This window comes from Ursus americanus, chromosome 6 (genome assembly GCF_024610735.1).
Source record: "Ursus americanus isolate L20-20 chromosome 6, mUrsAme1.1.p, whole genome shotgun sequence".
Lineage (NCBI taxonomy): Eukaryota > Metazoa > Chordata > Mammalia > Carnivora > Ursidae > Ursus > Ursus americanus.
The window spans coordinates 16,659,221-16,801,877 of NC_142132.1; the positions used below are offsets into that span (position 1 = coordinate 16,659,221).

General features: G+C 47.5%; 2 protein-coding genes across 11 annotated transcripts; one reads left to right on the forward strand and one right to left on the reverse strand.

Moving 5' to 3' along the window:
* Nucleotides 1-3,561: 3,561 nt before the first annotated feature.
* Nucleotides 3,562-73,192, forward strand: NRAP (nebulin related anchoring protein). 10 transcript variants are annotated; one of them, XM_045803169.2, is made up of 42 exons: nucleotides 3,562-3,815; nucleotides 4,146-4,240; nucleotides 4,816-4,903; nucleotides 9,036-9,140; nucleotides 11,785-11,889; nucleotides 12,972-13,079; nucleotides 13,597-13,701; nucleotides 14,904-15,011; nucleotides 15,276-15,374; nucleotides 17,928-18,035; nucleotides 19,034-19,150; nucleotides 21,375-21,479; nucleotides 22,950-23,057; nucleotides 24,095-24,199; nucleotides 29,424-29,522; nucleotides 30,829-30,933; nucleotides 32,672-32,779; nucleotides 33,023-33,124; nucleotides 35,122-35,319; nucleotides 35,909-36,013; nucleotides 38,415-38,513; nucleotides 39,646-39,750; nucleotides 40,885-40,992; nucleotides 42,525-42,836; nucleotides 43,985-44,089; nucleotides 46,795-46,893; nucleotides 48,494-48,598; nucleotides 49,315-49,422; nucleotides 49,987-50,100; nucleotides 51,719-51,916; nucleotides 53,583-53,687; nucleotides 54,829-54,927; nucleotides 56,837-56,941; nucleotides 57,284-57,391; nucleotides 58,267-58,578; nucleotides 64,039-64,143; nucleotides 64,916-65,014; nucleotides 66,319-66,423; nucleotides 69,727-69,834; nucleotides 71,058-71,369; nucleotides 72,128-72,259; nucleotides 72,837-73,192. In XM_045803169.2, the coding sequence occupies exons 1-42, from the start codon at nucleotides 3,744-3,746 to the stop codon at nucleotides 72,939-72,941; spliced, it is 5,193 nt and encodes a 1,730-aa protein (XP_045659125.2). In that variant the 5' UTR covers nucleotides 3,562-3,743; the 3' UTR covers nucleotides 72,942-73,192. The 10 variants fall into 10 exon arrangements, with proteins under 10 accessions (XP_045659125.2, XP_045659127.2, XP_045659128.2 ...); XM_045803171.2 differs by having other exon boundaries at nucleotides 17,931-18,035; XM_045803172.2 differs by having other exon boundaries at nucleotides 12,975-13,079.
* Nucleotides 72,319-103,552, reverse strand: HABP2 (hyaluronan binding protein 2). Its single transcript, XM_045803178.2, has 13 exons — nucleotides 103,394-103,552; nucleotides 91,668-91,704; nucleotides 84,897-85,007; nucleotides 83,360-83,467; nucleotides 82,044-82,160; nucleotides 81,030-81,149; nucleotides 80,360-80,531; nucleotides 79,071-79,168; nucleotides 77,958-78,213; nucleotides 76,796-76,938; nucleotides 75,891-76,025; nucleotides 74,390-74,535; nucleotides 72,319-73,695 (listed from the first exon to the last, which is right to left on the reverse strand). The coding sequence occupies exons 1-13, from the start codon at nucleotides 103,448-103,450 to the stop codon at nucleotides 73,531-73,533; spliced, it is 1,665 nt and encodes a 554-aa protein (XP_045659134.1). The 5' UTR covers nucleotides 103,451-103,552; the 3' UTR covers nucleotides 72,319-73,530.
* Nucleotides 103,553-142,657: the final 39,105 nt, after the last annotated feature.

Consider the following 142,657-nt stretch of genomic DNA (forward strand, 5'->3'; position numbering starts at 1 on the left):
GTGACGTGATGTGATGTGTTGTTATAGGCCACCCACCATGGTAATTAGCTCAGAATAACACATTTGACTTTACTGGCTCACTCAAACCCTCACTCCTGCCTTGCGGAAGCACTCCCCAAAGTCCTCACCTCGAGCTGTGCTTTTGGAAGAACCTAAACTAAGGTCGACACACAGCCTCAGCATGGGAGGAACAGCTCCAGTCTAAGCAAAGTGACAGTGACAGAGCAAAGGGTGGGGAGCTTTCTCGTCATTCTGAATTTGCCATCTCTGTAATTTCAAAACCATTTCACATCCATGGTCCTGGAGGGCACTGGAAATGACTCAGAGCGAGGAAGAATGACCTCATATTCTGGATGACAGAACCAAGGTACCAAAAGATCTTGACCAGCTGAAGCAATGGGGCCACCATCAACAGGAGGAAATTGAAGAGATTAATCAGTGCTATGTTTAAGTTCAAAAAAAATAAAAATCAATTACCCACACACTGAACACGATAGCCATTAATGTGAAACGAAATGTGGGGTTTTTCACTGATCACAATTTCCCTGTGAGTCAAGACTTCAAAACAAAACAAAACAAAAAACAACAAAAAACCCACAAAGAAACGTGGGACAGTGTTGGCAGAAACATCCAAATCAAGGACCAAGACTCTCCACGGTCTGCTCTGGCTCATGACAACCAAACCCAAGTCCTGGACGCTCTGCTGATGGGACAGCATATCAGACATGTCTCAGGAGCCACTTTAGAGCCACACAGCCTCACCTGTCTCACTTGTGCCGGCCCAGGCTCAGCAGGGGCAGCAGGCTCCGTGTGGGCTTGCCATCATCACGGGGGCACAACCAACAGTGTCTTGGGCCTTCTGTTGCCCTTCGCTTTCCCCCTGTAGCTGTTGAGGCATAAGATGCTGTGGGACGCCATGGGCATCCCCACAGCACAGACGTGTAGGGGAGTTAACACCCAATGGGGCAGAACTTTCACCAAAGGGAGATGGGCCACAAATACATTCCTCCACCTTCCTTGATGTAGCAGATGTTCCCGAGTAGCAGTTGTTTATACGGCCTCTTGGAAGATGGAGATCAAGCAGTCCAATGCACCTCACATCAGCTAGTGGCTACTTTGACAATGAACCTTCATATTGACTCTCACCCCTCCATTTCCTGCCTCCTCACTTCTGCTTCCTGGGTCTTCAGTGCTCAGTAAAGTCCTTAAACATAAGCCTTTGCTTCATGTTCTGTTTTCTGGGGACCCCAGGCCAATCCTGAAGGCCACAGGAGTGTTGTGTGCTTATCAGCTAAGGCTTGGATGGCCTGAGGTAGTCACCGTGGCAAGGGGGAGGGCTCTACCGGATGTGAGCGCGGTGCGATGGGCAAAGGTGAGTTGGCCCACAGTGCCGGCCAGGCAGACCAGGGCTGTGTCAATCTTACCCCAACACTGAGTGGTCACTGAGTTCCTTACAGGATCCATTTCCAGTTCACTGGGATGGTTTCTCCTCATGACTTCTGATCTAATAATGCCTTTTAAAAGCAGAAGTGATGGTACAGGTCAAATTGAACCTCTTCCTTCTGGTAATTTCTGTTTTTAAGAGGTTGAGTGAGAATCGGCTGTAGCTGTCCAGGGCAGTCATACCTTAGAAATGTTCACGTGGCTTTTACCTTAAATGAAATCTGACTGTAATTCCACATCCCTCTGGATTGGGGCAGAGTCCTCTCTCAGTGGTTACTGGGGTTTGCAGCCCACTTCCAGGTCAGGCTTGAGAAGCCTGGTATAGAGCAGAATGTTCTGGGAAGGCTTCGAGTCTTTGTTCTTTGTTGTTCCCATTTGCTCAAGCTCCCTGCACCACCTTCCAGTGTGGGAGTCTTCCAGAGCCCGGAGTCCCTGCCTAGAGTCCCCTTCCTGCTGAGAGAGCAGCCTAGGGCCCCACTATCTCTCTGTGGGAACTTCAGACTGCAGCCCCTCCTTAGTTTCCTGTGAGTGTTACTTTCTACTTTTCTTCACTTGCTTTGCAGCCTTCCCCTGGCCCCCCCACCCCGCCCCAGCTAACACAAAACAAAAGTACTGCTGACTTCTCTCCACGAGGGACCTCCAGCCATCATCTCAAGAGTGTTTAGACCAAAGGTCACTAAGGGGTAGCCTGCCCAAGTCCTGGACTCTCTGCTGCCCCTGCCCTTGTGTTATTCCCAGTGTTTTACAAAACAGAGACTTTGATGTGTAAATGCAAGTATTTGGCTTCCCTGGACAAGTCAGTATTTGGCAGGGCTAGGTACTGATTCCCTCAAGACAAGTTGCCTGGGATTGAGGAGTGGTGGTTGCATCAGATGGGGCATGTGCCCGCCCATTTGGGAAGGTCCCTAATATGACTTATGACTTCACTTCTGGCCTCTGTGGGCATTTTGGTGGGAGTATTAAGTTTGTTTCATTGATTCAGTACGTACTTAGTGTGCATCTTTTCTGTGTCAGGCCTTGTGCTCGGCACTAGAGATAGAAATGACAAGGACCAGGGATCCTGTTTTGATGGAATTTATATTTTGATGGAGGAGACAGATAATTTTAAAAAGCAGAGATTCTAATATTCAAGATATCAGGTGGGGGTTAACTGCCATTAAGAACATAAAGCAGGGTAAGGGTCATGGGAGGCAGTGAGCTGAGGGATGGGAACAGATGAGGTACCATCTTTTGTAAGCTGTTTCTAGAAGGTCTGTAAGGTGACATGTAGAGGACAATGAAGTCAATGGAGGAGCTACAGAAAGCCAGGAAGAGAGGGCTTGTCTTTAGGCTGCCCCACTTCAGGCCCAGGAGGCAAGAGAATAAACAGACAGATCTTAGAACAGCCCAGGATAACATAAGGGCCAAACCACTGAGAGATCTAGTGTGTTCTTAGTTTTGCATTCGAGCAGAAGTTCAACACAAATAAATATCTTAATCAGTTTTCAGCCTCACTGTTGTAAACATTTTCGAAATTGATTTTTTAAAATTTATTTATTTATTTGAGATAGATGTGGGGGGAGGGACAGAGGGAGAGATTGTTCAGGCAGACTCCCCGCTGAATGTGGAGCCCAACACGGGGCTTGATCTCAGGACCCTGACATCATGACCTGAGCCGAAACCAAGAATTGGGTGCTCAACCGACTGAGCCACCCAGGCGCCCCATGTTGTAAACACTTTTAATAGATAAAGCCAAAATTTCAAATACAGTGTTTACGCTTCCCACGGATTGAATCAATCCTGTTTTATCTCTTATATTTTTGGGAGCCGGCCTCTCTGCTTCAGTCATAGGCCGCATAGAGCAAGCTTTTCTAAATTGGATTGTTGGATGAGTGTAGGTCCTATCTCTTTGTATTCTTTTCTTGGGTTATGATCACAGTTCGTGTTAAACTACTACATGCTGCCTAGTCATACACGAGGATTCGGTCACCCACATAAACATGATGCTGTTGTGAGTTCATTTTTCTATTTAGAGAAACATGTCAGCTAGAAATACCTCCACCTAATTTCCCAGGCGCATGCGTGCTGAGTGAGTGGCCAAAATAGCCCCTTGAGTAAGTGGCAGCTTTAAAAGCCATCCAGCTGCTGACTTCAAACTAGAAGGTCAGCAAAGGAAAGTGGAAGTTGGATTTCGAGTGATCAAGGTGCCTACGGGGATTTCACGGTGGTCAGGATTTTGGAGACTTGCACAGCTAGCCTGGGACTTTTCCTTGGATTTCTTGCCCGTTGCCTAGCTTTGTCTTCTCTCTTCGGACATCAGGATGAATGTGCAGGCTTGCTCCAGGTGTGGGTATGGAGTTTATCCTGCCGAGAAGATCAACTGTCTCGATCAGGTCAGTGGACCTTTCTTGGCCTTTGGAAATAATAACCAATATGGGAGACTTATCTTCTCGCATATGGACATGTAGGGTTTTTTGAACCATCAAAACAAGATGTATTTCTCCTCTTTCTTCAGTTCTACCCATTTCTATCTCTGTCTTCTATGTTGCCTTGCAAAAAAAGGTTATTCATTTATTTAACATATTGTAGTTGTGTGTGTGTGTGTGTGTGTGTGTGTATTACCATTTTATCTCTAAGGATCCATTTTTACCTAGAAATGTATAAGAATCCTGAGTCTGGAAGAAAAGGTAATTTTGCTACATCTTTTTCTATATTATTTCCAGATCTGGCATAAGGCATGTTTTCACTGTGAAGTTTGCAAGATGATGCTGTCGGTTAATAATTTCGTGAGTCACCAGAAAAAGCCATACTGTCACGCGTAAGTGTTTGGTGTCCCATCTCACCACTTCTTGGGTTTTATTTATTTCTTAACAAGTAGCCAACCAGAGCTTCCAATCACACAGCCCAGAGTTAAATCCAAGAAATATCTTCCCCAAAGTTTTCCTTTATATATAATCACTGAAGAGCCCTAAGACAGGATTTTATGCAAAGGACAGAAAGTTTAAATTTTCAGATTTCTTCAAAGTAAAAAGTCAAATATATCTGCTATAACCCCATGTCAAATCATTAAATACTGTGCAGAACAGTGTAATGGCCACAGATATGCCTATAGAGCTTTAATTTTTTTCTTTTAAATAATTCCAGAATCCTTTTCTATTTTTTCCAGAAAGTTTTTAAGTGACCATTCCCAGTTAAATTTGGTCTCTAAGTTATATATATATTGAATTTAATTGATTTCCTTTTTTTTTCTTTAAGACATTGCCTGGAAAATTATAAACTTAATTATTAAGTTTTATATTTATCAGCTTTTTAAAAAATGACTGTACTTTTAGTGATAGTCACTCAATCATCTAAGGTATATTTCTAATTTTGGTTTATATCTATTTTTTCTAGCCATAACCCCAAGAACAACACTTTCACAAGTGTCTATCATACTCCATTAAATCTGAATGTGAGGAAGTCCCCAGAAACCATCCATGGGGTAAGTGACTTAATTTTGAATTTCAAAATAGCCTTTAAAGAAAATTTCTCAACTCAGGTTTTTAAGTGTCTGTGTTGACATTGAACCTGTTCATGTCTTCATTTATAGGTGCATTTAAGTAACAGATATTGCTGTTTGTCCTACCACAATGTAAGAGCCAAGATAATCTAGCTTGACTATCTGATGTCTCTGTAATCTCTGTCTGCCAGCTCTATTCACATTGATGGCAGTTTACCTGATAGGCCCTGTATAACTAGGTGCCTAATAACCCAAAAGTTTATGTAGCTGGAAAACATTACAAGAGCCTTTCCTTACTTTCTCCCATGATTATTTTGGTATAGAAAATTAAATACCTCTAGTTCCACACTCTTAAAATCTCTCTGAATTCAGCAGTTTTTAGGATTACCAGCAGCCTCTCTTTCTCCTGGGGGCAGGGGTAGGTCAAAGATATTTTGATTTGGAAGTGATGTTTGGATAGACAAGGAAGCTGTGTTGATAAACCAACCTCTTTTGAAAAACCAACAATGGGGTCTTGTCAAATAGCTAGCTACGGCTCGGATGCCTGCATTTATTAAAGTGATGACTCATTTAACTTCTTTCCCCCCGCCCCACGGAAGTTGCTCTGTGGGATGGAGCTACCAACTTTCTAAAATTAGAAAATTGCACAGGAGGTGGAAGGCTGTCAGTGAGCCACCCTCCTCATGTCCCCTCACCTTGGACTGCCTCTTGGGCCTGCCCAGGCCGCCAGTCTCCGCAGAAAAACGTGTGTTCGATAGAGCTTCCCTCACGCCTCCTGCCAAGTAGCTTATTTTGCTAAGAGCCCTGCACTAATTGTGAGCTTATTATTTTTTTTAACATGCTCATGTAACATTTACTGTACAATCGTTTAATCCACTTGATACACATTACTCTCCAATAGGGTAAGTACTATTATTATCCCATTCTGCTGGTGAGGAGCCCGAGGTGCAGAGCTGCTCAGACATCACTGATTTCGAAGGATTTGCAAGCCTTAAGCGTTCACAAGCCATTCTAGATTACTGAGAGGCTTCGTTCTTTTAGGATCTTGTTTTCGTCTCAAGGGCCGCTACACAAAACTGCGATAAATACGGAGTGTAGCTCTTAAACAGAATGCCAAGCATTCTGCTGGGCTCTTTATCTTGTCTCACCTGTTCTTCACAAGAATCCTCTGTAATCTCTTACAGTTGAGGAGGCTGAGGCTCAGAGAGGTTAAGTAACCTGCCGGCTTTTACAGCGGGTACCAATCCAGATTTCTCTGACTCTGGAACCCATACCCTAAACTGCTCCGTTGGCCTACTTCTGTGCATATAGTGCGAATTGTCCAGAAGGAAAAAAGCACTTGTTTATGCTTATAAACATCCAGATGTTTCTACCGTTGATAGCCAGCATTTGACAGATTCAACCCCAGGAGAAGTGCTTACACCATCTGCGTGCTGTTTGTACATATTATGCTCTTTACAACGAGATCCCTGATATCTTTACTTTTCCACACTCCACTAGCTCTTACCTGGCATGTCCCTACCTTCCAATCATACAACAGGTCACACAATGTTACCTTTCTTTGAGGTGGTAGCGGATTTATTTTCTTTTCACTGTGTGCGACAGGCCCGATCTGGAGGGAGAATTTTGCTGGTTCTGGTTCTAGCCACAGACAGTGATGTGAACTTCCCGGGACGTCTCTGTGTGTGCGCTTGTTTGCTTCTGTGCCAATATGTGTGCGTGTGTATAAATGTGTGTGTGTGCGTATGGGGAGTGTATGTATGTGTGGGTATGGGTGTGAATAGGTGTGCACGGGCACACACACGTGTGTACGTGGTGTATGGATATACGTATGTGCGTCTGCATGCATGTGTGTGCATATGTATGTGTGTGTGTGGTGTGTGTGTGTGTGTACGTCTCTGTGTATATTTGCGTGTACGTGGCGTGTGTGTGTATACATGTATATTTGTGTGTGTGTGTGTGTATGTGTGTGTTATGCCAAACCATTGGCTGTGGAGGTCACTTTCTCCTCCTCCCCCACCAGGAAAAATTTCAAATGGACAGCTGTGCCCCTTCTAGGCCCAGGGTCTTATAGGCACCTGAGGAAGGGGGATGGATGACTTTCTTGCATCTCTGAGAGAGTTTGCCAATTGGATAAAAACAAATTTGTTGCGCATGTGCTAAAAGAAAAAACAAAGGGGATGTTTCAGTGATGGTGATGAAGGAGGAAAGGAAAGAATTTGAGTTGGCATTCAAAGCAGGCTGACATTTTTGTGTTTCCTAGATGTCACCCTTTTGAAAATTAATAAATAAAGAAATGGCTAAGACAAAATTTCCTGTTTGGTAGGTGTGCATGGTATTTGTAGGAGAATAAAACATCTAGATTCTCTTTTTTTCAGAGAAGGGACGTTAGCTCTTAATGCTTCGTCCTTACCTCACAAGTGACACTTAACGGCTTTTTTCCTCTTCCCACTTCCTCAGAATAATCGGAATCTCATGAAAAGTCTCTGGAGAGGCACTCCCCAGTGATGGATTTGTCCCATGGGTGGAGGACAACAAATAAGGCTTTCTATCTATTTTGGTCACATTATTCTGATTCCTTAAGGCGATGGCTCTCGAGGAGGGCAATTTTACTCCTCAGGGGATATTTGTGATGTCTGGGGACTTTTTAGAATGTCACAGCTGGCAGGGAGGGGTACTGTTGGCATCTGATGGGTAAGGACCAGCTATGCTGCTAAACGTCCTGCAGTGCCCCAGACAGCCCTGGGAAAAGGAGTTAACCGGCCCCCAATATCAGAGTGCTGCCGACCAGAAACACTGCTTTCAGTCTATGTCGTGTTCGCGGTTGTTTCTCAAAATCCGGGGGGAAGAAGCAGGTAAAGCACTCTCAATTTATATATTTAAAAATACACATATTGCAGCTGCATTGAGCAGGAGCCAGCCTAGAAATTCGATGAGAGGAAGTGCCCTCCATGTGGAAATAGAATTCCTAGATTCTAAGCCTGTTTCTGATTACCCGTTGAATGACTTTAGTTAAGGTCGCTTCTTTGCTTTCAGTTTCTTTCTTCATCTGTAAAATTCATGATTTCAACTTCCGCTTATTAAAATTGCAGGTTTCTGGCCCCATTTTAGACCTCATCCATTATGATATCTGGGTTGGGACCTAAGACCTTTTGATTTCTTCTTTTATGGTGGGTCCTTTTTATGTTGTCTTGAAGAACTCTTTGCCCATCCCAAGAATCCAAAGATACCATTGCGATGTCAGTTCTGCCCAAACTGATCTACACGTTCAATGTAATTCCAGTCAATATCCTGGCATTTCTCGTAGAAATTGACCCACGGATTCTAAAATTGATGTGAACCACACAAAGACTCTAGAATAGCCAAGAAATTCTGAAGAACAAAATTGAAGGACTTTAGTTATGAGATTTTGAGATTTACTACAAAAGTAGTAGTCCTTAACTTGGCGTAGTATTGCATAAGAATAGACAGACTAGTGGAATGCAATCCAAGGTCCAGAAATAGAGCCGCGCATATGTGGTCACTTGAATTATGACAGATGTGCCACTGCGATTCAGTGTAGCAAGGACAATCTTTCAGGAAAGCAGTACTGGAGTTATTGGATATTCGTGTGGAAAAAAAATGAACCTGGACCCCTACCTCACACCTGTACACAAAAACTAACTCAAGGTGTATTGCAGGTCAAGATGTTAAAGGTAAAATTATAAAGCATAAGAGAACATGTACATGAATTTGGGGAGCCAACAATTTGACAAGCTCCCTGGGTGATTGTTCCACAGACAAAAGTTAAGAACCACCACTCTACAATCTAGCGTTTTCTGAGGTTACTCTAACCTGAATACTAGGGTGTCGTGTGATAAGTTCATTGAGACCTTCCGTCTTTTTAATTGCACTGCTAACGAGAGCTTTGCACACTGCAGAGGCTCTGTATGCTTCACCTGGCTAGTGAAACAGGTGAAGCCACAATGCGACTGACAAACACAGTGTGTGTCATTGTGCACTTAACAAGGTTTGCCATTGAGATTTAGAACAATCCCTCCAATTTAACTGTGTGTTGTTTATTTTCTTTCTCTTCTCTGATGGAAACGTTACTGACAACGTCTCCATGGTGCAGATTGACGACCAAGATGATGGCGGACAGTTTAAGTCGGTTTTTCACTGGGACATGAAATCCAGGGATGGGACAGCTGCCCCTAATGGGCAGCCCCTGATGAACGAGGTGAGAGGAGAGATATGAATGGGTTTGGGAAAAAAGGAAAAGTATGACACACTCTGCAAGTGAGATGCATTATGAGTATTACTTCTAGAGAAATTGATACAGCTTTCGTTCACCCAGTTTGTGATTCCAGCTCTCTACAGAAGACATTTCCCAGTGTGTCGTGGGGTCATCTCCACTGTATCTGCTTCCAGTCCAAACTCACTAGTCAGTTTGTCCCTTCCAACCACTGTGTTTCTGTCCCTGGGAACAACCACCCAGGCTGGAGACCACGGCTGCCCTTCGTCCCTCTGCTACTTCCCTCAGCTCTGCCCCTTGCCCTGCATTTCACTGTCCCTGCTCTGATACACGTCATTTCCTGCTTGGACCTTTGTCAGGGCCTCCCGAATGGCCTCCTCTCTTCTGGCTTTGCCACTGTCCAGCCTGTCGAGTGACATTGGTCACACGCAGCTTCCTAGATGGCCCTAACTTACTCTTCCTACCACCTGAGCATTTAGGCTCACTAGGGAGAGTCTCATCATTTCAAAATTCCTCAGCCATTTATTTTTCATTATACTCATAATACTTGTGTTTTCCCCATTGTAAAAAAAAAATCCTAAGTACAAAGCTGACCCCTTGTGCACTGTGTCCAATCAGTCCCTCTGCAGAGGTACCTGTCTCCATTAGTCTCGCGGGTATTCTTTCAGACTTTGCTTATTTACAAATATATATCTATGTAATTTATTTCTCAGTACTCCTGTTTGGATACGACCACTGCCACGTACTGAGGGGCCTTTGATGAATCATTTAACCATTCTTTTCTTTGGCTTTCTCATCTATAAACTGAACTTTTGACAATTCCTGATTCACAGAACTATTGTGAAGATTAAAAGAGTATATAAATGTAAAGATCTTAGAACAATGGTAGGCACAATAAATATTAGCCATTATTTTCACTGAAATTATCTATGTGTATTTCTATTGGGATGTGTAAGTTTTTCCATGAAAGAGCCTTGTTTTGCAACTTGTACTTTTCTTTCTTTTTTTTTTTTTTAAAGATTTTATTTATTTATTTAACAGAGATAGCCAGCGAGAGAGGGAACACAAGCAGGGGGAGCAGGAGAGGAAGAAGCAGGCTCATAGTGGAGGAGCCTGATGTGGGGCTCAATCCCATAACGCCGGGATCATGCCCTGAGCCGAAGGCAGGCGCTTAACCGCTGTGCCATCCAGGCGCCCCTGCAACTTGTACTTTTCAATCAACAAATATCTTGGAGCTATTTCTGTGTCAACCTCCTTTTAAGTTATTGTGGATGGGTGTATCATGAGTGCAACCATTAAGAATGGACGTATCATGTTCTTCTATTGATGGGCAGGGTTCTTTCCAATTTTTTTCCTATTATGAATTTGTAATGGAGACCCTTGTGTGTGACTTCTTTTGGACACAAGTGAGTGTTTCTCTAGAATAGATAATGAAAAATGAGGTTGCTAGGTCAAAGGGTGCACGCCTTTTTAATTTCCATGGCCACTGTCAAATTGCGCTCTGAAATGGCTGTGCATTTGATGCTCTTCTGGGCAGAGGATGGGAATACTTATTCCTCCACACTCTCACCAATATTTGGTATTACCAGATAAAAGTTTTTGATAATTTCTATCATGTTGTTTTAAGTTGAATTTCCCTGATTGCTAGTATGATTGAGCATATTTTCATGTATGAATTATCTGTCTTTCCAGATCTCCAAAACATGGTTCTACCCAACCTGTCCAGTTTGCCCCCACTTCCAAACCACTTGGCTCTCTATCTCTCCCCCTCAATTCCAATCAAACCCATCTCCTCATGGTCTTTCCCGCAAAACCCATCATTGCCTTTATGCTTTTATTCATGGTAGTCCTCACTCCAGGAATTTACTCAACAAACGCTTATTGAATCAATTATGTGCCAGGCACTGTTCCAGGCTGTTAGAATACATCAGTGAACAAAACTGATGAAAATCCCTGCCTTCATGGAACTGACCATCTAGAATGGATGTCCTTCTTTCTCCTTTTGTCCCTGTTAACTGATCTCAGCCTTGGAGGTCCAGCTCAGGTTCCATCTTCTTATCCAGAATGGGGCCCATTGCATACAGATTGCTTCTCAAAACCTTGTGTTTATCATCAATACAGCACACTTAAGCACACAGACATTTTCTAATCACTACTTGTTTCCTATGTTGGTTTCATCTCCTGTATAGGCCACAGATATCTTAAATAAGAAACTGTCTTCCTTTTTTTGGCTTTTCTGTTCCCCGTATTAATTGCTTATCCCAATATTAAGCACATGACAAGTAGTAAGTTTTTGCAGCATGTCTGAATCATGCTGGTTAATCTCGCATCGCCTGTCAATCTAGGGACAGAGATGAGCAAAGAAATGCTAAGTTACATTTGAAACCCTTCTAGAATGTAAGTGAATCTCAGAAAGTTCAATTTTTTTAGGATATTAGATTATTTTCTAGGTGAAAAAATTGAACATTTTTCTTAGTTGAGACCCACTGTATGTAGTAGGATTTTATAGTTTTTAGAGAATTTCTCTTATGTTGACAGTGTATGTGAGCGTTGCTAAGTGGGTGGGGGTAGGTCTTACCAACCAAATGTGTGGGGTATGTGTTTATTCATTTGAGTGTTTCCTTTATAGAGAGGCTATTGGACTGGATATGGGGAAGGGAATGCTTGGTGCCCAGGAGCTCTGCCAGACCCCGAAATCGTAAGGATGGTTGAGTCCCGAAAGTCTCTTGGTGAGGTAAGGGCCCTAGAACTTATTCTAGCAATTAATTTGAATGTTTCTTTATATTAAGATTGTGGTAGACAGACTATTGGCCCCTCCCCCAAAGATTACCATGTCCCGATCCCCGGAACTGTGTAACTGTTACAATACCTGGCCAAGGGGACTTTGCTAATATGATTAAGTTAAGGATCTTGAGATAGGAACATTACCCTGGATTATTAGGGTAGATGAACGTAATCACAAGGGGTCTTATAAGGAGGAAGGCAAGAGGGTCAGAGTCAGAGACAAGGTGATGTGATAACAGAAGCAGAGGTCCAAACCATTGGGAGCCATACACTAGAAAGCCTCTAGAAAAGGTAAAGAAATGGAGTCTCCTCTAGAGCCTCCAGAAGAGACCAGCCCTGATGGCCCATTTTAGACTTCTGTCCTCCCAGCACTGTAAGGGGATTTTAGTAGATTTTCATGTAGTAAAGGCAGTTTTGACCCAGATTATGGAAATCCTTAGCGATTTGCTCATGGTACCTTCTGGTCCTCTCCACACACTCAAGGCACTTGCCCTTTGAAGAAACCACTTGAAACTATCGTCAGTCTTTAGTGACTTTGCCTTTAGCAGATGGAAAGAAAACAGAGACACAAAAACTAGGGGCCATGTCTCATTAGGAGAACTAATCATCAGAGGTACTCAAAAAGTAAGAAGGGAAACCTAACATTTTACTCTCAATGCTGTAGGACTAATTCTAGCCGGTGAGTTACAGAAAAGTCTCCCACACATTAACTGCTGCATTATCATACAAGCCTTTGAGTCAAAGGGGTTGTGCTCTCTTTGGGTCCCTTGGGTTGGGCCAAGTTCCACATAATTTGACATAAGCCCTGAAGGGGAATCCCTTTGACCTGGGAAATAGGATTTTTTCAGTGTCGAATGTGTTATTCAAATCACCAGTGGAATAACATTTTCGAATTTACTCCAGGTGATTGAAATGGTTTCCAACTACCTTATAAATCCAGTTGCATTGGTTCTGATGATGCTTGCAATTATAATTTTATTTGTTCTTATCTGATACCATATTGGTTCTCGTGCTGACGTTGACTCTGACCAGCAGGAGTATACAGAAAACTATGAGCAACAGAGAGGCAAGGGGAGCTTTCCAGCCATGATCACGCCTGCTTATCAAAGAGCCAAGAAAGCCAACCAGCTGGCCAGCCAAGTGAGCGTCCCAGTGCTTATTCACCTTAGATTATGCTAATTTTTGTCACTAATGAAATTCTAGGATTCAAATAAAAACCAGTAAGGGAGTGCTTATGGACAGTAGGTGTCATTAGTATGGGATTATGGAAAAAACTGTGCTCTTATGTCTTCCCTATCTGTTATCCTCTGTGCCTTGATTGGGCCATATCTAGCAAATGGAGAGACCAGCTAGCTCCTCCAAAACTGGACCAAATAATTTCTCGAGGTCACTTTAACAGTTCAGACACTGATTCTTAGTAAGTGGATGGCATGTCCTTCTGAGGAAGAACCAAGCTTTTTGCCTAGGACCATTCTCCTGCACCTGACACAGTAACACTGATGCTTTCTGAAGAGGAGCTTATGAAGCCAGCACTAAAGAATGGGCTATAGGCTTGTGTTGAGTCTAGCCTGATGGTATAGCTTCAGGACAGCTGCAAGGAAGGGTTCTCACAAAGGCTGGTGGGTATGACCTTGACTCCATGCTGTCTCTTCATCAGGTGGAATACAAGAGAGGGCATGATGAGCGTGTCTCCAGGTTCACCACGGTGGCGGATACCCCTGAGCTGCTACGGGCCAAGGCAGGGGGACAGCTTCAAAGTGATGTAAGAAATGATGGAGGCCTAGAGGCCTTTAAGATTTTCCTTTCCTTCCTTCCTTGGAGGTGGCGGGAAGAAGAATGGAGGAGGCCTCTTGGTCCCACATGGGAGCCAGGGAGAACTTTCTAAGGTCAAGAATGGTCAAGTCAGGGGCGCCTTGGTGGCTCAGTTGTTAAGCGTCTGCCTTTGGCTCAGGGCGTGATCCCGGCACTCTGGGATCGAGCCCCACATCAGGCTCCTCTGCTGGGAGCCTGCTTCTTCCTCTCCCACTCCCCCTGCTTTTCTCTCTCTCACTGGCTGTCTCTCTCACTGGCTGTCTCTGTGTCAAACAAATAAATAAATAAAATCTTAAAAAAAAAAAATGGTCAAGTCAGATAAGTCAGCCAGCACAGACCTTGTGAAAACTCTTCCTTAGAGAGAAAACTTAGTATCAGTCACAAATCAGATGTATGTGATTAATCTGAAAAAATTTAGTCCTTGTCGCTGCAAATTATAGAACATAACTTTTTTTTTTTTTTAAAGATTTTATTTATTTATTTATTTGACAGAGAGAGACAGCCAGCGAGAGAGGGAACACAAGCAGGGGAAGTGGGAGAGGAAGAAGCAGGCTCCCAGTGGAGGAGCCTGATGTGGGGCTCGAACCCAGAACACTGGGATCACGCCCTGAGCCGAAGGCAGACGCTTAACCACTGCACTACCCAGGCGCCCCTAGAACATAACTTCTAAGGAATTTCTATTTGCCTTTTCACAGCCCACTTGTTCCCTAGCATAATAAGACCAAGAACTTAGTCTTCTTCTGAGTGGGAACTGTAAGCACAAATCCAGGTTCAGCTTAACGAGTGGCTTCCATTTGCCTTGGGTTGAGAAGCCTCTTTTGTCTCCTAGACTAGACTGGTGGCTCCTTGAGGGCAAAAGCCTTCTTCCTCTGCCTAGCCCCACCACCTGGCCCACAGCCCATGCTTCAAAAGTATGTGTTGAATTCTGCATTGAGTGTCTCCATATACCAGGCTCTGTGCTGGGTTTTGGGAAGTAAAAAGGTAAAGAAGATGCATGTGGTCCATCAAGCCATAAGCCAATGATGATGCCACAGGGGCTGTGACAGGGTGATGTGAGGGCATCATGCAAGCCCGTGGCAGGGCTTCTCATCAGACAGCCTGGTATATCGTGGGATTGTGGCATGAAATTCATTTTCTTTTTTCATCTTCCAGGTGAGATACACAGAAGACTATGAACAGCAGAGAGGGAAAGGCAGTTTTCCTGCTATGATCACACCTGCTTATCAGATAGCCAAGAGAGCCAATGAGCTGGCCAGTGATGTGAGTGTCCATGACAGTGTATTCGTGGTAGGGGAGGAAGTTACACGGGCCTGGCGAGTACAACTTCCTGTCTGCTTTTGCATGCACCATGGTCCAGGGAGTAGCTTTCCTTCACAGTTTTGAATCGGTTTTACTTTTATGCCTAAGACGCACTTCCTGGACCCAAGCAGAAAGAGAACATTCCACCAGATGTTCGTTTTTACTCTTCTGGCTTCTGTGCATAGAAGGTGAAATTCACCAGGCTTGTCCTTTCCCTTCATTTAGGTGAGGTACCATCAACAATATCAAAGAGAAATGAAGGGAATGGCTAGTCCGGCTGCTGGAGCTGCAGGCACAAGGGAATGCATGGACCAGTATGGCCAGGTAGGGGATGAAATCACTCCCTGGGAGCCTGCCCTTTCTGATGGTCAGTTCTTGGTGTGTCAGTAGCCCACTGGCCTATCACCCAACTGATGGCTCTTAAATCAGGGGTTGGGCTGTGGTTTATCTAGCCCTATTTACGAAAGGTGGATTTTTCTAAGTCAGAAAGTAACGACAATTACACTGGGCTCAGCTTGATCCACGTAGGGAAACAGTTTCTAAGCACTTTTTCTTTTCTTTTTTTAAAATAAAGAACCGCTATCAAGATGGTGAATTTGCCAAGAATAAAGCATTCTCACCTCTTCATTGAAGAATGGTCCCAAAGCCTAAGACTGGCTAGTTTTCTCTCATCGCTGTATGAGCTCGAAAGGGATCCAAATGCACTTCTGGAAGAATATTGGGCACTTCACTGAGTAGCAGGGCTCGTTTCTTAGAAAGTACATATCTGGTCTAGGTTGCTAGATGAAGCAGTTTGCCAGAGAACGCAAATCTTTTCCCCAATTTCACTTCTCACGTGAACTACCTAGTGACAGGGCATAAAAAGGTTGAGATGATAATGAGAAGCTAATTTTTATTTGTACATCCCTCCATATTTTCTCATGCTGAACAGGTGTAGGAGAGAAAGGGAACATTATCTTTTCACAGTTGGAAGTAAAGAATATTGGAAGGCTAAGTGCGTGTACTGGAAGAGTACGTTCAGTGGGCTTAGTTGATTTTTTAAAATTAATTGGAGAGTTGTTTGAATTTTTTTTTATCAGTGGTTAGATTCTACGACATACATGATTTATTCAACATACATAATTTATGAAAGGAAACAAGTTGTTTCTTTTCTTTAGGAGAGTGTCTAGGGAGACACTCATGTAAGACTTGGGATGTGTGTGAAGATGAGGTGTGACCCCTTTGCAAATGTCTATCTGAGCAACAGTGTTCAGTCTTAAATGAAAAAGTCCATTTTGTTAAATTCTATAAGTTGCTTAAATGGCTTCAGGGTTTTAAACTCAATGAAATTATGTTTTAATGGGTTTCATGGTTTAAATCTATTGTAGAGAAGATAACTTTTAAAAATCACTTTAAAAAATATTTGGTTCCTATATTTGGCAGAAAATATTTTGTTCTAAGTGTGGCCAGTGCTTTTCTGCCAAGGCATGAGCGTGTCTAGACATATCTATACACATCGATGAGACGTAACCTCACGGCGTCGTAGTTCGTTCTTGCTTATTAGGACATCTTGGCTGAAGTTTCCGGTCGTGCTAATAACAAATCTAAGAATCAAAGTGGGTGTCTTTTGATAGCACCGCCAACAACTGTCGAGAGGATCAGCCTTGTGTGGCATTTCCTTGTGTGATTTAGCAGGACCCGCCAGGCATGAGTAGGACGGAGTGAGAGAGAAGCAGACAGACAGTCAGATAAACCATACATATCTGTAGTGCCTAAAATGCCAAACAATTCATTCTTCCTCTTCACGAATAACTGTTTTTTTAGGTCAATGGACTATATCATGTAATCGCCTTATTGTTTGTAACTAGTCAGTTCCCCAGCAGGATTGAGTGTCTCACTAAAAGATTTACACACCCAACATAGATACATATAAGCAGAGAAGTTAAAATAAAGCTACAAGCCAGCCCCCACCCATACAGCAGAAAGGGCAAAAGGGGATTACCAAAGAATTTGGGAGCCTTCATTATTATTATTTTATTTTAGCTTAACTTTTTTACTCGTTGCATTCCGCCCAGAACATTTTGGCAACCAAACATAAAGGAGCACTCAGGCTAAATAATTGTCATTACTGGATAAAGGGGAAGCCTAGACTTTCTAATTTGACCCAACTGTTTTGTTTAAGAAAATGTGTGTGCCAGACTCCGACCCTGGTGCGGGAGCGGGGCAGGTCCTTGCCTTGGAGGAAGCTGGAGGGAGACGGAGTCATGAGCCTGAGGGGGCATGTAAGGCTGTTTCAGACTGGTGGGAGCACAGATGAGGAAGCAGCCGATTCTGCCTGGGGCAGGACTGGAAATGAGGGAAGAGTTTCCCAGAGAGAAGGTAGCATCAGACGGGTACATCCCCCTGCCAGGAAAGGTTTATGCTACTGACATCATGACAGTTCCATGAGAGAGAAGGTTTTCTTTTGTGGGAATGGGTGGGTGGTGTGGGGAAGAGGAAGGAAGAAACAGGCTTGGATGATAATTGTCTGAAATATACATTTAGTCCCATTTAGAGTCTCTTAGGGCAATTTGAAATTTCCCCCCAAATACAAAAAATTCAAATAGTTATAAAATGCATTTCTTTTTGGCAAATATCATACATCGCTGAGAAAACAGTATCTGGGATGTTAATGGGTTTCTTTGCATAGATCTGCCAATGGGCCCAAGAAAGGCAGCATTTGAGATGACTGGAAGGCAGAGGGACCTCCCTGGTGTCAGATATGAGATGCGTACTTCATAATCCATGGGTCTAGGAGACTTGTAGAATGTCTGGAACAGGCTCTAGGAGAGTTCATTTCCAACCCCCTATCCATTCAGGGAGGGGAGCATCACTGATGGAAATTTTCGATTGGCCCAGCAGGGTTACTTGGAGAACTATCAGGAGCACAGAGGAAAAGGCAGCTTTCCCGCCATGATCACCCCAGCGTATCAGAATGCCAAGAAGGCCAACGAACTCGCTAGTGACGTGAGTACCACACTGGGACAGCCCGCAGAGCCTCCCAAGCAGAGGAGAAATGAGACTTTGAAGACGGGGCTTACGCGAAGCCTACACGCAGATCAATTGATTTAGAGCTGAGCCAGAGTAAAATGTTAGCCCCCAATTTCTCTCCAAATTTCTGACATCTCCTTCTTTCATTCAAACTGTTCGGTCACATTTATCTGCTTCAGAGGAGCGTGACACCAACAAACGGTGAAACTCACTTTAGGTGAGTTCAAGCAAGTGCAGATGCTGGTCCAGCCAGATTAGCTGGGATTAGGAGAGTCTTCGCAAAATAAGCCATCTAGAAATCTAGCACTTTAGGGGAACAGCTGATTAAAGCAGGTCATATGATTATCAAACTGGGAATAACCCAGTGGATAAAATGATTTTTATTTGCAGAATGCTGACCAGCTGGCGGTCCTTGAAAGATAGGCTATAATTAACCTCGGCCGAGTGGTGTGCACGCATAGATCTAACAGGCCAGCTCGAGCTTGTTCTATATATAGTTAGAAGCCACGCATGAGTTTCACACCCCCTTTGCCCTTCTCCTTTGCTCTGTGCTATTCAATTATACCCATTTGCCCAGCACAGTGCATTCTTGACCCAAGAGGGGAAGTAAAACACATAATTCACTTTGCCCCTCATTAGCAGGTTAGATGAGAAAAGATGTTGGAACCATGGGCAGACTAGATTTGGAATTACACCTTTTGGCATGCTTGATTCAAGACGTTTCTTCATGCAGAATTAGAGAATAAAGTACACCAAGTGTGAAAAGGGCCGGTAAAACTTTAATACAAAAGGGACTGAGTGGTTTATGGATTTCATGGAGGAAAAAAAAAAAAAAGCCCATGTGATTTTTTTTTTTCCCTTCAGAGAATTCTCTTCAGTAAATCCTGACATTAAATGCGGGGTCATTTTGGAGTAATTTCTCTCACGGAGCATGAAAACAACAACTCTGGGCCCTTTTTGTATGCTTCTTTCAGATAAAATACAGGCGGGACTTCAATAAGATGAAAGGCCCTGCACATTATCACTCCCTCCCAGCCCAAGACAACTTGGTTCTCAAGCGGGCCCAGAGCGTGAACAAGCTTGTGAGCGAGGTGCGTACGGGGGACCGCAGACGGGGCAACCCCAGCGTGAAAAACTATGTGCAATGCCGCGGGAACTACACACGGTCACCAGTTCCCAGGGAACAAATGGGCAGTAAAGAAAAGCAACTCTCAAGAGAGCCTAGAATCAAACAAATTAAACAAATTAAGTTTCTCCAAGGGTTCAGAAGTTTCTTCTCAAATTCTCACAGGGCTGTAGATATCCCGAAGTTTTAGGCAGCAGATTTTTAGTTTAGTTTACTGCCCTAGCCAGCCTCTATGACAATACGTCATTCATACAGAGTGGAAATCAAAGATCAGAAAGTGTTTCCCACATGGAACCTCTCTCATTCTCTTATTATTGGGGTAGGGTTTCCCAGAAACTGTGTGTCCTGTGAATTCCCGGAGCTTGGAGGCTGGACTGGCCACAGGACGGTGTGTTTTGTTTGGTCGACCTGGTGATTCAGATTTCTTGAATTGCTGGGACTCTGGCAAGGAAATAACCCCTCGAGCTCCCAAATCCTTATCACGCCCTCCAGTCCTTTCTCTCACAGCAGCGTCTCCTTGGCATTTCCTCTCTGGACTGTAAAGGCATTTGAGTTAACAACCTCTTGCAAGAGGAAGAATGAGGGCTATTAAAAGTACTCCCCTACCAAGTTATCTGCAATTCAGAAGCAGATATTCAAGTATCCTAAAATATTTTTCTTCCCTAACCTCTAAAGGTCATCTTTGAACCCAAACTATTCCTTAATCTGTGGCCCTCTAACTTTGGGCTGCTCAGAATCACCAGGAGTGACATTTTCCTGATCTCTGCCAGAGGCTCATGTATTTTGAAGTAATTGATGGGTGCCTAGGTCTTGGAATCTGCATTTTCTTTTTTTCTTTCTTTCTTTCTTTCTTTTTTTTTTTTTTTTTGGAATCTGCATTTTAAACAGATGTTTGAGATGGTTCTGATGCTCTAGGCCAGAGGTCAGCCAACTATGACCTGAGTGCCAAATTTGACCTATAGCCTGGTTTTGTAAATAAAGTTTTATTGGAACACAGCCACATCATGTTTGGTTACATATTGTCTCTGGCTGCTTTCACACAAGAGCAGAGACACATAGTTGCCAAACTTTGCTCTTGATTCACAGAACGTTAGATCTAGGTGGGACCTTGGCAATCTTTAGGTCCTCACTTTGTCATAGGTCTAGAAAAATAAAGTGTCTTATTCTGGTTCAGAGAGACTTTTAGGGACAGAGTTGGAACCAGATCTCTGAAAGTACAGTTTTACCACACAGGAAAACACTGTTAACATTTTGGCCTTTTTCTAGGTGAGGATACTATAAACGAGTACATGAATATAAAGACATTTATAGATTAGAATTCAACTATATTTATAGCTTGGTATACTTCTTTCACTTCTTATCAGATTGTGAGCATTATAATACATCTTGCATACTTTAAAAAGCATGTTTCCACCATATGTTTTATAAGACAGGATGATAATTTTTTTTTTTTTTGGTAAGAGGTCACAAGAGAATCTTCAATTTCTTTTTGCCCTTATGTTTATCCAGTAGGACAAACCAGTCATGCTCTATTCGTGGTAATCAGCCTTCAGCTACCTCCTCCGATTACTGGGGATGACTTGGGGCCTATTCAATAACTATAACCTTGAATCTTACATCCAGCTACCCAGGGGAGCTCAACTAGCCAATCTGTTTAAAATTAGAAGATGCTCTGTGCATCTATGAGTGGTCTCATTTATTATACTCCTATGTCAAGTAACTTTTTTGGTTAAATTTTATTGAAGTATACGTATGGAGAAGTGTACAAGCCATATGTGCATAATGGGAGGGATTTCCGCAAGTGGACACATCCATGTAGCTAGCACCCAGACCAAGGAACAGAACATGACTCAGACATACCCCCATGATCCCCCAGACACTTTCCCCCAAGAGTAACTGTCATCCTGATTTCTAAAACCCATTTTGCCACTTTTTGGGCTGTATGATCTCTTACTGAATTTTCTCTTGAAAGGGACTATATATCTTTAATTTTCAGAATCAAACTGATGATTTACTTATTTATTATTTAAAAGGAAAACATGTACCGTTAACTTAGAGTGTCCTATGCCTGATATTTTTAAATGTTGGGTTGAAAGTTTTCTAAAAATATCCTGGTAAAGTCCTGGTGACATTTTCAAGAGTGGCTTTGGGCTTGGTTCTATTGTGCATCTGGTGTTTTGGTTTCCAAGGTGGAATATAAGAAGGACCTGGAAAGTAGTAAAGGTCACAGTATCAACTACTGTGAGACGCCTCAATTCAGGAACGTGAGCAAGATCTCAAAGTTCACCAGCGATGTGAGTTTTTAACACCTAAGCATTTATTTGGGCTTTTTTATGAACTAATTTCTAGGTCTCTTAAGAGACAGTCTATGTGATGTGTGTCTCAGAGAAGCATGGCCTCTTAGGCACAAATACCTAAGAGTTTTGGTCAAGATTGCCTGCAGGGAGTAGTCCACATAGTGTTGAATTCCGTCCCATCCCCCACCACACACTTGACCTTGACTCCTTAATGGCAGCTCCTCTTCTCTTGTGTTCTTCCTGTGCAGCAGTGTCGGGCTCCTGGGGGTGAATGCTGGCGAGAGAGCCTGGCTGAGCATGCGACATCCCCTCTCAATGCGACTTTGCGCTTCTTAGTTAATGTCTGATCTCCTTTAACCTGGGGACCTAGATGTGCTTTCCTCGTTTTACAGATGAACAGATGGCATTTGCAAATTTGGAAATTCTCAGAGACGTTCTGGGGACGTTTCCTTGAGAACATCAAGGACCCATGCTAGAGGATGTGATTTTATTTCTGCTGAGCTGCATACTGTAGTAGAATTTAAGATCACGAGGAACTTTGTAAGGCACAGAGAGGAATTTATTTTGCCTAAATGTAGGGGTGAAGAGCACCAGCTTTGGAGCTGACAGACCTGGCTCCAGAATTAGTCAAGTGTTGGGCTTTGGGCAAGTTGTTTAAGCCCCCTGAGCCCCTTCGTCTGTGTGTAAAATGGGGATGTATGATAAGTCCTTCCTCCTCATGGAGTACTCGTGGAGATGAACTGAGTAGAATTGTGTCTGGTACATGGCAATAGTATTTCTTTAAATAATCTCAGTGCCTAGAAATTCAGTGGCCTCCCAGGGTAGGTGATTTTAATGCAACTTCATTAGAAACTACCCAGATTTTCCTATTTATGACTTTTTGGGATCCTGTTTTGGTTTTCCCTTCATTTGGTAAGCTGCATTTGGGACACGACATCCTTACTTCCCGTGGTTTTAGTAGCCACCAGTTTAGTGCTGTAAAAAAATCACAGCATTTGGCAAAGCTCAGGTTATATTCGTCATATAATTAGAAGCGGAGGTAATGGCATGCAGTGATTTGTACCAGCCGCTAGCATGGGTCTTGGTACCCCGTGCCTGCATGATCCGTCTTGTCCATTGGAGAGCCCCCGGCTCATGGGAGGTTTTCACACGGGAAAAATCTAACACATTTACAAGTGAAAATGTTAAAAAGAAAATTGGGTGTGTTTTGTGCTGTCTGTTCTCACCAGATCCTAGGTTTGTTTCTGTGCGTATGTGCCTGTCTCCCTCCATCTTCTTGTGCTTGCTTGAAATTTAAGTGGTTTCTTAAAAGAAGGTTTGGCTTATTTTTTATTCAGTGATACACTGACTACTTAAATAGGTTCTATTTAATCATTTATATTTCCAATTTAGTGCATTAAAATGAGTAGTTGATCTTCAACAAGTTGGGAGGAGAAGTCTTACTGAAAGTTTCGTGTTTCCATGTAGAATAAATATAAGGAAAATTACCAGAACCACATGAGAGGCCACTATGAAGGAGTTGGTATGGACAGACGGACGCTCCATGCTATGAAGGTTGGAAGCTTGGCAAGCAATGTGAGTCCAATTTTGAAGGGCCTAACGGTCTGGGGACCTGTTGGGGTGGAGGGAGGTGAGATAGAAAGAATTCCTCCGACTCTTTTTCAAACTTCCTTTTTAAAAGTCAGTGTCCTGTTGTATAAAGATTGACCCATAAAAGCTTCTAAACATTAACCAATATAACCAAAGCTAGGTAAAACCCTTGAAAATTTTCAAAAGCTACAATTTATTTATCTCAGCTTTCTCTGGCTTGAAGAGCACTTAGATCTATTATCTTTGATCCAGTGTGAGAAAAACATTCAGTTTCTGAGAGATAAAGAGAAATGGATGAGCATAATTTTTATTTGAAATCCCTCCAACTTCCCAAAGCGTTTGTGATTTATTTGGAGTCGATTGGTTGGTTGATTGGTTCACTCATTTATGCAATTGTAGTGTTCATTGAAGACCACCTATGGGCAAGTACTGGTCAAGGTAGTGGGGTAACAAAATAGATCAGATCCCATAGCACAGAATCTCTTTATCTCTCCTTGGCTTTGTCAATTCAGTTGACAGGTTTGTAAATGCCAAGCTGTAAATCTTGGAGGTAAAGGGCACTTCAAAGGAACTGATTTCATTAGTAAAACATACAAATGTCAAATTTCCTCTGCTTGAGAATGTCAAATTTGACCTTTGGAAAAAAATTTTAAATACTCCAAAGACTCTTAACTTTTCGTTTATTTTCTGGGGGGTTAGCCAAGAAGCTCTTTCATCATACACCCACGTGCCAGTGTTTCTTTTTAACAAAAACTATAAGGGGTTCCACAATTAATAAGAAAGATAAAATAAATGTGCTACAGATAGAAGTTAGCTAGTTTTGGATTAATTAAGAAGAATTCAAATTAATTAAAGGCGAAGTGTGAACATAATTTAATTTTCCTTGGAGGTGATGAAACTGAATTAATTTTATTTCTGGTTACTTTTTAAGTATTTCCTATGACATTCAAACAAGGTCAAAAGAAAGTGGGGACTTATTTCTTTTTTCTTTTTCCTTTCTTTTTTTTCCCTTTGTGTCTCAGATCGCCTACAAGGCCGATTATAAACACGACGTTGTGGACTACAACTACCCAGCCACTCTCACTCCTTCCTATCAAACAACAATGAAACTGGTTCCCTTGAAAGATGTAAGTCTCCCTCCAAGAGCATCTTCTGCTTTATCCCTTGTCTCTTCCTCTTGTGGAGTGATTCTTAAGTAGTAAGATGGGAAGAAACAAGGTACAACAGTTCCTAACAGATGGAAGGGATTGAGAAGGGGAACTCTTCCACTAGGAAAGTCCATTCATGCATGTTTGGAAACTCTTTGATTCCATGTAAAGTGGGGACAACTCTGGTTTCATCTTGAAAATAACCTGCAGTTCAGTTAGAATTTGGTAGAATATGTCTGCCTTTGGGCACCTTTAAAATTATTCTTCCTTAGCAATGATGAGCTTTCTTTTTTTTTTTTAATTTAAAGTTTTGGAGTGTCCTATGTTGAGGGACTAAAGGAAGTAAAATAAAATGGCTGTAAGTTGAGAGGAAGTGGTAATGTTGACTTAATTTTTTTTCTCAGGAGCACTTGGGAAAGTATACGTATTTCTTCATTATTATGGTGGTGATTTTATTTATTTATAGTTTGGCTTGTCCCAGTGAAATAAGTATAATTAATTACATTTATTATTTTCTAATTATAAGAATTTTATTATATATGTTTATTACAGAAAATTTAGAAATTACAGAAAAGCACAAAGAAAAAGATTAAAGTCATGTTTTCTCAAAACATAGTTAAGGTGGTTTAGGCCTGAGTTCATGTCGTAGTTATTTGTCAGTGATGGTTATCTTTAGCCAATCAATAATTTAACAAATAATTCAGCATATGTGTACTGAATGTCCAGTGCTACTTTCCTTCACATTCTTTTAGGATCAGCACAACTCTGGTAGCACTGACTTGGGTTTTGCTCTTGGTAAATAGGTCTTCACATTGCTCTCTATTTTGCTCGGAGTAAGAGCAGTGTTGTGTTCCGCTGGGCATCTCCACTGTTTAGCTTGGCTTATAGGACAACAAAGAACAATCGTTGGCATACGAGTTTAATGAATGAAATGGGCTTTTCAAATGTATAGTAGAGTAAAGGATGGGAAGTCGAGGAATATAAAGGGAGACTAAGCTTTGCTGCTTCTTTTCTGAACAAGTTTGGTTGGATTGATTTATCACTTCACCTTAATGAAACCCAAGATTACACTTGACTACCTAAGCTATTTCCTTTCTTTTTTGGCTGCATGTATTACCTGGGACTTGAGGACCAAGAGCACCTCGTTACAATGGGAGTGTGTACTCTGTCCATAAACCTCCATCAATCATGCTTGAGAGCACAGTCAAAACTAGAGAGATTGCTACAACTTCGTATTCCTGTTGTAACATGACTTGCTCTTACATTTGTCTGTGTAAGGCTGTGGATCAGACTATGTTCCTGAAATACCCCTGCTCATCTGGGCAAGTCCAATAGAAGAACTAAACCAGTCTGGGTTAGAAGGATTAATTAGAAGCAGAGGGAGAATCTGAACTGGAAATCTAGGAGCCAGATCCAGGTTGCAGAGGTGTTTGACCTCACAGTGTTTAAAAAATAATTGGATCAACATACAGAGATTTTGGGAGTTCATATAAAAATTCATATTTTCACCCTATTCTAGAAAAATCTAAAAACTCTGGGAACGACAGCCCTAGTTCCCACACTGGTAGCAGCTGGTTAGGACTCAGTGGCAGGTGCTCTGTGTTATTTTATTCTCCTTTCCCTTCCCTTCCTGGCTCCCATGTGAATTTGAGTTTACCACCCCTAGGGTAGGGACTTAACTATTCCGGAAGTTTGGGAAATCCATTACAAGAGCATTTATGGTCTCTCTGTCTGGTGGCTCTAAAGGTGGTCAAATAGCTATGAAATTAAATAAACAAGCACAGGTCTTTAATTAGAGAACATTCCCTTCAGATGGATTTTATCAGCACTAATAGCATTAAAATGAGACTCCAACCTCAGCAAAGAGTTCCTTCAGAAAGTATATTGAAGCAATGGCCAAGCATCTGTGATGTTGCAAGGATGTGATTAATCATGGTGACTGTTAATTATGTCCCGCAGAGGAGAGTAATTGTACTCTGCAACATATTTAATGCAAAATTATTGGGAAGGAATATGCCTTTTAAAAACTACAGTTTTCATGACATTTTATCATGCACAATTCTGAACTCTAATAGACTCTTTATTATGAGATAATAATTTCCCCTCTGAGTTAATGCATTAGGAAGCCAGTGCACTCTAATCTCATTAATGGTTGGCATTGAAATGACTTTATAGTTCCTACTTCTCCTATATACCCCATTATCCACAACTCAAAATGTGCAAAAACTTCTGTCCTTGAACCATTGGCCAAAAAGCCCAAAGCAATGCTGTTCTTTATCTCCAAATCCAACAAAACACCTGTGTCCCCGTGTCAGGAATGCTCTGTTTTTCCTAGATCCTGTCCTCGAATTTAATTTATAAGTCATTTGTTTGTACCCAGAATATATTTTCCTGTCTAAACAGTGGTAGCTTTGGCTATGGGGGATCCCAGGTTCATCTGTAAAATAATAGTTTCAGGCACACTAGCTTTGGCAAAAGTGAAGAGGGTGTAGAGGGTGAAAGCCACTTTGGGAGGCCGAGTGCTAGAATTTGAATCCTGACATTAGCTGGGTGACCTTGGGCCGATCCCTTCAGTTGTCTGGGCCTCAGTTTTCACATTATAAGTAGGGTTAAGAAGAGTGTCTCCCCACAGGGTGGTTCAATTAAATGCATGAAGATGTGTGAAGCACCTGAAATAATGGTAGGCAGATAGTAATAGTGTTGTTTTTAAGCCATGATTATTATTAGCCCATATTGACACTGGCGAGAGCAGAGTGAGTACAAGGAAGAGATGAAGGATGCCATGGCCCTTAGGTCTATTTCACTTGGGTCACTGGCTTCTAAAAATATTGACTACATGTCAGCATTTAAAAATTGCAAGACTTGACATAATAATATAGATTTCTGGTTTGTTTGGAATAACTGGAAAGTCTGATCACTCTGGGCCCCACATTGTTGCACCCTAACTGTCTCCTAGAGCTGAGTAGCAGCTGCTGCCCTATGCCACAGTCCCCGCCACTCCTTACTACTTCCCCAACCATGAGGTCAAACACTGAGCCCAGACTAGTGCTTCCCCCGTACCCAGCTAGTGGTCTGTCTGGCTGTCACCCGCTTTGTGACCTTTGGGCTACAAAGACTCCCTGGGGTGGGCTGTCACCTATGGAGTCAGCAATAAGATACAGCAGCCGGCAGATAGAAAGGAAAGGCATCAGACTCTAGACAGACAGCAAATGGTAGGGTTGTGCAGTGCTGGCCGCAGCTGTGAGCCCCTGTGTCAGCCAGAGCTGGCGGCCAGAGGAGCATGGCCAGAGGTGGTAGGTGGAGGTCTGGGAGGAGATGGCAGTAGCTAGTGGGGATGCAGCAAGGGGGGGTGTGACTATCTCAGGCGTGGTGTAGGCCTCACGAAGCTGCCACACTATGTGGGATACCAGGTGGGGTCCTGAGCTTCAGGCGATAAAACAGAGGCATGAAGACTAGGCGTGGGGCGTTCAGTGATCCAATTGCTGTGAACAAAGCTGGAGTGTTGCTGATGGAAGGGCCTAGCCTGGAGCCTGTAGGCAGGGCAGGGCTCAGGTGTCCTGAGGCTGGGTCAGTTTGGGGTCTTGGGAGCAAGGACCCAGCTGAGATATCTTTGTGGACAGGGCTGTGTCTGAGTTTGCTCACTCTGTGTAGAGTAGACGTTCTGTGACTGTTGAATGAATGAATGAATGAATGAATGAATGAATGACAGGGGATGACGCAGGCAGAGGTCTTTTGCCAGCCACCACCTCACACTCTTCCTCTTCACTCGCCTGCATCCCAGCTAGCCTTCCACCTGTGCGGGTCCCTGGGTCTCTCACTCAGCTCACCTCCACCCCCTCCCCATATTACCTGCCCTCAGGCATCAAACAAATCCCTTTACCTCTCTGCTCAAGTTCCCGCTCTCTTCTGCAGTGGTACTTGCGCATGCTTGGAGGAAAATAAGATGATCGGATGAATATCTTCTCATGGGCAAACGGCTAATAATCCTTGAGTCTCTGAGGGGCAGATTGTACTTTCAAAAGACAAAATCCAGGAGCCCCCTGTGTCTTGAAATAGTGGGAAACCTGGAAGTCTGTGCACCAGGCGGTGCTGGAGGCTCACCACCTTGTCTTCTGAACCCACCCATCCTTCTTCTTTCAGCAAAGTGCTCAGCTTCGGGCCCTTTTTTCAGGGACTCTGTCAAGGCAGAAGTGAGGGCCAGGCAGGACCAGGTGTACAGGGTGAAGACATGTGAGGCTGTCCTCACATGGAGCCACTGGTGTGCCATTGCTTCCCACTTAGACATGCCTACTGCAACCGTTGGATTTTTTGTCTCTCCATTTTTCTTTCCCTTTAAAAAAAAAACCTCTTTTCTTTTGAAGTATAAGACATATATAGAAAAGTACATTAAGTATAGATAGGCAGCTTGAATTATTATAAAGTGACCTTGCACATGTATTTTCTTTCGGAACGCACCTAGGAATAGAATTGTGGAGACTTGGGGTACGTGTGTGTGCCAGAGCGCCATATTGGTTCCCAAAGTGGCTGTGCCAACCCTCACTTCCGCCAGCTGTGTTGTGAGAGTTTCCGCAGCTCCACATCCTTGCCAGCCCTTGGTATAGTCAGCAGTTTAAATTTTCACTCTTCAGGCGACTGTGGAGGGGTGTCTCATTGCAGTTTTAATATACATTTCTCTGATTCATAATAATAACTACGTGGATGGGCGCCTGGGTGGCTCAGTTGGTTAAGCGTCTGCCTTCAGCTCAGGTCATGATCCCAGGTCCTGGAATTGAGTCCTGCATCGGGCTGTCTGCTCAGCAGGGAGCCCGCTTCTCCCTCTCCCTAGGCCTGCTGCTCCCCCTGCTTTTGCTTTCTCTTTCTGTCAAATAATTGAATAAAATGTTTAAAAAATAATAACAATGTGGATAAGAACCTTTTCCTGTGCTTACTGGCAGTTTAGTTGACCTCTTCTATGCGCTGTTTAAGTCACTTACTCATCAATGTACTGGGTTTGTTTTTTTTTTTTTTTTGTCTGTTTTGCTTTTTTTTTTTTCCTGTGGGCTTGCAGTGTCTGTTGGTTTCCAATCGGAATCTTTGATCCTTTTTGTAGTAATTGGATAATCATACCTCTGCTGGGCTTAGGGGTAGAGAACTAAGCAAATCTTAAAGAAAAGTGCTGGTGACATCTTCTTATGCCTTTTTCTTTTTCTTTTTTTTAAACCAGGCCAACTACAGGCAAAGCATTGACAAGTTGAAGTACAGCTCTGTGACCAACACCCCTCAGATTATCCAAGCCAAAATCAATGCCCAGCAACTGAGTCATGTAAGTGACCCGCCCTTGCCCAGCCAGGTATGGGGGACTCAAGGGCTTTGTGGCCCCTGGCTACCTGGCTCCCCAAGGGTTTGCATTCATTAATGGTGACATATGTCTTGTGACAACCATGAGATGACCCCCCCCCTCAATTTAAACTTTTTATTATGGAATATTCCAAATACATTTAAATGTAGAAAAGATAGTGTGATGAGTTCCCATGTATCCATCGTTCAGCTTCAACCACTATCCACTCCTGGCCAGTCTTGCTTCATCTGTATGCCCATCTCCTTCTCCCTCCTCTGTTATTTTGAAGAAAATTCCAGAGATTATATAGTTTAATCTATAAATATTTTAGGATACATCCCTAAAAGATACAAAAAAATTTAAACATATTTATACAATGTTAATATATCACATCCAAAAACTAATAATAATTTTTGATATCACCAGTGTCCTATTAGCATTTAAAATTCCAGTGGTCTCATAAAGTTATAATTTTACAGTCTTACAGTTTGTCTGAGTCAGGATCCGAATGAAGTCCACGCTTGTGACTGGTTGATAGGTCTTTAAGATTCTCTTTATCTTTAAGTTTTCCTGCTTATCTCTTTTCTTTTCTCACAAGTGGTTTATTGAAGAAACTGGATTGTTGATCCTTATGTTTCCCGCAGTCTGAGCCTTGTGCACGCATCCCAGTGTGGACTTCATGTGTTCCTCTGGCCTCCAAATGTCCTATAAAATAGTCGTCGGGTCTATAGGTTTGATCAGGTTCAGGTTCAATTTTGGGGCAAGGATGCTTTTCAGATGATGCTGTATTTTTCCAATGGGAATCACATAATGTCTGGTTGAACTCTTTTTATGTGACTTAAGGTGGCTTTTTTTTTTTCCAATGTGGGCAGCTACTTGATAATTACTCTTTGAGTATCTACTCTGCATATAGTGAGACATTTAACACTGTGGCACATTCAAACCAACACACACACACACACACACACACACACACACACACACACAAGTTCTCTACCCTCAAGTGCTTCAAAGGAGAGTTGGTGAAGTAACCACAGGGAAATCTTTTATAAACTCACAACTCTGAGTGTGCCTTTGAGTTGTTTTACTTTTCATTTGACCTCTTTAATCAGTTAATTTAAAACATGCATAAAATTGCAGGCTACCTTGTCAAATGCCTTTTCCAGAAAGTCCTTCTCAGCTGTGGGCCCAAGGGGAAAGTGAAAAAGAGAGCATTGCCTTCAGAATTCACCTTCTGTCTATCTAAAAACCTTGCATTTACCTTGTGGGTTTTTTTTTTTAAATCCAACAGGTAAATTATCGTGCTGACTATGAGAAAAATAAGTTAAATTACACATTGCCACAGGATGTACCTCAGCTGGTGAAGGCCAAAACCAATGCCGAACTATTTAGTGAGGTGAGCGAGCAATGGAGGTGAGAACACGGTAGAGCTCATCTAACCAGTGTGAGGAGGAGGGCACCAGGCCCAACAACCAGAGGCTGTTCTGTTTGTGAGAGACGTTCATCAAAGGCGCCCATCACGTTATGGTTTTGAATTTTGCTGTCTCACGGCATGTGGTTGTTCACTGCGGATAAATTGAACACAGGAATTTGATTCTTATTATGTGAACATGTGTATAGCATGTGCTCAAAGACACGCACACCATCATCATCGTCATTGTCATTGTCCTGGTGACTTCTGACTGTAGCTTTTCTGTCCAGAGAAAATTTAACTTTTTTTTTTTTAAGATTTTATTTATTTATTTGACAGAGACAGAGACAACCAGCGAGAGAGGGAACATAAGCAGGGGGGGTGGGAGAGGAAGAAGCAGGCTCATAGCGGAGGAGCCTGATGTGGGGCTCGATCCCACAACGCCCAGATCACGCCCTGAGCCGAAGGCAGATGCTTAACTGCTGTGCCACCCAGGCGCCCATAACTTTTTTTTTTTTAAGATTTTATTTATCGTTGTATTTGAGAGAGAGATTGAGAGAGAAAGCATGAGCAGTGGGGAGAGGGAGAAGCAGACTCCCGGCTAAGCAGGGAGCCCGAACCGGGGCTGGATCCCAGGAACCTGAGATCATGACCTGAACCAAAGGCAGATGCCTAACCAACTGAGCCACCCAGGTGCCCCGAAAATTTAAGTTTTAAGATCAATCTTAATCACTAGATTCTTCCTGGAGTCACAGGAGGGCTATGATTAGGCTTCTCATCCTAGATGGGGGCAGAAGAAGAAAAACAGAAACCACCATTTATTGAATGCCTGCTCTATGCTGCACACTGAGAAAGGCACCTTACATATGGAATTATTCAGTTATCATAACCGCTAGGACCTATATATGGCAGAGACACAGTGGCATGGGCTTTGGTATCAGAATGCCCTGAGTCAGATGCTGGCACTGTGTGACCTATGTGAGGTCACTGATGTCTCTGAGCCTCACAGGCCTAATGCAAAGATTGACCGTTGATGAGTAGAAGGCTCTTAGGAAGGGTCAATAACCTGTAGGTATTGTTACCTTGCCAACATCAATAGCTTACGTCTTTACCAGCTTAGGTTCCGTGTTCATGTTCTGTATCCAGTTTATCCCCACAGCAACCCTGAGACAAGTAAGAGGAGGTTTTTTTGTGGTTGTTTTTGTTTTCTTTCTTTTTTTTTTTCACAAATGGCAAAAGTAAGGCTGAAAGAGGTAATATGCTTTGCCCAATGTCTCATGATGAGGAAACAACACAGCCAGGATGGACACATGACTCTTCTCTTTGTTCTGTCCCATCACCTCTGTCCTGCATGGTCCCATAGCTCAGGGATCAATGCACCATCTCAGTAACTGCTATTACCATTTTGACAAGAATAGCCAAGATTCTGGTCTGTAAACAGATGAAGAAACCAGCTTTGTTGTTGTTGTTGTTGTTGCTGTTTAGAGAGGGAGAGAGGGGAAGTGAGGGGCAGAGGGAGAGAGAGAATCTTAAGCAGACTCCACACCCAGTGCAGAGTCTGGTCTCACAACCCGGAGATCATGACCTGAGTCAAAGCCAATAGCTGGATGCTTAACCGACTGGGCCACCCAGGCACCCCTGTTTTTGTTCTTTTAAATGTCTTTTTAACTTTGGGCAGGAATATGGATCCTGACTCCTGTTCACCCATGTTTCTGTTTGTCAGGTTAAGTACAAAGAAGGCTGGGAGAAGGCCAAGGGGAGAGGATTTGAGATGAAGCTGGATGCGATATCTCTGCTGGCCGCCAAAGCCTCCGGAGCACTTGCTAGCAATGTAGGTTTCCTCTCATTAGCTCACAAATGCATAAGAAATCGTTCCCATAAAATGTCAGTGGTCTTGTGGAAAAAAATTATGACTGCCGACATTGTAAACATCCCACTACTTTAATCTTCTTCTGGGTTCGTGAAAGACCGGGAGGTTGTTTTCAGAATTGTTCCATTGCCTTGTGAATACCAGAGCCCCTGAGGTGGTGAAGTTTCTCTTCCCCTCACCGTAGACTTTCTTCTTCCTCTCAAGATTAAATATAAAGAAGAATATGAGAAAACGAAAGGCAAAGTCATGGGCACTACGGACTCGAGGCTTCTGCACTCCCTGCAGGTGGCCAAGATGAGCAGTGAGGTAAACTCTCTCCTGTCCCTCCACACTTTCCTCAGACTTGTGCTGCTTTAAAAGTCCTTCCAGGGCCTACTTCACCTGGGACCTGCTTATTAACTTCCACCTACAACTTCTCTCCTGGCTTGCTTGAGAAGTTCCTTCACTTTCTTTATTTAGCCCAAGTGTCCTGTTCTTTTAAAGTAGATGAGGAGTGCGGGCCTGAAGGGTGACCGGCATCTATGGCTCAAGGTACAAAGGTGTCTGTCCACTTGTATTTATTCCACAGAAGTTTACCAAGCAACTACTATGGGCAAGATCCTGTGTAACACACCGGGTCTGTAGGAATGAATGACACATAACAGGTTCCTCCCCAGGGGAGGTTAATTCTATGGAGAGAGTCAGACACTAAGCATCCTGCTTGTTGTGGCAATGTCCCGGATGAGTCCTGTGGCCACGACACACTTGATATTCAAAAGAGTTAGCAGACAACTGGGGCATCTAAACTTCAGCCAATCAAAATGACACTGCTTATAAACAACTGTCCTGGCTGGAGGTTAATCCTTTGTAGGAAGGAGAGTGCGACAAGGGATGGACTTGGTTTCAGATCAGGTCTTCCCTGCCAATGCTGAGCAGGCCAAAAGGACACATGAGCATTGAGTTTCTGCTTTACAATTGCTGCTCCAAGTTAGGAGGCCAGCTTATGCTGCTCCCGTGGTGCAGCCAGATATAATTACCTGATGAGTCATTTAGGAGCCATGGTTTGACTAGAATAAGAGAGTTGGCATCTGGGTTGCCATTTTGGGTGTGCCTACGGAACAAGTCCTGTGAAGTGCATAATCATGAAATATACTGAGACATTGAGAATTTGGCTTTGGTTTAGACACAGAACACGATGATATTTCTTATTTGCAGTTAGAGCAATTGGGGCCAAAAAGATTGTGTCTTGCCCAAAGTCATATAGTAGTCAGTGATAAAGGTGGAGGGGTATCGTTAGATCCTAGGATTCTTACTTACTGGCACCATAGTGCTTCTACTGCAGCATACCACCTCCCCCCCCCACCACACCACCATTACCACCATCACCACTATCACCACTATCACCACTATCAACACCACCATCATTGCCATCACCACCATCACCATCATCACCACCATCACCACCATCCCCACCATCATCACCAACATCACCATCATCATTACCACCATTACCACCGTCATCATTACTCCCCCATTACCACCATCACCACCACATCACCATCAACACCACCATCATCACCATCATCACCATCATCACTGTCACCACCATCATCACCACCGTCATCATTACCATTACCACCGTCATCATTACCACCATTACCGCCATCACCACCACATCACCATCAACACTACCATCATCACCATCAACAGCACCACCATCACCACATATTCACTCTTACCACCATCATCATCATCACCACTATCTCCACCATCACTAGCATTACCACCATCATCACTATTATCACTATCACCACCGTCATCATTGCCACCCTCATTGTGAACATTTATCAGGTGTTTGCTATATGCCAGTCCTTGTACTAAGCAGATTTCAGCTACTGTTTTGTTTGCTTATCACAATAGTCCCCTGAGGAACATGAAACCTTAGAGAGGTGATGTAACTTTCCAGAGGTCATCCAGCAAGGGGTAAACCAGATTTGAACTCAGGCTCATCTGGCTCTGGAGCCCAAGCTTTGTTATTCTGCCTCTTAAAGAGTCTACAGAAACCTTGGACAGAGCCTTCTCCTCCTGGATCAGCCAGATAAAAAGATTTGATATTGGTGAGAGGCATTCCTCCTAGAGACAAAGTCGTGTGGAAGTGCAGCTCCCCAGCACCGCCCCCTTCTAGAGCCAGAAATTGGGTCACACCTTTCTGACAGATGAGTGGCATTGCCCATTCCTCACAAAATCCTGGGCTTCTTTCCTGTGCTGTAAATCACTTCTGCAAAGGCAGACTTCAAGTAATGGGCCTCGTTGATACTTTCAAGGTTGAATACAAGAAAGGCTTTGAGGAAAGTAAGACCCACTTTCACCTACCCATGGATATGGTACACATCAAACATGCTAAGAAGGCCCAAGCTCTGGCCAGTGATCTGGACTACAGGACGAAGCTGCATCAATACACCGTGCTGCCTGAAGACATGAAGACTCAGTGGGCCAAGAAAGCCTATGGGCTCCAGAGCGAGGTGAGGCCTCACTCACTGCCAGTTCTCCCTGTGTGTCTCCTGCAGTGGGGTACAGTGACATTTTGAGGGTGATCTGGAACCTGTGCATGAGTCTATTACGTAACTCGGAGGATTGGGAAGAACTGCTGAGAGGTGCCAGGCCCAGGGAGGACGGGTGGGGAGGGAGAGCTATAGATGCAGTCAAAACAATGGAGACTAGAGGGTGGAGGACTGGGGATCTGAGCTATTGCAGGAGCCAAGATGTGCTGGTAACGGCGATGAGCAAAGGGGAAGAAGCAAGCGTTGAAGATGGCAAGTAAATCTTGGAAATTTAGCAGGTTGGTAGATAAGATTTTTAGTGAAAAAGTCTGCAAAGCCCTCTTTTTGGTAAGGCGGTGGGGTTTCAGCCCTGAGGCAGAACGTGCTCTGCTGGTTACAAGGTGGGCCCAGTGGCTTCACACCCAAGGAGAGTGCTGCCTGACTGTAAAAGAGTAGAGGGGCCATTCCTTTAGGAGAACAAAGGCAAGAGCAGGGGTTTCCTTGTCTCCTGTCACCTTTGTCCCGTCTGTATATCCCTGCATCCGATTACAGCTTGGGTTTTCTCTTGCAGCTGCAGTACAAGGCCGACCTAGCGTGGATGAAAGGAGTCGGGTGGCTGACGGAGGGGAGTCTCAATCTGGAACAGGCCAAGAAGGCTGGACAGCTGGTCAGCGAGGTAACCCGAGCTCAGGGCCTGGCTTCTAGTGGTCCTCAGCCCACAAGTCCCCAAGAGCCATCTTTTCCTCTCCCTTCCCAACCTGTGCGCTTATTTTGAGCCTGACTCAGAGGAGTCCTTCATTTTGCACCCGCAGTGTGCCCTGGCTAGTCTTCCACACCCGTCCCCGTCCCGGGGAGGTGTTTCTAAGAAGCCTACTGATTTACGTAGGGTAGCCCCAGCATCCCAGGAAAAATTCAGAAGGCTTGTCATACACAGTCGATGAGCACGTGGGGAGATGTGTTTGTCATGTGAGGCGTGTGTGACTCCTCCTGAATCAGAGAGCCTGACGTTCGGAGGTCAGCATTCACGTGATGCCTGTGCCTTAAACTCGCTGCAGACTTTGGGCAAGTCACCCGAGCCTTCCGATCCTCTTTCTCTTGGGTAAAACAGAGAATGTTAGAGAGTCCCTGCAGCTCTAAGCCTCTGCTTCTCTTTACACCATGTAAAGCTGGCTTTGGCAGCAGGCAGAGGAGGACTTTTGGAGGGCATTTCATTTGGAAGTATGACTATTTCAGGAACTCTGTTTGGGATCTTCAAAGGGAACTCTTGTTTCAGGATCAGGAAGGCTGAGTCGGTGTATCTCTTGCAAATGGTAATAATAGCAATAATGCAGCTGACCCTTGTGGGCTGATAATTATGCAGTCATGGCTGTCATTGATTGACCATGTTGAGTGTGTTACATACATAGTGCTCATTTACGGCTCACAGCTGCCCTATGTGAGTAGACACTATTAGTACCCTATTAATAACCTCATTTTCATGAGGTAAAGAGAGTCACATTTCAAGTAGGTAGCAGAGCTGGGATCTGGCCCAGCTCCTGCCCACAAAGTGGTCTTGCATCCCCAAAGCACATTTTGTAAATTAATCTCATTTTTCCACGGCTCATCCTTCTCTCAGACACAGACACACTTATGGTTAGAATGTAGAAATAAAGAAGGTAGAGAAAGACGAATAATGTTTTAGGGTTCCTATTACTTAGCTTCTCTTCAGGCCTGCTAACTCCAGGGGAGCCATCAGAGCCCCATTTGTCTTGGATTAAGGTTTGGTGAGGAGACCCAACTGGCCGACCTCCATCCTTAGGAATTCCCATCTCTGTCTGACTTCCCGTGCCTACTCATTATTAAGCTCCGCAAGGGCCGGGAAGACAGCATCCTCTTCGCCTGTTTTATATTTCTGTTGTGCCCTGTACAGGGTGGATTTTTGGCTCCTCAGTAAGTTCTTATGATTTGACCATCTGGAATGATCGGGAATTTCCAACCATGGAAGGGTAATGCAACTTCCTTCAATTATGTGGTGAGGGGGTTTTCCCATTCAACACACTGCAACCAGAGAGGAAAATTACAAGTCTCTTTGGAACACTGTCCCTAGAATTTTTTTTTCCTCAAGGGAGGAAATTTGGAGGCTTCACTATTCCAAACCCTATTTTGGCTTCAGTTGGCATCTGTGACCCTCATGCTGGCAGCACCGGGGTTGTGAGCCTCTCTGCTCTCCCTGCCACATGAAGCTTTAGCTTCAGTCAGCCGTCCTCAGCTGCCGCCTTTCCCGTCAACTTTGGCACCTCCCATGGAAAAGCCAATGGAACTAACCTCCGGGAAGGACAAGAAGTCCCTGTGGGGAGACAGAATTAGCACATTTGAAATTTTGCCAGTTCCTTCGTGGCTGTGAGGCGGGGACACCAGGAGGACAAGACCTCAGTGATCTGGAACACGGAGAAACTGTGGGGGTGAATCCCACCTGGCCTCCAGCCTCCTCCTGTCCGTGGCTCCTGGCATTTCCTCTCCCCTCGAGCATCGAGGCTGGTCGGGTAATCCCGACAGCACCGTGCATGCCGGTGATGGTTAGTGTGAACACTTGCAGTGTCCCAGGACTCCCCTCGTGGAAAGGAGAGCGCTGCAGCCTCTGCTCCACCCCACGGTGGGGCAGCTGCTATTTTTTGTACCATTGTGGCAAGAGTGGCTCCGGGGATTAAGTGATGTGCCCAAGGTCATGAAGCTGGAAAGAGGCGGAGGCAAGGTTTGGCCTCTGTCTTCCTGGTTGTAAAGTCCAAGCTCCCTCCGCCTCACTTTCCCATGCCAGATCTTGATTTATCAAATGGATGCATTCCAGGGCACCAGGTGGAATACAGGGTTTAGTGGGGGGAGAAATGCATATCCTCATTCAGGAGCAGCACCTAAGAGAAGTGCCCCAGAGCAGGCAGTCTCAGGTCTGTGGGGTCCCGATTAAGCTGCAGGCCCAGCTGGAGGACTCCCCCCAGGAAGACGGGGGAGTCACCGAGAGTGTGTATGTGGATGTAAGCACAAGTGTGGTGGTGGGGATAGCCAAATCCGAGTGCCACAGGGTCCTTTTTCTTTGGAAACAGAAAAACTACCGGCAGAGGGTGGATGAGCTGAAGTTCACCAGTGTGGCCGACAGCTCCCAGATGGAGCACGCCAAGAAGAGCCAGGAGCTGCAGAGCGGGGTGAGTCCTGAGCTGCCCCATCCCCACCATGCTGCTGTGCCGTGGGCTGGGCATCTCCGGGACAACAGCACATGCTGCCTGGCACGATCCAGGAACCAGTGAGCCTCTGCTTTCGACAAGCTGGGCCCGGCTTTCCCCGGGGCCTCCAGGCTGTCTCTGGGAACTGGAGTCCCTGCTCTCCCTGCCTTACCCACTTCCCTCCTCTGCTGGTTGTGAGGGACAGATGCCCACTGACATTCTTCCTTTCTGGCTTTCAGGATTGTCCATGCCCTTCTTTCTTCTTCTTTCTTTCTCCCTCTCCTCTCGCTCATCAAAGGCTCCATAATACTGTAGCCAGCAGAGAATTATCTTGAGGAGGGTGACCTGAGCTTAGATCTGGGTAGCACAACAATGAAAAAGCACGTGCCTTATTTACACATCAGCGTTCAGCACTCCCCGTGCCCCTGTACCGAGCAGGTGCCAGAGTTGCTACAATGGGGCCAGGACCTTCCTGGCCTTCCTTCCTAAAGGTCCAGGTACACTTGCCAGGAAGCGTGCCATCAACAGAGCTCAGAGTCAGCAGACAGCCGCTGTTGGTGGGGTGGTGGGAGGGAAGGAGAGAGAGAAAGAGCAGAGTGGTAAGTTTTCTGTGGAGTAGATGCTCACCGACGCTGTCTTTTGGGTCATTGCTTGTTTTCTGACTGGTAAGTACCCTTGAATGAACTGGGATTTATGATGGGGGTGCAGGTGACAGTGTAGGCTTCTTATTTTTCTCATTTGAGGAGTCCGTGCTCATCCGAGCCCTCTGGGGGGTTATTTCCAGTGGCCGTGGACAGAGTAAATGGGAACAGCTTGGGAAGGTTGATGCCTTCTCATGGGAGAAGTATGGGGACCGAGACCTTGGAGGTATTCTCAGGTTGGTCCCCTGGCCACATTCTTCTCTCAGCTCTTCACTGCCTCTCCTTCTGCCTTCACCCCTCCGGCTGGAATCCTCTTTTACTGTATTCTGCCAACCAGAGTCTGGTCTGGACAGTTTTGTAATGGACTGCCTGTGCAAGTTACAGAAACACCAAGCAGATCTGAAGACGCATCAGTGATGCCACCGACCCACCTCACTGACACCTGCTCCTGACCCAACGCTCTCTCCCAACAGGTGGCCTATAAGGCAGGAAACGAGCAGTCTGTCCATCAGTATAGCATCAGCAAAGACGAGCCTCTCTTCTTACAGGCCCGAGTCAACGCTGCCAATCTCAGTGAGGTACGGCAAGAGGGATTGGGCAGCTGTAGGCTCTGCTCCCCCCTGTAGGCGCCTGGGCAACAAAACCCACACGCCATATTGGTGTGTCAACTGAGATTCCATATATCCTGTCATTGTAAACAGCTCATCCAGCAGACCTTATTCCTGGTCACTGTTTCAGGGGGAGGGAAGGACCACCTTTCATAGGAATGAGCTGGTGGGAGACTTGAACCCCTGAGAATATAACAGGATAGTAGTCAGTGATGATTCCTGGGTCGTAATTAGAGCAGCATTAGAGCACTGATAGAAGGAAGTGAGACTTTAAGGAGTTTCCTTGGGTCTACCAGTTACTAGATGTGTGACCTTGGGTAAATTCTTTGTGCTTAGTTGTCCCATTGGTAAAAATCAGGGTCATACTAGTCCCTGTCTCATTGGGTTGTCGCAACGCTTCAATGAGCTAATATGCAGAAAGCACTGGAAGGAGCGTGCGCAATATAGCTATTACTCCTAGACACAAAAGCATGCATGGTCCCAACTTCCTCCTTTCTGTCTTCTAGGAGGGGCCTTCCTTAGCTCTCCCGGTCAACAACCAGGTCTTTGGAGTCCTGGTCTGAGTAATGAGTAGAGGGGAGAATTAGAAGGAGCAACTGAGGCTAAATTGATTCACACATGTAGAAAGAGAGGGAGACTTGCAGAAGAAGGAACTTGAATTCTGCAAGTGGGGGCAGGACAGGAAATGGGAGGAGCAAGGACAGACCCAGGGGGACTGGAGGCTGGGGGCAGGGAGACAAAGGAAGGTAGTAGCTGTCAGTGCAGGGGCAGCTCGGCTGAGTGGGTGTGTGGGCAGAGGTGGGGAACAGACCTTTCAGAAATGTTGCTGTGTGTTTTGGAATGTTATTCCACTGCGGGCATGTGTTTGAAACTTTCATAAAGACTCCTAGTATTTTTCAAGGCCTCTAGAGTTCGAATTGTGATTCTTTTGAGTGAAGCCCTGTGTGTCAGGAGGACTTGAGGCAGAAACAAGGAGATCTGGTGGTATTTGGGGTACTGGGTTGCCGTGGAGGGACACAATCAGTGTTTGCCTCCGAGAGCATCACAGAGGCTAGGGAAGCCCTTCCACAGGAGGGTGATCGCTTCTCTCCTGCCTCTTTTCAGAAACTGTATAAGAGCAGCTGGGAAAACCAGAAGGCAAAAGGGTTTGAGCTGCGTCTTGACTCCTTGGCCTTCCTGGCAGCCAAAGCCAACAGGGACCTGGCCAGCGAGGTGAGTCAGTGCTCAATGAATGTGACCATTTTCCATCCGGGAGAGTCAGAGAGGGTCTGTGCAGGCTCTTCAGCTCTCTGAGCCCCAAGGTCCAATCTGTGAACTGGGGAGAGAGATGACCAGTTTGCAATGAGACCGCCACATGAGTGCCGAGCACTCTGCTTGCCACATGTTAGTTTTTAGTAGGTGGAAGCATTATTATTAGTGGTAGCATGACGAGCCATCTAAATGGCTTATTTGACAGATTAACTGACGCCCAGAGACCTTCCAGGCCTATCTAAGGATGTTGTGGCCGGTCACCAACTAAGAGCGTGGGCTCTGGTGGCAGATGGACCTTGGATAAAATCCTCGCTCCATCCCCTCTTAGCACTGTGACTCTGGGAAGGCCGTGTCACCTTGCAAAATCTCTATTAACCCAGTGGCAAATTGGCAGTTGCCAGGTGGTTATGAGGAAAGGAAACAAATGGATGCGTACTGAGTTTCCGTTGTCCAAAGCCGTCTGTTGGGAGTCTGATGTGAGCTAAGAAGCCTAAGCCAGAATGTAAGGCCAAGTCCGCTCACTTCATCAAGACAGTCTGGCTTCTAAAATAGATGCACACACATAAAGATACTTCTCCCTGTAAATACATGGAGATATCAGCTGAACAAAACAGTGGTTTGGTGATGCGGTCGATTTACCTTCTGGCATAAGCTCCTCATCTCCTCATCCGACAAGAACTCACCAGGCAGCCGTGGTCCGCAGACGCACTGTGAGGGGCCCAGGTTTGTGCCGTGCTCACCTCACAGTAAGTGTTCAATAAATGGTGGCAGGTATCAATAGCGTTGTGTAGTTAGCAGAGAGGAGAGGGAGACTGGCCTCCCGATCATGTTGAAAGGGGTGCCACACACTGGTGTCTTGTTACAGTTTTTAAAGCATTTCCTTATTTATTTATTTATTTATTTATTTATTTATTTATTTATTTATTTATTTATTTTCTGATCCTCATTACTCTTGGCCTTGAGTTTTTTTCCAAGCCGGTCTGCTCCCTTGTGCTCCCCATACTCCTGCATATTTCTAGGTACCTCAGTTTTATAATTCAGGCCCCTTTCTCAAACAGCAATTGTATTTTGGCTATTCTGTGTCTTTTTCATTTCGTGACTACTTTTTGTTTATGATGTTTTCTCACTATTCCCAGAAAGGTATTTAAAGTGACTTTCATGAAAGTAACAGTCCACTTAAAAATAAAGCCAGAAAAAAATGAGGTTGAATAGTATAGACAAGAGACGGAAAGTCACCAGGAACTTGGGAAAAGACTGTAGTACAGCTGAGCATTCAGTTTAGCTCTGAGCTGACTGGCAGCTGAGGTGAAAAGGGAAATAATAAGTAATATTTTATTTCACTGTTTGATGACAGGAGGCAAACTCTTTATGACACTAATTCTAATAACAGTCTGTTGTATGGCTTTGTTTGAACATTCAAGCCTTCGGTTTGAAAGTGAACAATGCCTTTAGGAGATGCCAAGGATCTCCTCCGCTCTCTTCCTGCTGTTTAGGTGAAGTACAAGGAAGATTATGCAAGGTCCAGAGGGAAGCTCATTGGGGCGAAGGACGCCCAGGGGGATTCACAGATGAGCCACTCGCTGCAAATGTCCAAGCTGCAGAGTGAACTCGAGTACAAGAAGGGGTTCGAGGACACCAGATCCCAGTGCCATGTCTCCCTGGACATGATCCACCTTGTCCACGCCCGCAAGGCCCAGGATTTAGCTACAGACATCGGCTACAAGACAGCATCTCATCAGTTTACCACTTTGCCCACGGACATGAAGGTGGAATGGGCCAAGAAGGCATACGGCTTACAGAGCGATGTAAGCTCCGTGTGCGCACGTGTGTGCGTGTCCCCAAGACCGTTTGCCCAAGCCTCCCCTCCCTCAGACAGTAGTTGATACCTCGAGATACCTATTTCTGGATCCCAGGGCGGACCCATCTTCGCTGTCCTAGAGGTTCGACTTTTATTCGAACTCTGTCCTCTTTAGATTCTGTACCCACCCCCCGGAAAATCGCAAAGCGACTTTTTTCTTCTTGGGATTTGCTCTACCTACATTTTCCCTGTTTTCTTTTACTGCAGAGGGGGAAGACATATGTGTGACATTCTTAATTGTGGCCTGTTCTGGGAGAGCATCTCCCACCCTCCTTCCAACCTTGGCCGTCCCTTTTCAGTAGCAGCAGGCTAACCCCCAAGAGCCCCCTCCCCTTTTTCCCTGTACGCCCCACCTGGCTCAGTTTTCCTCCGCCCTCAGCTGACTCTTACATGAGAAATTGCGAGAGCTGCAAAGGCAGGTCGCCTGCAGCCAGACTGTTCCACGCGGGGCTGGGGTGGGGGGGAGCCATGTCAACACACCCTTCCTGGTGGAGCTGTTTCCAGATAGATGGGTGATATGCTGGTTTTAGAGAAATGTCCATTTAAATGGCTTTCCATGAAAATGATTCCTTTAATGGGAAGTAAAGAAATGAGAACATCCCCCCCCCCCCCGCGCCCCGGGCCCCACACCGAGGTGAGGTGCGTAGGAAGGAATCGGGCGCGGTGGGAAGCCTTGGCTGTCTTGTGAAATTCCCTCAAATAGCTCCCCACCTAGGTTCTGTTGTGAATTCTCATTTTCTTCTCCCCTGCTTGTCATTTTAAACAAGAAAACGGGGAAAGCAGACAATGAGGACCTTCCTCTTCCCGAGGTAGACTGCGCGCGTCCCTAATGAGGGACCAGGTGGATCCGCCCCGCCCCCACCACCCGGCGCCGCTGGGCGGGGCCTAACGCGCCCGCTGCGGGACGCTCCAATTAAAGGGGAAATTAATTGACATTTTGGAGCCCTACCTGTGACTGTACAGAAATGGATAAGACAAAAGTGGCATCTAATTTGACTCAGTTGGCACCAAGGCGACATCTGGGCGCCGTTAATAGCCCTTTAAATGTCTGCGCACCAACAATGGCCTGCCTTTTTTTTCTTTCTCCTTTGTCAGAACCAATACAGGGCAGATGTGAAGTGGATGAAAGGCACGGGCTGGGTCGCCACCGGGTCATTAAATGTGGAGCAGGCGAAGAAGGCAGGAGAACTCATTAGCGAGGTGAGATTTCCTGACAGCGTGCAACAGGCCTGGCTGCACTAGGCGTGTGGCATTTCTGTATAAAATTAAAATAATTTCCACTCAAAAGGGAAAGAAAAAGGCAAAGCTACATGAAAGGCCTGGAAACCCAGACTAGGGCTGGTAATTAGAGGGAAACTGCATACCAAACACACACCAGTAGGGGCCCATAGAGCCCTGGCAAAAACAAAGTGGGTGACAAATGATATTATGAATAGTAATGGCAATCAAAAAGAGCACAATTGCTACCCACCAACTTACCTTTTTAATGAAGCAACAAGGGAGAGATGATGAAAAGATACATTTATTGCACCCAGAAAGCTCTTTTGTGACTTTATGCACATTTTCTCCCTCTCTCTTTCTGCCACAGTGTAAACAGTTTTTGAATATTCACGTGGTGTGGAGCACGTGACTTGGGTCTCTCCTGTTGGGGGGTCTCGCTTCTGTTTAAATCTCATTCCTGTCTACTTGTAGCCTCCCTAGCTGGACCCTAAGGCGTCATGGCGTGTTAAAAAGAGCCCTCTGCTCACATTTGAGGAGAGTTTCATTAAACAGATCATTTAAAGACTAGATCAGGGTTTCTCAATCTCAGAACTACTGACATTTTGAAAACTGTTGCTTGGGCGGGCTGCCCTGAGTCTTACAGGGTGTTTGGCAACACCCCTCGCCTCTACTTTCTAGATGCCAGTAGCACCCTCTTCCCAGTTGTGACAACCAAAAATGTCTCCAAACTGCCAAAAGATAGAGAGCCACCAGCCTAGACAGGCCCGGGAGCTGTCCTTGCCTCATGCTCACATGGAGGCTATGCATTCTCCAACAACCCAAATCCCTCTCTGTTCATGTCTGTTTGCTCAGAAGGCAAGTGAGAATTTTTTTAGTTGTCTTCAGAGTAACCTGGTCTTTCTAGACTTTTGGGTGGGGAGGAGACCACAATGGCCATAGTCCCAGAAGACTGTAGCCTTAGGACCTTGTATTGAGAACACTTTCTTACTGAATATGTAGGTAAAACATAAAGACACCTAAGTTGGTTTTTCAAACACACCTGCCCAGCGTTGACATTTTCCCACGGCGGGTTATTCCAGTTAACCTGACATGTCACAGAGCTGGTTCCAAAAGTGGGATCACTCTGAGTAGCCTAATTTTTTAGAATCTTAGTCAACATGCAAGGCTTAGAAAACCCTGGGAGCTCTGTGGCTACTGTACTATCCTAAGCAGTTCAGTCTGATTGAGGAAAGGCTCTCTTAAAAGGATGATTTTGAGAAACTTGCAGGAGCAAACATCTAGGTTTGAGGATTCATGATCCTAAACTCTCATTGGGCCCACTCATAAAAGTACATGAAAAATAAATTATACACACAAGTTAGGCTTCAGGATGATTCCTTCATGCATCTAAGTCTGGCATCCAAGGGATCTTTCTGGAACTATTTATCCCACGGTGGGCTTAATTTTCCACCTCATTTTGCAAACCTACCCAACAAATGTGCTTCTCTTCTATGCTTCACACCAGTTCTTCAACGTCAGTAACACTGGAAAATCCTCAGCAACTTCCTCCAATCATCTCATTTCAGTTTGGCACATTTCCAGTTTAGTGTCAAATTGGCTGACCTCTTAATTTTCAGACCGAATGCCATGCACTGTTGAAAGAGCCACAAATGCACACATGCCTGTCACTTAAAGCAGGAGCTGGCAGACCTTCTTTGTCAAGGCTCAGATAGTAAATATTTTCAGCTTTGTGGGCCACACCGTTTCTGTTGCAACTCCTGAACTCTGCCACGTAAATGAATGAGTATGGCTATGTTCCAATAAAACTTTATTTACAAAAACAGGTGACAAAACAGAGATGGCTGGCTTTTGAACTGTATCCCCTTTAAACAGCCCAGGATACAAGAATTGAACCTGATAAATAAGGAAATGTTTATAAAATAACTGTTCGAAGTGAGGAAAGATACGCTTCATAATTCCGTTAAGATAGCAACTGTTCTAGTCTCCTGGAAATATATTTGGATTAAACAAAAACACAGCAGGAATTAACTTAGGACTTTGGAATCAGAATTGGGTATCTAGATATTTTCCAGCATTTGGATTCTTTGTAATTCTTTTTTTCCCCCAGTGTCTTTCAAAATGTATGATGGCTCCTTTCAATAATAGCGCCCTTCTTTTTGTTATTGTAACATTTTAGAGAATTCTTGCTTGTGTTAACTGAACTGGGTTCTAAAGTGATTGAATAGTTATATCACTGGCTGTTAAATGCAAGGGTTTTGACTGTGATAATCTTTGCCAAGTCCTTTTGGGGAAGGAAAACGGGAAGCTTCAATTGATAAATGTGACTTCCTTCCTGCTTGGGAGACCCAAACCAAGATATGTAAACAACTGTGACACAGTATTTGAAGCCTATAAAAAGAATCCTTCCATAAGTGTACATCCCACAGTATTTTACTGGTATAACCTAATTTTGTGATGTTTTCTTTACACCAGGTAGAAATACTTTAATGTTAATTGACATGAGGTTATTCTTAAATTGAAACAAATATTAACCTGAAGGCACCTAGGATATAAAGATGGAGGAAGCCGAATAATAATTATGTTCACAAATTCACTCTAATCTCAAGCAACCTATGATTTTCCCTTTCAAATGGCATGAAAGAGCCGCACAAAATTCACAGCTTTGATCTTTTTCTGCTCAACAGAAGAAGTACCGTCAGCATCCAGATGCTTTGAAGTTTACCAGTATTAAAGACACTCCGGAGATGGTCCAGGCCAGAATTAGTTATACCCAAGCAGTGGATGTAAGTGATAATATATATACATTATGACTCTAAGAGTGGGCTCTTCTTTCAACACCGCGATTGAAGCTGAGGGGTTCTTGCCTTGCTCCTTCTCTTGTTCTAAGGATGAAGGAACTTCTTGTCCTTTTGCTGAGGCACACCTTAGCAGGGGTGCTTCCTCATTAGGATGCAAATGGGGTGTTACTGCTCTTCCAATGCCAAGTGGGGCTCCGCCACCCCGCCGCCCCCACACTCTCCCCTCTTCCCATTTGCATGTCTTCAAGATTTGTCTGTGGTGGGGCCTTTTCCCCTGTCCTTTTGATTTTAAACTGTTGTTTTCAGAACTGGAACTTTTGGGGCCAAAATTCTTGGTAATTGGCAGACTCAGCCCTGCCAGGGCTCCTTGGGACCCAGGGACAGGAATTCTTGCTCTCTGAATTCCCCTAAAGACTTTGAAAATGATTTGGGTCTTGTGTGTATAAGACTAACTTTGAAGTCATTTCGTATATTCCCTTTATAATATGAAACCGAGATCTGGCCTTTTGCCCTCATGGCACAGTGTTCGTTGGAGACTAAATTGAACCATGAGATCCTATGAAAATTCACTTTAGGACATGGATTAACCCCTTTTGGCTGATTCTACTGAGAGAGGCCCACAGATCTTTGTGCAGGGCAGACATGCCTTATAAATATCTTCAAACCATTCAACTTGCCACGAGGAAAATTTACAAATCTTCATGGGGGAGGAGTTTCAAGATTATCTCTCCTTCCCAATTGAATAAATTATTCAGGTGGTGTCTTATTCAACAGGCACTTGGAAATGTCCTGAGTGCCTGTCAGAATATGTTATGAGATGATTTATACACTTATGGACTTAGGAATTTATAATTTCTTGACAATCAGCCCATCAGAAGCACACTGAATTCTGAGAAACACAGATGGTCAAAGAACTTTTGTATGAGGAAAAACAACACCTGCTTCTTCCTTACCCTAACCAACTCTAGGGGGCACTGCTGTGATACGGAGAAACATGGATACACTAATAAGATTTAGGATGGAAAAGCCTGGCTTAGAAACTTTCTCTGGCGGCCTATGTCAACTTTATGTGTCATCACCACGAGGATGTCATGAGCCCAAATCAGAGTTCTGGGTGAATAGCACCCCAGACCCACCAAGTAGACATTTATTAGCACAAGAATCCTTGAGCTGGGGGACGGGAACAGGGACGGAAGTAGGTCCAAGGCAAACCTCACCTGTGCAAGAGCCATCTCTCCTGCTTCTGGATTTCAGTGCCCTCTCACGGTTGATAGGGAATAACAAAATTACTGAGGGTTAACTAGCTCTCATTTTCTGCTGACCCCCGTCAGCAGCTGTTACAAGTGGGGAGTGTTCGCTGAGAGGCCAGTTTCAGCCTGTCATGTTCTGAGCTGGGAGGTAGGGCTCAGGAGGGAATGAAGCACGCAGCACCGTGCTGGCTATGAGATCTCAGTAGAGGCACCCAGCATCCTGTCTCTCTGGGGAGGGGGCAGCCGCCCCACCCTTGCCTCCAGGAGTGGGACTTGGCTGATGGCTGCGGGGAGGAGCCTCCCAGGTCTAATACAAAACCTCTCTTCGTCCACAGAGGTTGTACAGGGAACAAGGAGAAAACATCAAGCATCATTACACTCAGACAGCCGACCTCCCTGAAGTCCTGCTGGCCAAGCTGAATGCCATGAATATCAGTGAGGTGAGGCTGATGCAAGGCGCACTGGTTTTAAGTACAGGAGATCAGGGGACCTGGGTGGTGCACAACAGCCTGGACTCAGAAGAGCCCGGAGCCCAGTTTAATGCTGTGCTGTCACCATCTTGAAGTTTGTCGTATTTTTGAACAAGGGGCACCACATTTTCATTTGCACGGAGCTCTGCAGATTAGGTAGTCCGTCCTGCAGAAGAGTCAAGCTCCTTTACAAGAAGGAGACTGGGAGAACTGCCTTAGTACAAAGGGCATTTGTACTGAGGGGCTGAAATATGGGAGCATCAGAATGTAGGCGAGTGTATCCAGTGGCTGTTCCAAGGAGAGACTCCTCCCTCCCAGGATCTTGATCAGCAAACCCCCCCCCTTCCTGTTCTTTGATAAAGACGGTTGAGTTCTCTGTATGTTGCGTAAAGAGCTCTGCACACTCAGCCTTATGTCTGCTGCTTCCACTCAGCTTGCTGCTCAGAGAAATCTGGGTCTAACTCCTAAGAGTCCCCCACAGAGGTTCTCCCTCTCATGGGTGGACATGAGGCAGGATCCAATTCTTGGTTTTTGCTAAGACACGGTGATTTCGAACTCCAATTGGGGGTGGGGGTGGGCAGTGCGGGAGAAAACCCAACAACAAAGCAGATCCCCATCTCGGTAATGAGAATTTCAGAACCACCAGATCACATGAAGGTGTCTATTTGTCCACATCTTCCCAACAGACACGTTATAAGGAATCCTGGAGCAAACTTCGGGATGGTGGCTATAAGCTGAGATTGGATGCCATTCCGTTCCAGGCAGCAAAGGCTTCCAGCGAAATCATAAGTGATGTGAGCGTCCACTTCCATTACTCTGTCAATGTTTAATACTAACCCATTTTTACTCCTTTTGCCCCAACCCCTGCCTTATTTTGCCTGCGGATACTATCCTCTGCTTTTCCAAATGACTGTGTTAGGGCAATCTGATAACGACCAGTGAGAAAGAACAGACCAGACAACAAAAAAATCTCCGGGCCCGGGTACAAAGCCGATGTACAAAGCCCGGGTCCAATGCCGAACTGTAACTCCGGACCCTGGGCAGATGAAATGCACCCTCCACCAGGCGCTTTCCTAAAGCGAGTCCGCGGGCAGAGACTGCTAACAATGCACCCACCTCCACCTTCCTCCAGCGTGGGCCGCCCAAGTGCTCACCGTCCTGCCACTTCATATCCAGCCCTTTAGTCATTGGGAGTCTTGCATATGAAAGAATAGGCCTTTTGACGACTCCTGCGCGTTTTCTTTCAACTCACCCAGTCACTGTCAAAAGAACAAAACATTTTCGCCCAATACCCACCTCTCCCATTCCGTGTCCCTTGTCCCCGAGCTGTTACTCTCTCCCGCTCTCTTTCCCTTTAGTACAAATACAAAGAGGCATTTGAGAAAATGAAAGGGCAGATGCTTGGCTCCCGGAGCTTGGAAGACGATCTCAGCCTCGCACATTCAGTGTATGCAAACTCGCTGCAGAGCGAAGTAAGTGGGAGAAAATGCGTCGGAGCTGGGCCCTCCCCTCCCAGCCTAATGATGTCCAGCCAGCTTATGTCCTTGGTCCTTCTGGTTGTGGCCACTGGTTCTGTCCTAACTTGCTGTTAGGTCTCTTGGCTCCTCTGGGCTTCAGCTTCTTCCTCCATCAAGAGAGAGTTTGAGCTAGTTGACCCCTTAGCTCCCTTGTGGGTTGGGCATTCTGTGATTTGACCAGGGGCCACAGATGGGGGCATGTGGGCTAGATTTGCACTGCAGAGGTGTTCTGTTTAGTCTGCATAGTGAATTAATTGCAAACCTTTAAAAATGGAAATTTTCACATAAAAGTTTTAGACTTCTGGCCAGAAGCTGAGCCTGGATCTCTCAAGGCTAGAGTTGAAGTGGACTGTTGAGAGCTCCATTGAGAAGGGATCTGTGCTCCCCTGGTCACACGGCCACTCCCTGCTCTCCCACTTCCTGCTTTATTCCCTGGTGCTACTTGTCTGGCCCCTGGAAACAACTGAGTTTGCAACTCTTGATTTCAGCCGCCTAGATGCTGGCACAAGCGTGTATACACTGTCCCCTTGCACACGTGTGAGTTGGATAATGGTGGTGGTAAAAGCTAATTTGTGTCCACTATGTCACAGAGGACTAAACACTTTTACACACTGCATCTCACTTGACCGTTAAACTGTCTCTAGGAATGTCATCATCTTATCCAGTCTGGTTTACTGATGAGAAAGCCCAGACCCTGAGTGCTTCAGTCCCTTGTCTAAGGTCATCTAGAAAGTGGACATGGAGCCAGCCCTCCATCTCATGCCCTTTCCACAGCTTCACATGTTCTCTGCCTCATGTTTCCCCATTTCTAACATTCCCCCCCCTTTCTGTGCTGGAGTGCTGACCTAAGAGTGTAGGGTTGGACATGAATTGTCCTCTGCTTTATGCTGGGGGTTAGGGGAGGTTTCATGGGGATGGGAGCAGGAGGTTAGGGTGGGAAGGATGGAGGAGGTGGCAGTTATGCATTGGAGTTCCAAGAAAGCCCGGATTGAGTTTCACCAGCCTTCCAACAGCTTCTCTGAGGACTGTAATGGAGCTTGTGGTCTGGGATAGACCTCTCCTTTCTTCCCTCAGCATGCATGTTGGACTCCTAGGAATAACCACCCCTCAGAACTGGCCCCACTGCTCCTGGCCCCCAGATTTCTTAGGATGTCATCTGATGCTTTGATGAAGGTCTTCACAAGCTCGCCCAAGTAGAGAGTCCCCGGTATCTAAAATCTGAACTTGAGAGTGTGACAGGGAGAAACTCTGGTGGGCAGGACACAGGTTAGCCATGTAGCTTCTTGCCTCAGGAAATGTCTGTCTCTTGAATTTCTGTATTTTCCCTAACTGGGGAGCCATGGGCCTTCATCATCCAAATCACGATGACCTCTAGGAGCTGGGGGTGATGAGTGTTGGGACCGGGAGATGAGTCCTACTTATGAAGCCAGTCCCTGCAGGAAGCGAGCACTGGTTCTGCCAGCAATGTCTCCCCGGCTTACCTGGGACAATTGCATCACCACTGCTCTCCCTGATGGCCCCTGTGCAAATGGTGGCTTTGAAATAGCCGCTGTTGATCTGTCTGCCCCTCTAGGTGAATTATAAGAAAGGCTTTGAACTCTCAAAGGCGCGCTTCCATCTGCCGTTGGACATGGTAACCCTGGTGCATGCCAAGAAAGCTCAGAGCCTGGCCAGCGACCAGGACTACAGACACCCACTCCCCCAGTACACTTCCTTGGCCGAAGACCTGAGGCTCAGTTGTGCCAAGAAAGCTCACAAGTTGCAGAGCGAGGTAAGGAGACCCGACCTCTCTCTTGGGGTTCTGTCGGCTCAGATTTGACCATGAGGCAGTGACCCGCAAGCTCCTGTTGGCGCTGTGGGAGGCTCCGGAGGTGAGAAATCCTAAACCTGAGTTTTCTTCGGAAACACTGCCCAGTGTTCCTGCCAGCACGATTGTACAGATCTAACAGCAGCAGGAAACATTTACTGTTTCTAAGCATTACATTTTCATGCATGATCTCATTTAAACCTCAAAATAACCCTATGTCAGTAATCTTTACCCTCTTTTATGGAGACATTATAGTGAGGCTCAAAGAAGGGAAATGCGTAGCTTGCCTGAGATCACATAACTATCAGTGAGAAAGGGGGGGCTGACATTTGAACTTAGACAGTATCCGACAAAGATGCCTTCAGTTCACAGTTTTGCATATTCAAGATTTAGTAACGGCTTTGCCTCTGGTCTCAGGCTCTTTATGGTGCTTTGTATATTCCCAGGCTGCCCATTTTCTGTGGGAGGCTATGTTCTGTTAGAAGAGGGTGGGGTCAGAGTGGACCCACTTTAAACAGAGGAAAGTGTCCAGAGGAGGACAGGACATCGGGCCCCAGAGATCCTTCCTGGGTCCCTGAAAGGAGTTGTGGAGATCTTGATGGTTCTCTCACATGCATTTCGAGCTCCTGTCACCTGCTTGCTGAAGCAGGTGGCCTGGGAGTGTTGGGAAGCATTGAGGATTTCCTTTCTCCCGAAAAGAGCCTGGATGTCTCCCCACAACAGGCAGCGGCGTCCTGTTTGGTGCTCACCTTATTTCCCGGCTTGCTGGGTTTCCGTGCACTGGGGTTTGCAACTAATGGGCCAGGATTGGAAAGCAAAACACTATACAAAACCTGTTTCCTGGTCTGATGAGGCCTGGAAGCAGAGAGTGCTCAGATCTGGGTTATCTGTCATCTGTTCGAATCTTCGTGTGTACACAGTGTTTACTGGATGACATACACTGTCAGGAACCCCAGAGCAGCTGCAGGAACGAGGCAGCTGCCACGCTCAGCTCCAGGCCCGTGTGTCACCTGAGCGGAGCCCTTGCCTCCCTGCCTCTCGTCGTGATATCAGTTGGAAGGCAGCACGCCCAGGGGGGCACCTTGGTGGCTGCAGGGATGTGAATTTGGGCACCCTTTAAACTGTCAGCCCGAATCACTCGGGTACACGCACTTGCCCTGACCCGGGATAGACTCAGACAGGTCTGTGCCAGACGATTCTGGATTCATTTATTAGTTCTTTCTTAACCCATGATTAATTAATGCCACCCTCTGCTGCTGGGTTTTGTTTTAGAAGACCTATTAAACCATCATTTCCACATTTGCCCCGAGACAACTGACTTCCTGACCACAATCCGCTCCAGCGTTTATGTTTTGATAGCCTACATTAAGACGAAAACCTGCCTCTCGTCCCTCTGCGGCTCCTGAGACAAGTGACAACAGAAAGTCTTTTGTCCTGACCTACGTTTTTGTTTCCCTGATGAACATTTACTGAGAGGCGTTATGTGTGCGCTGAGGGTGACCTCTCTGGAGAGACTGGCGTGGCCTTGAGTTCTAATTATAGTGTGGTCCTGCTGTGGGTCCTCGGGTTTCTCTTCTCTTCCTTGTCCCATGAGTTTGGCTTTTCTGATGCCTCGTGCTGTTTCTCACAGAATTTGTACCGGTCAGACCTGAACTTTATGCGAGGCGTTCCCTGTGTCATTCCGGGCACGTTGGAGATTGAAGGCAGAAAGAAAGCATCTGAACTCATCAGTGAGGTAACCGGGGACCCTGGAAGGACAGGTGACAGATGTCAGTCTATTTCCACCGCAGAAGTCCTCCCCAAGCGCTCAGCTTGCTGCTCACTGCTAGAGCGAGCTAGACGTTCAACTTAACAGTGGCGACTCACGGCATTACCACTCGCCGGGCCCTTCCTCTTGCTAGAGTCTCCATTCAGACTGGATGCCGTTTAAGACAGCTTTGCAAATATCAGGCCGGTTCCCCCTGTGAACCCATAAGAATTATTCACTGGCTCGTAAGATCTGCTTTCCTAGGGTACAATGACAAGAAGGCAGGCCTTAGAGACCAACAGATGGGGAGACTGAAATTCTAGGCGGCACTCATTTGCTGTGTGACCTCCAGCCTGTCACCTGCCCTCTCTGAGTCTCAACTTCTTAATCAGTCAAATGGGGGTACTCCGACCTCTGTCATTTGGTTTTTAGGGGATTAGCACAAATAATCTAAGCAACTGTGCTTCTCTGGTGGCTGGGAAATGATTGCTACAAGCTTGGTGATAATTTCATGGTAAAAATATAGAAGTCTAGGATTCTAAGCTCTTTAAATGCCTGAGGAATCTTACTTACACCTGCGAGGGCTCTGGGACTTCCCTTCACTGTAGATGCAAGGACAGGAGGCATGATGGAAGGCACTGGAAGTATCAGGTGGGCTCACACATTGACTAGGAGCTCTGAGAAAATGGAACTGGCCTCACCATGGGAGTTCAGATTGAACTTTGTGCTTTCCTTTTCCAGTGAAATCTCAAAAGAAAGTGCTTTCTGAACCTGATGGTGCATCAGAATCCTCTTTGCAACTTTTAAAAAGCACAGAGTCCTGGGCCCATGGACAGTTTACTGAATCCTGGTCTCCAGGGTGGGATGCAGGCATTATGTATTTTTTTAATTTGCACTGTTGTTTCTGGGTTACCCCCAAAGCTGAAGACCTCTGGGTCTCCTGTGAGCAAAGGTCGGGAGCAAAATGTAGATTTCAATAGTCTTGTTCACGGAGGTCTCGAGAGCAGGTATCAGACTGGTTCTGGGGGACAGACTAGCAGCCTCTGCAAAGTGAGGTTTTATAACTAGTGCTCATAAAGCTTCTTCTGCTTCTGGTTTTATGCCTTATCAAGCCGTCTTCTTCCCTCAGAGTAAATACCGCCAGCATCCCCAGTCATTCAAGTACACAGCTGTGACAGACACTCCCAGCCTCCTCCATGCAAAACTCAGTAACCAGATCACCAATGAGGTACAACTGGATGGCTTTGGAATGGGCTTTTAAAAAACTGCTAGATCGTTCAAAATATGCTTGAATATTTGTGGGGTTGGGGCCAGGGAAAGGGATGTGTGTTTGCATGGAAGTCTGGAAAGAAAATGTCCCGTATGGAATGTTAATATTTTCCAGAAAGAAGGCAGGCCTAGTTGGAAATCGGGTTTAGTCTCTAGTCCCAAGGGCAGTCATGGACCAGTAGCACCAGAATCTCCTGGGGGCTTGTTAGAAACACCAAACCTTGGGCCCCACCCCAGACCCACTGAATCCACAAGGTCATCAAGCAGGATCCACATGGGTTTCCTCTGTGCATTGAAGTTGCAAAGTATTGACCCACAGTTCATCTGTTCTGTCTAGGCACATACTGGCTAACTGCATTTATATGGTCGTTCTGATGGTTAGTGGAGGATGTGTGGTTATCCAGAGGTGGTTGTCCAAGGGCGGTTATGTGGTATGGTGTTGGTCAGACTTCTGGAATTTCTGCCTCCTCCCCTCATCTGCTGTTTGCTCACCTCATTTAATCATCTCTAGCAGAGGGGCATACAGGGGAAGGAACCTCGTGACATCGAATCATCGTTCCAGCCCCCTTGGTTCTACTCCTTAGTGGCTCTCTTGCAAGTTTGAAATAGAAATTGAGCTTGGCATTGAATTAAATTTGGCATCGTCCTTAGTTTTAAAAATTCTCCTTCTGACTCTTTTAGAAGTCAGTTGAAATTTGGCTTTTTAAACAGTGAGGTTCCACTCTCACCAAAGTCAAAAAGTAAGACACAGCAGCTTGGGATAAGAATGCTCCCAAGGGCTTGTGTAGCGATGTTCTCAATTTTAAATTCCTTTGGAGCCTTTCCTGCCTGCTGTGTGAGCTGGATGCTGTGGGGTAACAATGCCTCTTAGGGTGGCCTCTGGCCTCAGAGAACTCACCAGCCACAGACCCATTTCTGATCATGAGAATAGATGTTTCTGGAACTGTTCATGAGGCCAGTTCCGGAATTGGCATGAATTTGTTCATGGGAGGAGCTGGGGCTTTAGTAAAGGATGCAGAATAGGGTTTGGGAGTCTCCCTTCTACCAACCGGAGCTTCTCCTAAATTTCCCAGATTTTAATATTTGTTGTCTTTACGTTATATCCTCAAGGGAAAAGTCTATAATGAGAAGAACCTTAATGATGTGCCTGTGTTTTTCTTTCCTCAGCCTATTGTTGAGTAAAGTGTAGGGGAAGGGGGGGGGGGAAGCACCTTTTTCTTTACCCATCTTAGGTTCTCAGTGGGGATTCTGTCACCAAAGTTAGATTAACAAAAGAAAAGCATACAAGTTTATTTAATATGAGTTTTACATGATACGGGAGCCTTCGTAAGGAGACAAAGACCAGAAGAAATGGTTAAACCTGAACATTTTTGTAGGAGGTTTAATGAAGAGTAGAAAGTCACGGGAAGATGTCATACAGGGGTGCACTTAGCAAGGTCTGTTCACTTGGCTTCCCCTCAGCGGCCCTCGGTCTTCGGAGATAAGGATGCTCGTTTCCCCTGGGTGTAGTGAGGACACCTCCCACAGGAGGCTCTTATGACCTGCATCAGAGTTCTCCTAACACCTGCTTCTCTCACGTTCCTTCAGCTTAAAGTATTCAGTACCGCAAGGTGCTATATTTCGGGGTAACCTGTCCTGAACCCCATCAAAGGCAACTTGCAATTCCTTACATATTCCTTTTATGCCACTCAATTTGACTCATGAAAGACTGTCTTCATTGAAAGAAAGATCTTCCCCAAGACAGAAGGTGTCTCCATGACACAGGGAGGGGCCTTCCACAAGCCTATTTCCCACTTCCAGATGAAGGACTGCCAGCATGGCAGAAACATGCGGCATTGTCTCCTTGCTTGTTCTTCTCTTTTACCCAGCGCCTCTATAAAGCAGCCGGAGAGGATGAGATGCACCGATACACAATGACCCTGGGGCTGCCTGAGTTTGTCCGAGCGAAAGCAAACGCAGCCAATCTGAGTGACGTAAGCCTTTCTTGTTGCCGAGGTTCAGACATGCTCCAAAGCCGCGTGTGTCTGTGGCTGGGATGGGATCTCACAGGGACCCTTCTGGGGTTCCCAGAAACTTAAAAAAATGTCTTTTCGATGCTTGTATAAATATGCCCTTTCTCAAGTGTTGTGTACAAATGTGTCAGCACGCGACACAGCGTGTGTGCTAATGAGATTGTCTTTGCAAAAGAGAGAGCTTTTGCTCATCAGAGATCGATTCTGGAACACTGTACTACAAATGAAAAGGGTAGCCTTTGTTCGCTGATTCATGTAATTTTTTTTTTTTTTTAAGAAGATCTACATGTGTTCCTACCGTAGGCAAAATACCAGGAGTCTTGGCGTAATCTCCGTGCTCAAGGCTACAAGCTGACAATAGACGCTCTCCCCTTCCAGGCTGCTCGCGTCTCTGGAGATATAGCCAGTGATGTGAGTTGAATGATATGACCTTCCATCTTGCCTAATTTCTGTTAACTTCATGTAAAACAATGTCTACGGCTGATTTTCCTGAATTAAAGCAAATCTATCACCCTGTGAGACAGGATGTCACCTGCAGAATATATTAGTTAGAAATGAGATTCTTTGACAGAGGGAGGGAAAGAAAGGCTCTGTTAATCAGAAGCTAAATTCAGGCAAAGGTCTCCAGCAGGAAAGAGATGACGATTTATATCTAATTGCAGTGTCTGGGCCATAGTCGTCTCCCCCCTCCCGCCCCATAATGTGTGCTCTGCCCAACTTCTTCTGGAATTCGAAAGAGAACTCGCTGTAGAAATCGTAACACAGCCCTAACACATCTCCCTCTTGGCTGTCTGTAGTTTCACACGTTGGCGTGAGGATTTGCCAGCTGTGTTTCAGCCACTCTGTTGATAGCGTCCATAGCTTTGGGACATGAAGGTGACTTTCTCTTTCCCACAAACAAATCACAGAAAATGTGGACTTCAAATAAATGGATCCTGTCTTTTGGGTTTCATGTTTTGCCAAGTACGCACGGTTAAAGCAGAAGTTTCTCTTTTACCTTTTTTGATAAATTCCTTTTGGCCATAGGACACGTTAAGGGGAGTGGGGCCTTTTTTTGTTGTTCTGAGGATCTGGTTTTAATTAGATAGGAAGAATGGAGCGATGTTTTAATTGTTCATCCCCCAGGGAGGAAGCATGCTCTCAGGCCAACCTCACTTGTGGTTTTTCTTATAATCATCACCTCCTCGCGTAAGAATAGGTGATTTTTCTAGGGTCTGCAGTGAAAACGTGCAGGTGGAATTTAAGCAGGCTGAATGCCGGCCCCTGACGGTGGTCCTCCCTTGCAGTTTCTCTACAGACATGACTTTGTGAAGGAGCGAGGCAGGCTGATTGGGGCCCGGAGCATGAGCGACGACCCCCGGCTCCAGCACTGCTGGCGGGTGGGACAGCTGCAGAGCGAGCTTCAGTACAGACGGGGGGCAGCCAGCAGCCACGCCCAGTGCCACCTGCCCTTGGATATGATGCACCTGGTTCATGCCAGGAAGGCCCAGGCCCTCGCCAGCGATCACGACTATAGGACACGGTGCCACGAGTTCACAGCTCTGCCTGAAGACCTGAAGATGTCTTGGGCCAAGAGAGCTCATGCCCTGCAGAGTGAGGTAGGGGGCCTTTGGGCCACACAGCAGCCCCTGACCTTTCTCCTCGCACCAAGACTGGGTGTAAATCTCTGCTTCTTCTTTAGTCTTTCCGACTCCCCCTGTCCCACCAAAACCAAGACTTGCTGGGTCTCTATGTTAGGTCATCTAGGTTGGAATCATTCAGTCATCTAACAACTGTTTCTTGAGCACCTACTATGTACCAGGCACCATTCCAGGCCCTGGGGATCCCACAATCAACAAAAGAGTCAAAAAACTGCTGTGCTCATGGAGCTTCAGTATATGGGAGGGAGGTAGAATATCATAAGTAGGACACATAGTCTGTCGGATGGTGACACGTGTTGTGGAGACAGACGAAGCAGGGCAGGGGGGTAGGTGTGCAGGTGTGTGTGGACCTGCACATGTGCAATTTAAAATCAGGGGTGGGGTCCAGGCAGTTCCCACTGAAAAAGCGACATGAGCAAAGAGCAAAGTTGATGAGGTAAGGGGATACCACTCCAGCCAACAGAATAGCAAATCCAAGGGCCAAGGCCCTGAGTGGGAGGAGTCTCAGCTTATCTGAGGCTGGCGTGAAGCAAGTGGGCAAGTGAGAAGGCTGTGGTCCAGAGTGGAGTCTGAGAGAGTTTATGGGGCTGACGTTGTGTGGTGGGGGTGAAGGTCATGACTAGAAAACATGGCTGACACTGACCGACTGGCTGCCATTACTGTCCCTCTTGCTATAACGCCGTGAGGTGGGGATGGTCGTGACTCCTCTTTTACAGATGAGGTCATGCGGGAGATGCCCAGGCAGGACTGGCTCCAAAACTCACGATCTCACCCATCTTGCTCTTGGGGAGGGAGCTCAAGTGCTTCCTACAACACTGGTGTAGACACAACACAGAAGGGAGAGGTCCTCACCCAGGCAAGGGCACCGAGCAGGTTGGTGGGGAGCCCCTCCCACACATGCTGGAGTCATTCCAATCCCCCCTCCACTTCTCAGCTTCCTCCACCGGGACCTCCCAACGAAGACAGTGTGGGCGTGGTCAGCACGTGTGAATGTGCTAACGACAGTGTGGGCGTGGTCAGCACGTGTGAACCACATGCTGTGTGGCAGACACTGTGCCACGAGATCTGGCACGTGTTGTCTCCCTAGGCCTCTGAGCAGTCCTACGAGGAAGAAACTCTCTTTTTAGAGCACAGCCGATGGGACTGTTGTCGCATCAACCCTTCCCATCCGTATCAGGGTTTCTCAACTCCAGCACCCCGGATGTTCTGGGCTGGAGAGTTCTTTGGTGTGGGCCCTGTCCCATGCGTTGCAGCATCTCCGGCCTCTTCCCACGAGATGCCAGTGGTGCTGCCCTCCCCCAAGTGTGGCAATCAAAATGTCTCTAAATATGGCCACGTGTACCTGGGGGACAGAATCGCACCCAGTGGAGAACACCGCTGGCAGTTGAGGACTGGTCTGTATGAAGCACCCAGCATGGTGCCTGGTCCATAGAAACATGCCGGTAAGTGTTAGCTGTTTGGATTGTTCTCTGCACTGAGCCTGTCGATTCTGGTTGTCTTTAGGGCAATGACTGCTCTTAGCTTGAGTTATATTCACAGGCAAAATACTATAAACATGTAAGTGGGGGTTACTTATGAGTCAGTGCGGTCATGGTTTAATGGTCACCTCATTATTCATCACAGTTTGCTGGGAGGGCAGCATCACAGGGTTCGAGAGCAAGTCAAGTGTAGAGCAGGGGTTGTTCATTGGGCCCCACACAGGACATTACCAAGGTGCCAGTCCCTGTTCTACTGGAAAGGCCTTCCACTTGCTAGACGGCTAGCCCACCACCTGCAAGAAAAGCTCATGGTGTGACCCTCCTGTCAGTGGGCTGTTCCTGGGAGAGGGGGAGTAGGAGAGAAACCTCTGGGGCAGGGCAGATCCCAGAGGGAGATACACAGGCCATCTGGGAGAGGCAAGGGGGGCCCAGCTGGGAGCCTGAAGATGTTCATTGGAAGCCCCACTTTGTCGCTTACTGGTCGTGTGTCCTCAAGCTGTTCCTTCACTTTCTAGGCCTCCATGCATCTAACAGAAGAGCGAAGAGGGTTGATTGACTGGTGACCTCAGATTTCAGGGTTCATGGGGAGATGTTTTTAAGATAGTGGCATCAATATATTATCAGATTTTTTTTTTTTACTAAGTGGGGAAAAAAAAACAACCCTAAACATTACCTCAGGTTGCCAAATATATCACAGTGGTTTTTTCCTGAAAAGAAAGTATATTTTAACACTAAAATAAGTAGGAAGAACAATCTAAAAAGAAGAGGACTTTCCAAGAAACAGTGGTTGGCACTCTTAAACGGACATTTTATGAATAGGATATGTATTAAAATTTTGAATGCCGAGAAACTGTGGCTTAATTTTTTAAATCACCCTATTGCTCTTCATGCATTGCTTTATAGGCTTGAAGTTTGTTAATTTGGGGGGCGTGGATTCCAAGGTGCTATGAATACAGGACGTCCTGTAATGTCCAGCTGGCTCTGAGGCTTCTGTTTCCTTGCAGGCGTTATTGAAAATCTAATTTCATGTGGTTATGTTGTGTAGAAGAAGGAACAAAGGCTCCACATATCTTCACTCGATTTGGCAGAGTCTGGGGGAGGAACAGTATCCCTGGCCTGCAGCTGCTTCTCCTGCCCTCTCCTCCCCAGGCCAGAAAGAAAGCTATGGGTCTGGCCAGAGGGAGCCAAGAGGTGCTCACCCCAAGGGCGAAGGTCTCAGGCCATGATCGCTCAAGGCATGCCTGGGCCTCCAGAATTTATCTCAGACACACGCTCTGCCCAGGGAATGCTATACTGCAAATGGCCGTGATCTTGCACGGGGGCTGTGGGGAGTCCTGAAAAGCACCTTGCAAGGACTGTCAAGGGGACAACCCTGACCTTGGGTAGACTTTTACAGCTGCGTGACCTTGGGTAGACTCCCTAAGCTTTCTGAGCCTCAGTTTCCCCATCAGAAACAACAACAATAACAATAGCTAAAATGTATGGAATGTTTATTCTGGACTGGGCATTTGCTCCAGTATTTTGCACGAACTATCTCATTTAGTATCTAGGTACGTACTGATAGGACTCCCATTTTTACCTATGTGGCAACTAAAGCACCTATGATCTTAAGTCATTTGCCCAAGGGTCACAGGCTGGTGGGGAAATGACTTGCTCTAGACCCCAAGTCAGAGGTGAAGCCCCACACTAGTCTCTGGACTCCTGGTTTGGTGCTCTTTGGCTCCCCCGGGTGGCTGGATTAGGAACCCAGGCACGCCGGCTCTTAAGGGTTCTCTTAATGACAGTCTGTCTGGTACACCCAGAGGACAGCCGCCCATGGCTCTTCTGAGGATCTGAACAGTCACTTGAACACCAAGATTGTTCCGCAGATGAGTATAAGAACCCCGCCTTTGCAGGGTGGTGTGAGCACTGCATGAGAGGATGAGTCTAAAGCAAACCACGCCCTCTGCTAGAAGGTGATTATATAGATTTTCGTTAATATGACAGCTATACCTCCTCCCTTGGTCGCCTCCTGGGTGCAGTTGTTGACGTTGTTGGAAATTGGGGACCCAAAACTGCAGCCTGTGCTCCAAAACGGGGGTCCCGGGAAACCCCACGTATGAATCTGAAGGTGGCTTCTAGGCCTTAATCCGTGCAAGGGAAAACAGCAAGACTGCCATCTGGGGAAGCCAAGCGCAGCTGGGCAGCTCGAGAGGGTCTCTTATTATCTTGCCATCCTTCTTCAAAACCATCTTTGGGTAGCTGATTCTTCTCGACTCCCCTCCTCTCTCCCCCTCTTTCATCATGAAGTCCGGGGCAGGCGTGTTGTTTTTAGGGTCTGCGTGAATAGTCAAACCTGGCCTGGGAGCTGGAATATCAAGAGACAATCCATTTGTAAGAGAGTCTGAGGCCCAGTCAGATCTTTGGGGAACCTGCATCTTGCTTTCCGACTTAGCTGCGATTGTACTGTTCAGCTCAACAAAAGGCGAGTTGAAAGAGTGCTCCCCACTTCATCTTGCGTATGAAAGGAGCAAGGCCTGGCTGTGAAGAGGCCCTGTAGGATTATTCTCTCTAACTTAGAAATTTATCCAATTTTCTCTGTTCTTTATCAGAGTGGAAGGCAAAAGCTTTGCCGGTGTAGACCGAAAGATCGCGGCATACAAAGCAATCTTACTGACATGGGGTTTTGAAACCTGCTCCTGAAACTGAGTGATACCTCCCTTCACCAGTCGGAAGGCAGAGTGGAATTTGCACAGGGGCATTAACCAGCAGACAGTAGATCAGAAACGGACCCTCTTTGAGGCCAGCTGTGAGGGATGCTGTGAATCCTGAAATGAAAGGAAACTAAAAAGGCAGAAGACTGGTTTCTGGAGTGATATTCTACGTTACAGCAGAGCTTATATCTAAATTAGAGAAATGCTATCAACTTCGTTTAGATCCAGATTTTAGATTTCCTTAGAGAGTCCTTTTCCACCTTTAAAAATGCCTAATTTCCATAAAGAGAAGAAGAAAAGCATTCCTGCGACTGTCTCATCCTAGGTAATGGTGGACAGATCGTGGAATGGTAATAAGATTTCACGTTTTAGGAGACTCCTAATCAGACCCATTGTCCTACAGCACCGCTTAGGATTGTCTCCCAGGAATGCCGCTGTCGTTCTAATCTTCTGAGTCCTTAAAATGAAGAAAATGGATAAGGCCCAGCCCATCTTTGTGATACAAGCAAATCTTGAGGCAACAGTGGGAGGGGGAGGTAAATCCAGGCACAAAAAAATTGAAATGGTTCACACATAGATACAACCGGTTGTATCTAAGTGTGTGTGGTTCTGAGAGTCCTGCTGGCATTGTCTCTGCCCCTCGCTACCCCCCCACCACCACGAGACAAAACCAGATCCAACGCATCGAATGGCCTTTGCTCCTGAGGCCTCTCCGGTGTTCTCACGAGAACAGAAGGGTTGTTATGACCTTCAGCTATCACAGAGAGAAACTGAGTCACATTTTGGTGAAGTGATTTGCTCTGAGTCCCAGCAGGTTTGACCCAGAGCTCTGGGCCCTTTGATCACCTGAAGGTGGGTAGAACTGTTCTATTTAGGCAGGCAGGAAGGCAGGCAAGCAGTCGCCTCACTGCCAGAAGGGAACAGAATCATCCAGGCTGATGCCTGAGCTTGGGTGTAGACCTCCACTCTTTCTTTAAGTGATCATATGCACCCATTACCTTGGCTTCCAACCCTGCCCGCTCACAGGTGGGGCCTGCTTGGATCTTCGCACGATCCATTAATTAGCTCCTGGCGGAGTGCACACACTCGCACGGTTTGACTTGACGATATACAGGATGTGCTCCGAAGGAGATGTTGACGTGTTACAGTGGAGATGAATACAGATGCTATTACAAATCAAGCACCTTGAAATCACCCGACAGCCTGTGGCACTCTCTTGGTAAAAACCAATGATCTTCTTCCCGCAGTTTCACTACAAGTCAGACCTGATGGGCATGAAGGGGACAGGATGGCTGACGCTGAGTTCCCCACAGCTGGAGAGTGCAAAGAAGGCCGGCGAACTCATCAGCGAGGTACCACACCCCCAACTCTGTCATAAATGCAACCTGGCATTTATTTCCTCCTGAAGAGGGAACCGGCTTATGGGGTCGAAACCCTAAGGGGGCCTCACGGCCACTGGACCCTCCAGTGTTTTTCCTGGCCTTTTGCAACCAAATCACAAGACAGAACAAGACTTCCCTCCAGATGAGTTCACTTGCTGGGGAGTTAAAGTCATGTTCCGTACTGGGCGATGAGAGACAGGTGATGCACTAGAAGATTCTCAGTAGGTACATCATGTCGTTATGAGCTAAGCTGGTCCATTGTTTTCTTGAGGGCACAGTATTTGCCATCCACCTACAGAATTTATGCAGAGTGTCCAGTGTCTTGGGTAATCTGATTTCAGATGGCATTACACACTGCAGAGGGATGGTTACCTTTACCGAACTCCCCACTGTATTGGTGGCCTGGAGATTCTTGCCCGGGGATCCCCTTGAGGGTGGTGCTGCCTTCTTCCATCTCTTAGTAGCAGAACTTACTTGGACAGGGTCCAAGGAAGGCCCAGTTGGTGCTAAGCCCCTCCCTCTACTGAATTCCTTTATTGTAATATGCCTTGAAATTGTGCCGGAGAGTAAATGCTTGTCCACAGAGGCAGCTTGGAGCCCTGTGAGTTACCCACCAAGAAGAGAGACTTGTTTTCCAATAGCATCATTGGCACCTCTGGTACTGAGTAGGTGGGGTGAAGCTGCATCCAGAAAAATGCATGATATTCACCTGTTTCGTGGGATCCATATCTTTCTCTTACAGACCAAATACCGTGAGAGACCAGATAGTATCAAGTTCACCACGGTGGTTGACTCCCCGGACCTGGTTCATGCCAAGAACAGCTACATGCATTGCAATGAGGTGGGTATGTTTTCATCACCAACCCTAGGTGCCCAGGAGTGGGTAGTACTGCTCAGTACTCAGTGCTTACGAGCACGGACTTAGGATAGTTGGGAGTGCAAACTTTCTGTCTACTACCTGGGGGATCTAGGGCCAGTTACCTGCTCTCTCCTAACCTCCATTCCCTTATTTGAAAGGAGGGCAATGATAGCGCCATTTCCTCAGATTAAGGGAACTAAATGAGAATTGAATAAATAAATGTATGTGAAGCTTTTAGCAAGTATGGGGAACGTAGTAAGTCCTCAGTGCATGCCCCTTATTATGGTTTGGTTCGTAATCATAGCAACAGTAACACTGTGTACTACTGATGATCTTTTGCTCAGCACTAGATGAGATACGTCTTAATTATTGATAGATGGTGATGGAATTAAAAGCTGAACATAACCCAGTTAGAAAAAAAAGAATAGCTATATTAAAAGCTTCTTTCTGCTTCTACTCTCTCTGTATGATTTAGCCTCATTTCTTCTCTCCTATATTTATTTCGAAGTATAGGAAGTTAAATATTTTTTCTCTGAACTCGTCAAAGGATTTGATTTTGCACACACAGTGACAAAGCTGACCCCTGGTCACACGGAGTCCAAATATACCGACAGGTTTATGTTCACGAAGCCCAAATTCAATTTGGAAAAGGATCAGAATATTCAATACTATATTTTCCTCTCTAAAAGTAGATGAGACTCAGTCCCTTCCTAAACTTCTTTGCAACTCTTAGATCACTGCTCTAAAAAGAGCAACTAAGAAGCTTGAGTTTTAAAATTGTGTCTTCCAGGGACCCAGGTAGACTATGAAAACTTTAATTTTCTGAAAACATATTAAGGCATTTTAGGATTAAAAAAAGACTTATTAGTGGTTGTGTCTTTTTATTATTACTATTTATGTCAAGCAATAAGGGCATTAAGACATCTCGGTACTAGTAGAAAGCTTGAACAATGCTCAATTGCAAAGATTCTCAAAAGAGCCACGTACCTTATACTGTTTGTAAAACCACACAGGGGTGGCCAGCCAGGATGTTGGTTTGGGGCCCATTTGGAGCAGATCTTGATAAATATTTTAAATAGGGTCTCCTTACCCCCAGCCGGCCCTACGTAACTCTGGGCCCATGGGCCCTCTCCTTCAGCCGGTGGGTTCTGGAGGGATGCCCTCCATGCGCAGGGCTGGGTTCTGCTCCCACGACCAGCACCCGGTAGGGAGGGGCAGCCTGCTTCTTACCTGCAACCTCAGCCAGGGCCTGTTCTGCATTTACCGTGAGCCTGTCTTCCCCACAGCGCCTGTACAGGTCAGGGGATGCGGAGTCCCTGCACAGATACACCCCGATCCCCGACCACCCCGATTTCGCCAGAGCCCGCCTCAACGCACTGCATCTGAGTGACGTAAGTGAAGTCACGCTTCGTGGGGCACGTGCCTCCTCCTGCAACTGCATCTACACCCAAACTGGATTCTATTTGTTGGGGGGAGAAAAGTCCCAGGAAGGAGGACTTGAGACAGAAAGAATGCGGGGACCGAGAATGAGACAGCCCCCATGTGTGACTCTGAGCCCGTTTCCTCGTGGGGCCTCAGTTTCCTCAACTGGAAAATGGGACAGAGCTGGGCCAACCAATGCCTGTGGTTCCTTCGGCTAGCAAATTCTGGTTCTGGGCGGGACGGCCAAGACCGCAGTCAGGTGCTCCCCCGGCCCTGGCAGGCATAGACACCTGCTCTGTTTCTTTCCTGGACGCGTCTCCTCAGCCCTCAGAGCAGGGTGACTTTGGAGGCACGGTGGCACTTTCTCACCACACAATTGTCGTCCATCAGGTACAAACACAAGCGGCTCCTTTGTGTGTGAGGCGGTGGCCTCCACACTTCTGTTTCCCTTAGATGTCTGCCCTTTGCGTGCATAACCAAGATGCTGTTTCCTAAACCCAGGCTTGTTGTTAGCGGGGGTTGGAGGCCCCCGGTTGCCATAGAATAGGCCGCCGCTCGGCCAGCAAAGCTGTGATCCGGGGATAACAGGTAGCCAGGCGGCAGAATCAAAAGACACCGTCAGATCAGAATCACACAGGCTGAGTGTGTCGGCCTGGGGCCGCGCGGGGCCTCCCAGAGTCCGGCCATTCTTCCCTCCCTGGCCTGGCCATTGTATCCTGGGGCTCCGTGCAGATCAACAGCTGCTCCCGTGCACCCCAGAGGTGGCTGCCTTGCAGGGGTCGGCGAGAGGCGCCTTCTAGTTAGCGTGTGTATTAGTTTGTTGCGTTTGTAAAGCCCTGTGGGATCCCACGCAGTGAATGCGATGGTGCTTTGTAAATATGAGTTATTATGACATTTGAGGCTTTTGAGGGATGTGCGAGCGATAATTTTAGAACAGCAGCTCTGGTGGGCTGACCTCCATCTGGGGGAAGCGGGACCTCCCCCTCAGCAGAGCCGGGACAAAACAGCCATCGTATTAGTGCTTCGAGGATGGGGGAAGGCCGGGCCTCCGTGGGCTGCATGCTTGGAGGCCCAGAGCCCTGAAAACTGGGGTAAAGCCGCCAGTCCATCTGGGGCCCAGCTGAAGGAGGACGGCCACCCCAGGCTGGTGACAGAGCATCTTCCGGCTCACGAGGGACGCCAGTCTGCAGAGTCCCGGGGCTGAAATTAGCCGCCGGGGCATGCGGATATGGAGAACTCATGAACCTCTTTTGAAAGAGCACTTCTTCGGGGGCGTGGAGAATGCACACAATTGGATCAAGTGCTCCGTGAGGAAGATGTGGAGGGAAAGTGACCTTCCTGGGCAAAGAAAGCCATTGAGATGTGTAAGGCAGCCGAAATAACTAAAAATCAAATGACTCTAATGTGTGAGGATGAGGACAAAACTGCGCCCACTGTGATAAAGAAGAGGAACGCCCAGGGTTCCAAATCAAAGAGCCTACGGAATCTAAAGGCTCCCGGTGGCAAGGCAGAAACCTCAACAGAATAAAAAAACTCAGGGAGGAAGTGATCACAATCGAGCAAATAGTATACAGGGAGAAGGAGCAGGAGAAAGGGAGCCGGCGCCTTGGGGAGAACCCCAATTTCGGCCACGCTCGCTAGGTGACCCTCCGCCGTAGAGGCTCGGAAGCTGGGGTGCATTGGACACCAGAGTGGGGCGACGTCAGAGTTTGATGCTGAGGAAAGTTTGGCATCCTTACCTCGCCCAGATCCGGTGTGGAGGCCCTTTGTGGGAAGGCACCAACTGTCCTCTTCCCAGGGGATGCTAAGGCCTTGGACTCTATTTGCTATATATACTGCTACTTGTGGGCCCACTGTACCAGGGAGCATAAGGCTAAGGGTGCTGGTCGCTCTGTCATTATCTGAATGTTTCTCCCCTTCTACCAGTCCCTCGGTCCTGCGTGTTCCACTTGGTGGTGACCCAGTAAATCGAATCCTTGGGGCCCTGTTTGTGACCCATCAATTAGGCGATTCTTCCAACGACTATTGGCTCTGTATGTCTAGGGCCCTGGATACGGCAGGTATTTGGCTCATGGTTGGTGTATTGGATGTTGGAGTTGGAGGCAATGATGAAGGTGAAGGTGGTGGACGGCAGGACATAACAATGTGGAGCCCCCCCATTGGGCCAGGCTCCAGCTCCGGGGGCCCCTCTGCTTCCAGGACCGCTTGTGCGGTGAGGCGAGGCACTTTGCTTTTTATCTGCCATCCTTCCTTGCTTAATCCCCTCAATCCCCTGTAGAACAGAGCCTCGGCCATGACCTGTATTTCCAAGTGACCAAAGTAAGGTTCTTCAGGGGCCTCCTGACCTGCCGTGGCTCTTGGAATGAGTGAGCCACCGACACGGCCTGGGGCTGTCACTTCATCACCTGCCGCTCCTGGGCCCCACCTGCCGTCTCCCTTCTCTGTGGCTGAATAAAGGACAGCCCTCCACTGGCATCTCCAGATGGCTCCTTTCATGGAGCCATTCCCTTATCTTGAAAAAAAAATATTAGCTACATGAAGGCATGGGAGATTTTGATGCTCTCTCGGGTATGTGGGTCTACCTGAGGACCAAGAGGATGTGATTACGGACTCCTGGAGGGTGTGCGAGAACAACTTCAAAAGGGAAAAAATGAAAGAGGAAGATGTGAAATACATGGGTCAGGAACTCGGTCAGGTTCTTGGCAATCCATTTCATTCAGGTGGAGGCTCTTCCCTCCGTGCGGGCACCAAGGGTGCCTATGGGAGGCGGCACGCTTCATAGAGATGGTGTGACATGGCTTCAGAAGTAGCCGAGGGGCCCGCGCGGAGTCGTTGGAACTCACACACACATGGGTGCCAGGACCCAAGGAATAGGGCTTTCAGAATGAGGGAAGAAGCAGAGTTCTTGAACTTCGAGTTCCGGCATCTAGAAGCTGAAAACCCGAGGCACTGAAAGTAAATGCAAAGACAGGAAGGAGTAGAGCGGGACCTCTGGTACCAACAGGATGTAGCAAATGAGCCAGACCCGCAGACACCAGACCCCCCGAGCAGGGCCTGATGCTCAGGCCAGGAGCTTAGAGCTGAGCCCTTCATGGCCAGCCCCACCACTCCCAGAGCTTGGGGACATCCTTGGGATGGATGTGGGGCCATGGCTCTGTCCTTGGACACCTACAGGGTGGAGGGTGTGCGTTCATTTATGCTCAGAACTAACAACATGCCCGGTGTGTCGTTCTCACTCCCTGCTCACTCAGTTCTCTCTTTTCCCCATCTAGAAAGCCTACAGAAACTCTTGGGAACAGACCCGGGCTGGTGGCTATGACTTCAGGCTGGACGCCATCCCATTCCAGACTGCCCGGGCATCCAGGGAGATCGCCAGTGACGTAAGACCTCAGGCTCTCTCTCCCTCTGTCACTGATAGGTTTGACTGCTTTTTGCAGTTCTGTTGAAAAGCAAACCACCAGGACCCCAAACTGAACAAGTATTTCAAGTGAAATTAAAAATAGGCCTTATTTTCTAGAACCTTAGCCAGAAATTTCAGATCGGGGAGGACACTCTTAAAAGTTGACGTTTGTGTATCTAAAAGTCAACTAACACGTGACTGATGTGTTGTTGCACAATAAAGGGCCTTCTAGCTGAAGTGCAAGGTGACAGGGTAGAAAGAGATTGAGCTTTTCCCCAGGATTGATTTTGAGTTCAAATCCTGGCTCAAGTCACTTAGGACTCGGCTGTGTGGTGTTGGGCAAGCTGCTTACATTCTCTGAAAGCAGATTTCTCCATCTACAGAATAGGAATTTAATTTTCATCTCCTAGGATTGATGGAGGATTGAAAACAAAATGGTTTACGGTGTCATGCAAGGAACAGGTGTTCAAACCATGGCAGCCATTTTTATGGAAGAGGAAGGTAGATCACGGATCACACATGAATAGCTTGCATCTGCCCACAGTCAGTCCAGAAATCAAGAACAAGCATTCAGAGATATTTTTAGCAACTAGCCATTGTGACAACCAAGCCTGTGCCTGGTGGACTCGCCGGGAGGCAGGCAGGGGCTGGTTTGGGTGTTACCACTACATACTAATCAGATGCAGTAGAACCACCCATGGGACTTTGATGGATTGGAAATTTAAAAAGCAAAACAAAATGAACCCGATCCTTCCCTAGAGATGGTTTGAGGAACCTGGGCGGGGTCCCTGTAAGCTGGGAAGAATCAAAGGAAGAGTGGCTGCTGAGAGAGTGGGCACATTGCTCTTCCTGTTGGGTTACTCATTGCAGCAGCATGAATACCCTTGGCCGCCACTCGGCGGGCATGAACCTGTGCTAGAAAGGTAGCCCAGCCCCCATCTTGTTGAATCCTCTCTGTATCCCGTGGGGCGGAGGCTCGTTGTCCCGTTTTATCAGGTGGGGAAACGGAGGCTCAGAGAGACTCAGTAACTGGCCCCAGGCCACACAGCTAGAAGGTAGCAGAGGGAGATCTAGATCCCAGGTCTACTTGAATCTGAAGCCATGCTCTTACCCTGTCGTGGAACTTCCTGCTGAGAATCCTGTGGGCTGGCCCGGGAGGGGAGGCAGGCCCCCAGGACCCATCTCTGCTCCTCTGACCTGCAGTTCCGGTATAAAGAGGCCTTCCTGCGGGACCGGGGCCTGCAGGTTGGTTACCGCAGCGTCAACGACGATCCAAGGATGAGGCATTTCCTCAGCGTCGGCAAACTCCAGAGTGACAATGAGTACAAGAAGGACTTTGCCAAGAGTCGGTCCCAGTTCCACAGCCGCCTGGACCAGCCCAGCTTCCTCCAGGCCAGGAGGAGCCAGCAGCTGGCCAGCGACGTGTGCTACAGGCAGCCCCTGCCCCAGCCCACCTGTGACCCGGAGCAGCTGGGCCTGAAGCACGCACAGAAGGCCCACCAGCTGCAGAGCGATGTGAGCTCCCCCCAGGCCAAGAGCCTTCCTCTGCTGCCTTGGCCATCACACCGCATCCCACATGACCTTCTGGGGGTGGGGGGAGCTGGGCTGAGATAGAGTCCGGGAGACCTAACACTGTAGTGCCAGAAGGAATCATAATTGTAATTTGTTGAGTCTTTACCGTGGGCCAGGCTCAGTGCCAAATGCTTTCTCAAGCATTACACCATGGAGCTCCTGCAGCAACCCATCCCTGCCCCATTTTCAGATGAGGAACCGCAGGCCTGGAGAGGTTAGGAAACTGACTCAAGATCACCCAGCAAATAAGTGGCAGATCTCAGATACGAACCCAGTTTGGTTTGATGTGGGAGCTCAAGCTCTCAATGGTTCTACCATGCTGTTTCCGAGAGGTCTTAGCAGTTCCCTAACTCAGTCCTTGCATTTTCTCTGGGAGGCAGCTGAAGCCCAGAGAAGGGAAATGGCTTTCCCAAGGCCACAGAGCGAGTGGAGGTGGGAGCTGAGACTTGAACCGATCCTCCCCACCCTCCACCCCCAGTGTCGCTCTCATTGCATGAGCCGAAAGATACAAAGCTCGGCGACATGCTGGCCCAGCTCACAGCTCATCGGGCCCTCTGTGCCAGGGAGCTTAGGAGGAGTTTGCCCCCCTCGTCTTGGCTTTACTGACGATGGCATATGCTCCATTCCACAGAGGCCACTCTGTGGCCAAACCGCCCCAGACCCTGCTGACCTATTCCTCTTGCTTCCCTCCGTCCCCTAAGGTCAAGTACAAATCAGACTTGAACCTGACCAGAGGTATCGGCTGGACACCTCCCGGCTCCTACAAAGTGGAAATGGCTCGGCGGGCAGCAGAACTGGCCAAGGCGGGGGGCCTGGTTCTCCGGGGGGCTTCTGTGAGTAGCCAGCCGCAAACCCATCCCAGCCAACAAGGCTGTGGGGAAAGGCAAACTCATTGTTTCTTTTCAAACTTTATTTTTGGCCAAAGGTCAGCTGGCTCTAAAGAAGTGTGAAATGCAGCTGGAGCAAGGCGCCTAATTTCATGGGTCTGAGATGACCAGGCGGATGACACCGGGTTAAACTTCCTGCAGGGTTTTCTCTGAAGTCGCAGCCATTAGTTGTGCGGAGACAAGCCTACCGGGGCTCCTTCAATCGCGGGCCACGGCAGCCCAGGCTGTGCTGACTGCTTGCTCGTTACATCCACAGAAAGGGTCAGGGACTCACTGGCTGCAACAGTCTGGGTTTTGAACCCTACTTTGTTCAGAAGAAAGACACCACGTCTAAATGAGAGATTGGCTTTGCTTCTTTCTCCTTCTTGCCTCGAGGATCCTTTCTCTTGGGGAGGGTGGAGGAGGGGAAGGACAGGGGAGGGGGAGCATTTGAAATGCTCCCGGGGCATCTGAGGCTGCTCGTCCTGTGGGAGGCCGGCAGAAGCTTCATTCTGACCCAGGGAGGTATGTTTGATTTCCGCAGGGGGGGCCAGAGGCTGTGGAGCCCGCATATCATCAGAGGGGGGACGTGAACCCAGATGCCACGGAGATTCTGCACGTCAACAGAAGGAAGGTTCTGCCATTGTGAGCAGCGTTCACCCAGGATTCTTGGGAAAGGGGCTCAGGAGGAAATGTGCCCACCAGAGACATGCTTCCATTTGAGCGAGCTGAAAAAACCGCTCACCAGCCCATCCCCGAGCCGCCTTTACTAAAGCAATGACTCTCAGAAAGCCACGGAGAATGTTGTATTTTTGGTCCCCCGTCTGAACCTGGAAGGGGGTGGCCGGGTCTGTGGCGTGCCTTAGGTGTCTGGGGTGAGGAATAAAGATGTTAAGGTGACTCCCACTGGCTCCGGTCATTCTGAAATCCCACATTTGCAAATGTCTGAGGTGAATGTGGTCTGTGATTTTCTGGAAGTTACCATTGTTTGAAGGGAAGCCAACAAAGTATCTATTGGGTTGATTCTGGCATTTCTTGGGTTACCCACAAAGCAGCCTGATAAAGCGGTAGACATGCTGGTCCAGGGATCCCCAGGCTGGGTGGCGGTTGTCTCTGCTCAGAGCATGGACACTCGGCTGTGTGGCCACCTGGGGGCTCTCAGCATGTCCGGTGCTGCCCATGAGGCCTAGCCTTGTCTGGGTGCTCAGGACAATGGGCTCTCAGGTTCAGAAGACACCTTATAAGCCACCCTCCTTTTGGAGGGTGGCTTTGATCCAATTCAGGAATTTGGTAACTTGGGTATAGACTCCTGGCTTCTTCCCACATTCCAGGCCCCAGCTCACTATCCCATAGACGTAGTAGGTGCCATCCTTCTCACAGGTCAGAGGGCCTCCAGAGTCACCCTAAGGGAGAAAAAGAGACATGAGTTCAGCTTTGTGAATCAGAATACATTCAGAGACACCCTCCACCTTCCATGAGGAGATGCCAGGGGGCGATGGGGTGAAATCGCCCCAGTGGATTTCTCTGGAAAGTGGTGGCAGGGCTCTTCTGAAGCCTTCTAAGACACAAAGCTCTGAAGGGAGAGAAATGAATACCACTGTATGCGCCTGAGTCCATGAGGGCTTGGCAGAGAATTCTCTGGGCCTGTCATCTTTCTCCTTCTAACCACTGGTCCTTTGGATAGTTCCTTGTTGGGATTTGCAGTGATGCTGCCCAGGACCGTGGCCAGAAGCACCATCTTCAAGTTTAAACACAGTGAAGGAAATTCCCGCTCTGCCACTCACCAGCCAGGTGCTATAGGCCAAGATCACTTCTCTAAGCATCTGTGAGATGATGATGATGACATCCCCTTCACCAGTGTCACGAGAATTAAATTAGACACAGCAGGCAAAGTGACCACAACAGTTACTATGCTGGACCCTCCTGGATGGGTGTGGATTCGAATTTGCCTCAGGACAGGTATGCCTGCCTGTGCCTTAGCTTTATGGCAGGTGGGCCTCGGAACCTGCCTCCCAGCCGTGGGCTCCCAGTCTGGCCTCTGCCGAGCATAAGCTCCTGCCCATGTCTCCTCTCCAAGTGCCACTTGGAATCTCTGACCTGGCAGGAGTCTTTCCCAGGCTTCTGAAGGTTTCCTGCACAAATCATGCTGTCGTCGATCATGTGGTCATAGAGTCGGTGAGAATTGCACAAAGCGTTGGCAATCAGCTTGACCTTGGCATCCAGGAGCTGGCGGGATCCTTCTCCTGTGGGGTAGAGAAAAGAAGTCACCACTGTTGGGGACCCGGGTGACACCTGCCTCACCAGAAGCTAGCATTGATAAGATGGCCACAGGTCTGAACTCAGAAAGGAAGGTTTTTCCAGGAGATGGGCAGAGGAATCTCATCTTTCAAGGATGGGGGCTCTTGGCCTCCAGTCTTCACTGTGGTTTTATAGACCTTCCATGCTGTTTTTATATCACAGTGGAACAGAATCATTTATTCCCTCTTCTGTCTCCCCAACTAGACCAGCAGGTCAGAAGGGCAGGGATAGTGTTTTAAACCATTTTTTAAATTTCCTAGCAGAGGGCTGGCACACAGTAGATTCCTAATGATGGATGTAGTGCCCTGGTCACTCCTCTAGATTACCTACTTCCCAGAGCACAGATTTCTTCCCCTGAGGACCCTCTGTTCTGCTCAATTTGCTCTGGTCAGCACGGTGATATTGACAGGTTTATGTGTGCGACAGTGAAAATAGCTATGAAGACTGGTCTCTGGCTAACCCTAGATCTGATTAACCCAAAATCTTCTTTCCCAAAAGCCTTCTGACAAATTTGTATATTACATTTCATTTTCTTCACTAATACAGGTCTATTTAAAGTGTTACTTGCTTTCCATTATTAAGGACAAGATTTGGGGGGAAGAGAGATCTACTTTGAGTCTTTGAGAAAAACTTGAAATATGCCTCTGAATTTCGTATGTTAGAGATTATAATCTTGTCGACACATGAGGAAATTAATCCTGTGGTTACTTTTTCAGATAAGAGCACATCCTAGAGACAAATCAATAGCTTGGCTTAAGAAAATTTATAGAATGCCCATGATGAGAAGACCCCTGAGCAAAGCACTCCAGGGGAGACAAATGAATGAGCTCAGACCCTACCCTCGGGGCTGACTTAGTGAATATCTCCATAGAATTCTATCAGCTCCTTTTATCATGATTGCAAACCTAGGAGGTAAGTGTGGTTATGGAGGAACTCAAACTCAACTGTCCAAGCGACAAAGCCAAGAACCCAACATAAGTCTTGTCTGATGCCAAACCCATCTTTATAACCTATCCTCTTTCCAATCTACCTAGGGAAGGAGAGCGATCTCGTGGGTATGGGATCAATGCTTGATGGAAGTCAAGATTGGAGACAGGGACAGATACAAAGATCAGGGAAGACTCCTTGGAGGTGATAAGATTTATCTAGAGCTTTAGCCATGAGGCAATCTCTTCCTTTTGGTAATACACCTTCAATGGAATACTGATTTCAAGTTCAGAAGCAATGTGGAGTTTGATCCCTTTCTTCTCTGGTTAGTGCAACTCACCTGAGTCTCAGGAGGGTGCATGGCCAGACTCACCTGTTTCTGTCACACCCCACCCAGAGATGTGGCATTCAGTTCCAGAAGGGAAAACACTATCAGGCAAACATACGGTCTTCACGTATTTGGATTCGAGAGCACAGTGACCATCTACTGGCTTCAGTTTGAGCAAAGCTAGGTAGGGAGAGAAAGAGGAAATGAATGACGATATCCTCTCTGTCATTAGCTTTAGCTTGATCAGGAGATAGACATAGCAAGGCCCCACTCCCAATGCCTAACAAACAAATGCCTTGCTCCTCCGCCACTGCATTCTTTTAACTTCTACCTGGGGAGGAGGCACACTTCAGGCTGAGAGTAATACCAAAAAATAATAGTGGAGTTTGAAATCATTTCTAATCCATTTTAATCCATTGTTTAATTTTTTAAGAACAGGCTTCAAGAGGGAAAGAAAAAGAGATATTGAGGAAGGAGAGAGAGTGACAGGTCCCAGGAATGGAGAACTGGGGTACACCCTGAGCAGCCAGCAGCTTAACATCTTTGCCTCTACATCCGAGCACCTACCAGATGCCAGATGTACACGGGACACATGCACACCATGTCACTTAACACACAAGAAGCGGAGCATTTTACACCAGTGTACCCATTTTATAGTGGAGGAGCTGAGGCTTGGAGAAGTGAAGCCAGCTAGTAAGGGAGGGAGCTGGGAGTCAAGGCTGAGCTCTTTCCACAATACAGCCTTTCTAGCACAGCTTCCCCCCATTTATCGATAACATCAACACAGACCTTTCTAACTAAAGGGCTCTGGAATAAATTCTCTTCCTTAGAGTGTCTGTGAGGGACCAAGAAGATAAAAGCACCTTCTAGAACCAAACCTCAGCTTTCCATCCATAATGAAATCTACCCAGGAGAAGACCCATGGGAGATCCACCATAGAGGACACTTGCCAATATCATTGTGGGGAATCTCTTCACTTTCATTATAGTGGCTGTACTTGAAAATCTTCTCCACCCCGAATCTCTGCTCATGGAATTCTGTCTTCTTCAGGTCCTGGTCCCCTAACACGACTTTCAGATGTTTGGTTTTTATGCTGCAAGGGAAGGTAAAATGGTCTGGTATTTGAGAGTCTGACACTAAGCCCTGGCTCTGGTCCCAGTGAGCTGGGTGACCTTGGACAAATGACTGACCTTCTGCAGCCTTGGCATCCTCATCTATAACTGTCATCTTGCTCACAGAACTCTGCTGTGTGGTCCAAATAAGAAAATGTGAGGAAACATGGTCTCCAAATGCAAGCTGTAACGTGTATCCCACATTTCCTGAGAGACCGCCCATCCCCCTAGTATTTGCTAAAGAGCAGCCAATTAACTTCTAGAACAACTATTCTTTGTGGATGCTAATGTTTGCATGGTTGAGGAATCCCAGAAGAAATTGTTTAATGATGGTGGATAGGAAGATCTTCAAGGCTGCCACCAAAACCTGGGCTGCATGGGACCAGCCCTGACCATGAACTTGGGGAATCAGGGGAAGTGGTGGTAATTCAGACTCCTAAGTAGGTGCTGGCTTCTCTAGGCCAAACAGGTGTCATGGCCAAAGACACACACCACCAGGAGTTCATGGTAGTGGCATCAGATAGGAGCATGCTATTTTTCTGTGTTCAGGGTAACACTGGAGAGGTTAAGGAAACAGGTCAGTCTGGGTTCATATTCCATTTACCTACTCACTTTCCCCATGACTTTACACAAGGTGCTAAACCTTCCCAAGACCCAGGGTCCTTGTTTATGAAATGAGAATAACAATCAACTTTTTCACCTGCAGTAGGCATTGGGTATATGACAATTAATAAAGGTAAGAATCCCTGTCCTTCCTCAGCTTGTCTTGCAGTAGATAGTGTTCAGGATTACCTGTCATAATCCATGCAATGCGCGTGGTAAGCATTCTAGACATGGCAGCTCTTTTCTATCTCGTTTTAAGGAGCCACTCTTTTGCTCTTAGACCTAGATCAGCCCCTCTGAGCCTGCCAGAGTCACCAAAATGCTGCTCAGATGGGAAGGGGAGAACACCCCCCAGGGACTTGAGTCTCCCTGGTCTCTGCTTTCAGTAGGCACCTACTTGGTGCAGTGGGCGGCAGTAAGCACCCAGCAGGGGTGGATCAGCGCTCCCCCACAGTAGTGGCCCTGGGGCATGGAGACGGTCAGTGGCAGCGAGGTCTGCAGGGATGCCTGCCACGGGTGCTTGCCCGCCGTGCTCTTAAAGCCTCCATAGATCCTCTTGACCTTCCTCTGTGTCATCTCAGTCCTCCCACACGAATCAAACCCTGGAAGCTTGGTCAGAGGTTCTGTGGGGCTTCCCTCTGGGTCAGCAATGTCTGTGGGACACAAGAAAGAAAAGTCACACTACTCATTTTCCTTCCAGGGCCTCAGAAGGAACCTGTCAGAGGTATGACACTGAGTCCAGCAGCCTAGCAAGCTTCGGAGTTAAGAGACTGCACTGATGCATACAAGGTGGGCATATAGTAGGTGCACAGTTAATATGTATTAACACATGGATTCCTATGAAGCAAGTCTATAGAATTAACAATGAAGATGTTGCTTTTTAGTTCTTATTTTGACATCTATACAAAAATGTGTGTGTAAATATGTAAACCCACCACTGGAGGAAGGGTTACTTGAGTTGATTTTTAAAGAATGGTTGGATATGGACAAAATCAGACTTGGGATGGAGTATTCTAGACAGAGCTGACCATGAGAGCAAAGGCACAGAATTGAAGCTATCCAGGGAGGTAATCCTGGGTAGAGACACGGATAGAGAGGTGGGTCAGAGAAGCCTGCCAGGAAGATTGTGAAGCTGGAATTCTGTCCAGGTTGCACCCTGAGAAGCTATGAAGTCTCAGCCAATGTTTGATCACCACTGTATACTGAAGACCTGACATAGTACCTGGAACATAGTGAGCAATCCATAAGTATTTGCTGAGTGCACTGACTGGGAGTAAGGAAACATGAGTTTATAGCTGGATCACTGGCCTCAGTTTACAAAGGTATCCAGGCTTGCTAGACATCCTGAAAGGGGAGCAGAGGATTGGGCATTTGGGTTTCTACTGGGATGGCAATCGGAAAAACAGGTGTGCCGGGTGAACAGGGCTGGAAGAAATGGGATGACAGGACCATCTATCTATTGACCTGTAGCCTCACCATTACTGGGGTTTCTGGACAGCCATGGTCTTACCTAGGGCTGAGCAAGCTGAAATATCACAGTACTCCCATTTCACCTTTGCATTGTTTGCTTTAATGAAACACCAGGGCTTTTTGTCTCCATCTGGGTTTCTAAAATGAAAATAGAAAATAACCCATGGTCAAGGCTTGGTGAAGCCACTGAACTTCATCAAAGGACATTTGGATAAGAAAGTACCAAGTTCCTGTGTTCCCCTGGGGGCCACATTCCATTTCATTCCTCTAACAGGTTAACAAACCCTGGCACGTAAGTGTTTTTGGCAAAACCTTAACTTGCAGAGGAAAATCCCAATGACCAGAAAATAGTTAACAAGCCTTGTGCCGGATCCATGGGACATATCAAAGTGTTTGTAGGAAAAGAAATGAGATCCCTGTTGAAGATTCTCCTTTGCCAAGAAAGTGAAATAGCCACAGATGCATGGTGAGAGGAGGGCTCCTCTGCCCAGACCTTCAAATTCCATGTGTGGTTATTCTCTAAGGAAGTCTGCCATGGGCATCACCCTGAAAACCCTTCCACGAAAGGAAAAGCTCAAAGTGAGTGAAAGTGGGAGGTAACTTGCATTTCGTGCAAGGGAAGTCCTCTGGCTTAATGGAACCACTTTAAACCCATACAAAAAATTCCTGCCCCTTATATGCAGATGATATGTGTCCTCGGCCTTAGTTACAGCACTGGAGGAAGCCAACAGTGTATTCTGGAGGCAGCAGAAGGAGATGAAGGTAGCTAGTCATCACCAGGGATAGAAATGGCATTATCCTGACATGGAAAAACCTGAACGTCCTTGTGGCAGAGATCGCAATGTTCACCAGACATTCCATTTTATCCTCTATATCTCTCCCTTGAACTTAAGCAGGATGGCATGACTATTTCTGGCCAATGAAATATGTGGGCAGAAGTGATGTGTCCCTTCTAGGTTTAGGTGATGAAAAACTCATGCTCCATTTTTGAGTCTCTCCTTGCCTTTCCTGGGTATTTGAGTCACTTTGTGGAGCTAAGTTACCCTCATTCCCCAACCCACACGACACATGCAGCCACAGTGAAAATTAAACCCTGAGGTATTCAAGCCACTGGGATCTGGGGGCTATTTGTTATAGCAGCACACCCTAGCCTATCCTGTGTAGGAAAACCTTCCTAGAAAGAAAGCTGATGAGTTTCAGTGATCCACACCCCCCCCCAATTTCTAAGTTGGCCCAGGGACACTAGGAGCAGGGCAAAGGGACAGACAAACCCTTACACTAAAAAGTACCCAAGGGGTGCTTCTTCATGGGGAAGAAGGTAGGTTTTACCTGCAGAAGTTGTGCTCCCCAAGCCCGTGGGTCTCAGCATCTTCCATGAACACGTTGTAATTCTCCTGCAAGAGTAGGTGGGAGTTCCAGTAAAGGCATGAGTGTTGCTCGACTGTCTTACTCACTTTCCCTCGGTAAGAGTAGCCATCACCAACGTAGCAGTCATCAGGACCTTGGAGAGAGCAGGCAGGAACACAGGAACTGAGAGGGACTGGCATGCAGCTCCTGAAAAGGACCTGGCAGGTGTGATCAGGTGGGGAGAGGAACCGGTTCTGAATATTGTTCACCCTGAGATTCCACCATGAATTCCAGAAAGGAAGTGGCTTGTATATGTCACATTCAGCCCAGCTTAAAAACATGAAACATGGTGGTTGTGGGTAGATGGAACTTAGTTTTTTAATTTTGGCTCACACAAGGGCTGGTGGCCTGTGGGTTGAGGCCCAGAGAGGCCCAGGTGTGTTTGATTTGCCTGCCCTACATCCCAGTTTATGACTTTATTTACACGGAGCCAGGAGCACCCTATGCCCTTAGGTTATAAGGCAGAGGCAACAGTAGAGCTTGGGAATCCTGACGTGAATCCCATTCTGGGAACAAAACCCAAACATAAAAGGATCCCATAGTCCTTACTGTGGCCCCAAGTTTCTGTTGAAGTGGAGGTAGAGACCCATACCTATTTCACAGAATCTCCCCTTGAACTGGTCAGGGCAGGTACAAGTGAACTTGGTTCTCCGCCTGTGCCTGGAGCAGATGCCGCCATTTTGGCAGGGATTTGGCCTACACACAGGAACCGCTGTGAACACAGGAAATGGGGCCAGGAAGGCTTTTCAGAAGGAGTTGTGGTTACATCGGAGATGATGAGGAGATATCGGTGGCACTCTTCTGGTGCCCACCCTTTCACAAAAGTTGTGTTACCAAAGAGGAAAGCAGACCCACTGACGCTCTAGCAAACGTACACATGAACCTTAAGAACATAAACAAACATGGGTGAGGCAATATGATGGAGGCCATGCAAAGGAGAACATATTAAGTAGATGGCTAGCTCAGTAAGGAATAAGAGGTGTAGACTGAGCAGGAACCTGGCGGCCAGTCTGAGCTGCGTTGAAACCTGCCTCTGCCCCTTGATAGCTGCGTGACTGAAAGCAAGTTAGTTAACTTCTCTGAACTTCAGTTCCTTCATCTGTAAAGCTCTTTCTTATGGTATTTTTGGAAGAATGAAAGAAAAAATGTAAATCTCTTGGGACAACGCCTGACTCATACCAGTGACTAAGTACAGATTTAATCTCCTATATGGCCCATTCCAGGAATAGACCAGGGCTTACTTCTTGGAGGAAAAGAGTTTCATGATTATTCTTTTTGGATGAGAGGGGACACAGGTTAGTCAATTCCCCCTAGACTCTCCAGGGGTGATGTATTTTATTTTTTTCAAGATTTTATTTTTAAGTAATCTCTACACCTGATGTGGGGCTCGAACTCACAACCCCAAAAATCAAGAGTTGAATGCTGTACTGACTGAGCCAGCCAGGCGCTGCGGGATGATACATTTTAAAAAGTCCTAGTTAAATGGGTCATCTTGGATGCCACTAAAACATCAGAGATATCTGGACTTCTACACAATAGGTTGCAGACGTCCTCGGCACAAGCCAGAAAGAGAAAACCTAGCATAGAAGGGGCCTCCAGCACTTACCCGTGGAGCAGTCTGGACCCCTGTAAGGGTGTTTACAGGCGCAGCGGTAATAGGGAGGACTCTGGGTAATGAGACATTCGCCCCGGTCACATGGGTTGTTCTTGCACTTGTTTTGCACTGTAGGAGATCCATTGAGAAGTAAGCGACATGATTTGGGGACACATTTTACTTACTGGGGTACCTGCACAATACAATGTTTGGGGGTGGTGAGAGCGACTGACAGAGCGCATGCCCTTGTCTGTGGTCCTGAAATACCATGCTACTCCTGGACCAAAAAAAAATAAATAAAAAGTTTGTTTTTTTTAAAATAAATCCTTGGGTCATGGATGATTGCAGCCCAGTTCCCTCCAGGGCTCATATTCTTTTTTACTCTATCTTTGTAAAAAACCTGGATAATTTTTACACCTTCAACAAACAAAGCTGCAATTTGAGTTTCTCTGCTTTGTAGTTGATTTTATATTTCATTTACAATTTTGCTGTTCTTTGGGGAAGTTGAGGGATGAGCCCAGATACTATGTTAATGCCTGATACCCCAAACCATCCTGACACATTTATTGAAGGACTGACAGCACTGAAAATGGAAGGAAGGGGTGAAGAGGGCACAAACAAAAGAAGGTAACCATAAAGCCCTATTTAAAGATCCTCACTGCCTCCCTCACCCCAGTTAGATGGTCACTAGATGGAACAAAATCCACGTTCTCTCCAGGGGTGCAATTAGCCCACAAGAGTTCTGTATCTTCTCAACATGGCTTCATGTTATGCCCATAAGAGGTCACCGAGGCAGACATTGTTTTTATCAGAGTCTCCGTAAGTGAGGATGGCAGGAAGAAAGAGCATGGGGATGGGAGCCAGGCAGCAGGATGCTAATATCTGCTCTTCTCCTAACTAGCTGTGTGACCATGAGAAGGTTCTCTGTATCTCTGGGCTCCCTTTCTCTAACTGGGTTGGGCTTCATATGCCCTCACGTTCTTCCTTCCCTCTCATTTGAGAACAGTATTTCTCTGTTGTAATTAGTCTAAACACTCAAAGCAAAAAGTCCTGAGTGTAGAATACATCAGAGTCCAGCTCTTATCTCCTCTTAGCCTCAGTGTTCCCATCTATAGAATGGACATACCCATCTAGCCAATATGCATGGGTGAGGATTCAATGAGATGCTGCTTGTTTTCATGCTGAGGAGTCCATTATAGATGATACAATATGTATGATTATAACCCTTTCCATGAATCATTCAGCCCTTTTTACCCCCTTGAGTTGGAGGAGGAACTGCCTCTTGTTCAACTCAGAGGGAAGAAGGAATCCAGTGAAAGCGCACTCACCATTCTGACACCTGTTTCCAGAGAAAGGGGCTGGACAGCTGCATGTGAAGTTGTCCCCGCTGACAAGGCAGTCCCCGCCATGTTCACAGGGGTTGGACAGGCACGGATCTATGATACGTGGGCGGAAGTCAATGACCGCAATGAATAGCAGGGGAGAAGCCCCTACTTGCTCATCAGATTTCAGTCTCCTACTCCGAATGAGAAAGTGAATGATGGGGAAAGGAGGAAACGTGAATTGCCCTGAAAGAGCAAGGAAAACTGCAGTCATAGGACCAGAGAGAGATTCAGGTTAGTAAGAGGACAGGCGAGAAGGAATCTCATTGAGTTTCTCATTGAGAAACTCCCCTTTTCCACCATCAGTGTTTTCTCCTCCCAGTCTCGCTGGGAGTGCCACGGGGTCTGCCTCTGATGCTGAAGGCATTTCATAAGCCTGAAGACCTCCCCTACTCCCAGTGCCCGGGGGTGGAGGTCAGGAGTGGGGAAAGAAAACCCACCCCTAATGAAACACAAGCTTTCTGAACATCAGGAAAGAAGACCAAAGGCAAGAGGGTGACAGAAGAATTGGCGGCGAGGAGGAAATGACCCAGTGGCCTTCATCTTTCTTCAACTACTTGTTCAGTTAGATTTTGTCATATTTCATCTGTGCCTTTGGCTTTTCATGGTTGTCTGAATGGATCTTCCCTTGGGGAATTCTTTATCCTTCTGTTCACACACATTGTTCTTTGGTTCAGGAACTAGGATCCCTGGGCCCAGCTCTTGTTTTGATGGTCCCTTCTGATGTTCCCCTGATGCCCTGTATCTTGGCCCTGCCTTCCAGGCCACTTCGCACAGTTACAGTTTTTATTCTAGCGGCTAAGTGCATTCCATTCCTTCTCCTGGCTTCGTCACATGGTTTTGCTTGGGCCCCACTTCTCATTTTTCCTTCTGTCCCATTGCTTGGGTTAAGAAGCCACAAAAACAAAACGAATGTAGAAGCACACGTGTGAGTGCACACACACACACACACACACACACACGCACATACCCATGCACACACATCAACAACGGTGGAAAGCTTCCCAGGAGTGTAAGGAGAAAGAAAAACACAGCAGAAGGGGAAGGGAAGTTTCAATGCCAAATTTGTGAAAGCTACAATCTGATGCTGAATGCTAACCCAGCCCCTTCTGCGTAATTAGGACCTACCTGTAATCAAAGCTGAGGAGTGATCTTGAACATGACTTTCACTCACCGTGTCAGGAGACCCAGATGATGATGCACTAACTTGTTGTGTGACCCTGGCTAAGTCAACTCCAGTCCTGGCCTCCTCACCTGCATCATCTGTCATTTGAGGGTGGGAGAGAGAGTCTCTAGCAACCTCCCCTGTCCTGCTAGTATATGATTGGAACTGAAAAAAGGCAGTCTAAGTCATTTATTCGATACTCAGTTTATGATGCCCGTCGGAGAGGAGAGAGAGGCACCTGCATATAGTCGCACACAAACTCTCTTCTAGCTGCTCTGGCCTCCTCCCAGGGGCCCCCCGAAGAGCGTTGGCACCTACCGTCCTCCGTATAGTACCAGTCCGGATTCTCCTGGTAGGCAGGAGTGTTAGTGCTGCTCTCTGCCTGGTCGTGTTCCTCGTAGCTATTCTCGTAGTAGTCAGGGGTCCAATCTGCAGAAGTGGGAAGAGGACGGAAGAAACCCTAATCATTAGACCTAAAGATTTCCAAATCCTGAAGGAAGACCCATGTGTCTTTCTAGCTCCCCAGCTGATGGGGTGGACAGAAGGGGTTAGGCATCGTGAGTTTTCATTTGGGGTGTGTTATGACCCAGCAAGGCAGTGTTGGCATTTGGCAGGGTCCAGAGCGCCTGATTGGAAATGGGGAGAAGTCAAGTGCTTGCTTTCCACTGACTGTGAGCTTGGACAAGTACTTGTATTCTCGGGGCCTCGGTTTGCTTATCTGTAAACAGCAGGAAAATGATTGGGGTCTAGAAGGTGTCCAAGGTCCTACACAAGAGGTGCCCATGGTCAGACCCAGTGTCACCTTGTTGGGAGCCTCTGTGAATAAACTTTCTCCCTGGGCCTTTATTAGTCACCTTAGCTTATGAAGTCAAGGAAACTCGTCACTTTCCTCTTGGTCACACCATCAAACTACTCTCATTCTATCTCAAGCATCATCCTAACAACTAGGATTGATTGAGCCTTTACTATGTACTGAGCCCTGTGCTAAGCATTGTACAGAGCTAATTTCACATGGCGAATAAATGGCAGGAAACGGACTAAGGCATTTGACCCCCATAAAACCCAGAAATTGCATCATCTCGACTGCGTCAGCTGTGGCCTCTTCCACTGCCTCTATTAATTCACACTTACCCTTGGAGAAAGGGGTCCAACCATCCCCATCACATACCCAGCCTACTATTTAGGACTCTCCCAAGGACAACGGAGAGAAGGTCATAGATTTGGCCCAGTGAGAGACGGGGCAGGGTGTGGCACTGCCCACACGTGTCAACCTCATGCTAGGCAGGTCCATGGGGAGAACAAGTGCATACGTGTAAGGCTGGGCTCGGGCTCTTTGTCATCTGGGGACTTAGAAGATGCTGGTAGCTCCATGGCTCGTGGAGAGCGTTTGGGATTTGAAGAAAGGTGGGCTGACTTTGCTTTCCGCGGCCGGCAGGAGTGTGGCAAGGCTGCAAGCTAAGTTTGTAAGGAAGCTGTCCGGAGATGCATATGGTAATGAGGCAGGAGCAAATGCAGTTAGGAGACTTGCAAAGGCGCTCCCACGGAGCCGGCCGGTGGCTCGGAGCGTGGCACTTTCCCTCGGCCTGCTTATCAACCGCATTATCTCCCTCGTCTCTCAGTCATTCCCTTATAGTCTTTATCTCTTTGGCTTTTGAAAAATCGACTTTTGCACAATGGCTGTTTTATATTTCCCATTAAAATGGAACGATCTTTTTATTTCCTTTTTGAATACGCCAACTCTGGTTCCTTGCCAAAGTTTCACCTCATTTATCACAGTGTCAAGTCAAGACTCCCTTTGCTTGCTCATTATTTCTCGCGAGCTGCTTTTCCCCACTATGAAAATGCTCCCAGAGGAGGCCACCTTTCCAGGGACGAGGATCTAGGTTGAAGATAAGGCCATTGTCTTCCTGGAGCAAATAAAGTTTCTTTCCATCTAGCACGATAAAGCAGAGAAAGAGAGTAAGAAAGTGAGGGGAAAAAAACATTTTTCGGAGTTTGACATGAAAGATTTCAAACTGACATTTGGGAGAGACAATGGGCTGGTAATGAGCTGATTACATCATTTATTTATTTCTTTTTTGGTTTAGAGAATTTATTTTTGTTTTTCCAACAGGTGTTTATAGATAAGTGCCTTCAGAGCGCTCCCGTAATTTCTCCCATCCCTCCCACGGGTTGAAGGTCAGCTGGGCTAATCTCAGCTCGGCCATTAAGAATCATTCCCTTTGCAGATATTTGGAAACGGGGAAGGTTTTTACATAAATGGAATCGTGTGACTTTTCTAGGTGGCAGGGGATGGCTGAAATGTCTGCTGGAGGATTTTAACTGGAATCCAGCCTTGTTAACAAGGTCTGCTCAGCTCGCAGTGAAACTAGGCCTCACTAGGCATGTAGGCTTTGAGTCATGCTTCTACTAAACGAGGCAAAAAGGCTCCACTCTTCCCCGAGAGGCCCAGGGCCCTTACTGAAGGTGGAGAGAACCAACAGAGGCTCAGTGGCCCCAGGTCACCAGAAGCCAGCCAATTGGAGTTCTGGGCAAGGAAAGGCACCAAGCTCCTTTAGCTTTGGGGTGCCTGTCCCATGTTTTCGGAGTGCTTTATAGAAGGATTCCCAGCAAGGTTTCTCCGCCTCCAAATTTAAAGTTTATTTTGTCTTTTCTACGCTGTTGGCACTTAATCCCATTGTTTACCTAAGAAACGTGCGTTGTGCACCTACGATGGGCCAAGTATGACATCATGTTCTGGAAGGCACTGGGAATAATGGAGAGATGTACAGAAAAGAGTGGGATGTGGCCTCCAACACGGCGCTTCCAGGCCAGGGTGAGTGGGGGAAGAAAGCCAGCCCAGAAAGGAGGTGAGCGGGGAGTGGAGAGACAGGGGAGCTGGATGAGGTCACTTCACGTTCCACATTGGCGCTTTAGTGCCGTAGGAGCCAATCCGATGGGGGAAGATGGCCCCGACTTGCTCCCGTTCCCTGTCGCCTCATCTTTGGCAGTGAGACTTTGCAGCTCCTCCTACCAAGAGATGGAATTGATTTCTCCACCCCTTGGGTCTGAAGTGGCCTTGGGACTTGCTTTGACTACTAATAGCATGTGCTGGAAGGACAGTGTGCCAGCTCCAAGCCTGGGTCTCAACAAGTCTTGCCCACTTCCTCTCTCTCTCTTTCTCTCAGACCCCTGTGACTGCCATGTGTTCAAGTCTGGCCTATTCCATGGAGGATAAGAGAAAGTGTGGGGCGGCAGAAGGCCCAGCACTTCCAGTCAAGGCCTCAGGCACATGAGAGCCCAGCCAATCTATCCGCTGACGCCAGACACGTGAGGAGGCGCGGCCAACGTCCGCTGAGTCTGGTCCAGACCAGAGGAAATGTTCGACTGAACCGGGTCTAAATTGCCAACCCAAAGAATTGAGACGTTATTCTTATCCTATTAAGAATATTAACGGTCGAGGCCACTAAATTTAGGGTAGTATATTCTGCAGTAATAACGAATGAACACAGAGGGCTTGGCTGATACTGGGTTGCAGTGGGATAAGGATTTTAGATACTGCAGCGTTCCTCGGCGGCCCAGGGGGCTGTACAGCGTTCGGTTTCATGGCTGGAGCTCAGATGGCACCTCTTTCTTGTGGTTTATTATTCAACTTCGTCTATCTGATTATCCCCTCCAACTATTGGCGTCTTAAGAGCGAGGGCCATGTCTATTCTTCTTTGTACCCCTCAGACCCAGCACAGAGCCCAGTTAATGGCTGTGTTTAAGTGAGTTTTTCCCTCTGTGGTGGGGCCTCCCTTCCTTCTGACTGGCCAGCACACAGCAGGCACGGAGCTCGGCCAGCAAAGTTGGTATCTGCTTGGAGCAGAGGAAACAGGGAACTTAGGAGAGAAACTACGTGAGATCTGGGGCATAGGCATTTGGTGAAGAAAATGCCTGATGAGTTCTGTAGGGTCTAGAAATTTGTCCAAGTGCTTTCCTGCATCGAGAGGGATTACAGCCTGACGTAGAATTTGCCTCCATTGCTGGATTGGAAGAAAACATTCCAGGTCCAAATACAGGTTATTGGAGACTTTCTCTAGGCTGTAGAAAAGGAGAATGCTTTGGGTGAAGAATGCGAGCAGCTGTCTGGAGGATTTTATATCAGGTATAAAAAGAAATCCCTGTGGATTTGTCTGTTTATCAGAGTGTTTCTAGAACTTATCAGGAAGGATGGTGAGAGTATCCGGAGCTAACTCAAATCATCCCAATAACTGGTTATTATCTATTGAGAACTTTCTGTGTGCTGGACACTATACTAAATAAATGGGGTGGCACATAGTCTTAACCACGGAGAAACCCCGTGGCATAGGCATTCTTACTCCTATTTGACAGAAGTGGGAAAATGAGAGCAGGAGGAAGTGGCATCCAAACCCGGGTCTGCCTAATTCCAAGTCTGGTTTGCTTTTCTACTGGCCCAGGAGCCTCTTGTGGGTTTGTGTTTCGTGAAAGCTCCGCGGGTTTCAGCTTCCAGGAAGTAACACACGTCGAGAAATCTTTTTTTAGCACATGCTCCAAGTCCCTCAACCGGGATTACTGTGGTCTGTACCGGGGTCTCTCGGAAAAAGCTCAGAGCTTGTGCGATGGGGGCTCTGCAGCTGCTCTGGTTAAGGAACTTGCCAGATGTGCGGAACGGAAGAAAACTCTCTGGAATGCTGTCCCTGTTGGCGTCATCCATCACCGTGGCACAGACGGTTCCTCCGAGGGCCTCCCCCAAACCCCAGCCCTGTTGGCCTGTATTTGACGCTTCCAATCCGGCTGACAGGGCAAGCTCAGCGGAGACCCTCACTGGCAGGCGGCAGGACAGCTGATGGATGGGCTCAGCTTGTGCTGCTGGGCAGAGCCAAGCCAGCTTTGAAGAGGCATTTCCGCAGGCCCGTTGGCTGTCACGGCACCTGCTTTGGGGAGATGAGCAGAGTCTGGGCTGTTTGATGGCCATGTCCTCTGCCACCCATTGGGGACCGTGGCCTAGGTGCCTTCTGCTCCAGCAAAAACCCTCGCCATGCACTGTGTCCAGCCAGACGAGCTACAGAAACAGCTTGCCTGTGGACACGGCCGTGGTGTTTCCTTGGCCACACTGCTTTCTAAAGCCAGCTGGGATCTGACAAATTCCATCAAAGCACCACCCCCGTGTGCAATTAGAGCAGACACAGGCAGGGGCATTTTGAAAACCGAAACTGCTCTTTGCAGAAAGGCCCGGCTACTACGCCTCGCCCTGCTCCACAGCCAGAGGTTGACCGAACACCTCGAGACGGACTTGGGAGCCCAGGGATGGTGGCCTCCAGGATTCCTTCATCTACTCACCAAACTCTTGGTAGAAGCTATTGATAGAGTTCTTCTAGAGCCTAGAATTTCAGAATGTTAAATCCAGCACTCTCCACTCCCGACTAAATGGTTTTTCAGCTTGTGTTTAAATAACACCAGTGATGGAGTACTTGCTACCTCCCAAGAGCCCAACAGCCCATACAGATTTTTGGACGACTCTGATGGTGAGGAAGTTGCCCTGTTTGCAGACCAAATCTGATCCTATCGCTTCTAATCTCTTTCATTAAAGCTAAAAGCCTTATGAACACAGATAGTGAATCCTCCCTTTTCTGTGATCCATGTTCACTGGGACCACTGTTTCCAGTTGTTCAAGTTGTTCACTGCACAACTTCAGTGCCAGGGTATCAGAAACTCGTCGTCACTGTCGATGTCTTCTGCAATTTTCTGGAAGATGGCAGCACAGTGTCTTGAGGTAGAAACATCTCTTAATTTTCACAAAGTTGACCGCATGGACTAGGGGTGGGTCTGCTTTTCAAATCCTTGAAGAGAGCGAGGTTTCTGACTCTTTTATGCTCCTCGTCCACTGTGTGACCCCACAGTTCTGGAGCTCCGTCTTTCTGACACCTGGTGCCTGATTGGTGTGCGCTGAAGGCCGGGGAGGGGGCAGCTCTTCCCACCTCTTGGCTTTGCCACCCCCCCCACTGGACTCCACATGTGGATGCTGATGCGGGCTACTGGGAGGAGCCCCCCGATTCCTTCAAGGAACTAAATTATATGTTGTTGAATAGAACAGTCTCCTTTGCTCTGGGGAAAGACACAGACCCTCTCAAAACCCACATGCCATGCTCAATTCCACAAACATTCCCTGAGCTTAAGGGGTGGACGACGGTCAGACATCACCTGCCTTGAGCTAGCCCAAGTCTGTCTGTCCATCCGTGGCTTTGCTGCTGGAGAATATTGACCGCCACGTGGATTTTGACCAGTTGTTCCCTGTCCAAATAAGCCCTTGATCCAAAGTTTAGACGTGACTGCCCTCTCCATGTGCTGTCTCCCTGGCCCTGGGCCTTTGTGGGTGACCAGCACAGGTCACTGCCAGTGGGGGATGCCAGCCTTTGCCCTGATGGAGTTGTGCATGGAGTTTTCTCCCTTGGGCCTCAGAGCAGCGAAGGGAAACTTGGGCCCAGAGTCAGAGACCAAGATTGGATGATGGCAGAAGGAACAGCCCTGCTCGGCTTGGGCACAGCTGAGGGCACCGGGCAGGGGGGCTGTGGTGGGGGTGCAGGTGGGAGGCCACCGCAGGGGCAGGTCAGCCTGGGGACTGCCTGCGTGGCACAGCGTGGAGGACCTGGCTCCCCACCCAAGGAGTGGAGCGAGTGGGGGCCCAGGGCTGGCCTGCCGGGAGCCAGTAAGTGCCCAATGCCTCCCTCGCTTTGCGTTGGCCTTTTCATCTCCTGTCATCACTAATGGGCTATGTGACCTGCAGCCTCCCCTCCCAGGGCCTCAGTTTCCTTCTCTGTAAAACGATGGAATTTAACTGTATCAGCAATTTTGCCCTTGGGGTCCTGAGACGGGGGACCAGAGGTATCCACGGGCAACTCAAAATTTAGTCAAGCATGGTATATGTGCACAGAAGGACAAACACCGGGAGTGCATTTTTCTGGGAAAATTCTCGAAAGGGGTCTGCCACACGTCTGAACCATTTGAACCCTGAGCTTATGCCAACACTTACATGCGTGGGTCCCCTTTCTTCCATCCCAGAACCAGCCTGCAGTTTGTGAGGAGCCCCAGGGTGATCCACACACTCACCTGGGTCCGGGTCTATCAGTAAAGACATCAGGGAGAACTGAAAAAAACAAAAAAACAAACCAACACAGGGCTGAGCAAGGCTGAGTCAGCTGACTGGCCGGGCGCCTCCCTGAGCTCCCGCAGGCCAAGAGGAACTCCCCCGGGTCACGTGGGAGGACCAGGAGCGCTGGGTGCTCTGGGACGGCCGTAGCGGGGATGGGTGGGAGGGAGAGGGTGGGGCCTGTTTGGAGATGCTCCCTTCTTCCTGTGTGGGTTGAACATCCTCCTTGGTGCGGACGTGTGGTGCTTGTGCGTACCTGTTCCCACGCCGGGGCGCGGCCGCCCAGGTGTAGACAATCTCGTCAGGGACAGTGATGGGCACGGACTGAGCATCTCCTGTCTCCTGATTGTGTGTTGTTGCATCTCATTCTTTTTTATTTTTATTTATTATTATTTTTTTAAAGATTTTATTTATTTAGTTATTTGACAAAGAGAGAGAGCCAACCAGCGAGAGAGGGAACACAAGCAGGGGGAGTGGGAGAGGAAGATGCAGGCTCCCAGCAGAGGAGCCCGATGTGGGGCTCGATCCCAGGACTCTGGGATCATGTTCCTGAGCCAAAGGCAGAAGCTTAATGATTGAGCCACCCAGGCACCCCCGCATCTCCTTCTTATTAGTGCCCTACAAGGAGGCTCTTCTTAGCCCATTGACAGATGAGAAAATTGAGGCTCAGTGCTCACATAGTTGTGATAGAATTTGGATTCACACTCAAGTCTAGGTGATTGCCTTGGGTAACAGCCCCTTAGGCTGGGGAGGGACAGTTGCTTAAAACTATCCAGTGGCTTCCCAGGGTTCTTGGAATAAGATACAAACCCCTGCCACAAGCTATAAACCTCCTCCCATACCCCTCCCTTCCATTGCCCCTTACTGCTCTCCAGCCACACCTGGGTTCCAACTGGCACTAGCCAAGCTCCTCTCACCCCAGGGCCTTTGCACTTGCTCTTCCTTCTGCCTTGAAAGCTGTCTCTCATGACCATCACTAGGTCCCAGCTTAAATGTCATCTTCTCAAGGAGGCCTTCCTCAACTCCCCTATAGGTATGACCCTTCCCCCACTGTTTTGTCACTATATCTGTTCATTTCCTCCATAGTTCTTATTGCAACATGTAGTTTACATTTGTTTATCTGCATGTTATCTGCTTCTCACGTTGACTCTGTCCTCCAGATAGGCAAAGATCCCGTCTGTTTCATCACTGATGTATTACCCCATCCTGAGCATAGCGCTTAGCACATGACGATCCTTGGAGTTTTTGCTGAATAAATAAATAGTGTTATGAACTGTTCCTTTTAGAATGCAGTACTTACCGGAAAAAGAAAGTTTTACTCATTTAATAGCTAGAATATTTGCTTTTACTTAATTCAAGGGTCAGCAAACTCAGGCCCTTGGGGCCAAACCCGGAAGTGTGGTTTTATAAATTGAATTTGATTGGGACATAGCCATGCCCGTTTTTAAGCATTGTCTGAGACCTCTTTTGTGCTACACCGCCAAAGTCGTTGTGACAGAGACCAGACAGCCCCGAATATTTCCTATCTGGCACTTTACAGACAAAGTTTGCTGACCTCCGATTTAGAAAAGGAGGGTTCTAGCCCCTGACAGGTCTCCCTATGGGTCTTAGCCACCAAAAAGCTGCGGTCAATGTGGTCACCTTCCCAGTCCCCACATCAACCTTCCTCTCCCTGCCAGCGGAAGTTTTGATTTTGTTTTACTGTTGGCCTTTTAACCACTTTTGGGAATTAGGCAGATGGACAATAAATTAGAAAAGACAGGTAGAAAGAAAGAATGCAGCCTGACAGGATGTACGGAGCAGACGACATCAACAAATGGGATTCTTGACAAAAGTGCTTACCCTGCATCTACCCACGAGGAACATGACAGGTGCAAATTGAGGCCATTCAATGAAACAACCAGCCTTGACCCTACAAAAATGTCAGTGTCATGAAAGACAAAGAAGATGGGGAGGCTGTTTTTTATTAAATGAGACTAAAGAGACGTGACAACCAAACGCAGTGAGTGATGCTTGATTTAAAAAAGAAAAAAGCTATAAAGGACATTATGGGGGTAATTGGGAAACCTGAATATAGACTTATATTAGGGACTATTAGTGTGTCAACGTGGAACTTCTTGAGAATGATAATGGTATTGTGAATAGATCTATATGTATATTCGGTGTGTTATTCTTTCCACTTTCTGCAGATTTGACAAATTCTACCACAAACGGTTGAGGAGGGAGAGGGATGCAAAAGGTAAAGAGGCAGTTTGCTGTCTGCACTGTGCGTGCCCCATTTAATTGCCTCACGGTCCCCTGGCCTGGTGTCTGCAAAGAATGAGATGAGGGCTGAGCATTTTGTGTGGGAAGGGGGTTGATGTTGGGGAGCCTGACAGAGGAAGGGCAAGTTCAGGTCTCAGGGGTATTTCCGGGCCTGGGGGTTTGAATGGGGAGCGTCTAAAGTTGACCCCTCCAGGCTTGAGGGCCAGGGTGGTGCCAAAGGAGGGGCATGAGACAGCCCCAGGTGCCAACGTTACCCCTCCTGCCGACTCTGCCTTGATCCTGTCCTTTGCCCCGCCTCAGCTTCCCTCCAGGAAGCTTGTCTGGAGGGCGTGGCCTGTCCCTCTGTACCCGCATTTGCCCAGCCCAAAGGAGGTATCCACTAAATTCTCCCATTTGAACTGAATACAGTGAGCCTTGCCTGTCCACTGTAGGCCCCAAGAAATGGGCAGGACAGGAGAGAGGACTTTGAGGAACAGAATTCCTCAGGGCCCAGTGCAGAAAAGGCCCTCTGACACCTGTTCCCCGGGCCAGAGCCCCACATCTTAGCTCTGACCTGGACCAGGAGGGCCGGCCAGGTGCTGTGCCGCCTACAGCCAGCAGGTGGCAGACGTGCCCTTCCCAGGAGCTGGAGCGGCCGCTCTGAGGGAAACTGAACAAAAAGCGGGGCTGGGGGCCCTGCGGATCCTGCTGGCTCTCAGGGAGTCGGAAGCAGCTACCACCCAGCTGAGTAGCCTGGGCTGTGTGTCAGGGGGTCCCAGGGATCCGAAGCCGGCCCACTTATTTCGTGAATCACCGGGTCCACTGGCAGGGCCTGTAGTGAAATGTGGAAACGGGCCCCCAAACACAGGCTGGATATCTGGGGGACAGTGTGGGAGAGGCCAGGCCAGTAGCCCCGTATTTATGCCGGACATCTGCATCCTGACACTTAACCTGGGTCATGGGGCTGGGGGAATGAGCGGGCACAGTATTTGCCTCCTCTCATCCCATGGCATTGTGTTATCCATGGTGACGGGGAAATTAACTCCTACCCCTGGGACTTACACATCCGAGGAGGAAGACCCCTAACGCAAAAGAACAAGAAGAAGGAGGAGACAACTGTCATCTCAGTCGACAAGCATGAAGAGCTTACGGTAGGCTAAATGCTGTACATGCGTTTGGTCTCATTTATTGTACACAACAGTTGATCATTGAGGTTCTATGATTATGTCCATTTTACAGGTGAGCCAACAGATTTACAGAGATTAAGTTGCCCGAAGTAACTCAGCTGGCCAACTGCTGGAGCCAGGATGGAAAGGGGCCAGCCTTCCGTCAGGGTCCTTGGTCTTAATCTCCATTACGAGGAGGGCTGTGGGAGCCATGGCAGGCATTCCCTGGAATGGAAGAATGGAGAAGGAAACAGAAGAGCTTCCTAATTCTAAGAGAGGCACGGCCTGGAACTGGGTGACAAGATCAGACCCCTGTCCTTGGAAAGCTTTATGAAAGGCCTGTCCAGACTAGCCCAGGCCTGGCAGGACACAGAGAGGACCACTGGGCACCAGGGACAGCCGTGGAAGGTACAAAAGTGAGCTCCAGCCGCGGCCGGTCCACTGTGGTTAACGCCTCCCAACACACGTCTCCATCCAGGTCCAGGGGCGTGCCAGCCACTGCCTGCTTCTTCCACCGCTTGTCGTCCTCATCTCAGCAGGGCTAAAATAGGAGCTTCTAGTATCTTCTAGTGTCTTCTAGGCTAAGGTTGGTCAGGTGGAAAGACAGGGCAGAGAGAAAGATACTGTCTCGGAGTCTTACTGATTTACAATGTAATCTCCTTGGGGGTCAAGAGCATTGAGGTCTAATCGTGTTTTGTCCTCTCTTTAATGTAGTTTAATCTTTTTCTAGATTATTTCAATTCTGGTTCTTCCTCTACCTTTCAGAATTCTAAATCTTCTGGAAAACAAACTGAAAGGCAGAGGCTAAAACTCTGAGTTGATGAGCCCCAGGCTTAGGAAGCAGAAGAGGGGAGATGGAGAGCTAGACCTGTCCCTTGGGGCCAGAAGCTTGGCTTAGCATGAACCAACAACAGAAAAACCTTTCTCCTGGTAAGTAAAAAATGGGGACTCTAATCCCACCATCCCTTCCTTCTCGGATGGTCTACCACGACCTGGTGGTAGATCAACGTGGAAGAATTTCATTCCTTCCGAGGGCAGCTGGGTGGGAGAGAAGTCTGCCCCAGGGCCAGGTGAGGCCGCAGCCACAGGGCTGGAAGGCGGGCCAGAGACAAGAGCGCACAGTTCAGGAGGCCAGTCCTCACTGTTGAACAAAGAGCTCAAGGTCAGGGTGAGAGGTGGTGATGGTGACAGAGGACAGAGGTTGTCAGGGTTCCGGTCACCAGCCCAAGTATTGCCCCATCCATCCCTGCCCTGTGGTTCCTGCTTCAGACAAACTAGGTGATGAAATGAACAGCTGAGCAAAGCCACTTAGTCCTTTTTGGAAAAACAAACAAACAAACAAACAAACAAATAAACAACTGTGATAAAATACACTAACACAGTACTTTTTAACTTTAACCATTCAGTGGTTAACTTTAACCATTAGCCACGTTCCCATTGTTGTGTCACTGTCCCCATTACCTTTACCCAAAACTTTCTCATCATCCCCAACAGAAAGTCTGTGGTCATTACACAACAACTCTTTCCTCCCTGCCCCCAGCCAAGGTGCACTCTCTTTTCTGTCTCTAAATTTGCCTATTCTTGGTACTTCATATGTGTGGAATCACCATATCTGTCCTTCTGTGACTGGATTTATTTCACGAGGCACAACGTTCTCAAGGTTTATCTGTGTTGTTAGCGTATATCGAAATTTCATTCCTTCGAAGGCTGAGTCGGATTCATTGTATATCCATTTTGTTCATCCCTTTATGTGTTGAGGGCCACTTGGGTTTGTCTTTGGCTATTGTGAGTAAGCTGCTGGGAACACTGGTGTCCAGAAAGCTTCCAGGCCCTGCTTGCCATCCTTTTGGGTTAAACCTAGGAGTGCAATTTTCTGGGTCCCAGGATAGTTCTATGTTTAACTTTCTGAGAAACCACCATCCTTGTTTCCCACAGTGGCCATGCCATTTTACATTCCCACCAGCCCCGCATGAGGGCTCCCATTTCTCCGCATCCTCACCGACCCTGGTTACTTCCCATTTTAAGAAGTTCTAGCCATCCTAATAGGTGGCAAAGTGGAGCCACTCGGTCCTTTTTTAGTCACAAGGAGTCTTGCCTTTCCTGCTTTAGCACAGAAGCTACACGATGCTGTCTCAGGATTGTCAGGTTCACTGTGGCTTTGCTTTCATCTGAAGCTTGGGGCAGGGAGGCAAGGCTCTAAGGGGGAGACATGGAGGCCACAGCAGACAGCACTGGCCGGTGGCCTGTGTGGGTGGTTTCCTTTCAGGAGCCTGGGCGACGCAGGTCCATAGCGAGCAACAGGGGTGAATTGGGGAGAGAGGAGTGGGTCTAGAGCCTTCACGTACGGAGGAGGAAGCTAAGGCCGGGGGGCTGTGTGCGTGTGTAGTAGTCCTGTGAGGCCTGAGCTGACTGGGGGGGGAGGGAGGACTTGAGACCAGACCTCCTGCGCGGAAGTCAGCCCCCTGTGCCTGGCTGAGAGACACTCTCTCTAGCTTCTCTGCTTTCCGGCTCAGAGCTTTAGGGCCCACTCAGAGGCCCGTCCCGGTAAGTGGGGGCTGGACCACAGCTTCCTGGGACAAGCAGAGAGGGGGCAGGGCGGAGGGAAGAGCTCCGTGGCCGCTGTCCTTCCTTGCTGGAGAGCTGGATGAGAATTCAGATTCTTGGGCCCTACCAGCAGAGGCTGGGTGTCCATGGGTCCTGGAGCGGGCCCAGGACGTGAACTTTCAGCCAGTTCCCAGCTGACTTTACCCTCAGTCTCGCTTTGATGGACCTGCCTTAGGCGTGAAGCTCCTGGCCAAGGAGACTGTGGGCTGATCTTTGCTGCTGCGCAAGGTGTTGGATCTCCCTATGCCTCAGTTTCCCCCATTGTAAAAGTGAAAATGTCCTTGCCCTGATGTTTTATTCGAGGAGATGTAGCTGCTCGTGGGGAGTGTAGCATTTGCAAAGGATTGGGGAGGATTGAAGGTTAGGGCGTAAGGTCAATCCAGGATGGTGAGATTAGATACAAACACTCCTTTCTGCATATGATAATGCAGTTGGAAGGCCCTTGGAAAGGCAAATAAACAAATAAAACGGAAGAGTAGGATGGGTCTGAGGCCTGCCACATGGACGTAATCCCCCACGTTAACCTTGGCCAGTTGGCCTCAGCAAACAGCCCAGGGGCTCAGAAAAGTAACTTCCCACTGATGGGAACCCAGTCCATCCCCGAGGCTGTGCTTTCGTTAATGTGGAACCGGGGATCCCCAAGCTGATTCGGGTGGTGCTTGGCCAAGGCGTGACATCAAACACAGCATGAGGCGGTCACTCCCTTCCCGATTTTACTGTCAACCCTTCCAAACCCATCACAAAGAAAAGCTCGGAGGAGCTGGCAAGTCTCTATCCTCTCCCGCTCTTCCTAGTTTCCCCTTCCCACAAGGAGAAAGCAGGCTTCAAGCTGTAAGCATCTGCGTGACAAGTGTAGCCAGTTAGAATTCAATGACATCATTTTCTGTGATTTTTTTTTCCATTTATAGTAGGGACAGTTTCCTTTAAAAATAAATCTATTGAGATAGAGAAAAGACAAGTATGTTTAAGGAACATATTGAGAAACTGGCTTGGGTTTTAGCAAGATTTCATTCATGAGTGAGGTTTGAAAACACTGAACTGATTGGTTAGCTATCTGGCAAGCCTCGATGGTTCTGGCGTGAGAAAGAAAAACTTTAGGGACTGTGGAAGTTGCTCCATGTAGGAGTAACTTTGTCTCCTCCCTGAAGCTGGAGTCTGAGACGTTGCCTCTTCTGACGCCTTCCACGCCACATTGAACCTTCTCCTTTGTTCTTGGGTAGCACCTGGCATTGCCAACCTCCAGCACAGTGGTCATGAGCTTGGAGCTGGGATTGGGCAGACCCGGGTTTGAATCCCGGCTCTGTGACACCCCCCCCCCCCGTCTGCAGCAGATTATTGAACTTTTCTATAGCTTAGTCTCTTGTTTGTCAAATGAGGATGACATGGTCCCTAACTAGTGGGGCTGTTGGGAAACTTGAATGAGGTCATAAACTTCAGGCACACAGTACATATGGTAGAGACTTAATAAACTTAATAAATGGTTGCCACTATGATTATGATTATTAGCCACTGTTATCAATGAGTTGGAGTTCCTTTCTTTCTTTCCTTCCTTCTTTTTTTCTCTTTCTTTCTTCCTTTTTTCTTCTCTTCTCTTTTCTTTTCTTTCTTTTCTCTTTTTTTCTTTTCTTTTCTTTTCTTTTCTTTTCTTTTCTTTTCTTTTGTGTGGGCGTGATTGAGGAGGGCTCACTAAGCATAAACTCTTCCTGGCATTTGTTTGTCGGGTCAGAGGCACGTCACACCTACCCCCACCCCTTCATTTTTCCTGGGATCCTTGCCAGGTCCTAAGCCAGAAAACCTTGTTATATTAATTATGAAGAAAAGCATGTTTTATTTAAAATCCCGGCTGCCGAATATTCCGCCGTGCTGTTTCTCTGTGACAGCAGCATCGCTTTTGCATTTAGGGAACCCTAATGAATTTAAAATATAAATATATCTTTGCCTATATACACATGCAGTTTCCTGCGACCTGATTTCCCTAAATACCAGTGCACGCCGCCGAAGCTAATGAGTTGGAATTGTGCTTTGGATCAGTTTTAAAAAAAAAAAAATGTATGAGAAGTCGCAGTGAAATTCAGTCCCTTTCTTTTCCGTAAGATGCTGTGTGGTTTCCAGCAAGAGGGAGGGATGTCCCTCCTGGGTGTGAAAGAGACTTGGACATTCTGGAACATTGAGGCTTAGAAAGGGGTGGCTTGTATCTTCCCATCAAAGGCCTGGTTTAGTCCTGGGGGGGGAGGGGCATGAGATTTGGATGCTCAAATTAATCAGACATTGAATCCAGTTACTCGATCATCCAAAACTGGCTCCAGTCCTTCAGCATCCACACTGTTTCTCGTCATAACAGAGAAGCCGGGCTCTCTCTTGTTTCTCTCTCTCTCCCCAAGCTAGGACCCGGCAGATAATGTACATCTGTCAAGCAAAAGGGAGTCAACAGTAGAAAGTGGTAGGGCCTGTGGACTGGGGGGCTTGAGTTCCTTCTAGAAATGAGGGCAATAGCCCCTCAGCCGGTTGGTGCCAAGTAGGAATGTGAGCCCCACGTTACTAGAATGTCTGGTTTTCAAGAGAAGCTGGGCATTTGTGTTTCCATGTGAAATGTTCTGATTTGCAAATGTTGCCAAGCAATTGAACGGAAATTAAAATTGTCTTAGGCTGACCTTCTACCCACCAAATAAAACTCGGACTGTGAGTGGAATATACCCCAAGCTGCCAATTTGCAGGCTCTGGCCTATTCAAAATTTTCTGCTCTGCTGGGAGGATGCTAGAGTTCTAGAGTTCTTAGGTCTAAACTCTAGGGTTTAAAAAGTCCAGAAGTAGGAGCAAACGCATTGGAGAGAGGAGGAGCCATTGTCTTCTGTCCTCTCTGGCGACGGGCCGAGCTAAGTAGGGCAGGCCTGAACAAACCTTGTCCTCTGGCTCCTGACCCTGGAAGAGGTCAAATTCCATTATGGCTGAGCCCAGCAGGACCCCCAAATCACCCAAGGCCCACAGCAAGGAGAGATTTCTGAGGGATGGCAGTGCCCTTCCTTCACACAGTTCCTGTCATGGGGAAGGAGTCGGGCAGACATGGGCCTCAATCCTGGCTGGGAAGTTAGTTTAACAACTCTAGGTCTGTTTCTCACCCACAAAATGGGGACAACCATACAAGGCTGTGCTGGGGACAGGTGTTCATTAAGGAAAACCAAATCTAGCCCCAGCCAGAAAGTCCCCATGGATGAATTGCTGGTGTTAAGGGCAATCATATTTGACCTGTAACTCTTTGGATCATGGATAGCCGAATAAAAATCTACGTTAGATATGAGCGCAGAGGGAAGGCATTATAAGGTTTGCTGCATGACCTAAATTCATGGGAGAGTGTCCATACATCCTTCCAAAGGATAGTGATCACAGACCCTGTGACTGCTTTTCTCCAAAGTTCCGGAGACACATGGAGCCCGTTATACCCCAACCAGCAAACACACCCCTGGTCTAAGAGCTTCCTGTTCCTGCACAAAGGACCATGCCCTTGAAGTTCTGCGGGCAGAAGAAATCTCATCTTTACCCAGGGTCCAGGCAAAAGACCTGGTCCAGAGAGTGGACAGCAGCCCATAGTCTAGAGCTCAGCTCTGCACTTCCTAGGGGTATGACTTGAGGCCAAGCTGTCCATCTTCTCACCTGTGAAATGGGAGCCCTCGCAGTACCTCCTTCTCATGGTCCTTCCCGAGATGAACTGATCCACCGAACACACAGCCTGGCTCGCAGGCTTATTAAAGGACAGCAGTTGCTTATCATTTTTAGCTATGTGGGGTGGGAGAGGCTGCCCAGCCCATCTGGCGGTGTGGCTTCCTCCCCCTGATGATGCCCCTGAACTCTCCAAAGCATCTGAGCAAGTTGGCCGCTTTCCCCTGGACGTCTGTGGCCCGGCCTGTGGAACGCAAGCCGCCTTCCCGACCACCTGTCTGGCACACATCTGGGGTAAGAAAACATTCCAAAGCCCTGAATCCTCTCTCTGGAACTGACTAAGCTCATTGCCTGAAGGCTATCTCTCATATTTTCTCTTTTATCCATTATTGACTTATAATTTCATTGCTAACCCTAAAAATTCACTGGGGCTTGCAAAAAAAGGGATTTTTGGGGACCATTATCATTTTGTGAACTTCAAACAGACTGCATCAACTCTCTCCTTGACTGCAAACTTTAGGCTCTAATTCTTTCCGACTGGTACTTTCTCTGGGCCCCTTGTGGGCCTCTGATAATTTCCACCTCTTCCTCTAGACCTGTGCTATTTCTGCTGGGTCTCTGCCCCAGACGTCCCCAAACAATCAAATGAGGTAGGTGCTTGAAAACGTGTAATTGCAACCCCAGCACACATATACAAGTCATCATCGGAAAAGAAAACTCTCTCAGAGGTGGGACACTTGACAGGTTAATATGGGGCTAAGGGAGGTGTCTGAGGACAGTTTACCGAAAGGGAAGGAGAAGCTCTTGTTTTTAAAGTATCTGATCAGAAAACCTGAAACCGAATCTGCTTTCTACATGAAAATCTCTATGAGTAAAATGGGAAATAAAAGGCAAAGATATTTCATAAGATAAAGAGGGTGTGACTGTTAATTCAGTTCCCATGCCTTGCCCCTTCTCTACCCACCCCTACCCCCACACACAAAGGGGTACATTCTCTGATTTTTATAGAGAAGTCGTGTTCATTCTAGAAATTTTAAGGGAAAAGAGCTAACATTTATTGAAAGCCAATGCATCGCCTCATTCAATCAGCCGTGGCCCTCCCCAGATCTGTGAGAGATTATCACTTGGTTTGCAGTAGAGGAAACTGAGGCTCTGAGAGATTATGTCGCTTGCCCAATATTCCACAGCTAGAAGGTGGCAAAGCTGTGACTCGAGGCACTGGCTCCCAAACCCACACTCATGCCTCAACCACATCCGGTAGGGCACTCCAGGAGGCTCTGTTTCTGTTGATGGCCCCTCTCCTGGGCCCACAGAGATCCAGCGAATACTCCGGGACCACAACGGCACAGAGCAGGAGCCAACATCTCCTCTACCCCCTGCTCCCAAATACCTAGCATCCCCATGCAAGACCCTTGGATGGCATTGCCTTTCCCTACTCATCACCACCTCCCTTCAGCCCGTTTCCCCTCCCTGCCCCATCTACTAGGGTCCTGTGAAAAGGGAGAAACAGTATTACCCACAAAGCTTTCTCCAAAACGAATCCATCTAAGTAAACCTGTTGCCAGGATCATATGCAACCAGCAGGATTCTCCTCTAGAGCCAGATCACAGGGGATCCTACCCTAGTGTGGCCTGAAATGGCTAGAAAACCGTGTAGGTCTATCAACGGGTCTAAGGAGAGTCGGTAGCTTTCAAAGGCTTCTCAAAGGGTTCTCTAAGATCCGTGCCAGATCACCGCCCACTGTCTTAGCAGATTTTCTTGCCCCAGTCCCTTTAGTTGGAAGGTGCTCATGGAGACTCTGCTCCAAGAGGGCTCAAGTCAGTTGCATGGCCTAATGGAAAGGGTCACTCAAGAGCAGCCAACATTGCAGGTGTGCGCTGACTCTTACGATCGGCCGTATCCCACATGGCCACACCAGCCCTTCACAACTGAAGTTTCTAGTCACTCCTGGCCCAGCTGCTTTGCTCCTTCTCATAACCTCAGTCTCTCAACTACAGACATTTGAAAAGAACACTTACCCCGATGGCTGTCTTTCCCGCCAGAACCATTAACAGCAGAATATGGAGATCGGACATTCTGGCGAGCGTCTCTGCTGTTCAAGAACTCTTGTGTTGCCCAACGCACAATTTCTTTTGTTGTCTATGCCCTCAGGGTGGGAAAATGTCAGTCTCCAAGGATTCAGGAACAAATGAAGAGGATGCCAATTATTAACTAGGCATCAAATACTGTTTAATGTTTAATGTTTTGCAAACCAACTATCTTGATTAAACAAATGGTAACTTTGGAGCTAGGCTGAGTCATGGGGTGGTTTCTTCTCTGGGGAGAAAGTCTCCAAAGAAAGTGGCAGAGTTCAAGAGCCCCGGCCCCTGGGTGCACGCGGGGGGCTGCTGAGGGTTCAGTGCAGAAGGTGCGAGAGTTAACCACCGTCCCAGTCGCAGGATGAAAGCCCCAGTTTGGGGAAGGCTTCTGCCACGGGCCTTGGCCATTGCTGATTCAGACAGAATGTTAACAGAGTTCTGACTCATCAAATCTCAAACAGAATTAAGGCATGGATGGGCTCCTAATAACATCACACTTTCTATTCATGAAAGATAAAGGATGCAAAACTGCTATTGACAAACATTGATTCTGGGCCCTTTGAAGAATTGCCCATGGTTGCTTGTTGGCTTCAAAAGTTTTCTTTTAAATCTCATTACATAAGGTTTTTATTTTTAATTATTTTTTTTCCTTTCATTGGAGTCTTTCTTTGATCAAGAGGGTGAAGAAACCACGACGCTCATATTTGGGGCCTCGTTCACTCTGTTCCTTATTTAGCGACACTGGTTACAGGGACGGCTATATAAAGCAGCGTTACCTATGAAGCGCGGGCTCTCCGGAACACGATTGATTTCTTTAACAAGCACCATCTTGAGCTCTCGTAATCACCTGATTGCCCACAGTAATCTATGTAAGGGCTCCAGGAATCCTCCCGCCCGGGTCCTGAATCCAAGTTCTAAAATCTTGCTGCCAACCCAGGCAGGGGCTCACCTGGGCTTCCCGCTCACCCATCTGCCCTAACCTGTTTGGCACATGGGCTCGGACAGCTCAGTGGCTGCTTCCAGCTCTGGAAGCCAGGCTGCTGGCCACGGAGGGCCCCACAGGTACCAGCCCAGGAGAAGGCCAAACTCAATGCCTCGGCCATCAGATGTCCTTGCAGGACAAACCGAGTCATACCATTTTACCTCCTAAATAACTCCAAAATCTGTCTTCTTTTCTCTACTTATTTTGTCTGTCTCCACCTATTTTAGGCAGCCATCAACTCACTCTTGGTCAACATCCACCTGACCTCTATGACACATGTATGCACTAGTCCCTTTTTCTGGAAAGTTCTTCTCTGAACTCACCCTATTCTTCCCCTAATCTTTATGCCCACCCTAACTCTATTCTTAAATCCAACCCTCATCCCTTTTTAGCAAGTTTACTTAGTTAACTCCCCTAGTTAACGCATACTGCATCTTTCTGGTTTCGGCACAGACATGACTTCCTCAGGAGCCCTGCCTGTGGTTTTCCTTCCTAGCCCTGACCGAAGTCAGCCTCCCATGCCTGCATTGCTGTTTCATTCATCCTTGCTTCCCGCTGTCCCCACCAGACTCAAAGCTCCTGAGGACGGGCATTCTATTTTGCCTGCCATTGAATTCCTAGCATAGACGTCGGGCACTTGCCTGGCCCATGGTAGGTGTTCAATAAATATATCTTAAATGAAAAACCACTTTATTAAACTGACAGTTGGGTACCTTATAACCAGGACAGCTAAAACAGCAGAGCCAACTTCACGTGAAAAACTAAAGTATTTGTGAAATTTTAAACACACTCCAACTTGTGCATGAAGACTCCATTAATACCCATCGAACAGACACCAGGGATCTGCTGTGAGCCAGGTGCTGGCGACACAGGGACGGAGTTGGCAGACACGAACTTTGCTCTTAAGGACCACCCGCTCCGTCTGGAGGCAGGTAGACAATGAAAAAGCGAGCAAGTGCATTTTAGTTAGTGACAGGTGTGAAAAAAGAAGGAAACAAGGTCACGGACCAGAAATCCTTGTGGGTGGGAGGTTTCCGTAGACGGGGAGGCAGTGAAGGTGGTGATGTGGGCAGAGCAGGTCACCCGCGTGGGGCTGGGGACCCCGCTGGTGGTTATCTGACCGCAGAGCGAGGGCCCAAGAGGCAGAGCAGCAGGGAGTTTGTTGTTTTCCAAACTCGATCTGGGGGACTTCACAGCCCCCTACGGTCGGCAGGAAGTGGAAAGCGAAGTTTTCAGCGAAGTCGAATCACTGCATCACTCGTGTGACTGGGGCGTCTCTTTCCCCCTCCACAGCCTTGCGTGAATTTGAAACCGTCCGACTTTGTGGACAGAGTCTCAGAAAACAAACCAGTGGCTTTTCTTCCTGTGTCGACGGAAAGTGACCTCTGGGCGCGTGCTGTCCGTTTTTTTAATCCGGATTAATTCCCCTCACATGTGATCTTCCCTTTATCTCAAGCAAAAACCAGTTCTGCTCTCTGTGTAGTAACTGCAGGCCTCCCACATCCTGTCTCTGATTTCCCTACAGTCTTGTTATCACAACAATGTGAAACTGAATAAATGTCTGCGCCTGGCCCGAAAGGAGAGCGTTCGCTAAAAGATGTGTAGCCCTTTTAATTTAGGAAGACAAAAGGGTGAGCTTTTCGTGCAGTCTGTCTTTATCTGGGGAGATGGAGCACCCCTACCTGCGATCTCCGTTCTTCTGAATTCAAACGTAGAACCCTTTGCCCTGTTCCGGCGCGGGTGTCAGCTGCGATCAAGTCGGTCTGTTCTGTCCGAGTTGTGGGCGCCGTTTGCTCACGAAGTGGGTTGCATCCCGCTGGCGAGAGCCCCTCTCCTGCCTTGGGTGGGCTGGGGACTCTGGGTGTCTATGGGCTGACTCTTCCTCCCGATGCCCTGGCCAGACACCCACTCTTCCACGTACTGGGTTAGGGGTTGTTTTTACACACCACCCACTGGTGGGGCCAGAACCAACCTGGTTCATGTTTACTCGTGTTGAAGTCACAACCGTCCTCCTGCTGGGCCTTCAGCACAGGGAGCAGACAGAGGCGTGCCCACCAACAGCAGCCGGGAGCCAAACCAGACCTGGGAGAGCCCCCCTCTGCCACAGCCCCGCTATGGGACGCCGTGGGTGTCATTTATTCTCTCTGGGCCTCCGTTTTCTCATCCGTAAAGTAGGAATAATATTGTTCCCGCTCCGTGGCATTGCCGAGGGGCGCGCCTGAGAATCTGGGGGTGTCTTCGTGCGGCGGCTGGCATAGACGAGGCTCGCAGAACATGTTGCCTTTGACATCAGTCAAGTCTTTTTATGGGATGGTACTAGCTGAGCCCCCAGACCCTCAGAGATTAAAGGGCCCTGGGTTCAGTAAGTCTAGCCTCCAACCCAGGGAAGGAAGGAGCCCCTTCGTGGGGAGAAACCCTTACCTCATTTGTTCTCTCTAGGACAGGGGTCTGCAAACCTTTCCTGAAAGGACTAGATAATAAAAATCTTAGATTTTTTCCTGGCCGTCCATTTCTCAGTATCTCCTCAATCCTGTGACCGTGACTCAGAAGTAGCTGCAGAGAGTCCTTACACCCGTGAGCGTGGCTGGGCCCCGGAAACACAGTATCTGCGAACAGAGGGCCATGCGGGCGCCTGGGGGGCTCAGTCGGTTAAGCGTCTGGCTCTTGGTTTCGGCTCCGGTCATGATCTCAGGGTCGTGAGACTGAGCCCCGCGTTGAGCTCTGCACTCAGTACAGAGTCTGCTTCAGATTATCTCTCCCTCTCCCTCTGCCCCTCCCTCCACTCATGCTCTCCCTCTTTCTCTAAAAAAGTTAATTAAAAAAAAAAAAATGAAGGCGGCCATGGCTTATGGAGTCTGCCTGAGATTCTCCTTCTCCCTCTGCTCTTCCCCGTGCTTGTGCATGCTCCCTCTTTCTCTCTTAAATAGTTAGATCTTTAAAAAAAAAAAAAAGGAAAAAAGAAGAAAGAAAGAAAGAAAGAAAGAAAGAAAGAAAGAAAGAAAGAAAGAAAGAAAAGAAAAGAAAAGAAAAGAAAAGAAAAGAAAAGAAAAGAAGAAGGCCATGGCTTGTGACGCACGGACCCAGGAGAAAGTGATGGGATGTAGCCGGAGTGTTGCGCAACTTGCAGGGGTCCCTGTGGAGACACACCGGAAACCAGAGGTGGGGCCTGGACCAATGTGACATCATTGCCCTCCGAGGGTTCCCCCAGAAGTTAAGCCCGCTGCTCCAGAATCATCAGAACTCTGTGGGCTGTGGGGACTCAATGGTTGCTCGTTCATCGCACAAGTATTTATTGGGCACCTACAACATGCCAGGTGCTAGCCTCATGAAGTGACATTCTCGTAATGACCCTCACTCAGAGTCACACGGCTGGACTTCCTCTAAATTCTTTTTTTTTTAAAGATTTATTTATTTATTTATTTAAAGAATGTGTGCAAGCAAGGGAGGGGCAGAGGGGGGGGGAGAGAATCTCAAGCAGACTCCACACTGAGGACAGAGCCTGACGCAGGGTTTGATCCCAGGACCCAGAGATCATGACAGGAGCTGAAACCAAGAGTCAGATGCTCAACTGACTGAGCCACCCAGGAGCCCCTTCCTTTAAATTCTTAAAGTCATTGCTAATCAGAGAAGAGAAGACATTCTGCAGGGAAGTGCCACTGTTCCTTCCCATTGTTCCAAAGGCCCCTGCCTGATCCATTAACTTCCAGGGGGCACCCTCCTTTGGGGGGAAGGGAGATGGGGAGATGCCCCATTAACTTGTCATGGGAGGGTAACCTTTTCCCATGCTGCCTCAAAGCTCTCCAGGATGTTCATATCCATGGTAAACTCGTTGGTACTGCCCACCCTCTTTTCTTACCTAGAAGATACTAGATGTCTACCACCTCGCAGTGTTTGTAAAAGAAAATCAACATTTTAGGGCAGCTTCTGTGCTCCAGGGGCCTTTATAACCCTAAGCTCGTATAGTCTCTATAACTACCCCACAAGGTGATCTGACCCATTTTACAGTTAAAGAAACCTACGCTCAGAGAGGTTCAGTAAATTGCCCCAGGTCACCCAGCTTGAGACAGAGCCAGGTTGGAAGCCCCTCCCACTCTACTGCATGGACTCCAGGGCCTTGGGGTGGTAGTTTTGCCATTTACTCCAAGCCACCTAAGAACGTGTGGAAGAAAACACCGTATCTGAAAGCAAAGATTATCCATTGCCTGGCCAATTTCCACATTTCCTCCATCTTGGCAGCTACATAGTCTTAGGGATGGCCATGTACCCGGTGGGTAGTAGAGAAACCCTGTCCTCCTCCAGCAGCAGCCTCTAGTATTTTAGGCTGGGTTTCCTGGGAAACAGATGGAGATGTGGAGATTTGGAAGGAAGTTTACAGGGGAATTCTCTTAGGATCAATGCCCATAGGGGAATGAGGGGAGCAGGACAGGTAGAAGAAGTTGGGCTGCCATGTAGTCACAACAGAGGCCCATCCCCTGGAAAGTTCTAGAGCTGGACTGGCCCTCAGTGTTGTCCTGCCATGAGCCATGGGGTAGGATTTTGTACTGGGATCACCCTGTCAAAAAGGAGTTATAATACCTTTTATTTTACTTATTTTTTCCAGTTATCTAATCTTTATTCTGACCCTTTATTTTATTTTTTTAGTCTGTTCAGTTAGCTAGTATATATAGTACATCATTAGTTTTTGATGTAGCGTTCAATGATTCGTTAGTTGCGTATAACACCCAGTGTCACGGGACATGGGCTATCCCCATGGAAGGAACATGAGTCTGGTCAAGGCATCCCTGGGTAAGGGTAATTCTGCAAGAGGAACTCAACTGAGAGCTGCCAGGAGCCAACACCAGGCAGCTGAGAGAAAGTGGGCCTCATTTGTGAAGAGGGATCTGGTGGGAACTCTACAACATCCACTCCAACTGTTGACTGGAAATTTCCTTCACGTTGCTTAGTTGGCAAATCCAAGTCAGGAAACCTGAATGGCTCAGTCAAGTTGTGGATCTCCAGTCTATCCTTGGTCTAGTTCGAGACAGTTGGAGCCACAAACATGGCCAGGCTGATCCAGGTCCATGGAGCAATTGCAGATGTTTAATTGGGGCAATCAATATCAAACAGAAAACCAGACTGCTATTATGGAAATCATAAATGTTACACAGTTAATAAGCCAAGCTACAAATTTATAGCTAAGCTCCCTGTTGGCCAAAGATAAAGGAAAACCCTGATCGTCTGGCATGATTTTCATTATACTTAAGTCAGTTTTCCAGGAAAAATAAAGGGTGTTTTTTTTTTTCCATCTCTTTGGTCAATTCCAGGTCAGTTTTGATTAAAAAAAAAAACCCTTACAATCTGATGAGCACAGGCTGGCGTTGGGTAAACAGCATATGGGGAATTCCACTGACATGCTGGCAATCTCTAGCCGAGATGAACCCTGGTCTTTGGTCATTGGTGGTTGTGGCTCCTGTGATCTACGAGGTTTGGAAAGATACAAGAACCATCGGTGCAGCACAACCGTGTGACTTCCAAGTACGGCACGGCCCGATATGAATTACACACCTTAGGATGTCCACACAGCAATTGATCTGCCCATTTGTAGTTCTTTCCTTTCTTTAATCTTTCAGCAGGGCTTCAATCTTCCCTCCCATATTTTAAATTTCCTCTGTTCGGTGGTTGTCTATGGCAGGGAGTGTTTTTTTTTTCCCCCGATCTCTCCCATCCCATCAGTCAGTTCTGCAAAAACACAAGTCCGCCCCCTTGGATCTTCAGACTCACAAAGCGCTATCACCTGGGCTGTGTGATGCTTCTTGTTCTAAGTGCACCTTTGATTTATTAAACATTTTTGAATAAAATTCTGCATACGTTTTGCATGTTGGGAAGCCCTCCACTCCCCACTTCAGTGTAATAGAAAACCTGAAAGAGAGGAGGGACCTGGAGATTTGGGTGTCCCTTTCTGTCTAGACTTGTCGGCTTTCTGAACAGAATGTGCTGTTTTCAAAAGCCTTTTCCCTTTTGGGGGTGGCAGACCTTGGAACGCCCCCCCAAAATATGTACTCGATGCAGCCTGACATTAACATCTTTTCTAAGCGTGTTTGCTCGCTGGCTTTGTATTGTGGCGGCAAGAGCCTGGGTTGGCATTAGAGCCAGTGCAAAGCCACACACTTGCGGTGTGATCTTGAGCAAATTTCTTAATCTCTCTGAGCCTGTCTTAAATAATTTCTGTGCGAATTAAATGTGATGATATATGTGAAGAAGTTAGAAGTGGAAACAACACACACAGACATGCAGGTGTGGGATCTGTCCCCCTGAATCACGCATTCTTTCACTGAGTTTGGAAGAACTCACTCAGTGCGGGGGGTACTATGGCATTCTAATATGCATGGAGACTTCCATCTCTGTCAAGGGAAATCTAAATAGGAAATCTACAAACAGCTGTAAAACCAGGTCCTTGCTGAGGCCAACTCTGAGCCACGCAGGACACAGAGAAATTGGAGGAAGGCATATTGGAAGAACGGGAGGCGCAACGTGGGTCCCTTTGGTCATGACAGAATAACTCAGCTAACACTCATACCTACCCATGCACGCCAACCTCACACCGTTCGTAAAATCAGTTGCCATGCTGGTAATTACTAACGATCACCAACATGTATTTCTTGTGTCTTTCTGAGGATTGAGATTGGAGGATGGATTACACCCACAGTCTCTACTTTCAAGGCCCTCACCCCCCATCTGGGGAGGCATACTTCTCTATGACTCAGTTTCCTCATTTGGGACATGAGGACGGTATTAGTATGCACCTCATGGGGTTGTTACGACAATTAAATGGGTTATGGTGTGTAAAGTTCAAAACGCTTGAAACTGTTCCAGCTCGTAGGGAACGTTCTACAAACATTTGTTAAATGACCCACCCTCCAGAGTGCCTATGGTAGGGGCTTCAAATACTCCTATCTAAAGCTGCACCAAGGGCCCTGTTAATTAGCATACAGGATGCTAAAAAATAAATTTGGGGGGTGAAATGAGTGATATTCGAGATAGCAGGTTGACTGAAATGACGGAGCGGGCGCCTTGGCCTGGTGTGCACAAAATAAAACAATCTGGTGAAGCCGGCCGTCCAACCCTGCAGGGAAAAATTCTCAGTCTAGATATCCTTTTGGTCTTGGCTCTGATTCCTGGTGCAACCAAAGGCCAGCTGACCTACCCTGGCAAAGTGACTGTTCCCTGCAGAGTGCTGTCAGAGTGCCTGCAAGAGGAGAGTTGAGACTTACAAGGACCCACACATGGGTGATCTGATGCCTCCTTGTTACGTGTGGCAGACTGCCTTTATCACAATGCCAGCAGCTAGCAGGTTGGGAGCCATGCAGCTCCCATCCCCCTCTAATGAGCAGAGACTCTTCTTGTTTCCCCCAAAAGCCAGACAGCTGTGGAACGGATGGCTTGGGTCAGTTTAGCACAGCCCCTGCCACGTAGCGCAGACCTCAAATGTTAAGCCATTACTACCCCGTGACACAGAGACTGGCCAAGTGTTAGATCACACGGAACAGACGACAGGAGTGGCAGACTTGGAGAAGAGGAAGCCAGGACCTTGTGGCCAGAAGTTAAGTGGGGTCTCCCTCTCCGTAGATCCGAGTTTAGTTCTAGCGCCCTCTTGTGACAACTTGGTGCCTCTGGGCAAATCGGCGACTTCCAGAAGCCTCAATCTTTTAACTAAAAGGTCGTGCATTCCGCCAGTTTTGCCAGTGTGGTGAGGAAGGGCTGGCATGCTTCATGGTCACAATGACCTTCCGAATGCAAGAGTGGGTTCTCCTCTCGCTCTTGCTGATCTCCCTCTTTCCTGAATCATAAAATACTGATGTGTGTGCTGTCACCGTGCCTTTCCCCAGCAGCCACTTGTGCAGTTGTGCTGTCTGGGCTTATCCGTTGGCCTGGAGACAGGTGATTTTGTCTTGAATCACCTCTTTTCCCCAGAGTTCCTTTTCTCCTGTGACCTCCGGGAATGTGCTTCTCGCAGCTCACAGGCCTAGCTCCCTGTAACCCCACCCCCAGCCCCAGCCCCAGCCCCAGGCAGGGGGTCCCTGCAAAGGATTCAGGTGATGTGTCCGTCTGTACATACGCTTCCAGAATCTCTCACACCTCTGTCCTCTCAGCTCTGCCAGCACTGCCACGGTGTGGCTCGTGCCCTCAGCAACCCTGCCCGGACCTTTGCAGTAGCCTCTGGCTTCTATGGAGGTGTGTCTGTCACCGTAGGGGTAACTGAGATCCCAGGGACCGCAGAAGGGGACAAAGGAAGGAGAAGAAGGATGAAGACAGGCTTAGACACCAAGCAGTGGTGCCCTCTGGGGATGACAGGTCCCCAAACCCAGTCTGAGCCTATTCAGAGGTTCTCCTTGACTTCGAGTACATACATAGCAGTGGCAGCAACAGCAAATAAACAAGGGGGGCATGGGTCGGTGGGTTCACGGGAATTTCTTCTTTCAGAAACAGGCACCCAGGGATTCCCTGTCAATACTCGCATTCCCGCCAGTGGGGGCTCGGGCTGACCCCTCCTGCTGGCTCCCATGCGGACCTTTGCTGTGAGCCTGTCTTGTGGTTTGGTGTTCACACATAGGAATAGTGGAGCTGGGGAGTTCAGGGTTTGGACCCAGTGCCTCCGTTTTCTAGCTCAATGATCTGGGACTGGTCGGTTATCCAACCCACGGGGACCCAGGAGGCCGATTGAATTCGAGAATATGCACGAAGGTCTTTGCCCAGTACCTGGCATGCAGTAAAAACTGAGCAGATGCAGCCGTTACTTCCCTGGGCTGCCGAAAAGCAGGACAGAGAAATGCTCCGATTGTGAGGCAAGGTTAACGTACTTTATGTGACGTCCTAGTGGTTCTTTCATGAGGTTGGCGTTCTTCATCGGAGTCCTCCTCTGATTGCACGTACCTAAGGAAATCACAATAAACCCGTTACACATCTGAATTCGTCTCTAGAAAAAAAATCACGTATTTTCCTAAAGCCAAGCACATTTTGTGATGTGGCCAACAGACCGCAGAGGTCTTCAGATTGCTTTCTAGATAGCATTTCTTCCAGTCTTTCTCATGAGACCAGTTCTCCCACATGTTCCTCACAGAGGTATCTTTCCAACATTTACACTGGAGATGCCACCAGCCACCGAGAGGGACACACTTATACGGAAAGCTATCAGAAGTTTCCAAGATTTTGAGGAATCCTTGATTCAGCAGTGATATTTGAATCCCCTAGTCAATTCCTCATTTTACAGGCACACACAGAGCGCGTGCTGGAGCCGGCCTGTACCAGCTCCCGAGAGCTGACTGTGACATCTCTTCTCAAGTCGACCTTTGGGAGCACCACACTGGTAGCTTGAAATCAGCCACACAGAAATCAGCCAATGCCACAGATCCGGGCTCCCCCACCCTGGAGAGCCAGCTGTTAAGTGTTCACGAGCACACAACCGTACCCAACAAAAACGACAAACAGAGATCAAGTAACTTTCTCAGGGTACACAGCTCAGTGGCTTAGAGGAGAAATGAGAAATGGTTGAGCAGGAATTCTTAGAAGATGTAAGACTTGAATTGGGCCTTTAAGGGAATGTGAATAGAATAGAATAGAATAGAATAGAATAGAATAGAATAGAATAGAATAGAATAATGGCCCCCAAATACCCATGCCCAAATTCCCTGGAACCTGGAACCTATTCATATGGCAAAAGGGACTTTGCAAATGTGGGTAAGGGTATGGACCTTGAAATGGAAAGATCATCTTGGATTATCTGGGTGGGCCCAATTTCTTAAAGAAATAAGTCCTTAAAAAACTTTCCTGGCTGGGTCAAAGGGATGAGACAGAAGAAAAAAAAAAAAAGGAGAAATTCAAAGTGTGAGAGAGACCAGACTTCGAGGATGGGGGAGGAGGGCCATGTGCCAAGAATGGGGGTGCCCTCTAGCAACTGAGGAATGGCTGGACGAGGTTAATCAGCCTGCCGTCCACCCAACTGCTAGTCAACGAACCAGCCAGAACGTGGAGCCAGGCAGTCGGGCTGTACAGAGCCCTTGCTCACCAAGGCAAGTGCCTTCCAGAACCGGGGGCTGGCTCAGGCCTCGCTGTAATCAACCCCCATGACCCTCCCGGCCCCGGGGGCTGACAGCAGCCCATGCTGGGCCTTCACGAGTAACACCTGTGCCTACAGCTCCAAGGAGCGGAGCGGCCTTGAAATGCTGCGGCAGTTCAGGTTTTGACAGACACCACTAACTGGAGAAAGGTTCTTCGGCTTTGATGGGAGGCAAGATCCCATCCACACAGTTCCGGGAGATGGCTTTGCTCTGAACAGATAACTCAATATAAAGGACAGGAAAAAAAACGGAGGGGTGGAAGGAGGGGAGAGGAAGAGAGAGGGGGCGGGGCGAGAGGAGAGAGTCAGGATTTCACAGAGCCCAGCCCCAACGAGACACTCTCTGATGACCAGGGGAAAGGCTTTGAAAGTGGAGGGGCTGGGCCTCAAACCCGGTCCCTGAAAGTGGGGGTGGATCCCGGCAGAAATCACATGGGGACCCCTGCTGTGGAGCCAGGGAGACGGGGAAAGAGTTCAGGTGATAAAAAAAAAAAAAAAAAAAAAAGAATGTTAATAGAGGACTGAAATGCATTTGGCTGTAATTCCAGTCTTCAGGTCCCGAGTCTGCAATCCCGGGAAGAACGCTCTCACGCTGCTGCTTCTCTCACCAGCCGGACCCCACTCACCCAGGGTGAGGACGCTCAGACCCCGCGCACCTTCTGCTGTGGTGCGAAGGTCTCCCTGTGAAATGTGACCAAGCAGGCACCCTGGTTTGAACGGCTTTTCTGTTAACCGCCTTCCTTTCTCCCAGAACCCTGAACCATTTGGTAGTCACGGGCGATACCACCTGGAGAGACCCTTCTCCCCAAGAAAAATGGGGTGTCCACGGCTTTAGTTAAGACAGAGGAATCCCCATGTTTTCAGCCGTTCTTCGGAAAGGACACCTTAAAGCACAAAAATGGGGTCATGTCTCTTTTCTGCTAAAAGCATTGAGTGCCTTTCTATATTGTGTTTCCACTGATATTGAACTCCTTACTTGATCAACCAGGCCTGCAAAGTCCGGCCCTTGCCTCTGACAACCTCACCTTGGACCATTCTCCCCTTTGCCTGACAAGCTCCAGCTGAAGGACCTCCTCTCAGTTCCTAAAGACACCCTGTTCCCCATTACAGCCACAGGGCCTTTGCACATTCACTTTCCTCTTCTCCATCCTTCTTTCAGGCCTTCCTGCCTTTGCATGCCTAGCTCCTTGTCTTTGTGGTCTCAGCTTAAATTCCTAGTGGCATTTCTTTTCAGAGAAGAGAAGTTCTATTATTTTCTATCTTGACATCCTTTAAGGCACTTCTACACCGTGTAGTTAATTTATTTATTGGGTGTCCTTTCAAAGGCCACTTAAGCCCCTTTCCCAGAGTTCAGGGACCTTGTCTGTCTTGTACGTGTCTGTGTTCTCAGTGTCTAGGCACAGGGTGGCTGCTCGGTGACTATCTGTTGCATCTGTGAGAGGCTGACGAAGGACAGGAGGCAGAGAAGCAGAGGTGGGAGCTGCTGCAAGAAAAGTGAAAACTATATCTGGGGGGGACTCTTCCTGAGGGTGACTCTTCCTGGGGGGGACTGTTCCTAAGGGTGGCTATACCTGGGGGTCTCTTCCTTGGAGTGACTATATCTGGGGGTGACTGTACCTGGGGGTGACTGTATTGGGGATGACTATACCTGGGGATGACTGAACCTGGGGACCACTTCCTGGGGGTGACTCTTCCTGGGGGTGACTGTTCCCAGGGGTGACCATTCCTGGGAATGACTATTCCTGGAGTGACTGCTCCTGGCATAGGTAGGAACACAGAGTCAACAACTGGAGCTGGCTGGTGAAGAGGGAAGATTATGGAGCCGGGAGACCTTCCGGGCAAGAAGCAGCCGCCTGTGCTGATCTGCTTCCAGGATTTTCTGTTTCCAGCCTTTCTCCTGGCATCTGACCGTCCACTGGCAGATGTGTGTAGGTAAAAGTGGGGCGAACCTTGATCCCTTCGTTTTATCTGGGCCAGTTTCCAGGGCTGGGGACACCAGCTCCCCATGTTTTACTCTCCTGTTTGCTTATCTCCGGGACAGCAACGAGCCTGTGCGTGCTCGATTCCACCCATCCGACCAGAGTCTTTCAGCTATGTTGAGACTGTGTAGATGGAGATGTGGTCAGAGAGAGGACGAAAGACAGGAAAGAGAGACATTCCGGTCGATACACACACACACACACACACACACACACACACACACACACACACACACACGGGTATATGTAAACAGTGGATATTTTAAAATAGCACGATGAACGCATTATGTAGACACGGGTGACCGACAGAGGAAGTCAGCCTGTGCTTTAGTTCTGTCAGGAAGAAGGAAGGATGAGAAGCGGGTGGGTGTTCCTGAGTGAGCCGAGTCCTCATCTCTCCGAGTAGAAGCTTGGTAGATAAAGTTTGCCATTGATAAAGCAAGAAGTGGTAGAAGCAGCGGAAGACTTGGGGATGTGGGGGTGATCAGCAGAAGAACTAAAAACAGAAGTGATGTTAAAAATTGAGAAGTTGCCTCTGGGCTTGACAGAGGAGGGTGGTTTTCATGAGATGCCGTTGAATGCTATTATTTTTTAATCATGTGTACATAGGACTTTGATATAATTAAAATTTTTTGTGTATCATTTTGGTGGTTTTCATAAATATTTTAAAATAGTTTATATTTCCTTAAATATTCATACATTTAATTTTTTTCCCCTGAAAGGTAAAGACAGGTAAAATGGCAGCAGGGTAAAGGGAAGAGGTCAAAAGGAATGTGTTGGGTGCCATGTAAAACCTGGGAAACAAGGTAAGACTGTGGAAGTTGCCATCATTGTACCTCTCCCCAGACTCCCCGGGCAGGTTGCACAGACTGTTGGCTCTTCTGGAAGGTTCCCCCCATCCTGCCCCCACCCTGTGCTCCTGGGAATATCTCAGAAAGGCATGCAAGCCCAACACCCTTCCTCACCACCTGATTGTGGGTGGAGAAAACCAGTTACAGAGAAGCCCCCGGGGACCCTGAGCCCAGTCAGTAAGCAGCACTTGGAAACCGACATGTCCCTGCGGTTCCCAAATCCCTTTCGGGGAGGGGGGTGTCCCTCCTTGTGCTCACAGAACCTGGAGGAGCGAGGACGGGGAGCTGGCATCACCCCCCTCCCCTTTCTCCACGTCCATGCTCCTGGACTGGTCTGAAATCAACCAGCGTTCTTCAAAGTTCCAGAAGTGGATGGGAACATGGCAGCTCTTCCTCCAGCCAGGAGCCTTCTCACGCCCTTCTGACGCTTACTCTCTTCCTCTTCTTTCTCAACTTGTAACAGAACTGGGCCCATCACTCCGCGGCCCTTGGAGCCCCTGTCCCCCCGCCAACCCCCCTGCAGGGTCTTACTTTGCTCTGGCTCATCACATCCCTGCCCCTGCCGTGGGGTGGGGCAGGCGGGGCCCCACCGCAGACACTGAAGTGCAGTCTCCTTAGGTGGGATTATGAGCTCCTGTGACTGTTTTTAAGTCACCGGCACCTCCAAAGGAGCACTGTCTTCTTGGAAACTCTCAGCTCTCTTGGATGACCTACGAATTCTCATCAGGCCACATGAATCACGTCGGGACCCACCCATGTCCCGTTAGCCCCTCTGATGGCAACCTTCAGCCTTCAAGCATAGACTTGGAGGAGTCCTTTGGACCCAAAGCCTGCCTCTCCTGACAAGACTGAGGTCTTGGGCTTGGAAACCAAGTTTGCCACAAAGAAAGGGGTTGGCTTTCTCGTGCATGTATTCGGGTCCTTTGCAGGTGGACTGGAAGCAAGGCTGGCTTGTCCTGCCGCTCGGTCTTTGAAGAAGCCAACACTTGTGCTTTTCATGGTGTGAAAATGGGTGGGTTGGGGGTGCCCAGGCTGAGAAGGAAAGACGGGCTGGTGGTTTGGCAGAATGTGTGAGCCTCACCTGTGGGGCCACCGTGGGGCCGCTCCGTCTCCTGCTTCCCCGGGCTGTCCCAAGGAAACTCTCACCCTCTATTTGTCCTCTGCGGGCTTGTCTTCCCGTCCTTTGGCTGCAGGGAAAGGACACGATCCTCATTTCCACAAACAGCTCAATGCAGGGGCTTTGCGAGGGGCTTTCTCTTATCTGGGCTCTCCTTTCTCAGAACAATGTTCGCGGCCGCTTTCAATTTGGGGATTAAGCTAACCGAAGTACAGAATCCACTTCTCTGCATGGAGAATGCTCTCCAGTGTGCTGTCTATCTGTCCTCCTCCCATGCCCCTCCCTGTTTCGCCCTAATCTTTGGAGCTTAAAAAGGCTTACAAGGCTTCTTAGGCACGAAGAGTTCTTAGAAGGCAACTATCGATGAGCCAGACAGAAACGACTCCCAGACTTACTGTGTGAAGTTGCCTCCGTAACTGCATTGCTGGACATCAAGTAAAAGGGGGAAACGAGGGTCCTCCTGTTGTCTTCTGTTATCAGCTGTTTTCCTCCTGCAGAAAGGCCGGCCGTCAGGAGGTTCAATGCGGAACCTTGAACCTGCCCAACAAGTAGAGCCGAGTAGCCTTTCCCTTCTCCTTTCACCCACTCAGCTTAGAATGGTGACCATGGGCACGACAGCCTCGCCCAGCACAGACCACGCCCTGGGCGCTCTGGCCAAACCCTGAGAAGAGAAGCTATTCCTTTCACACCCCCTGCAGCTTCTCGTTCCATGAGTCACAGCCAAATGGCATGAGTAGTCCCCCCACCTTGTCCACCAGTTCACTTTCCTCCAGCTTCAGTTACCCGCGGTCAACCGTGGTCCAGCAGCAAACAATCCTCCTCCCGACGGATCATCAGAAGGTCGATGGTAGCCTCACACTATGTGACAGTGCTCGGGCCATCTGGGCCATTCCCCTCACTTCATCTCAGCACTGAAACATTTGATTATCTCATATCACACAGAAGACGGGTGAGTACAGGACAATACGGTATAGCTTCAATTACAGTACATTGTTATAATTGTTCTATTTTATTATTGTTGTTAATCTCTTCCTGTGCCTAATTTATAATAAATTCATCATAGGTATGTATGTATCCTGTATGTATGTATGTACGTATGTACTATCTATGGCTCAGGCATCGACTGGGGGTCTTGGAACATATCCCCTGTGGATGAGAGGGCTACTGTGTTAGAATAGAATCATAACCTCCAAGTTGCTCCTTGCATTTTGAAAACTGCTTTGCTATGCACTGTTTCACTTTCTGCAGACCACAACACAAAGAGGTAAGTACAGTGATTCTCATTTCCCAAATGAGGAGACTGAGGCTCAGAATGGGGAAAAGACTTTCCCGAGTTAAAGTACAGGTACTGAGGTGTACTGTGTGGATGGAACCCAAGGTTTTGAGTTTGCAGCCCTCCCTCAGCCCATTCCTGGTCCACCTGTTGCCCGTAGTGATGAGGAAACTGTGAGCTGAGTGGCAGTGGGGCCTTGGCCAAAGCAAGAGTCCCTTGTGGGATTAGGAAAAGGAAGGTCCATAAATCCATCCCAACTCAGATCAGTTGAAGACTCAATAGGATGGGAAAAGAAGGACCCAGAAGAAGGGATCTCTGAGCTGAAATGAACATGCAAAGAACAATTTATCTTCATGAGTTAGGGAATTAGAATGCAGTGACCTTCATACCTACCACTCAGGGCATGTTAGAGCTGACCCTGAACATGAGAAGCGGGGTGGGAAGGAAGAGCAAAGCCCGATGATTGAGAGAGTGCTGAGTATCCTTGAGGGAAGTGAAGGCTGGAAGTCTAATGGTTCAATGCCTTTCCCCTCACTCCACATGTTTAGACAGGCTGGGCCGAAGGAGGACCGAGAATTTATGAAATGCCAACGTGCCCTAGCAGCCTCCGTCAACACCGATTTCGGAGGGAACCTGGAGGCACACGTTGTGAGGTTAGAACCTCTGCTGCTGACATTTAGCTCTCGGATCTACTACTCGCATTGTTGAGAAAGCAGGAAATGCCTGACGCTTTCTTTAAGGTGTTTGTGTATTCTCCTGATGTGCAAGAACAACACCGGCATGAAGTGAAGAGAAGGAACTCAGTAACAAGGAGAGAGCCGAAGATGCCTGAGTGGAAATCTGGGGCTATTTGTCCTGAGTTCTGGGAGGAACGCGGCCCCCCAGCTGTCTTGCTAAATCATCCGAGGAGCACGTGATCCCTACTCAGGGACTCCCGGAATACCCGGCGGTGTCCTAATGAAATAATAATGGGGCATATCCTCTTCCCCAGCGTTTCTACAGGGAGGACTTACCATTACCCCAGACAGGGATTAGGCCTAATAAATTACACTTCAGGACGCAGGATGCGCACAAAACGTCAAGGCCGCGTACACATACAGACGGCCCTGAGCACAGAAAATTCATCATCTTGAGCTGAGACACACAGCAGGCGCCACGCAGCAGGAAGTGGCCTGGAATGTGTCCCAATTAAGTGGTTCTTGGAGCAGAGAAGGAAATACCAACAGTAGTGCAAGGAATGTTGACTCTGGGCGAGTCCAGGGCTCCTGGGACTTGGACCCTGCATGGGTGAGTTCCTGCCGTCCTCCCAAGAGCATACTGCCCATGCTTGGGCCTATACCTATCTTTCTCAGCCTTGGCACTGTTGACATTTTAGGCCATAGACTTGTTTGCTGGGGAGGAGGGGAGCTGTCCTGTGCATTTGGGGATCTTTGGTATTATCACTGACCTCTACCCTTTAGATGCCAGTAGCCCACACCCCCCCCCCCCGCCCATTTGTGACGACCAGAAATGTCTCTAGACTTTGCCAGATGTCCCACAAAACTGCCCTCAGTTGAGAACCACTGGCCTCTACTAGGAAAGATAAAGAGTGATTTTGTTTCTCTGTTAGACTACCCAAAACTCCGGTGGCTTCTGGTCTCATTCAGAGCCTACCAAGCACTCCAGGCTCCTTCGTGGTCCCCTGGTTCAGCCTCAGCTGACATTTCTTCCCCTTGCTGGCTCCACACCAGCCGCTCTGGCCAGCTTGCTCTTGTCTATGTGGACCCAGCCTGTTCGCTTGTTAGCGTTGGTGTGCTCGCCTTTCACGCTGCCTAGAACACCTTTTACACTACCCCTTCCCTGGCATCCACATGGCTCATTTCCTCATTTATTCAGGTCTCTGCTCAAATGTCACTTGGAGACATCTTCCCCTGACTAGTCAACTCAAAGAGTACCCCACTCTGTCACGCTCCGGCCCTTATTCCTTATTCTTCTTATGCTATGGGGACTTTCTCTCCCCATAGCTCTATTCACTGCTGGCCATTGTCCATCTTCCTCATCAGAACACGCACCCCTTGCGGACAGGACCTCGTCTGCTAGGTCACTGACTATAGTCCCAGCCCTTCCAACAGGGTCTGGCCATCGTAGGAAACCTGCTGATGGGATTAGGACAGAGACTATGCCTATACTGGTCACCCATGTGCATTTCTCAGTGCCCACAGAATGTTCAAGAGGGCTGTGGGGTTATGATTAGGGGATTCTTGCATGGGGTTCTCTCTTATAGGTGTGAGATAGGAATAAAAGAGAAATCGTAATTAATCAAGCAAAATGAATATACTGGGTGCCTGTCTGGGCCTGGCTCTTCATGGGGCTAAGAGGTTGCCTTGGGGCCAGACTGATCTAGGTTCAAACATGTGCTGTGGGTCCTGGTGAAGAAGTCACACATTGGCTGTTGGATCTTTGGCAAAGTGTTTAACTTGTCGAAGTGTCAATTCCCTCATCTAGACAATGGGGATAACAGCAGTCCCTTCCCAGCAGGGATCTGGGGAGAAGAACATGATATGATGCCTACAAAATGCTGGGCATGTCCTGAATGCAGTGGAAGGCTACTCTTTGTGTATAAACATGGGTCTGTCCTCAAGAGACTTACAGTTTCACTGGAGACTGGGGAGAAGTCAAATGTAGAATCAGGTGGAAACACTTCATTCCCAAGAGGGGCTGGAAGACATCAGGGGAGGGGAGGAAGTTCTGGGTACCAGGTAGTGTTCACCGCAGACACAGGACAGAAGCCAGGGATGCCCTTGGTTCATAATTGTCTCAATCCACACTGTACTTGATTCACAAAACCCTTTCCCAGGGTTGTCTCTTTTGGTCCTCACAACACAGTAGAGCAGATTTCCCTTCCCTCATGCTGAGGGATGAGAGGTGCAAGACACAGAGGGACATAAGGAATGGTGAAGAAGTGACAGGACCCAGCCTCTAATCCGGATCTTCTGACTCTAAGTTCACTACAAATTTCAGAGACTCTGAATATGGTAAAAATGCACTTAATACTATTATATGAATAGCTACCATTTATTTCGGGCTGCAGTGCACCAGGTGCTATGCTGAGGGCCCTGCTGGCGTTGTCCCATGTCATCGTCATGAGGGCCCTGTGAGGGAAGTCTTCTTATTTCTTCTTTGCAGTCAGGGAAGCTGAAGCTCAGAGAGATGAAGCCATGTGCTCAGGGGGGCAAAACTGGGTGTATATTGAAGTAGGTCGGGCTCCCCACCACCCCCTGTGCCTCTAACCTCTGTGAGAGTCTGCTAGCTCTCTGAGAAGAAGCGCTCCGGTGCCCCGCGTCCCCTCCTTGCTTGCTCTTTGAATAGGTTGGGTGATGGTGGGAACGAGAGGGCGAGGAAGGAATGGCTTTGCACCTTTGACCGGGCACGTTCCACCAAGCACATCTGCCCAAAGCCTCCTGAGGAGGAGCAGAGAAGGGGGGCTGGCTGAGCTCGGAGCTCCGAATCAGTAGGGAGCTCCGAATTAGTGGGGAGACCGAGTGGTTCCCGCTGCCCCCTGCCTCCTTCCCAAACCCTCAGTGTGGTCACCTTACCACTGTGCCTTCCCAGTCATGCCCAGGGGGAAGGGCCCATGGGTCTCTGAGCTGCCAGAGATTTGGGGCTATTTCGGCTGGGTGCCTGAGGTCCGCTCTCCTCCAGACTGCAGGCTTCTTGGAGGCGGTGTCCGTTTTGGCTTTGCATCCCCACCTTGCAGCGAGACTCCTGGCACAGAGCAAGTGCTCAGAGAGTGTGTGTAGAATGAATGAGTGAATCATGAATGAGCAGACTGCAGTCTTTCATTCCATGGCCTTCCTGTGTCTGACTTGGATTCTGGGTGGACCCAGGGATAGGACAGCATAAAGTGGCTGGGGACTTACTCTCCAAGGGCCCTGTGATCTGAGACCCATTTTCATGTTTCTGTCCTCTACCATTACTACCAGAGGTTTGTCCTAAGACTCTAGGATCCACCACCATACTTCCATGCAAGTGGCTGCAAGAGAATAGCATATGAGTCCATTTCCCTGGGTGTCCCCTAGCCAGGAATGAACCCCCTCGCTCCTTCTCCTGAAGCTGGGGGCCTTCTCCCCCTTTCTGCTGCTCCACGCCTGCCCTCCCCTTCTCGACAGCTTCGTTAGAGCAGACACAGAGGTGGGAACAGTGGTCAAGCCCCGGGTTACACGTCCAACAAGGAGAACCCTTCGGCTGGGCCCCTGGGCCATCTCCCCACTTCCTCCACTAGTTGGGGGGAGGATGGTGTAGCAGGAAACTTTGTACCTTTCCTATTAAACACTGTTTGGGGATGAGAAGAACATGTGAGTAAATATAGGAATTAAAGAAATTCTCTCAGTGTCCTATTTATCCCCAGGAAAGGAACAAGAAGATAAAAGAACAGGGGCCCTTAGAAGAATCCAGCAGCTTCCTGAGGGTGACTCATCCCTGGGAACATCTGACAAAAAGGCTATTTATCTGGACGCCTAGCACCAGGCAGGACGTTCTGCCGAGGTGGGCTCAGGCCTGGGAAACAGCACTTATGAGGGGTTCCTTTGCCACCCAGCCTCTCCTCAGCTTCACATGGCAGCCCTCCCCTCCCTCAGGTGTGACCGCAGCCCTGAGACACAGCTGGAACACAGTGGTTATTGTCCGGGCTCTGCAGTCAGAAGTCCGGTTTCAAACCTTTCTTCCGCCACTTAGTTTATCTTAGTAGATGTTAGTTTGCTGGCATCCCTGGGCCTCAGTGGTCTCTCTGTAAAATGGAGATGGTAGTGCCTTCGCAGGTCATGGTGAGGATGGAACGAGTTCGTACTTATGTAGAACAGTTCCTGGCCCTTGGTAATTGCTCAGCAAATGTTAGATATTGTTAGCATACTGAGTTTAACCCTCCTACCACAAATTGCCTTTCTGCCCTGAACTCCAACCTATGAATCAGAACCTTCCAGAACCTTCTAGAACCTTCCAGAGTTTTAGTCTGTTGTTGGCCATCAATGGTAGGAATTCTCCAAAGTGTCCTCAAGGACAGGCCCAGGGCCAAATGGGGGACCCATTTCTGCTTGCTGTCCTTGGCTCAAGGACATCTTCTTTGAGTTGGTAGGGTGTCCTCACGTATGGCCCAAGGGGGCTGTAGTACCAGTCCATGTGACCCCTCAGTAACTCTCGTGTCATGAAAACATTGGCAGAAAGGGAGAAGGACACAGGACTGCAGAGAGCAGAGCCCTCCAGACCCAACCTGGGGCACAAGCCCACAGAAGATGGCCAATAAGCTTTTTATCTCCTGGAGAATTCCAGAAGCCTCTCCCTCTTGTCTTTTCCTGGATGATGCGATCGACTTAAACAAAAGAAATAAATGGGCTCTGCTGGTGCCTATCAGTGTAGGGTTTCTCTGCCTCCCTCAGAGGACTTGCCAGGAATCAGATCAGCCATGAAAAGATGCACTGGTTGTCTGTTCTACAAAAAGTTAGATGATAAGATAAAAGGACAGCTCTCATTCTTTCTATTCTTATTACTGATCAAGTACTGGACTAAACCTTTATATACATCATTTCATTTGATTACCACCACAGCTTTGTGAACTAGGTACTCTATTAGCTCCATTTTATGGATGAGGGAACCAAGGTTCAGAGAGGTTAAGTGCCTTGTCCAAGGTCACACAGCTAGGAAGTGCTGGAGCTGAGGTTCAAATCCAGGTCTGTTTGACCTTTGGGACCAAGTGACTTTATTACGCATTAGGAAATGGAGTTTCCTAATAAAGGAATCGTCCCTCTGACCTCTCTTCTGACTGCTTGGGTATTTCAGTTAAATATACACTTTCTTTCTTAGCAGTAGGGACATTAGGGGTCCTGTGCATGAGACTTACTGTTCCCTATTACCAAAAAACATTTTTTTTCCCTACTCATTTTAGGTGATATTGTGAAAAGGACACTTGACCCAGATATGCAGTATCTTTTGGAATAACCGGATTGCAGCGAATGCCTTTTAATTAAGCCATGACCTTCACCCAGTTCATCTTTTTCCCGGATGCACGCTCTCTTTTCCTACCCAAACTGCTTTGAGTAAAAGAGAGGCTGGCTCTGTAAAGCATTAACCTTTTCCTCTCTTCCTCTCTAATATCTGCAGCTCTAGTTCTGGTTCCAATCTCCCATTTCCAGCTGCCCACAGGAAATTGCCACTGGATGTCCCAAAGGCACCTCCAGTGCCTGAAACAAAGCACATCCTCTCCTCTGAGCCCCAGCCCCCTTTCCTTCTGGAGGTGTCATTATTCTCCCAGCCTGCAGAGCTCAAGGCCAGGAAAGCAGTTTTGATGGCACCACTTCCTTCATTCCTGATGTGCCTGGAGTCACCAAGCCCACCAGAGCTTCCTTCCCAGCATCCCTGGCCTTTATCTCTCTCCACACGTTGTCCTGAGTTCCAACCCTCTGCAATCCTTCTCAGGGCTCAGGCCCCTCTCCTGGCACTAGCTGCCGGTGAGATCTTGCCTCAAAACAACTGCTATCCCTTATTCATCTGCCTAACAACCTTCCCTTTGTCCACTTTATGGGCCAAGGGGCTCCACAAAGCAGCTCCTTTCTAACTAACTTCCTTTTCCTGGCACATCTGCCTTCTCACTCATATTTCAGCTTACTTTACTCCCTCTGGATGCCCTGAACTCCAACCTATGAATCAGAATCTTCCAGAACCTTCTAGAACCTTCCAGAGTTTTAGTCTGCTGTTGGCCATCAGTGGTAGGAATTCTCCAAAGTGTCTTCAAGAACAGGCCCAGGGCCAAATATGGGACCCATTTCTGCTTACTGTCCTTGGCTCAAGGACATCTTCTTTGAGTTGGTAGGGTGCCCTCACCTATGGGCCAAGAGGGCTGTAGTACCAGTCCATGTGATGCCTCAGTAACTCTTGTGTCATGAAAAATTGGCAGAAAGGGGGAAGATGTCCATCCCCTTCCTCTATACATCTTTAACCACCCATGTGTCAAGACCTGAAAAGGTAAATTAGATTGTATGCCATTTCCCCACTCTGCTTAATTGTTGTAACTCCCTGGAGCTCTATACTGAGAAATCCAAGATTATATGCTTGCTGTATGTGAAAGAGGGCTATGACCGATTAGTGATGTCTGGCATGTCATAGGAATGATGTCTGGCATGTCATAGGAATGATGTCTGCCATGGGTTTAGGAGGGAGAAGTGATTAATTAGTGATGTATGCCATGGGTGTGGGAGGAAGAAGTGATTGATTAGTGGTGTCTGCCATGGGTGTGGGAGGGAGAAGTGATTGATTAGTGATGTCTGCCAGGGGTGAAGGAAGAAGAAATTGAAACAAGTTGACTCTGGCTAGAGCCAGCTGGTAGCCTGCCTCTTCCATGCAGCCTTAAAACAAGGCAGCCCTGTGGGTCATCTTGCTCGTGATACACTATCATACTAATAAATACCATATTGAGATGAGCTCTAAGAATAAAAAACCCTGAAATCTGCCTTTAGGAAGACCGTGATTAGGGATGTATTTATCCTGGTTTTTTTTTTTATTACATCCCATCCTGTTCTCTATTTGCACTAGAAAATTAAAAATCTTACTTATAACAATAATTTCTAACATTTACGGGAATCACTCTGGGCTGGACACCATGCTGAGGTTTGGACACACATCATCTCACTAAATCATCATGACTCTGTGAAGGAGGAACTCTCTTAGCAGGTCCATTTTGCAGATGAAGAAAGGTTCAGCGTGACGCAGTAGCTTGTTCAAGGTCACCTAGGTAGTAAGTGGTGGGATCAGGATGGACTTCCAACTCTGCCTGATTCCAAAGCTAGGCTTTTGGGTTGACAGGCATTTTTATGATTCTTTATTAATATACAGTGTCATATGGTTCATCCTGAACTTCCAGCAAAGGTGTTACAAGTAGACTGTTAGGTGTTTAAGGGCAGAAACCTACCACATGCTTTGTCATATCCTTCTTTTCCACACCCAAGCACCCAACACACTTTCTTTTTTTTTTTTTTTTTTGAAGATTTTATTTATTTATTCGACAGAGATAGAGACAGCCAGCGAGAGAGGGAACACAAGCAGGGGGAGTGGGAGAGGAAGAAGCAGGCTCATAGTGGAGGAGCCTGATGTGGGGCTCGATCCCATAACGCCGGGATCACGCCCTGAGCCGAAGGCAGACGCTTAACCGCTGTGCCACCCAGGCGCCCCCCAACACACTTTCAAGCCAGAGCTGACAGATACGTGGAGTCTCTTAGATGCTCATTTTGAGGCCAGTCAGACCCTGCTGGTTATCTATCTACCATCGTTTTAACATATTTTCAAGGCACTGGAGGGAGGGTCACAGATACATCTAGGAAATGTGAGACTGGATCAGAATAATTCAGGGGACCCTAAGAAAACTGCTCCAGGAGGCAAAAATCCCTCCCTCTCCCTGGCTTCAGGGAAATCTCTGGCTTTTTCAGATGCAGCAGTAATTTTTGGCCACAAGAGGGAAGTAAAGACAAGGCTACCAGGACCAAATCTCCCAGCCTCCGTCTGGGCCTCGGCAGCGGCTGTTTCTTGTTTTAAGGCCACTATCATGAATCTGCAGATGAGATGAGCCCCAACAGTTGGTGCGAAGACCTAACTTATGACTTCTCTGCGACTTCCAGCATAAACTAAGCTAAATGGGCTTTTATTCATGAATGTGCTTGTCCCGCCTGCATTTACTGAGCACCTACTGTATTCCAAGAACTCTGCTGCTACTGAGGATGATGGATAAGTAAACTGACAACCCAGTACAAGTTTCTAAAATGTATCTGCATTCTCAAAGGATGTCCTCACCGTGTTCCTGGAAGGGTCCAGGAAGGCATCTCAGAGGAGGCGACATTTGAGCTGGCTCCTGGAGAAGGTCTATGAGTTCACCAGATAGAGAAGGCTGGGAAAAGGCCACCCAGACAAAGGGAACAGGAAAATGGCAGCTGCAGAAGTAACTGGAGTGGCAGTGTATTTTTTTGCTACTTGCCAGGGGCTGGAATTTGATGGCTACCTTCAGATAAAGATTCCTGAAATTCTCCTGTCTTTTTGGTCAGGTTTATAACCATCCACAGGAGTGGAGCTATAGGCTCTGGTTAAAGGGTAACAGTGGGAACCCATTTCTCTAGAAAGTTCTTGTGATTATATTCTTCCTGAGCACATTCATGGGAGTTCCCAGCATGGGAAGCAAGATCTTCCTCTGGAACAAGCCCAAAGGGACGTGGCTGGGTGGGAACCCCTGGGGTACTCCTACCTCACCCCTCCCGCACTGGGCCAGGGGTAGGCTGAGGGTCCAGCCCTCAACTCTGGAAAACAGGCTGCCTAGCAGGTGGATTTCCAGCTCTTTTTCCCTGGGCTCTTTTTCCAAAATGATCCTTATCCCTTTGCTCCCATTTTAGGCCTTGTCCTGAGTCTGTGGCAAACAACAGCCCCCCTGGTACTTGATCTGAGCCTCTGGGTATGAGACAGGGCCAGGAGATCACAAGGTCATTGAGGTCAGCCCTGAGCTTGAATCTAGGCCCTGCCCCTATCTTGGCTGTGTGAGCTTGGACTTGATATTTAACCTCTCTGGACCTCTATTTCTTCATCTGTGGAATGAGCATCATAGTTCCTTCCTCCCAGACTTGTAGTGAGAGGTATCAGAGGTAACCATGAACTGGGGTCCAAGTGAGGACCTGGGCTGTGGACCCCAGCATGCCTGAGTATCGGGGGGGGGGGAGGTTGTGACTGGGCATGTCAGGGTGTCAGGAGCACCTGGGCAAGGGCCATAGCCTAACCTGCCCAGGGAGGCCACTGGGGTAGTTGGTTGACCTCCCTACCCCAGCATGGGGAACCTCAGTGAGGACAGGACACCCAGAAACTGTTGGGGAAGATTGCGACTGTTGTCTCCTCTGGCACTATTCCTTAGCCAAGGAAGCTGGGAGCCCAGAGGGTCTGAAGTGGACGGAGGAGCCAACCCCAGGGAGTGCTGGGGGGACATTATTGCCCCTTTCAACCAGCCCACTCTGTTCATTATCAAGGGGGAGCCCCAGAATGGGCAGGGCTGGGAGAGAGGAGGGATCATGTCACTTGCAGTGTTGGGACTACACCCATGAACAGGAAAGAGGACATCAACCCACATCCCCATCAGCTTCACCATCCCCATCCCCATCACCACCATCCCCACATCATCATCATCATCACCACCATCGCCATCCCCATCATCACCTTCCCCATTATCACCATCACCATCACCACCATCACTATCACCACCATCACCATCCCCATCATCACCATCACCATCCCCATCATCACCATCACCACCATCATCATCCCCATCATCACCATCACCATCCCCATCATCACCATCACCATCACCACCATACCCACCACCACCATCCCCATCATCACCATTATCATCACCATCATCACCATTCCCATAGCAAAACTACTGCTAATAAAATAGTAACTAATTTTCTGAGCACCTGCATATTTCAGACGTTTTCCCTACACGAACTCTTCCCAGTAGTATTTCTGGTAGGTGCCTTCATAGATGCAGACACTGAGGCTCGGGGTCTAAGGAGACCTTTTCTCTCCCACTCCTTCAGCTCTCAGGAGCCATTTCTCCCCGGGGCAAGAACGTGGACCAAGTCCTTTCAGAAATGGAGAAAAGAAAAGTGACTTTTAAAGTTCTTGGGGAGGATTTCTTTCTGTCTCTCTTTTTCAGGAGCATGTCAGACTCCCACCTGTTCTTTGAAAGTGAGAACGTGCGCTGTGTTAGCAGGGAGACCAAGCACTCCGCGGAACGGCATTGGGGCAACACTTTTCTTTCTGCCGCAGTGGGACCGAGTCTTCTGTTCCATCCCTAGCTCTTGCTAGCTGGCTCTCTGAAATGCGAGGCCCTCTCACCTTCTAGAAAGACATTCACTATCTGCCTGGAGCAGCAGAAGTCGGTTTGGTGGCTCTGAACCCCTGTACTTGTGATTTAGATGGGAGCCGCTGGTCGTCCATCAGCCGGTGGGATGGTGTCACCAGCAGGGACAAAGAAGTCCACTATCCCCAGCCCATTGCACACACACTTCCTGTGGCTTTGGCCTCTCTGGCTCTGGACCCCTTGCTTTCCCTTGGCCAGAAGTAGGGAGGAAGGAGAGGTCAGAAACCATCGAGGATGCTTCTGCCTTCGAGAAGGGACTGGCTTGGACCCTGCTCAGAGCGACACCCACCCTCACTCACACAGTGGGAGGACCCAGCTCACGGTCTCACCACTGGCTCTTTGCTGGTCAAGGCAGCCTGGGCCTCACTGGCAAACACTTCATTGCTGTGTGTACCCATGTGCACCCACCTTGCCACACTCTGGGAGTGTGGTTATTACATATCGAGCTAGGTCCCTGTGTGTGAATGGACAGAGGCCCTTCCCGGCTGCCCTAGAAATATTTACAGTTCAAGAGACATGGAATGTTCTAGAGCCACAAATAACAGCTCTCAAGCCATGTTAGGGGAGTCCACGGATATCTCATTTTTATAGAAAGGAGCCACATTTTTGCTTCCTGTTTGCCCAAATCTTCCTCCTTGAGGAGACAAGGAAAGAGAGCTACGTTTAGATAAAGAGGGGGTGGGTGTCAAGTCCCACATGCAGCTGAGGAATCTAGCCAGACACTCGAGACTCAGCCACAGCAGCCAGCCACGGGCCCAGTACGGAGGTCCCCCCGGGGGTGGGGGTGGGGGGCAACGCCAGCACCAATGGAACTCAAATTCTAAAAAGACTGAGCCCTGACCCAAAAGACATGGAGTTAATTCAGAAATGAGTTTGAAATTGGAAGAGAATGAGGTACAGAGAACAAACGTGTTTGACCTCAGCCTCCTTCTCCGTTACATGGACATTATAGGAGAGTCCAAATTTCCTTCCTGTCATTCTGAAATCCAAAAAGCGCAGGAAACACAAAGCCTCTCCTTTTTGTCCCAAATGTTTGGCACTAAAACCCATTTAGTGGTGAGGTCTGACCAGAATTCATGTGAAACAATTTATAACTTTTATTTGTCCCACCAAATGGGAAAGTACAAGTGTGTTGGATCAAGGGGTGCGACCGCAGACCCACAGGGGGGTGTGATGGGCTGCATGGTCTCCACCCCCATTTTTTCTTGACTTAAATCTGGGTGGAAAGGCTTCATTTTGAGACACATTTTTGAGGCCCCAAGCATTTTGGGATAAGGGCCTTGACGACTTGCATCCAAAAGGTTATTTTGAAAAACAAATGAGAGAACACGTGTAAAGCACTTAGCGCGGGGTTTGGCACCTAGCGAGTAAACCTCTCCCCAGCCCCTGCTTCCTGAAGGGCACTGCTCCAGGTGGGGCCTCAGACAGAAAAGACAGCTGGACATCCTTTCAAAGAGGGAGCCATAGGGACTGCCTATAACACCAGAAGAAGCCCCAGGATCTGCCCCGTGCACTCCCATTATATTTCTCCCAGTGAATCAAAGTATCCACCCCCAATGCCTCCCAGTTTTTCCATTAAAATATAAGTCGGTTTCCAGAAAGAACGTTGTAGTATACAGAGCTTTCTCCCCCAGCTGCTTTAAGTTGCAATACTCCCTGTTGGTTATGAAGCCGAAAAATACATTCACATCTGTCCTTGATCTGGTAAGTCAAGAACATAAAAACCCAGCTACACAAAGGCATTCTTCCACACCCCTTCCAGAGGGGCCATTTCCATCCACTGCGCAGGAGAGTAAGAGCTGCTTTACATATGTTTTTGATGCTGAAACTATAACATTTGACTTTTTTTTCCTGCTCCAAAGTGTTAACCAAATAAATAAGAATTAGATGATGTTTGTGTAAACTTAGATACATGACCTAAGATTCTTGTTTCCCTTCTGACTTCAGCATAAAACTTAGCTACTTAATCCTTACAGTTTAAAGCATGTGTTCTCTTTATGTGTTTTATCAAATCCGTTTCTGCAGTGAATAACTTCTTTCTTGGCAAATATAGAAGCCAGGAGGTTGTTTTGTATTTCCACCGAGGTGGAATGAACCCCATGTGAAAGCCGGTGGCAACCTAGGGGCTGGGCCACTGTGCTTCCTTATCTTGTCAAAGTGGTTCTTCTCTGTTCTCTTTAACTTGATTGCCCGACTTCCGGCCACTGGCCATGGGGAGGAATGGGTGGAAAGTGACCAGTTGACTCCACTTGCCTGAGACTGAAGGGCACAGCACTTTCAGCTTGAAAACTGGGAAAATCCGGGACAAAGGAGGACCAAGTGGTGAGCCCGCATGGGTGAGAGAATGGAGGGTCTCAAAGTAACCTATCCCAGCTGCTGGGTGAGAATGCACAGACAATTGTCTGAGGGTCGCCACTAATTCTGATGAGGTGCACTTACCCCTTGGTCACACAACCAAGGGGAGGGAGGAGAAGGAAGCTACTGAGTTCGAGCACATTGGTGGGGAGCAATTGTGGTTTGTAGAGGAATGGGAAGCCCAGCCTCCCCTGACAGGTACCAGCCACCAAGGACCATGGCATGGGACATGCCTCTGGAGAGCTTGGTGAGGACCCAGGGCTGGCCCAAGGAGGAGATGCCCACAGACATGCCTCTTCCACGAGGACAGAATGGAACACAAGCCTCCTACCACAAACAAACGACTACAACAGGAAACTGGTAGGCTGTCCCAGGGAAGAGGGCTGAAGAAGGAGGTGAAGAAAATCCAGAATGAATTGAGATCACATTCTGAAAAGACCAAATATTTATCCCAAAGATTTCATCTTAGATTGTTTTAAATGGTAAGCAACTGAGACATGAACAACGTCAAGAAAGAGTTTTTTGTTTCTCTGTGGTGAGGGTGTAAGATTAGACTGACATTAGATACAGGGGAAAAGTAACATTCTGAGGATACATTTGTGCCTCAGAGTATAAGTGTGGACACTCATCCCCTCAGTGGCTTTATGATTATGACAGCTTCCATTGTTTTTAGGATATGGTCCAATTCAGTCCCACAAGACCCTGGATGACACAGCCCCTGTGCTGCTCCTTCTGCAGTCTCATCTGGTACCATTGCCCCTCCTCCCTCTTCATGCCCCACACACTGGCCTACTTTCCATTCTCCATTCTCAGATTTCCTCCTGCCTCAGGGCCTTTGCACATCTCTTAGTCCTTCCTCCTGAAAAATTCCCTTCCTTCTCCTGGATCACTCTTATTTTCCCCTCCTCATCCCCTTAGATATCCTTTCTTTGAGAATGCAGTTCATGACCCCTGAGATTAGGTTATGAGCCTCTGTTGTTACCTGGATTCAATGGTAATTGGTTGTGATTGTCTTTCTATTTTGACTCAACTACCAGACTATAAATTCCATGAAGGCAGAAAACAAGTTTATTTTTATTAGTGTTTTATTCTTAACAAGTAGGCAGTTCTGGGCACATCGTATATTTGTGGAAGGAAGGAAGGGAAGAGATGAAGGCAAAGAGTGAAAAAGAAAGCCAAGGAAGGGAAGGATACGTCCAAATAATTGACTAGCATTCTTGTTGGTGAATTTTTTGTTGTGCAGACCCAGATTATTTTGCCAAGAGTTTCTGTTCATCTTAAGGATTATGATCTCCTTAGGACCAAGGACCTTGACTTATTCTGTATTTTTTCTCTACCAACTCTCTAGTACATAAAATGTATAAAATGTTTACTTATTTTTTAAAATACTGTATTTATTTATTTATTTATTTATTTATTTACTTACTTACTTACTTACTTATTTAGAGAGTGGGAGGCAGGGCAGAGGGGAAGGGAGAAAGAACCTGGAGGAAACCCCACACTGAACGCAGAGCCTGATGTGGGGCTCGATCCCATGACAGCAAGATCTTGATGTGAGCCAAAATCAAGACGTGGACACTTAACTGATTGAACCACCCAGGTGCCCCCTAAAATTTAGTTTTTTAATGAAATGGCTGTGTTTGGGGCTGACAACATGTTGCCTGGCAGACAGCAGAGCTCAACTGAATAAGAGATTGCTCTTTGGCTGCGGTCATGGCTACAGCAGTTCCAAATTAACTAGAGCCTCTAACAACATGTTTACCTTATCAGTCTGATGGCCATCTATTTCCAAACGAGGTCAATTAAGTCTAGACCTAATCAGTGCTCTCCAAGTCCCAGATGCTCATATCTAATTTAAAGAGAGAAACTTCAAAGAAGGTCAGTTCTGTGCTGCCTAGGAGAGGATTGCTCTTGTCTACTAGGGAGTTAGAAACAAATACCAAAAATGACAGAGCAGTGGCTACCACTCTGAGTGTAGCCCCGAGAAGCTTAAGGGAAGGGACAAGGAGATGCCTAGGAAACTACCTGTAAAAAGGACTTGGCCCAATCACCCTTGGCTTTTTAAAGAATTCAGTCCTCCATAAGTTCCCTTGGGAGCAGGAATCTTGCCCTTGAGCAGTTGTCATTTTGTACCATTACTTCGTGTATCAGAATCTTGCTCCCCTACCAGACTGTAAACTCCCTGAGGTCAGAAGCCATCTTGTAAGCCTTTCTGCATCCCCATTACCTAGTCCAATGTCGGTACTTACAAGATACTTACAAGACTAACATCAGTGAAAATGGCAGAGTAGGGAACTTGAATAGCTCATTCCTCCACAAAAGCAATAAGTACTTGGCAAAAAACTCAGAATCAACCCTTTTGGAATTCTGGAAACTAACCAAAAGCATGCAGCAGAAAGGGAGACACTTAGTAAAAAATATTGAAGAAAACCCCAACCCCCAAAAGACAAAGACAAAAACAAACAAACCTAACAACCGAATCTTAGTAAGAGAGCTTTGCGGCACATTTAACTTATCCTGGTCCCAGTCCCTATTCCCTAGCTCAGCAGTGGTCTTGAAGACAACGATCCATAATCCCAGTATAGGCACCTGTACCTTGAGGGAGAGAAATAGATCTTTTTCTTGAAGAATTGTGGCTGGTTGTTTTGACCTGTCTGGTAGCTCCCTGGAGCAGTTCAAAGGGCTCACCTTAACCTTGCCTGACTCAGAACTCACCCAGTGCATGGATGGCTATCCACGGGGCACTTGTCAAAAACACTTAAAGGCCAAGGTACTAATCCCTGCTGCCTGGGCAGTGGGTAACAGTTGGTGCAAACAATAGACTAACCACAAAATTTGGAAGGAAAGCTTGGGGAATGAGACGCTTTGGAAAATAAGGGCTCAGAAATGCTCTGACATTTTCTTGGGAATTGTGAAGGCCACATGCATGCCCAGGGCTATTTGCATGCTCAGGGAAGAACTGAGGAGACCCCAAACTTTCCCTTCTGGCTGACATTCAGGTGCTGCACAAGAATAAAGGAAAGGCTCAAGCAGATTTGCTAAGTGCTTGGCCGAGTATTGAACACATGTCCTGGTACGCATGCAAAGCCCATCTGCAAAGATTGGGAGTTTTTGTGATTGTCCTTGTTCCAGACATTTAAAGAAACTTCTGTCCAATCTCTGCCCCATAACCAGACAAATGGAAGAGAGTCTTAAGTGGTCACAAATGACAAGGAATCCAGGCTTTATGAAGTTAGTTTAGAAGAATCATTCGACAAGACAACAGCTAGAATGTCCTGCCTCGAAACACCCAGAAAGGATGATAATCTAATTTCCAGAGTTGCTACATTATAATATTCAGTGTCCAGTATTCAACAACAACAACAACAACAACAATAACAAAACTGAAGTATGCAGAGACAAGAGTATGGCCCATACATGGCAAGAAAAGTAACCAATAGAAACTCTTCCTTAGAGTACTTAGATGTTGGACGTACTAGACCAAGACTTCCTATCAACAGTTTTAAATATGCTCCAAGAGATAAAGGAAACCATGGACAAAAAGCTAAAGGAAACCATGAAAATGATATATACAACAGCTATAAACATATATACACACGACAGCAGATCCCCCAAAATGTATGAAGCAAAAAGTGGCACAATAGAAGGAGAAAATAGTTCAACAATAATAGCTGGACACTTCAGTAGCTTGCTTTAAATAATAGAGAAATTAGACAGAAGAACAGCAAGGAAATAGAATGCAAACACCACCATAAACCAACTAGACTAAACAGGCATCTGTAGACTATGTCACTCAACAAGAGCAGAATTCTCATGCTTCTCAAGTGCACAGGGAATATTCTCCAGGATAGACTCTACGGTAAAGCACAGAACAAGTGTCACTAAGTTTAAAAAGTTTGAAGTCATACATTCCTCAGCCATGATGAATAAAATTGGAAATCAATACCAGAGGGAAATCTGAAAAATCCACAAATATGTGGAAATTAAACAATACACTCTTAAATAACCAATGGGCCAAAAAAGAAATAACAACTTCTGGGAATTGGGAAATAGAAAATACATTGAGATGAATGAAAATAAAAGTACGACATACTGAAATTTATGAAAGTCAGCAAAAGCAGTACTCCGAGAGAAATTTGCAGTTGTAAATACCTGTGTTTAAAAAGAAGAAAGATTTCAAATCAATGATATCACCTTTCACCTTAAGAAACTAGGAAAAGGGAAAACTAAATCCAAAGCAAGCAGAAGAGAGGAAATAATAAAGCTTAGAGCAGAGCAGAGCTAAACAAAACAGAGAGTAGGTGAGCTGGACAATGACCTTGGAGAGTCCCACTGGTCCTAGGTGGGACGCACAGCTCTGGAGAGGGTGTGGACTCCTTTGCATTAAAATCTCAGAACCTACAGGGAGGGATGGAATTAGAACCCTAAACACTGCTTTCTGAGATTAAAAGTTCTAAAAATCTGATAGGATGGCTCTGGCTAAAGTTCTCTAGCAAGAAAGAAGACAAGGGGCTCCCTCGAAGTACCATGGAGAGCAGAAGAGGGACAGTTAGCCTGGATTGATGGCCAGAAATACATCCCAAGAGTCCCGGAGTTTTGTTGGGGGGTAGGTAGGTGGCCCAGCATGGTGCGTTCCTGGCACCCTGGCTTATGTCATGTTTTGAGGATAAATGGTTTATATGATAGTGAATTGAAAGAGCGAATGTGAGGTCCATGGTGGCGTGCCCAAGACCATGGCAGGCATCTCGAACACAGGATTGGACTGCAAAGGACCAGCAGGGATACCACGTGACCATGGCTGCGTCAACATCCCAGCACACTACTTAGCTATCTGATTTCTCTCCGTTAATTCAGAAATTGGAGGAAGGACTGAAAGTTTCACTTCTCATTTAAAGACTCAGGGGTTCGAGGGGCTCCTGGGTGGCTCAGTCAGTTAAGCATCCAACTCTTGGTTTCTGCTCAGGTCATAATCTCATGGTTGTGGGATAGAGCCCCACGTCAGTCTCCTTGCTCAGCAGGGAGTTTACATGAAAAATTCTCTCCCTCTGCCCCTTCCCCCCTCTCTAAAAATAGATAAAAAAAAAAACAAAAACAAAGACTCGGGTTCAGAAGTGGGTGGGAAGCTGGGGAGAGACTTCATGAGGGACATTCTGCTAACAGAGGGCAGGTGGTCCTCAGGCAGTGAACAGGAAAACGAAAAGAGCTGTGACCATATTTGAGTCCTACGCTAAAAAAACATACAAGCTACACAAATGTGTATACACACATGTACACACCCCCCTACACTCACTGACATATAATTTGGCAAGAACAGTTAAAAACAGAGAAGAAAAGGAAAAGGAAACCAAGACTAGAAAAGTTACCTTGTGCCCAGAGGGGGAGGCTCACTCACCAGTTTGGGGCTGGGAAGCTTTCTGCATATGCTAGAGGCGGGGCCAGACATGTGTCTCTAAGTTCCCAGGAGTTGACGCGCAGTAGGAAAGACTACAAGTTACTCGATTCACGGTCCCCATAGTGTGTGTATATATTTGTTGCTTAGATATTAGACGTGAGAATCTTCTTCCATGAATCCCCATGGGGTGGTCGCTGGTCACTTAGATCAAGGGCAATGCCCCTCATTTTTACTGAAACAAGTGACAGAGCAATACAGTAGTCCCCCGTTACCTGCGGGAGATACCTCCCAAGACCCTCGGTGGGGTCTGAAACCCGAAATCACAGATAGTAGTGAACCCGATATGGACAACGTTCTTTCCTATATGTGCATGTCTGTGATAAAGTTCGATTTGTAAAATAGGTACAGTAAGCAAGTTACAACCATAACTAATAATAAAATAGAACAATTACAAGGTACTGTAATAAAAGTTATGTGAATATGATATGTCTCTTTCTTTCAAAGTACCCTATTGTAGTGTAGTCACCTTTCCTCCTGCGATGATGGGAGGAGATAAAATGCCTACGTGATGACATGAAGTGGGGTGAATGACAGAGGCACTGGGATGTGGCGTTAAGTTACTACTGACCTTCTGACCAGGTGTCGGAAGGTGATCACCTGCTTCCACCTCCCACCCGTTGATCGTGGGTAACTAAAACCATGGAAAGTAAAACTGCAGATTAGGGACGATGTACAGCCCTCTTGTGTCACGCCCTCTGTGTCCATTGATGGCCCACCTACTCCCAAGTGCAACTCAGTAACATAATCAGGAAGGGTCAAAGCCCACATTTCTCTGATGATCGAGATGGGTCTTTATCTGGGCACAGACCACGGGAATGTGAAAGAAGAAAGGGACCATGCATCCTTCATGTGCTCAGCTGGGCTTTGGTAGCTGGTGAGGAGCTGGAAGCTGGAAATTATACTTTCGATCAAGAACTCAGAGAGAAGCTTCTGGAGCCTAGGGGTTCAGAGTGCCAACTCAGGAGCAAACCACCTGGGTCTGAGTCTAGCTCCCTACCCACCATCTGTGTGATCTTGGATAGTTTAACATCACAGCATCTGCGCTCTCGTGAGTAAAACAAGGCTTAAATGGGGTTGCACATGCGACACTCTCATTGCACCAGTCAGAGCTCTCTAGAGCAACAGAATAGGATAGGTATCTTGTAGATGAGGAGCTTTATGGTAGGAATTGACTCATGTGGTTATGGAAACCAAGAAGCCCCACAGACTGCTGTCTGCAGGCTGGAAAACCAAAAACCTAGAGGTGTAATTCAGCGCCAGTGTGAAGGCCCGACAATCAGGGCTCACGGTGTGAATATTGTCTGAGTCCAGAAGCCTGAGAACCGAGAGTGCCCCTGCGGGAGCGCCGGCAGAGATGGATGCTTCAATGCAAGCAGAAACAGCAAATCTATACTCCCTCCACCTTTTTGTTCTATCCAGGCCCTCGCTGGATTGGGTGGTACCCACTCCCACTGGGGAGAGCCGTCCTCTTTACTCACTCTACCAATCCAAACACCAATCTTGTCCAGAGACGCCCTCACAGACACACGTAGGCATGGTTTACCAGCTATCCCATCGCCCGATCAGGTGTGCTGAGCTCTGCGGTTGCCGCATGAACGAAGCCAAGTCCCCTCACGCATAAAACTTCATTTCGTGGGGGAAGACAGGCAAATAAACAAACAGGTGAAGAGGGTGTGTCACAGGGCAGTAAATACTTCATAGAAAAGTTCTCTGAGGGGAACGGAGAGAAGCCTGGGGAGGGAAGGGGGTTGGTAATTTATGCAGAGGGGTCGGGAATGGCTTGACCAAGAACGTGTCTTGAGAGATACATGACAGAAGCAAGTGGGAGCCATGCAGGTATGCGGGGGGGGAGAGTGTTGCAGCACAGGCAAGGGCAGGAAGTACGTGAAAAGTTGAGCCCTGCTCCTCGGGCACCAGAGTCAGCCTCCTCAGGAAATAAGAGATTCTCTTTCCCTGGGCCTCTCCTTCCCGCTCCCCACCAGCCTCTTTCCCGGGAAGCACCTCCTGGGGTTTGCGTGGCCTTCCTTGCATCTGTGTGTGTACAAGTTGCATCTCACGCCCCTGATTATACAGCCATCCTGACTCTGTTGAACGAACACTGGGGTGACCAATCTCGGGGGCAAGAGCCACAGGCTAGTCTGGGCACAGCTGCTGCTGAGTCATTTGGGGGAAAAAAAAAAGGGAGCCATTTAAAGAGCATTTGTATTGCGGTGTAGGCTGGGGCTGTTTCTTGGCTGAAACATCTATCTTTGGGGTCTTAAACGTACAGATTTGGCTTCCACACTTGTGAATCCTCTTCCTGGAGGTGGCACGGTGAGATCCGAGCGTTCCCAGCATCCGTGCAGGACAAGTCAAGGACTGTGCTCTACTGACGCTACCGTGGTCCACACAGGGTTAACCCAAATTTGCCGGTGTTCTCCTAAAAACAAAAGCTGAAAGCATTTCTGTTTTATTTCTGTTCTCTGTTTAACTGTTTTTCCTACGCCATCCATTTTTTTTTTCAAGAAGTAATGCCTTTGTCCTTTTGGAAGGATGAAGTCGTTTTTTATCTCATTGTGTTTACTTGGACCCTTATCACCAAGGGCTTTGTAAGTTACGCCTGCTATTCCTTCGCTTCTGGGTATAATTAGTGCCCATTGTAATCACACAACTGACCAATCGCGGGAGGCCCCCAGGGGGACCAGGGCTGGGAGACGGGCTATTCATAAATTCGTCCTTAATATAGTCTTATCTTGCCAGGGAAAAAAGCCATCTGTCTGGCACGCGGCAACCCAACGCATGCAGGTACTCCAGCCCTCCTTGAGGTGACAGCTCTCCCCAAGGTGTGCAGCACACGGGCTTCAAAAGGGAAAAAGCCACATGGAGGAAATGACTAGAATGTTTATGGCCCTTGTCAAGGGGAGTTGCCAGAGTGCCGTAAGGGGACAGACGCACCTTGCCACCCAGAGCACAGAAAAGGATGGGAACGAGAGAAGGAACGGGCTCTCTCTCTCCCGCTAGAGAAAAGCAGCTGGCTTTCCCCCTCCTGAAGATTTTCCTAGCCACTGCTGCAAAATCGCATTGCCAGGAAGTTAATGAGTCCCGCCCTATCCCTTTCTCGGCTCCCCTCCCAAAGAAGTGAAATAGGCTTATTTATATAGGTCAGCATCTGAAGGTAATTAAAAGCATAATCTCGAATTTGCAGCCGGCTCGCTCCTCTGCCGTAAATGCCCCCCACCAGGTGATGCTACTCTTCCCCATCTCTGCTGAACCTTACGCTGCTTCTTTCCCTCTTCCCACTTAGGTAATGCAGTCAGATCTTCATAGCCATCAGTCCCAGCTGAGTGGATAGAAAAGGAATCAATATTCCCATTTTACAGATGAGAAAACTGAGATGCACGGGATTCTGTGACTCACCGAAGTTTAGCAAGGCCAAGACTAAACCGCCGGGTTTCCTCATTTTCCCGGTGAAAGGTCAGTTTTCCTGTACCACGAAGATGAGAAGGTAGGGTTTGTTCTGCTGCATTGATTTCTTTGGTTGGTTCCGTTTCCATGTGTGCTAACTTAAGCTGCAAAACGTTCAAACAATAAAAGGAAGACGCCACTAAGGAGCATTTTGGAACTAGACAATGACTTGCAGCCCACATTGACGGCCCCTTACACCATGGACAAAAACCTGTGTCCCAGACTGGGGCATGTCAGCCAGAAGTGACACACACAGGAAGTGACCGTCGAAGCTGGAAGGGCTCCCGACTCCCGGGAGGTTGATGCAACTTCTTCCAATGGATACAAAAATGTTTTCCAAATCCTCCTCCTATATCACTTTGTCTACTCATTGTCTGGGCTCAGCATCGTGAAACCGTGAGCGATTAGGTGACTTTCTGGTTGCTTGGGTTCTAAATGGAACTTATGGTCTTAACACCGAGCGAACACAGATCAGAATGTTCCACCAGAAAGTAGCATCATGTAGTAAGTAAGACAAACACTCGACTGGGAGTCGAGACACCTTGTTTTCTAACTCAAGTTCTGTTAGTAATTCCTTGGGTTATCTGAAGGAAGGGGTTGGAGGCCAGGATCTCGTTCCCCATCTGCCACCAACTGGCTGTCTGCTTCCAGCTTCTCTGACGCTGTTTTCTCATCTGTGAAATAGGGAGGGGAGGTGTTGGGCAGATTGACCTGGAAGGGCCCTTCTGCCGTGAGAAAACTGA

What these genes read in the sequence shown, in the direction of transcription:
- HABP2 (XM_045803178.2), bottom strand. Translation starts at nt 103,450, where the DNA reads ATGTCCGATCTCCATATTCTGCTGTTAATGGTTCTGGCGGGAAAGACA. An exon ending in TGGAAACAGGTGTCAGAATG is followed by an intron (nt 82,161 to 83,359) that starts GTGAGTGCGCTT and finishes GATCTCCTACAG; the next exon opens with TGCAAAACAAGTGCAAGAAC. An exon ending in GGGGAGCACAACTTCTGCAG is followed by an intron (nt 79,169 to 80,359) that starts GTAAAACCTACC and finishes TTTTCATTTTAG; the next exon opens with AAACCCAGATGGAGACAAAA.
- NRAP (XM_045803169.2), top strand. Translation starts at nt 3,744, where the DNA reads ATGAATGTGCAGGCTTGCTCCAGGTGTGGGTATGGAGTTTATCCTGCC. An exon ending in CCAATGAGCTGGCCAGTGAT is followed by an intron (nt 15,012 to 15,275) that starts GTGAGTGTCCAT and finishes CCCTTCATTTAG; the next exon opens with GTGAGGTACCATCAACAATA. An exon ending in GCATGGACCAGTATGGCCAG is followed by an intron (nt 15,375 to 17,927) that starts GTAGGGGATGAA and finishes CGATTGGCCCAG; the next exon opens with CAGGGTTACTTGGAGAACTA.